General features: G+C 39.5%; 2 protein-coding genes across 4 annotated transcripts; both read right to left on the bottom strand.

The window, feature by feature from the left end:
- Nucleotides 1-10164: 10164 nt before the first annotated feature.
- KCNE5 (potassium voltage-gated channel subfamily E regulatory subunit 5) lies at nt 10165-10602 on the bottom strand. The gene has a single exon (XM_065914924.1). It carries the CDS (start codon nt 10600-10602, stop codon nt 10165-10167), a length of 438 nt encoding a protein of 145 aa, XP_065770996.1.
- A 16864-nt stretch (nt 10603-27466) lies between these two features.
- On the bottom strand, nt 27467-96432 carry ACSL4 (acyl-CoA synthetase long chain family member 4). 3 transcript variants are annotated; one of them, XM_065916296.1, is made up of 16 exons: nt 96268-96432; nt 69337-69389; nt 56321-56850; nt 55910-56087; nt 55412-55521; nt 55156-55294; nt 52032-52182; nt 51768-51891; nt 50947-51018; nt 46438-46577; nt 45279-45451; nt 43535-43609; nt 40935-41126; nt 39385-39499; nt 36490-36647; nt 27467-30395 (listed from the first exon to the last, which is right to left on the bottom strand). In XM_065916296.1, the coding sequence occupies exons 3-16, from the start codon at nt 56669-56671 to the stop codon at nt 30238-30240; spliced, it is 2136 nt and encodes a 711-aa protein (XP_065772368.1). In that variant the 5' UTR covers nt 56672-56850; nt 69337-69389; nt 96268-96432; the 3' UTR covers nt 27467-30237. The 3 variants fall into 3 exon arrangements, with proteins under 3 accessions (XP_065772368.1, XP_065772370.1, XP_065772369.1); XM_065916298.1 differs by having other exon boundaries at nt 56321-56557; nt 96268-96431; XM_065916297.1 differs by having other exon boundaries at nt 56321-56560; nt 96268-96430.
- Between the last annotated feature and the right edge of the window lie 47747 nt (nt 96433-144179).

Genomic DNA, 144179 nt, shown 5'->3' with positions numbered 1-144179 from the left:
GAGCTGGGATGGAGAATAACCCAGCTGATTGCAGAGCAGCCTCCTCTTAGCAGGGCTTGTTATTTGGTCACAGCCTTGGTTTGGCACAGATGTATAAGGCAGTGGCAGAAAAACAATAGGAATTCCATCCTTACAGTTCTGAAAGCATCTATCATAATATTTCTTTTGTCACTCACCTTAGTCATTCCTCTCTGGTGTCTGTTTGCTAAATTAGCCTCCCAATGTACAGAGACCGTAGGCCAAGGGTTTCTCATCTTTCTGCTTGTTCCAGTTACTCCTATCCCCACCCCCACCCCATCCTTCCCCCAAACCCCAGGAGACTCACCTGGAAATGCAGGTGCCCTCCTAGATGGATAAAGTTAAGTCTTCTGAACACACCCTAGAAAGAATGAGGATAAAGAAAGAGCCAAACTTCTGTTCTCGAGCTTACAAAAACAATGTGAGTATCAGAGCAGTCTTACTCAAATCAGATTTGGTTGTCTTAGGACAAGTCCCTCTTGACACCTTTCTCCTTGATCCAGTGTCTAAAAGCCACCATTAAAGATACATTCCTTGACCTATGACTGATTGATGTTGATGTATGGCTGAAATCAACACAATATTGTAAAGTAATTATCCTCCAATTAAAAATAAATTTTTTGAAAAAAGATACACTCCTTGGATCATCACTGGGATGAGCAGCAGATTAGATGTAAATGAATAAGGTCATTAGACCCTGGCAATAGGGAAGAAAGAGTTTTGGAGGACTGGGAATGGCTAAGGGAAGGTTGGAACAGGACAGGGGAAGTGAGATAAATACCAGTCCCATAGTTTTACTAAGAACTGGTCCTGACCACCAGTATCCCCAGAGGAGTGGCCCCACAAGAAGAGGAGCAAAATTAATGCGCCCCCTTCTCTCCAGTTATTCTCTTCCAGGACCACTCGAGATGCAACCCCCGCTAGAGCATATCTAGATAATTAAAAGAGCCAAGAGAAGGCCCCTTGTCCTTCTAGGGACCTGAAGTGTTTTCATGAGTGAATGTCCCTGAGTCAGGTATGCAGAAATTCAGCACATCCATGCTAAATCCAGTCATTCATGGCCACCATGGTCCTCCACAGGGTCCTAAGAGCATCTGGCAGGCGGAGAAGGATGTGACTTGAGAAGCTGTGCGAGAAATTGTTCAGTACAGTTCAGTTCAGTCGCTCAGTTGTGTCTGACTCTTTGTGACCCCATGGACTGCAGCACACCAGGCCTCCCTGTCCATTGCCAACTCCCGGAGTTTACTCAAACTCATGTCCATCGAGTCAGTGATGCCATCCATCCATCTTATCCTCTGGCATCCCCTTCTCCTCCAGTCTTTAATCTTTCCCAGCATCAGGGTCTTTTCAAATGAGTCAGTCCTTCGCATCAGGTAGCCAAAGTATTGGAATTTCAGCTTCAGCACCAGTCCTTCCAATGAATATTCAGGACTGATTTCCTTTAGGATGGACTGGTTTGATCTCCTTGCAGTCCAATAGACTCTCAAGAGTCTTCTCCAACACCACAGTTCAAAAGCATCAACTCTTTGGCACTCAGCTTTCTTTATAGTCCACCTCTCACATCCATACATGACTACTGGAAAAACCATAGCTTTGACTAGATGGACCTTTGTTGGCAAAGTGATGTCTCTGCTTTTTAATATGCTGTCTATATTTGTCCTAACTTTTCTTCCAAGGACCAAGTAACTTTTAATTTCATGGCTGCAGTTACCATCTACAGTGATTTTGGACACCCTCAAAATAAAGTCTGTCACTGTTTCCACCATTTCCCTGTCTGCTGTGAAGTGATGGGACCAGATGTCATGATCTTAGTTTTCTGAATGTTGAGTTTTAAGCCAACTTTTTCACTCTCCTCTTTCACTTTCATCAAGAAACTCTTTCATTTTTCTTTGCTTTCTGCCATAAAGGTGGTGTCATCTGCATATCTGAGGTTTTTTATTATTTCCCCCAGCAATCTTGATTCCAGCTTGTGCTTCATCCAGCCCAGCATTTCTCATGATATACTCTGCATATAAGTTAAATAAGCAGGGTGACAATATACAGCCTTGACATACTCCTTTCCCTATTTGGAACCAGTCTGTTGTTCCACGTCCAGTTCTAACTGTTGTTTCCTGACCTGCATACAGATTCCTTAAGAGGCAGGCCAGGTGGTCTGATATTGTCATGACTTGAAGGATTTTCCAGAGGTTGTTGTGATCCACACAGTCAAAGGCTATGGCATAGTCAATAAAGCAGTAGATATTTTTCTGGATCTCTCTTGCTTTTTCAATGATCCAGCATATGTTGGCAATTTGATCTCTGGTTCCTCTCTGCCTTTTCTAAATCCAGCTTGAATGTCTGGAAGTTCACGGTTTACATACTGTTGAAGCCTGGCTTGGAGAATTTTGAGCATTACTTTACTAGCGTGTGAGATGAGTGCAATTGTGCGGTAGTTTGAGCATTCTTTGGCATTGCCTTTCTTTGGGATTGGAATGAAAACTGACCTTTTCCAGTCCTGTGGCCACTGTTGAGTTTTCCAAATTTGCTGGCATATTGAGTGCAGCACTTTCACAGCATCATCTTTGAGGATTTGAAATAGCTCAACTGTAATTCCGTCACCTCCAGTAGCTTTGTTCATAGCGATGCTTTCTAAGGCCCTCTTGACTTCGCATTCCAGGATGTCTAGGTCTATGTTGGTGATCACACCATTGTGATTATCAGGGTTGTGAAGATCTTTTTTGCATAGTTTTTCTGTGTATTCTTGCCACCTCTTCTTAATATCTTCTGCTTCTGTTAGGTCCATACCATTTCTGTCCTTTATCGAACCCATCTTTGCGTGAAATATTCCCTTGGTATCTCTAATTTTCTTAAAGAGATCTCTAGTCTTTCCCATTCTGTTGTTTCCTCTATTTCTTTGCACTGATCACTGAGGAAGGCTTTTTTATCTCTCCTTGCTATTCTTTGGAACTCTGCATTCAAATGGGTATGTCTTTCCTTTCTTCCTTTGCGTTTCACTTCTCTTCTAGTCACAGCTATTTGTAAGGCCTCCTCAGACAACCATTTTGGCTTTTTGCATTTCTTTTTCTTGGGGATGGTCTTCATCCCTGCCTCCTGTACAATGTCACGAACCTCCATCCATAGTTCTTCAGGCATTCTGTCTGTCAGATCTAACCCCTTGAATCTATTTGTCACTTCCACTGTATAATCATAAGGGATTTGATTTAGGTTATACCTGAATGGTCTAGTGGTTTTCCCTACTTTCTTCAATTTAAGTCTGAATTTGGCAATAAGGAGTTCATGATCTGAGCCACAGTCAGTTCCCTGTCTTGTTTTTGCTGACTGTATAGAGCTTCTCCATCTTTGGCTGCAAAGAATATAGTCAATCTGATTTTGGTATTGACCACCTGGTGATGTCCATGTGTAGAGTCTTCTCTTGTGTTGTTGGAAGAGGGTGTTTGCTAAGACCAGTGTGTTCTCTTGGCAAAACTCTATTAGCCTTTGCCCTGCTTCATTCTGTACTCCAAGGCCAAATTTGCCTGTTACTCCAGATGTTTCTTGACTCCCTACTTTTGCATTCCAGTCCCCTATAATGAAAAGGACATCTTTTTGGGGTGTTAGTTCTAGAAAGTCTCATAGGTCTTCACTGAGCCATTCAACTTCAGCTTCTTCAGCATTACTGGTCAGAGCATAGACTTGGATTACTGTGACATTGAATGATTTGCCTTGGAAATGAACAGAGATCATTCTGTCATTTTTGCAATTGCATCCAAGTACTGCATTTTGGACTCTTTTTTTTGACTATGAAGGCTACTCCATTTCTTCTAAGGGATTCTTGCCCACAGTAGTAGATATAATGTTCATCTGAGTTGAATTCATGTATTCCAGTCCATTGTAGTTTGCTGATTCCTAAAATGTCTATGTCCACTCTTGCCATATCCTGCTTGACTACTTCCAATTTGCCTTGATTCTTGGGCCTAACATTCCAGGTTCCTATGCAATATTGCTCTTTACTTTACTTTACTTCGGATTTGATTTCCATCACCAGTCACAGCCACAACTGAGTGCTGTTTTTGCTTTGGCTCCATCTCTTCATTCTTTCTGGAGTTATTTCTCCACTATCTCCAGTAGCATATTGGACACCTACTGACCTGGGGAGTTCATCTTTCAGTGTCCTATCTTTTTGCCTTTTCATACTGTTCATGGGGTTCTCTGGAATACTGAAGTGGTTTGCCATTCCCTTCTGCAGTGGACCACATTTTGTCAGAACTCTCCACCATGACCCGTCTGTCTTGGGTGGCCCTACACGGCATGGTTCATAGTTATATTGAGTTAGACAAGGCTGTGGCCCATGTGATCAGATTGGTTAGTTTCCTGTGATTGTAGTTTTCAGTCTGTCTGACCTCTGATGGAGAAGGGTAAGAGACTTATGGAAGTTTCCCGATGGGAGAGACTGACTGGAACTGGAAACTGGGTCTTGTTCTGATGGGTGGGGCCATGTTCAGTAAATCTTTAATCCAATTTTCTGTTGATGGGTGGGGCTGTGTTCCCTCCCTCTTATTTGCCTAGGGCCAAACTGTAGTGGAGGTAATGAAGATAATGGCGGCCTCCTTCAAAAGGTCCCATGCACTCACTGCTACACTCAGTGCCCCCAACCCTGCAGCAGACCACCACCAACCCACGCCTCTGCCAGAGACTCCTGGACACTTATGGGCAAGTCTGGGTGACCTCCTCCAAGAGGGCTTATGCCATACCCAGGTCTGCTGCACCCAAGACCCCTGCCCCTATGGCAGTTCACTGCTGACCCATATCTCCCCAGGAGACACTCAAACACAGTTCTGTCTCAGTCTCTGTGGGATCTCTGGGTCCTGGTGCACACAAGGTTTGTTTGAGCCCTCTGAGCATTTTTGGCAGATATGGGGTTTGATTCTAAATGTGGTTTCGCCCCTCCTACCATCTTACTGGGGCTTCTCCTTTGTTCACCTCTCCCCCAAACACCTTCCCCATCCTGTGTAGACATTTCTGGATAGCTCTCCTTTCAGAGTCCACTGAAATTCACAACTCGAGATTCTTTGTTCAGGTTTCACCTTTACATCGCCCTGAACGATCTATTATAAAGTGTGAATACCCTAAATGGTGAGTCATATGAAGCAATGATTAAGCCCTGCTTCCTTCTACATAATTTAGCTGCTTGCCTTTTTCTCTGACTTCAAGGGCACTGTGATGGAAACGATGTGAATGTACTTAACACTACAGAACTATATACTTTTAGAAGTGGCTAAGATGCTGAATTTTATGCTATAGATAACTTACCACAATTTTTAAAAAAAAAATGCATCTGAACTATTCCCCCGTTGCTCTGACTACACTCTCTTCAGAGGAAGAGACCCAGGCCACAGCTGTACCAAAACCCTGCCTGCCTCAAAACACAGCTGATGAGACACAGATATAGAGAAAAAACTAGTGGTTATCAGTGGGGAGAGGGAAGGGGGAGGGGCAAGATAGGGGGAAATGGGGGTATTTGTGGGATTATATGAAATTATGTTTGCAACTTTTGAAAACTGTGAAGCACTATAGAATTTAAAGAATCTTTTATTCAATTAAAAACAAAACAGCTGATGAGGGACTGGTCACCTGGTCCCATGCTGAGATCTAGCAAAGAAGACTTGACTTAATCACACTATTTGTCTTTCTGGATAGGCTGCAGGGTACATTAAGTGACAAAAGGGGCTGAAAAGTGACTTTCCATCCAACTTCTTCTCCCAAAGCCATTCTGATGGTTCTCCAACAAGGCTTGGCTATTAACCAATCTTATCTATGCACCCTTGGTGGTCTTTGTTCATCCTCCCTTACCTTCACAGAACATTCCAGATTGCTCTTCTTCCTAAGTCCCTCATGAAGCCCACAGCCTGTCATTATTTCCCTTCATTCTCTTCTCTTATGTTCTCTCTTAATCCCTGACCTGTGTCTTCAAAGTCTAGAATCCCTGAAAATACAGTATTTATTATTTTTTAAGGGCACTTGTAGGCCTACCGATAAATGGGAGTAGAATAGAAATGTGAGACCGTTTTGCACAGATTCCTAGTTATCCAAGATTCCAAGATTCGGGGAAAAGGCTGACAAATCTGGGAGCTAGTGGCCAAGTCACTGCAATTCTCTTCTTTGAACAATAAAAGTGAACCACACAGTAAAGGGAGCTTCCCTGGTGGCTCAGTGGTAAAGAATCCACCTGCCAAATCAGGAGACACAGGTTCAATCTCTGGTTCAATCTCTGGGTCAGGAAGATCCCCTGGAGAAGGAAATGGCAACCCATTCCAGTGTTCTTTCCTGGGAAACCCCATGGACAGAGGAGCCTGGCAGGCTCAGTCAGTGGGGTCACAAAAGAGTCGGACACGACTGAGTGACTAAACAACAACACAGCAGAGAATTTTCTCTTCCTCCCTTTCCCCTCACACCTTCCCAAGAGCACTCCCCCAAAGAAGGAAAAGGAAAATATAAATGTAACACCTTATTCTATAGTTGCTGTACTTCTTTCCCATATGGTATCTCACTTGATCCTCAGCTCCCCACAGCTGTGGAGACGGGCCCAGAGAGGTTAAGTAGATCACCTTGAGAAACAAAGCCTGTTAAGCGGCAAACTTGGGGCTGGACCCCAGTTCTCCCAGATTCTTGTCCTTGCTTTAGCCGTCAGGCAAAATTGTTTGGAAAGCAGCCCCGTCCCTTTCCTCTTATTGATACAAATTGTGCACAGATCTTTGGTTTCTAAAGGAGATGGCAAATTGTAAAGAAGATGGTGACTGACTACAGACAAATGAAAGACCCCATTTATATCCCTCTAGAAAAATGAACTGACAACACAGAATTATGTCTGTAACGGGAGGAAAGCTTCTGTTTATTTTTGCACTGTCAATAAGCACTTCCAGACATTGGAACTCAAAACATCTCGGAGCCCCACTTGGTTGAAAGCCTCAAGTTACAAGTAAGGAAGCATTCTTCATTATTATTATGGAGCAAAGATCTGAAACTGAACTGAAATGGGACCTACTTACACAGAAGAAATAGCCTGTTGTTGGGGGTAGATTGAAAAAAAAATCACTCTAATTGATTAGAATCACATTAAGGAGAAGGTGAAAAAAATTTCCCAGTTTGTACAGTCAGCTAGTGCTATTCAGGAATACATTATTAAAACTACAGGCTGACCGGGACCCTTAAGGTCTTCTTTCTTCTAGCTCATGCTGACCACAGTGTGAGCACTTCAATGCTGTTGACACCCCCACATGTGGTAGAGAGTCAAGTGTCCAGACATGTGGGAAACTTCATTATCTGGGACACAGTTGCACTCTTGAAAGTGCTTGGGAAAAGTGGATGGGCAGTCAAGCAAATCACTCTCCCCCGTCCAGCTCATTTTTCTCACTGGGAAAGCTCTTTGGCTACTCTCACATGAACTTAGTCAGGACCCTCATCATCCTAAAAAGGTTAAAATATTAATTGCAGGGCAGCAATGGAGGCACAGACATAGAGAACAGATGACTTATGGACACGATGGCGGGGGGGTGAGGAGAGGGTGGAAGGTATGGAGAGAGTAACACACATACATTACCATGTGTAAAACAGACAGCCAATGGGAATTTGTTGTATGACTCAGGGAGCTCAAACAGGGGCTCTGTAACAATCTAGGAGGGTGGGATGGGGAGGGAGATGGGAGAGAGGTTCAAGAGGGAGGGAACATAGGTATACTTATGGCTGATTCATATTGCTATTGGCAGAAACCAACACAATACTGTAAAGCAATTATCCTTCAATTAAAAATAACTACAATATTGTAAAGTAATTAGCCTCCAACTAATAAAAATAAATGGAAAAAAATTAAAAAGAAAATGAAATTGAAAAACAAAAGGTTAAAATGTGTTTAAAAGCAGGAATAATTTGGCAATGGGATTTGTTTCCCACAGCTGGCACATTCATGCTTTTTTATGGACATTATCCCAACTGCTCCCAGCTGTCCTTTTGGGGGCAATATATATTTTTAATGTCTTTGAAAAAAAAGTACAGATGTTTACAAACTTTCAACACCTAGAGCGGTGATGATGCTTCATTATCAAATAACCTCATGTCCCCAGTTATGCCAGATCAGTGAGGGACATTTTTGTACCCAAAATACTGGGTTGGCCAAAAAGTTTGTTCTGATTTTTCCATAAGATGTTACAGAAAAATCTGAAGGAACTTTCTGGCCAACTAATACAAGGCTGAGGGCTGCCACTGCTCCCCCTCCCCTGCCATGCCCCTGGCATGGATGGATATTTGTGTCCTCCCTCCATATCCCATTCAGGCCCCCCTACCTGGCCCTGAGATGACTCTCACAGCATCATCTCTTCTCCTCGCATTGTCTTGGACCACTGCCCAATCCCTGGCCACCTGCAAGTTCCTGGGGCTGGAACTAGGACTGGAGAGGAGCCAGTGGGGCAAGGCCAGTATATCTTCAAGGAGTGAATCCTGGGAATGAAAGTAAGTTCGTCTAACTTATTAATAGCTCCAGTAAAATACCATATGGGCTACAAGGTCAAAGCCAATGCCTTGAATGAGGCTTGTGTATTTTCAGTGCATTTAAGTAACCCATAATATCTTTGTCCTGCTACTACTGAGAAACCAGCTGTCTTGAAGCAAGTTGACTTAATGCTGAGGTGACTTCATGTGTGTTTGATGAGGCTCACACAGACATCATCAGGTATAAGCATTTAAGCCCTAGGCAAGCAAGTTTCTGATGACCTTCAGAGGAAAATAAATCAATAAACATACACCTCTAACTTTACCCATCATTGGTTAAGATAGTTTAAGCATCTCCTCTCTGACTTAAGATTTACACTCTTTGTTGGCTTTTTTTTTTTTTTAAATAAGCCACTTCTTTGAGAGAGTTACAAAGGTGGCTTCTAAAAATTAACTTTGATAATAGCTAATAGTGATGGGTATGAGATGTTGCTTTCATTTAAAGTCTATGCCAAAAAACTGCAAAAAGCAAGTGAAAAATCCTTATTTAGCACTGTGATATTTGAAAGTGCTTCAGAATTAAGGGAAAAGGAGAATAAAGCCATTATAACTTGGAAACACTTGAAGAAAAAACCAACCCATTTAGCCATATATAATAAGCCTTTTCTTCACCCACAGTGACATCTATGGCATTGGAACTGGATATCACAACAACCCAACTCCTAAATCTAAACATTATTTCCAAAAAACAAAAAGAATTCATTCTGTATATAGTGCTGGGTCTCAACGCTGGGGTCTTTGAGAAAAGAGTCTTAAGCCATTTTTAAATGACCTTTATTACCTGCCTCTGACATTCCCCAGGTTACAGAGCAGGAGACAACTGAGCCTCGTGTTCCATGGAGGAAGCAGATAGCTGCCCTAACAACTGAATCAAGATAAGAGAGGCACAGGGAAGTAGTGGGGTAATACACCCAGCAATGTTTGTCCATGGCAGAAGATGGCAAAGCTGCTCAAAAGTAGGCAAGTTACCTTTGGATGACAACTGGAAACCAGAAAACCATACAGTTGGGACTCAGACATCTTCCCCACCCCTAAGCCCCCTCCCCCACCAGTCCCCATCAAGTCCGTTCTACACCACAGACTGGACCTAGTGTCTTGCTTAGCTCCCTGCTGAAGGAGGAGGGAGGGAAAAGACGTTTGAGGTCTCCTCATTTTCTTTGTCTCTGTCCCTAAGGCAGCAGGAAGCTGGAGCCGCTGCGGCCGGCCTGGCAGTGGTGGCAAGCGCGTTGGCTCTGCAGAGTCTGAGCCCCTGGAGCAGCTGCCAGTTAGACGGCCCAGAGTTCAGGTAGACTTCACCGCTTCAGTTCAATGCCAAGTGTTGGACGTGCTGGATTCAGTTCCCAGGGGCCTGGAGCTTGGTGATGGGGCTGCCTGAAGACAAGCGAGCAGAGGCAGTTTAGGGTGGTGGGATGTGTGGGGTGGGGGTGGGGGGCTGGGGGGCGGGGAGAGGAGCGAGAGGCTGGCCCGGAGGGTAATGCTTCTTCCACGGCCTTCCAGGCGAGGTCTCCTGGCCTCTCAACGTCTTCTGAGCCTCAAGGGAGGCAAGCCCTGGAAGGGGAGGAGAGGACACGGCGAGACGAGCGAGCTGAGGAGGGAGCGGGCGAGCCAGAGAGCTGGGTGGCGGTTCTAGACCCCCTCGGTGCCCCGGGCCAGGGCCGGAGCGGGCAGCCCGCCGGGGGCGAGCTGGCGGCGGCCCTCGGCGGGCGAGCCGGCCACTGTCTCGGCGTCGGCGGTGACCGGGGCCCCTCCCGGCAGCCACTCGTGCTGGGCGCAGGCCTGGGACGGCTCGTCCTTGGCCTCGACGAGCTTGCGGGAGCGGGTGTAGGCTAAGATGAGGCCGCCGGCCAGGCAGGCGTAGAAGACCATGATGAGCAGGATGTAGAGATAGGCGTCGTCGCCCTTGGCGCTGGTTACCTCGCGGCCCACGAAGGGGTCGGGCACGACCCCCATGCCCATGCTCGGGCCGGGGACAGCGCCCAAGCCACTGGCGTTGCCCCGGTGATGCAGCTCCAGCAGCAGGCGGCTCAGCAGGGTCCGCAGCCGCTGACTCTCGCTGCAGTTCATGGCTGTCGGGGAGTGACACGGCAGCTCCAGATCGCTGTTGACCTTGCCCCCGGGCCAGGCCGAGGGGATGCTGGCGGGCGAGCGGCGGCGGTACCCGGCTCCTCTGTGGCGGGCGGCGGAGTGGCTGGGGGGCCCCGCCGCCCGGGCCTCCTTATTCCCTCACCCCCGCACCTCCTCCCCTTCCCCACCACGCCCCTTCGGCCCGAGGCCGCCTCTTCCCAGGCTGTCTCGCCGCCCGGGGGTAGGGGACAGCTGGTGGGGGGAGGAGGAGGGGACGAGGGAGGGGGCGAGGCCAGGAGAGGGGCGGAGGGGGCGGGGGCGCGGAATGCGCGGGGCCCCCCGGCGGCCAAGACTGGCTGGGCGACTCACTGGGGCCAAGCCTGGACCCCGGGCTGCGGCGGAAGAGAATTCCTTCTAAGTTCTGGCCACCTGCCCTGCAGGCCCAATTTTGGCCCAGTTACAGCATCTGCCCACCGCCCCCCCCCCCCACCCCAAGGCCGGCATTGTGCGGGGGTTCCATCAGCTCTCACAGAACGTGGCAGCAGAGACCGCTGGTCTGCCTCTCAGAGCTGGTGATTACTGATGTAGACAAGGACCCTGGCCTAACTTCCCAGCCATCATTGCTTCCCCTGGACGGAGGAGGTGAGCATCTTATTCAGAAGATGCTCAGAACAAATATGGCGACTGAAGTGGAGTAGAATGCCCCAGGCTTCCAAAAAGGCTTCTGATAATATACTAGCCTCCTGGGAAGTACCCCTGCTCTGATCTCCTATCACATTTTTAGAGGGGCCTCCACATCTTAGCATGTGAGTGTAACATCTATTATGTGACCCTGTTTTCCCTTGGGTGGCAAGTCATCTTCCCAGAAATGCAGCCAAGTTCTTCCATTAAAAGGAGCAGGGACATTTAAAAGACCATTTGGCTATACTCTAGACATCTCAGGATCTGAAAAGTGCCAGTTCTAGAGAATTTGCTCACCTCCACACCCAATTAGCCTGATATCCAGCTCTGTGCCTCTGTGGGGCTTGATAATAGGTATTGGCCCTGCTGGCTCATGCAGCAGTCATTTTTTTTTCCTCAGAGGGTATTCCCTGGTGGCTCAGTGGTAAAGAATCTGCCTGCTGATGTGGGTTCAATCCCTGGGTCTGGAAGTTCCCCTAGAGAAGGAAATGGCAACTCACTCCAGTATTCTTGCCTGGAAAATGCCATGGACAGAGGAGCCTGGCAGGCTACGGTCCATGGGGTCACAAAGGGTTAGACGTGACTTAGCAACTAAACAACAACAACAGTCTTCTTTTAGGGGGAATCAAGGCACTAAGACAGAGATAAGTTCATAGTATGTCCAACTGGAAACAGACTGGGATTCACAAAGAGAAACTGCTCAAAGGATTGATTTCTAAACAGTGAGTAGGAAAAAAAATGAAGTAGTGCTGGTCAGGTCTCATATATGATTGCCAAGTAAGAATAAAAGGGATTTTTTAAAAAAGCTATATGCCTGTATGCACCCCCATGCAAATCAAGCTGCTTGTTTAAGATCATTCAGTCCAGGGGCCATTTGATCTGCAAGGACCATGGGTTTAAAAGGATATGTTTTTCTGATGTCTCTGCTTCAGCCACCCTTCAACTAGCGGGCCAGCCAGTGCGGGGCTGTAGCCTTCTGTATGTTGGAGTGAAGGTGGCACCAAACCATACCCAGGGTCTCAAACAGAACCTTGCTTAGCAGCCTCTACATACCTCTTAGAGATATTCCACGTGACCCTGACCACTGCATCCCTCCTAATCACCTTGCCTCAATGTCCTCACCTCAGAGGGACTCAGGGAAGAACTGTTCAAGTGAATTGGTATGACTAATGCCAGAGGACACAGCTAAGAAATTCTCAAAGCACTACCAACGTAACACAGAACTGTTAAGCTAAGAAACCTCTCTGATCTGTTAAAACATGCCCATAATACCTAGGGTTTTTTGTTGGGGGGAGTGGGAGGAAGAAGCCTCTTTACTGTAGCATGAATACAATCATTGAAACTTTTACTTTCAACAGGCTTATAAGCCAGTAAATTCAAATGGTTAAGCAGAAGGACTAGAATAATAAAGTTTGACCTTGTTCTATGTCATAACACATGACTCTTGTCACATGGGCGGTATCCATGAACTGCCTCCATTTTCTCACCCCTCCCTTTCCTTTCCATTCCTGGAAACTTCTAGAGTCCAGCACTTTTGGACAAAATTACTCTCTGTCAGTAAGTTCACCAACACCCTCAGGGCCAAATTTAAGGGTCTCTTCTCAGTTTGCATCTTTGACCTCAAGGGTGAATTTGATACCATCAACCGCCCACTTCTTCCTGTCCTACCCTTGGCTCTGGTGGTATGGCGTTCTCAAGTTTCTCTTCTTATCTCTCTGATGCATCATTCTCTGTCTCCTTTGCTGGCTCCTGTTCTTTCCTCCTCCCATTAGCTGCTGGAATTCCCGAAGACTCAGTCCTCCGCTATTCTCTCTTAACATTCATTTCCTTGGAAAGTGTCTCCTTACATGGTCTCACCGATCACATGGCATTTATGTAGCCAAATCTGAATCTCTAGCTCTGATTCTTTCTTGTTAGCATCTTTTAGATCAATCCATTCCTTCCTTTCTGGTTTTATCACCACAAGCTTAATCCAAGCTCTCATTACCTCAGGTCAAATACGCAAACTGAGAGTCCCCTGTCAGATCGCCCTGACTACAACCCAGTCCACCTTGCTATGACTGAAATAATTCTCTGCCAACACCACTTCCATCCATTCACCCCTGTGTTCAGAAACCCAAAATTGTTCCCCACTGCTTTTTTAATCTTCTTTGATGGGTCTGAAGTCCTCATCACCAATAGACACCACCTTCTTCCTTTGCACTTGCAAAATAGCATATTCCTGGAGTTCCTCTCCAATACTCTGGGTCTTTCATCTTCCTCAAAATACACTGACAAAAGGAAGTCTTGCTTGATGCCCCATTTGTGCTCTCAGAGTCCTTATAACACACCCTGCCTGATAGTGCCCTAACTGAGACTGCAGTATTCAATGCACAAAATTTGGAAAACACAGAAAAACACCAAGAAAAAGAATCCCCAAGAGCACACAAATGTTTCACATGAACACACACACATACAGGCACACACCATACATACATCATTGTTTTGTAGCCTTTTTCACTTAACAAGACACTGGGAATTTTTCCTCATGTCAGTAACTATTTTTTATAACATCATTTTATTATCTACACAGTATTCTGTACTATGGACCTGCTATGGTGTATTTAAATGAGCTCTTATTGTAAGATTTCTGGTTAATTTCAAGGTTCTTGCTATTAAAGATAATGTTTTCATGAATACATACAAGGCTAATTCTAATTCCTTTAAAGGAAATAATTACCAGAGAGAAAGCAAGTTACACATTTGCAGAAGACTGGCATAGGGAGCGAGAGATGTATAGAAGGGGGTGGAAACAGGAATGGAGAGTAGTCATAAAATTTAAAAAGGCCCAACCCTCTGAAAAAAACAACAGGTGTGTGTGGGGGAGACTCTAGCTTTCTTTTCACTCAAGGGGCTGGCTGCTGGACAACCCTACAACCCCAGCCCTGAATGGCTGAGATGCCAACCCCCTCCAACCCCCTACATTCAATGAAATTGTGAATCCGTCAGACAAGGATTGAATCTCATTCCTCCCCAGCTTTCCATCCCCTCTACACCTGTCCCATACCTGTCACATAGTCATCTGTTTATCCATTGTCCAGAACTCACTTATTTCCTGACTGGTAATCAAGTTTGTTGACAAAGTGAAGGAATTTATAATCATGTGTTTAGACTTTCAAAAAAGTCTTGGGTTTTGTTCCATGCCAGGGTTGTTTTAAAAGTACAATTGAGGCGCCATGGGCTAGGAAATGCTTTCACCATTCCTTGAAACTGTGAATGTTTCCTGCCAATAGCACAGCTCCATGGAAGTTGGTTGAATTGAACTGAGTTGAGTTTGGCTAGTTGCCAAAGGACAGGCACAGATGGTAAGCACTGTTGGAGTCCAGGAGGCTGGCAAAGCTACAATGGGCTCCAAGGGAGGGGAGGAAAGAAGGCTTCATGAAGCACCAACTACAGGCTGAGAAAGAATCATTCATTCATTCATTTCTTCAGTGAATACTTGTTGCATGTTACACTGTGCAAGGCACTGTGCTGGATCCTATAGACACCTCAGCAAACAAGTCACACTGGTGAGCTGGCTGTGGCTTTGATGGATCACAGACACTTCTTTGTGAACTGGGCCAAAGCAGGGAGTGCCAGGATCTGGAATGGGATGAGAGGTGGGCATGAAGGATAGCCAGAATTCTGATTGGGAGAGAATTTTGAGTCTGGACCTAAGCATTAGAGTCCAAAGACTTGTTTTAAAAAGGAAGAGTCCCCTTAATTCAAAAGAGGGAGGAGAATAAATGGGACAGTTCCTGGATCGCACTGGGACTTCTCAGTTGCTTCATGGGATTATGTGCAGTATTGGGGGTAGAGGGACTGTGGTTTGATAAAATCAATATTTATGGGTTCAAATGAACCCCAGGAGCTTCATGTGCCTACTTTGGAGATTTCTTGGAGATGGGCTTGTGCTGAAGTCACCCTCTAACCAGGCCACATATGGGAGCATAAAATATGGCCCCTGATCTCATTTATCAAATGCCTGTTGATGTTATTCAGTCACTCAGTTGTGTTTGACTCTTTGCGATCCCATGGACTACAGCATGCCATGCTTCCCTGTCCTTCACCATCTCCCAGAGTTTGCTCAAATTCATGTCCATTGAGTCAGTGATGCCATCCAACTATCTCATCCTCTGTTGCCCCCTTCTCCTGCCCTCAATCTTTCCCAGCATCAGGGTCTTTTCCAATAAGTTGGCTCTTTGCATCAGGTGGCCAAATTATTGGAACTTCAACTTCAGCATGAATCCTGCCAATGAATATTCAGAATTGACTGGTTTGATCTCCTTGCAATCCAAGGGACTCTCAAGTCTCAAATGCCTAGCATGTGCTATTAATTAACTTCACAACAACCCTATGAGGAGGGTAGGGTTGTTATTAAAAATATTTAACAGCACTATGTCTTGGGCACTGATGGATGAGCAAACAATCAGAATGGTTTAGTCGCTAAGTCGTGTCTTGACTCGTGACCCCATGGACTATAGCCTGCCAGGCTCCTCTGTCCTTGGGATTCTCCAGGCAAGAATACTGGAGTAGGTTTTAGATGCTGACTATAAACAACCGATATAGCCTCACAGAGCCACATCATGGGGCAAAGAAGTAGGAGAGAGGCACAGACTAAAGAGTTTCCTAGTTCCCAGAAGATGAAACCAAGATCTCATCTCCTCGGGGTTCACAGCTGTCCTGAGTCATTTTGAATCTTTTTCCTCCCTGCCGGTGCCTCCACAGCTCCCTGTGTCCACAGCAAGTACGTGAAATACCCCTTGCCTGCTGACTCCTCTAAAGCAATGATATCTACTGCAGCTGCCCCTCTCTCCCAGCAGTTTTCTAAGGATGCCACTTGTTGGCTCAAAATTCTTGAATGGGCCTCATTGGCTTGACAAATTATCACCTTAGTGTGGCCATCAAAACTCTCTGTGCTCTGGCTTGAAGATGCCTTCCAGTCATATTTGTAGCAATAACTACCCAACATGTCTCCAATACCAGAAATCTTTTCTCTTTTTTTAGAACTTATTTTTCTTGAGATGTAATTAGTATATAACACTGTGTGAGTCTGAGGTGTCAAATATGTTGATCTGGTACATTTGTGTTGCAAAATGATTACTGCCGTAACATGAGCTAAATCTTCCTCTATCACCTGACAGAATGATCATTTCTTTTTGGTGGGGAGAGCTTTTAAGACATATTTTCAACTAGGTAACATCTCTCCATCCTTAGCAACTCCATAGCATAGGATACCAGTAATATGTGTGCTTGTCAGATGGTCCCAACAATCCTTTTGAGAGCAAGGGCTGTGTTCTTTCTCTTCGTATTCCTTGTCTAGCCTGGAACAGTGCCTGGCATACAGTAGGTGATCAGGAAATATTTACTAGGGTCTGAGCTGTGCCTTCTTCCAAAGAAGCCTTATAAGTTTGAAAGAAATTGGCTCCATTCAGGATATGGAACTTTGTGTATGCATTTTTTTCCCAAAAAAAGAGAATATTATGAAAATTTCAAACATACAGCAAAGTTGAAAGAATTTGCCAGCAGCACCTTGTAACTTATTAGCCAGATCCTACCGTAAAGTTTTCTGATACTGGCTTTATCCATCCCTCACCTATCCATCTGTCTGTCTATCCAGTGTCCTTTCTTTCTTAAGTTGCAGGTATCAGTACATTTTGCTCCTAAACGCTTTCCACATGTGTGTGTGTATGTGTGTGTGCATGTGCTCAGTCATGTCTGACTCTTCAAGACACCCTGGACTATAGCCCGCCAGGCTCCTTTGTCCATCAGATTTCCCATGCAAAGGAGTGGGTAGCCATTTCCTACTCCAGGGGATAGGGTTCAATATTTGCTTGTTATTCTTTGTTTTACTTTTGAGGTAAAATAGATCTATGATGAAATACACGAACATTAATTGTACATTTGCTGAGTTTTGACAAATGTAACTCTGTAACTTAGCTCCATACTAAGATGTAGAAGATTATCTCCACTCAAGATTAAGCTTCCTCTTGCCCCTTCCCTGGCAGTCCTCTCCCTTCACTCCTAGAGGTAACCACTGCTTTGATTTTTTTTCTGTCATTGATTAGTTTTACCTAATATATAACGTCATATGAATGGAATCATATAGCATGAACTCTTTTGTATAAGACTTCTTTGAAAAGACACATGCTAAGAAAAGACTTCTTTGACTCAGCCTGAGGTTTCTGAGAATCATCCAATCATGTACCTGTCATTTGTCCCTTTTTATTGGTGAATAGCACTCCATTGTGTGACAGTACCACAGTTTGTGTATCAGTTATCCATTTATCCTTTCTCCTACTGATGGACACTTGTATTGTTTTCAGTTTCTGTCTATTAAGAGTAAGGTGGCTATGAATATTCTCATACAAGTCTTTTTGTAAACATATATTTTCCTTTTTCTTGGGAAAATACAGAGGGAGAAAATGCTGGGTCATAGGGAAGATGTGATTTAGTTTTATAAGAAACGGCCAGACCTTTTCCCAAGGTGGTTGTATTTTTTTACACTTCCACCGATAATGTATGAGGATTTCAATTGTTTGTGGTTACTTTTCCAGCTCTTTGCTTCAATCCCATACTTAGCTTTGTCTTGTACCCATGACATGCATTTACTCTTAGAATAGGGCCAGGACTATTTGTGGTTTATTACATAAAGCCTCCCCCATCACCCATTTTGCTGACTACTAAATGTATATCCAGTCTCTAGATGGAGTTGCTAAAATGTGAGTCAACTCTGTGCAATAATAGCTTTTACTGAAAGCTTACATGTGCCCAGCACTGTGTTAAACACTTTATATGCATTATCTGACTTAATCCTTACAGGAACCCATTGAGGTAGGTACAGTGCCATTCCCATTGTACAGATGAGGAAACTGAGGCCCAGAGAGGTTAACTTGCTCAAAGTCACAAGCTTGTAGGTGGCCAAGACTTGAACCTGAGTCTGTAATGCACTGCATGATGCCATGTCACTTCAGTTGTGTCCAACTCTTTTCCACCTTATGGACTGTAGCACTTCAGACTCCTCTGCCCATAGGATTTTCCAGGCAAGAATACTGGAGTGGGTTGCCATTTCCTCCTCCAGGGGATCTCCCCAACCCAGGGATTGAAACTATATCTCCTGAGGCTCCTGTATTGCAGGCGAACTCTTTACCACTGAGCCACAGGGGAAGCGGCCCACAATGTACTACCACTGTGCTACAGTGCTGCTGTCTAATGTCCTTTGTCTGGAGGCTAACAGGAAAAAAAAGAACTTCTCTGTTCGCTCCTAACCCCTTTGTTTTTCAGCTGAGAATATGGAAGTCCAGAGAGGAGAAAGACTTGACTGAAGTCCCCAGGTGCCTCAGTGGTTAAGAATCCACCTGCTACTGCAGGAGACATAAGAGACCAGGGTTCGATCCCTGGGTTGGGAAGATCCCCTGGAGAAGGAAATGGCAACCCGCTCCAGTTTTCTTGCCTGGAGAATTCCATCGATAGAGGAGCCTAGTGTGCTACAGTCTGTGGGTCACAAAGAATCAGACATGATGGAGCACACGTACACACACACACAGCCATCAGAATCCTACCTCCTAGTCAGGAAACCTTTTCACTCCAGTACACAGCCTCCTTCAATGTTTTGGGCAATTCGGATTTTATTTCTGCTTTTATAATAATGACAAGAGTCTGAAAACCATTTTGAAATCTCTGAAAGAAGTGTGTGAATCTAAGAGAATGGAGTAGGGTCAACCTTCCCTTTAGGGCCAAACCATAAGGTCACAAATTAAATTGTAAAATTTGTGTCAATTCATGCCTAAACATTATCTTGAAAAATGTTTCTCCCGCCCACTCAGTCTTCTCTGGAAAAGAAAAGAAAACAAATGTGAAGACTTGAGGTATTCTGTGGGAAAGAAGTTGCAAAGGAAGAAGCCCGGGGCACTTTTCTCTTGGACTTGCCACAGCGCCATCTGGTGGAAGCCTTGGGTTTTTGTTTTTCTTCTTTTCTGTTCACAGGTTTATTGCCGGTTTCTGTGCCAGGCCCTGGGTTAGGAGTGGAGAATCCAGATGAGACTCGCTTCCTCCCGTAATGAGGCTAACGTTCTAGGGTGTGGGGGTTACCCAAACCCTTACAACACTGTGTGGTAAAAGTCCTATTAGAGACAAGGCAAACTTGCATTTTCGTTCTGGGTTGGCCACCTACCAGATCTGTTACCTTGAGCAAAGTCACTTAACTTCTCTGAGTTACAGTTTCGTCTTTTGTAAAATGGAGATTATAATAAAAGTGCTCACTGTAGGGTTTTGTGGCAAGGATTGAATAAGATAATGCTGAGAAATCACCTAGAATAGTGCTTTGAGCATATTAAATGTTTAATAATGTCAGCCGTGGTTATAGGCCTGCTCAGTTGTGTCTGACTCTTTGCAGCCCCATGGACTGTAGCCCACCAGGCTCCTCTGTCCATGGGATTCTCCAGGCAAGAATACTGGAGTCGGTTGCCATGTCCTCCTCCAGGGGTGATCTTCCCAGATCAGGGATCAAACCCATGTCTCCTGCACTGGCAGGCAGATTCTTTACCACTGATCCACCTGGGAAGCCCTCAGCCATGGTTACTTCATCATTAATGATAAGCATATGGTGCTATAGGGCCCAGAAGAGGGGCATTCAACTCATCCTCAGCTCACAGCAGCCGTCCCTGCAGATGTGACATTTGGGATGTTTTGAATAGGAAATAGTCACTCGCACCCTTCCTCCATGTGGAAAGCAATGTCTGCAACATGTGGGTAAGGAAAACAACAGCGTTCACCTCCTCTCACCCCTGCATCATGAAGGGCTGGCACAGCATCCTTGCCTTGGGAGTGCCAGGCGCTTTGATGAGGGCCTCTGAGCTGGAAGATGCTGTGGGAACATTTAGGAATATTGGGATTGGGACCCAGACCAAGTGAGAAATTGGTTCCCACAGTGGATAAGCAAAGCTTGACTTGAAACTAGATGCTAAAAGAAAAATCAAGACCAGTTGTGTCAACTACCACGTGTTTTAATTCTGACTTTGGGGGCATTAGTGCTTCACTGGTTCTTTATTCACCCAACATAGGCATGCTGGAGCCTGGTAATTTCCCACTGCCTCAAAACATGAACATTTCTGGGCCCCTCTGTTGCTCTCCAAATTGTGCCTGGCCCACATCATGACCACATCTGATTCTATTCATATTGTTTTTCCCTGCAAATTCTTAAGCATTCTATGTTGTCCTAATTTTACTCATCCTTCACGGTCTAGACTTTCTCATTTGTTCATGAAATATTTTCTTTTTTATGTTGAGGTATAATTGACATATAACATTTATTAGTTATAAGTGTACAACATAATGCTTCGATATTTGAATATACTGTGACATGATCACCACAATAAGGTGAGTGAACATCAGTCACCACACACAGTTACAAAATTTTTCTTGTGATGGGAACTTTTAATATCTACTTCCTTAGCAACTTATGAATATGCAGTACAGTATTATTAACTATAGTCACCAGGCTGTACATTACATCCCCAAGACATATTTATTTTATACCTGGAAATTTGTAACTTTGACCCTCTTCACCCCTTTCTCCCACATACCTCCCAACAACCACCAATGTTTTTTTTCTATGAGCTTGTTTTTCGGTTTTTTTAGATTTCACACATAAATGAGATCATGCAGTATTTCTCTTTCTCTGACTTATTTCATTTATTCCATTGTATATATACACCACATTTTCTTTCTGGACACTTAGGTTGTTTCCATATCTTGGTTATTGTAAATAATACTGCAGTGAACATGGGGATGCATATATCTTTTCAAGTTAGTATTTTCATTTTCTCCAGATAAACACCCAGAAGTGGAATTGTTCAATCATATGATAGGAACCTCAATACTATTTTTAATTGTTTGAGGAGCTTCCATACTATTTTCCATAGTGGCTGCACCAATCTACATTCCTACCAACAGTGCACGAGGATTCCCTTTTCTCCACATTCTCATCAAACTTGTTATTTCTTGTCTTCCTGGCAATAGCCATCCTAACAGGGGTGAGGTTGTAGCTCACTGTGATTTTGACTCGCCTGAAATATTTTCTGAGAATGTACTATGTGCCAGGCACAGTGGCAGACACTAGAGATATAGCAGTGAACAAGACAGACACGGTCTGTCTACCTTCTCAGAGCTGACAGTCTGCCTGGAACTATGACATGAAAACAAAGCATTGTGACCATGAGTCACCAGAGTTTTCTCAGAGGAGGGATCTATCTAAAATAGTGCTTTCCAATTGTTTCCATCACATAGCACGCATAGATAACATATATGACCCCTAGGATAAATGGGTAAGAAAGTAGCCTGCCAGGGAGCTCTGGCCACTCCAAGGGCAGAGGGCATCAATATCTCAGGCACACCTAGCATCTCTGGTTGAGAATCTCAAGTTATAACCCATGGCATTGTTGTTGCTCTCATCCCACTTTGTCCTTGTAGGCTGATGGGCACAGAAGGGATGCTGCTGCAGATGAATATGCACTCTTCGTTATTAACCAGAAGTTGGTAAGAGTCACTTTTGCCTCTTCAGCATTAGGCTTAGACTGGAGGCTCCAAGGAAGGCTTCCTGGACAACTGAAGCCTAAATGGATCTCTGTCTCTTCCAAATTCCTACATACTGAGAGTCTTCAGTTCACAGTTCAACTTCTAATTCACCCCCATAGTCTGATATTTCGTGCTGACAGCACAAGAACATCGTCTACCCTATAGCATCAAGCTCCGAAGTACTTCTTCAGTGTCATGTTTCAAGACCAAAGAAGTCTTATTGGAACTTAAAAGGGTCTTAAAACAGAAATGGCTTTGTTATCTAAGAAACATTCAGCGCTGAAGCCATCTTTTAAAACTTCAAAGAGAAAGTCCCAGAGCTGTAAGAGAATGAAGTAATTGGCCTTCTTCCTGGAGACAGGATGCTGAAGCCCCACAACTCCAGGCCAGTTTGGAGTTTTTCTTCTCAGAACACAACCAAAGGTCAACCAAGATATCCCACAACCCCAGGGGATAGGGTTAAGGGAGCTATTGTTTATATCATAAGCAAAAGGGAAGAATTCACAAACAAAGAGAGCCCAAGGGGTGTCCTGCAGAGAAAATAAAGACTCCTACTGAAATGAAACGGAAGAGTCCACATCCTTTCCTTCCCTTGGACTCCCTGAGAAAAGTTAATTCTCTCACCATCATGAATCCTAATGGCCAATGAAATGAAGATTTGGGTGAGAAATTATGTGATCTTGAGGAAGGCTGGGGTTCAAATGTGACAAATTTTAACTCATCTCTTTGCATTGCCTGCTAAAGTAGCTCATGATTCAGTCACTAGACAAGGAGGCTTCCTGATTTCCCTTTCTGGCCTCGTCTCTCCCCCATTCTTTTAAACAATTTTTTTTAGAATATTTATTTTATTTATTTGACCGTGCCAGGTCTTAGTTGCCAAACACGGGATCTTTAGTTGCAGCACAGGAATTGTTAGTTGTGGTATGTGGGATCTAGTTCTCTGACCAGGGATCAAACCTGGGTCCCCTACACTGGTAGCACAGAGACAGCCACTAGAGCACTAGGGAAGTTCCTCCCCCCATTCTTGGGGAGCTACACTGCTACTTTCCTCTGTTGATGAGTACAATTCACCATCCCAAATTGAAAATGGGCATTGGAGTGCCCCATCCTAAGGAACGTCAAAGATACAGCTAAGGTAGAGCTGTTGGCCATAAAGAAAATATGTGCGGACATGTCTGTAATACATATGTATGTACACATATACATATATCTGATTCTGAGCTTCTTATAACTCCACGAGCTAGCAAAAAGCTGGCCACAAGAAGAAATACCTGACTTCAAAAGAATCATTTTCATAATTCTGCTTCAAAGTCTCCCTGGAGAGACACATGGATAGGTCAACATATTCTCTCTTCTTTTCTCTTTTTCCTTGTCCCTAGGAGTCTCTTGACTCTTATTAGTATTATTGTTGTTGATTTCTCACAGCCCCAAGGCAAAAAATATGAATTAGATAAAGTCGATGGTTAGCACTTCCAAGTGGTCCCACCACTAAAGCCCATTTCTGATTCTTGATACCCTTAGGAGTGTCTTCCAAGAAACAAACTGATTCAAGATTTCATTCTCTCAGAATCTCTCACGTTTTCAGGTGTCAAAGGAAATAGATCATCTGTCCCACAAAAGAAAAATCAATCCCATATCAACAGTAGAGGATTAGGGGAGCCAACAGTTAACTGGGAGCCTCCTATGTTGGTAAGCTGTGAAGACTGCCCTCTCTTCTGTGAATTATTTTGTATAATAGTTTAATCTAAGGACAGGTGTCAAAGGAACTTACAGATCTAGGGAAAAGGTCACTGTTGACCAATGAGAGAGGATGAGGCACGGATACTGTTTTTTGTTTGTTTGGGTTTTGGTTGTTGTTGTTGCTGTTAAACTTCCCATGTGATTCCTAAGTGAAGGCAGGATGAAGAACAACTTGGAGTGATGAGCTTGGCAGATTGGAAAACACAGAAATGAAAGAGAATGGAAGGTTTCTATTGTGGAGATATGGTAAGACAAGTAAAGAGAGAGCTTCTGATTCAGGGACTTGAATACCAAGACGTGATTTAAATAAAAACAGCATCAACAAGGTGGTATTTTAAGAAGGTTAGTCTGGCAGAGCTCTGTACAAGATGGGAGTATACTGAGTATACTGGCTATGATGGAAAGAAAAGACTTGCCAAGAAACTACTTGGGAGGTCAGTATAGCTGTTTTGATGACTCAGATGGTAAAGAATCCGCCTGCAATGCAGGATACCCAGACTCAATCCCTGGGTTGGGAAGATCCCCTGGAGAAGGGAATGGCTACCCACTCCGGTATTCTTGCTCAGAGAACCCCCTGGACAGAGGAGCCTGGCAGGCTACAGTCCATAGGGTAGCAAACAGTCAGAGAAGACTGAGCGACTAAGCACTCAGGCATGCATAGCTGATATAGGTGAAAAGTAGTGAAGGTCTGATCTGTGGTAGTAATTGCGGGAAGAGAGTAGGAAATGAACTTTAGGTACATGAGGTCAAGTCTCCCAAAAACTAAGCCCAACTGAGACCGAAAGCAGATGCAAACAGTGAAATATACTGACATACTTCAGGTATTTTAAGTTCACCCAAGTTGTCTGTGCCCCTTATTTCACAGCTGCCTAGGTCTACTTCCTCCTATTCAAGCCCACAAAGATATTGCTCATCAGATGAGCCTTTCAGGTTCTCCCACACCCTTAATTAAATACATTTGTTTCCAAAATTGATCAGTTTGAGATCAGTTTGACATTCTGTCCAGTATATGCTGGACAGAATATGAGTGGAATTGGTTCATCCTCTTCTCCTCCAACACACCCAAATACACCCGACCTTCAACTTCTCCCATCAATCTTGCCTCCTCAGGCCAGACATGTCTGATCCTACTTAGGATGCTCGTGTTAGCAAGATTTAGGGCATTTTCAGGATGCCAGAAGATTCCCTCATGCCCCTTTCTAGGCAACACCACCACTTTCTTCAGAGAAAACCATTATTCTGGGTTCTATCACTGTTGTGGCTATTCTTCATATAAACTTCATATAAATAGAATCATAATGTACTGTGAATAGCTTCTTTCATACAACATAATTATCTGTGAATATAATTTATCCATATCTTTGCATGTAGTTTATTCTTTTTATTTGCTATGTAGCATTTCCTTGTATGAATATACCACAATTTCTATCTATTCTCCTGTTGATAGCCATTATAGTTGTTTCCAATTTGTGGGTCATTACGAATAGTGCTGACATGGGGTTTCCCAAATGGCCCAGCCAACATCACCTTACAGCAAACCTTTTTTTAACAAACTCCACCCACATTGTTCTGGGTAATTTTCTTGAATACTTGAAATCCCCCCCCCCCCTTTATTTGGTTCTCTCTCTCGAAGTTCTGTTGTTCAAATGATGAATCACCTGGACTGATTCTTACCTTTTTGTTCCTATTTTTCATCTTTAAAAAATACTTTATTTGGAATTAGGTAATAGTGATAGTGGCACAACATTTTTGTGAATATAAATAATACCATCTAATTGCACACTCAACAATGATTAAAGCAATATTTCGTTATATATATTTTTTACCACAATATTTTGGCCCCTCCAAAAAATCTACTTTCTGAGAAATTTCCTCTACCAGTTCTTCCAATTTTTCATTTTAGCCATCATATTTATAATAGAGCTGGGCTTTGTTTTCTATATATTACTTTTTCCTGCAGCTCTCTGTTCTTATTTAATGGTAGTTTTCAAGTTTTTTATGAAAATTTATCTTACAGAACCAATTTGCTCTTTTCTCTAGTCTTCAAAGGTAATCCTTGCCTTCTCATCTAACAAGAAAATACTAGTACTGACTGGGAGGTCTAACAGTGTGGTTGTCTCTGAGGTAGAGGAGGTGGATGAGAGCAAGGGATAGCTTTCTTTCATGGACTTCATAGGATAGCTGACTTTCAATCTGTTCTTTCCAAAGAGTGCCTTGCACACTTTCTAGAGCTGTGCTATCCAACATGGAAATGAAATGAAAAACTCAGTTCCTCAGTCACACTAACCACATCTCCAATGCTTGATGGCCTAGTGGTACTGTAATGGATAGCACAGATACAAAACATTTCCAACCTCACAGAGTTCCATCGGACAGCACCATCTTGTGGCGTCATGAAATCAGTGTAGGGAGGGTGACAGCCAGCATTTAAATAAATGAGAGTCACTGGTCATCTCATTGTTTTTTTTCACATAAACACTGTCATAAAATATTGTTTCATATACACAGAAGCAGGGGCTTCCCAGATGGCTCAGTATAAAGAACCAGCCTGCCAAGGCAGGAGATGCAAGTTTGATTGCTAGGTCGGGAAGATCCCCAGGAGAGGGAAATGGTGACCCACTCCAGTATCCTTGCCTGAAAAGTCCTATGGATAGGGAAGCCTGGTGGGCTACAGTCCATGGGATCACAGAGCCAGACACGACTGAGGGACTGAGCACGAGCAGGATACACAGAAGTGTACGGTCACAGCATACCTGGAAGCACTGCTGAATTGTGTATGCACAGCCCTGCTTTTTAAAGAGAGAACATGGGAGTGACAGAAACTCTTGATACCTAGTAGCATGGCATCATCTACAGCCTCATATCCCTATAGGAAACTTGGGACCGAGGGCATCTTAAAAAAACAAAAACTCACCTTGGGATAGCAAAATCACAATAAGAAAGCTAGATGTGATGGGACTTAGGGTCAATTACACTCCTTATTTCTTCTGTCATTCATCTTTCTCTATTTACAAAGGGCTTTTTTTTTAAAGTCCAGTCTTCCCCCTTTCTTTCTTTGATATAGGAAAAAGAAACTAAAGCTAAGGGAGTGTTATGAGATTTGTCCATGGCTACAAAACTAGTGACAGAGTGAGCCCAGGTCTCCTCACCTCTAAATCCAGAACTCTTTCTACCAAGTCTTCAGGGGCTAGCAGTCCTTTGAGTCCCTGAGTGTGCCAGCCAGTATGTTAAAACACTTGACTGATGAATGTTACCTGGATACAACAATGATGATGATAACAGCTAACATATGTTTTTGTTGGTGCTGGTAACATATGCTTACTATGTTTTAAACAGTTTAACTCATTTTACCCTCACAACCATCCTATTATCAATCCACCTTATTTTTCAGGAAGCAGAAATGCAGTGGAGAGATGTTAACGAACTTGCCCAGTCACACACCTAGTGAGTGGCAAAGCCAGGAAATAGACTCAGGCAATGGTTCCCGGTCTCTAATACCATTTTATATACCCTCGTATAACTCAGGTAACTTAATTTTTCCCTAAATTTTAATTAGCCTGAAGGTAACAATTATTTATTAGCACACGCTAACAATCCACACAACATGACTATATTTTGTCCCACAGTATCAGTGCTACAAACGAATTTTACTCTACCAACTGTACAAAAGTAACAGCTTTGGGTTCAATCCTCCAAACTAATGGATGTGATTTCCACAAACCAGGTTATCTGCTTAATGCAATTCTATAAACCTAGAGATCAGTACTTTTGAAATATGTGTTTAAAAGTTTGGTTAATATTCTTCAAATTTGCAGATTTTATCCTGGCACATAATTAAGCACGAACTGGCTTGATAACATGGGTGGATTTATTTCTTAAGATTCGAGTGCAAACTTAAAAACCAGAGCAAAGCTTTTCATCAAGGAAAACATGAAAATCTAAGTAACAATCCGGCAATCGTGCATTTGAACAGAAAATACAAATATGAATACATTCTAATTTGTAACTACATTTGAAAATTAAAATATTTCTCTCCAAATCTCAAATATCCCACAATCTTTGTTTTCATCTTGCTATTCCAGAAACATCTGTAATGTGCCATCAGGAAAATATAGGCAAAGATTATTAATCAATCTTTATGACCATAGAAACATTCTTAACTTCTAACTTTTTGAATCATTCATCTGTATCTCAGTTCCAAAAAGTGATACAATTATATCTCCACTCCAGAAAAAAAAGAATCAATACAAATACCAAGGAGGCAAAATACTTTCACATAAAGCAAAAGTCACAGGTGTTTGACTTAGAAATGTACATACTTGTAGGAAATTTTGGAGGCAAGATACTTTCATGTAATTAAAGCAAAAGTCACAGGTGTTCGTCTTAGAAATGTACATACTTGTAGGAAATTTTTAAAGTACAACTTTATTTGATGGCTGACATGTAATAATAACAGTGAACAATTTAAACCGGTATAAAAATGTAGGATCAAAATCTGTAGGCTCAAATACTTGAAAAGTCACCATGAATATGGAAAGATCTGTTTACATAAACAAGTGTATTTTTTGATGAAAAATCACGGGGTAGTGGCATCTCCCTGGTCCCTTAACAATATTTGGATTTTCACAAAGAATTAGCAGCACCCATCCTTAAGTGTTAACTACGTGTTTCTAAAGGACCCATACAACAGATTAGTTGGCAGTGTTCTAGCGTTTGGGAGATGGGAGTGGGTGGGGGTGCAAATATCTGAGTATGTATGCATGCACTCACACATTTTAAATCACCATTCCAAAAGGGGAGGTCACATACTAAAAAAGTCTAAGTACATCTTCCTTAGAGGGTCAACAGTGGGCCAGGAACAGCAGAAGCTGAACAGTAGTCTACTTGTAAGAATGGTTTTTCACTCTTCAAAGGCAATTTGGGAAGAATGAGAATACTCACATACACATAACTTCAGGGGGCCTTGCTTCAAATTTTACATTGCAGACACTGAACATTCTTTACAAAAACCTTCATTCTTGCTTATAATAACACCAGATGATTTTTCCTTTTAACCACCATATACATAATATTTAAATATTTTCTTTATAAATATTCTAGAGCAAAAAGAATGTGTTTTGTTGCAGTGGTGGCCCACAACTGTACAAAGCAATATAAGCAACATATATATATAGGCATATATATATATGTATATATATATAAAATGACTAAGAAAAAAGTGCAAAGAATAACAGTATTAAGAAGTTTTGTGGGGTTGTTTTTTTTTACAGTAACTATGGTTCAAGTGTGACTATATTTCAGGGATATATAATCCCAGATTTCAATTAAAGATTCAAAAAGAAGCCCACACACAAAGTTACTGCACAAATATCAGTCCCTTATTGAGTAACTTCCCTTCTCCCAAATCCAGCATTTCCAGTTTCTAAACTCTTCTTACAAACAGGAAAAAAAGTAGTAACAGTGTTCTTCCCTTTAACTTCCCCAAATTCGTCCAAGTTAATTAATCATTCATAGATTTAAACAAGATAGCAGGGAATTCATTTATCATAATCCGCTTTGCTAAAATTAAAGCAAAATGAAATGCTTTTAGAAATATAAATTGATCAAGAATCAAATCAGCAATAGCAAACAGACCTTAAATTATGAGTGTGATATAATACACTTTAAAATCAATCCCTGTTATCAAAGATAAATTCAGAGTCTAAATCCTTTCCCAGGTTCAATGCTATGCAAGGGTCAGGATTCTAAATACTCAGGATATCATCACCTTTTCTAACAGAGAAAATGCTCCCACTAAAATTTGATTAAATTTCTATCGTTTTAACTCTTGATTTCAGTCTTATTTTGAACAAACAGAGAAAGGCAATTTTCAGCATTTTGAAGATGTACTTTTATACTTAAGCCATTCAAATAATTAGTTACTGATTTTTCATCTCCAAGTTTCAAATAACAGTTCAATTTCCCTTTAAATGTATTACTAGATATTTTTTGGTGCATTTATATGTTTTTATTCTAACTTCAGGCACTGTAATTATTCACAATATTATAATGATTCTACGCCTAACCTACACAACAATTATGAATCCTAAAATGATTTCCAATGTTTTTATTTGATTGCGCATATTATATTACAAATCAAGACAAATGGTTGGAAGAGAATTTTAAAGCCCTGCAGCACTTCTGCTTTGAGTAGTTAATACATTTTTTTGGTCATGCTTAATATTTAAGCATCTTCTGAACTAGGAAGACAGTAGATGTTGGAAGTTGCAAATTTCCTCAAACTACATTCTACTCCAGCTCTAATTTATTTTGTTCAACATTAAATTTTTTTCTTTAATGAAACAAGTATAATCTTAGGCCAATTTTTAAAAACAGAAAGTTTTGTTCTAAAATTAATAACACAGCTACAGGGATATAACTTTTCAATTTCAGCTTCACTAGAACTATGGAAACTAGTTAAAGTAGACTTAATCACTTTTGGTTTTGATTTTTTGTTACTATGTCTTTAGAACGATACACTTTACATTCTAACAGACAATTCAACGACACGAGGCTTAAAACTCTAGAACCAAAAAAACACCAAGCCACCTTCTGCACAACTGTAAATATGAGCTCAGCATTTTATTTGCCCCCATACATTCGCTCAATGTCTTTGAGGTAATGGTTCTTCAGTTCCTTCCTTTTCAGTTTGAAAGCATCAGTGACCAAACCAGTTTCAGGGGTCCAGGGCTCTGGGCTTAAGCGAACCTTGATTGGAATTTCAAATCGCTCCAGTTTCACTGAAATGAGAAGTGTGGGGGCAGGGAGAGGAAAGGGGGAGAGAGGTAGGAAAGGAGGGGGAAGAGTGAGAGAGAGAAACAATAAAACATGAATTTTGCAGGATTTAGATGATGTAGGTGATGAGACAAACTTACTTAATGGTATGTTATAGTTAATTAAATACCACCACCTTGTAATTTCATTTTATTCTTCTCAAAGTACACATCAATTGTTTCAGTTGGATGGTTTTGGTCTATGCAGTTTTTTTCCCTAATATATATGTCCCCAGGCGGTGCAGTGGTAAAGAATCTGCCTGCCAGTGCAGGAGATGCAGGTTCCATCCCTGGCTCGGGAAGATTCCCCAGAGAAGGGCATGGCAACCCACTCCAGTGTTCTTGCCTGGAGAATCCCATGGACAGAGGAGCCTGGCAGGCTACAGTCCATGGGGATGCAAACAGTCGGACACAACAGAGTACACACACACACACTATATATATGTGTGTGTGTAGACACCCTCTGATTTAGAGTCTATCTGCTGCTCCCTCTGCCTCGAATGGCCTTCCCTATTGTAGCTGCACAGCTCACTTCCTTACTTCATCCAAGTGTCTGTTCAACTGCCACCTCCTCAAAGAGGATTTCCCTGACCACTCCTAACAAAACAGAAGTCCCTTTGTCTCTCTGTATCCCCTTATGCTATCTTTTCTTCAAAATACTTATCACCACCCCATACATTGTATATGTGTCTCACTTATTAAAATGTAAGCTTCATGAAAGCAGGGGTTTTGTTCTATTCACTGCCATTCACAGGCTACACTGAGCCCTCAAGAAGCACATACATGTTTATTCACTCATTCCACAGAAAATTAGCCTCTAGATAACTGTTCTTCAGAAACTTTATTATAATTCAAATAAGAATCAAAAGGGGGTTGTGAATTTCATACTTTTAAACGATACAAGAACTGATGTAGCACATAATGGGTTTGAGTTAGACAATACATGTTGAAAGAAATATAAGAAAAATGGTGAAAATAAAGAGAAGCAATCAATATAGTACTCAATAATTTTAAATTTCAATAAGTTATATTCAGTCAAGTTACTTATTATTAATACAATGTCTTCTTTAAGATTCTGAAGACCCACTACTAACAGTAATGTTAATCTACAGATGAGCTTTATTTTATATGCTATCATTTAAAACAGCAGTTTTGAAGACACAAACAAACATTGGCATGCTTTAAAACTACTACTAAACAGCCTTAGGTAACTTTAGGGATAACTTGGTTTTAGTAATAGGCACAAAGAACTCAAATTCAATGAAGCTTTTGTTCTAAGGCTAGTCTAAGTTTTATGAAAGCTTGGTTGAATTATTGAGTTTCTCATTAAAATAAGAGAAAAATATAAAGCTGAGTATGAAAAGTAATCTTTTGAACTACTTAGAACCAACTTCCTAAAAGTGATGCCTAAAAAGGTAAATAAAAGGATATGAAACTTGTTTCCCTGGTGGCTTCCCTGGTTGCTAAGATGGTAAAGAATCCACCTGCAATGCAGGAGATCCAGGTTTGATCCCTGGGTCAGGAACATCCCCTGGAGGAGGGCATGGCAACACTCTCCAGTATTCCTGCCTTGAGAATTCCATGGACAGAGAAGCCTGGCAGGCTACAATCTATGGGGTCGCAAAGTGTCGGACATGACTGAGCGATTAACACTATTAAAATTTGTTCAAATTAACTGTATCTACTCCAATGATATATTACAGCTCAGTTACACAGAGGTCCCTGAAATAAGGCCAAATCTGAATTTCAAGGGAATAACTCAAGTATTGATCGGGCTCCAAAATCTTTTATTTTGTATTACTTTCCCTGCTTACCTAGGACCTATTTCAGAAACACTGACAATGACACAAAGCAGGCATATTATTTCAATTGCACACAAGCAAATAAAGCATACATATTTTTTAAATGCTGCATCAGAGGTTTCCCAGTTTTGGAAACACCTAAGCATTATCTAGTACCACAAGTTATAGGGAACAAGAGGCAATCACACAGTTTCCTATAAAAAGGAAAAACTGCCAACAAGTGAAAAAGATTAGAGGAGACAATTTTTATCATGGCATTTTATCAGAATTACCTAGGACATTATGAAATGTGACCTGAAGGTGGCAGCAAATGTCAGTTTTTTTAGCCAGTGATAATTGTCAAATCACCCCAAAACAATTATTTTGCATTCTTATCAATACCTTGCACTTACATTTAAAACATGAAGAGGCCTGCTGTGAACAGTGCATGATCTCAGGCAGATTTAGCTGAGAACAATGAAAACTATTTTATACTTTTTTGCCTTAGTCTCTGAAATTAGGGCTTCTTTGGTGGCTCAAAAGTTAAAGAATGGGAGACCCAGGTTCTATCCCTGGGTTGGGAAGATCCCCTGGAGAAGGGAATGGTTACACACTCCAGTATTCTTGCCTAGAGAATTCCATGGACAGAGGAGCCTGGTGGGCTACAGTCCATGGGGCCACAAAGAATCAGACACAACTGAGTGACTAACACTTTCAGTTTCTGAAATTATAATCTGAAGCAAAAGATTAGTAAAATAAATCTTTTGTGGCACAGACAAGCTCTTGAGTTATACAGACTTAACTCATGATTACTGTTCATTAACCAAATCATGAATTAATTGTTCAGTTTCATGCCCATTCCAAACATAGGAAAGTTATGTAGATGTATTAGATCCTAGAATATTATTCCATTTTCCAGCCTGAAAAACTTTCCTTATTATTGCTTTCACATAGTTAAATATTCAATGATGAATTATTCAAGTCACATTCTAGTCCATTAGTACTTTGAGAGTGACTAACAGCCTATTGGGGCTTCCCTGGTGGCTCAGCCTATTGACTGAAGTTGTTTTTAAAATATTACATTTAGACACAAGTGCTCAGGGTTGGTGCACTGGGAAGACCCAGAGGGATGGGATGGAGAGGGAGGTGGGAGGGGAGTTCAGGATGGGGAACACATGTAAATCCATGGCTGATTCATGTCAATGTATGGCAAAAACCACTACAATACTGTAAAGTAATTAGCCTCCAACTAATACAAATAAATGAAAATAAATAAATTAATTAATTAAAAAAAAAGAAATTTAATGGCTAAGGATTCATACTAATAAAATAATTACATAAGAAAATAAATTGACTGGGAGGCAAGAACAGGTGAGGGTCTATTTGTTTAACAGTAGAGGGAAAAAGTCTAACAAGTAGATACTCCTATACTGGAATACTATTTAGGTAAAAAACATGGTAATGCAATTCTATATCTACTGACTTAGAAGAAAGTAGATGACTTTGATACGTTAAGTATATATACCATATGTAATGTCACCACCCAAAGGTAAGTATATCAAGTGATTTTTGCTTCCTCCTTTAAATTTTCTGTATTGTCCAGTAGTTTAGAATGCATATAGGTAACCTATCCTCAGAAAAATGATATTTTCATTTTTTGGAGGGACGGCAACAGGTTAAACTAGGTTAACAGCTTCCAATTAAGCATGAAGAGTACACAGTTTATACAGGTTCCTCTGGAAAATAAAGAGTTTGAAAATAATTTTTTATATTAAAAAGGTATTAACCTCACAGGAAAAAAAAAAATAGAAACTCGAGAAAGAGGACAGTAGGTGAGAGGACTCAACAAAATCTTAGAAGACCAAAAGCAAATGGGCTAAAAAGCTAATTGTTGACATTGAAGGACACTGACAGAGGCAAACCGACTTCCGGAGCCCACAGACAGAAGCTACAGGGGCCAAAGAGAGAGAGAGAGGCACACTGAAAACAGGAGGCTGACCCCCGCCTCTTTTTTTTTTTTTTAATTAATTTTATTTTATTTTTTTTTTATTAGTTGGAGGCTAATCACTTCACAACATTTCAGTGGGTTTTGTCATGCATTGACATGAATCAGCCATATAGTTACACGTATTCCCCATCCCGATCCCCCCTCCCACCTCCCTCTCCACCCGACTCCTCCGGGTCCTCCCAGTGCACCAGGCCTGAGCACTTGACTCATGCATCCCACCTGGGCTGGTGATCTGTTTTACCCTAGATAATATACATGCTGTTCTTTTGAAACATCCCACCCTCACCTTCTCCCACAGAGTTCAAAAGTCTGTTCTGTACTTCTGTGTCTCTTTTTCTGTTTTGCATATAGGGCTGTCGTTACCATCTTTCTAAATTCCATATATATGTGTTAGTATGCTGTAATGTTCTTTATCTTTCTGGCTTACTTCACTCTGTATAATGGGCTCCAGTTTCGTCCATCTCATTAGAACTGATTCAAATGAATTCTTTTTAATGGCTGAGTAATATTCCATGGTGTATATGTACCACAGCTTCCTTATCCATTCATCTGCTGATGGACATCTAGGTTGCTTCCATGTCCTGGCTATTATAAACAGTGCTGCGATGAACACTGGGGTGCACGTGTCTCTTTTAGATCTGGTTTCCTTGGTGTGTATGCCCAGGAGTGGGATTGCTGAGACCCCCGCCTCTTTAGAGGACAGTTCTCACCCTTCTCTTCCCCAACCAGGCTGGAGACAGGTGTGCACGTGTGCTAAGTCGCTCAGTCATGTCCAATTCTTTGTGACCCTATGGACTGTAGCCTGCCAGGCTCCTCTGTCCATGGGATTCTCCAGGTAAGAATATAGGAGTGGGTTGCCATGCCTTCCTCCATGGGATCTTCCCAACCCATGGATCAAACCTGCATTTCTTAAGTCTCCTGCATTGGCAAATGGGTTCTTTACCACTAGTGCCACCTGGGAAGCCCCAGCTGAACTAGAGACCCTGGACTCAAGGACACCAGGTACAGTAGAGGGAGGGTATAAAGCTGAAAACCTAAGAATTCAGTGAGGGGAAGATCTATGTACCCCAACCCCAGCCCCGAGTCCCTTTTGTGGCTGCCAGAAAACTGACACTTAGGTTAATATCACTCCAGGGAAGAGAGTGGAGAAGTCTTCTTTGCAGAAGCAGTACTACCCAAGACATTAACATTTGAGTAACTTTTCATGAAACCCAGTAAGTTTTCCAAATAGCTTTTTAGTACCTCATTCTCAAATATGAATGGACAAAGGTCAGCAGATGTATGTGAGGCTAACCAAAGCAAGCAGAAAGTGGAACTTGGAGGAAACAGAAACAGTAACAGGAGAAGAAAACTTCATAGAAGTTATCCTCAGAGGATGACTGCACCCATGAAAGAGCAACTGGAGCTACTAAAAGGACACCGAGAAAGCAGGAAAGAGCTCTTGAAAATTTAAATTCTGTTATTAGAAGCTGGAACTTCAATAGACTGAAGCAATGATAAAATTGAGGGATCTGCCAGAATATAAAACAAAATGGAAGAGACAGAATACAAAAGAAAAAATAGATATGAAAATAAGAGGATGAATGTAGAAGGTCAACAGTCATATAAAAGTAGTCCCAGATAAAAACATGAATCCAAAACTTAAAGGAGGGAAAGACTATGAAAGAAAAGCAAACACACAACAAAAGGTAAATGGGTATTTCCCAGGAACAAAGAGTAGAGATTTCTAGATTAAAAGGGCCCACACCAAGTAAGTATACACAATAGTAAATGATAAAAGATTCACACCAGGGCACATGTGAAAGTCGCTCAGCCGTATCCGACTCTTTGCAACCCCATGGACTATATAGTAAATGGAATTCTCCAGGCCAGAATACTGGAGTGGGTAGCCTTTCCCTTCTTCAAGGGACCTTCCCAACCCAGGAATCAAACTGAGGTCTCCTGCATTGCAGGCGGATTCTTTACCAACCGAGCTATCAGGGAAGCCCAATGAGAACAAAGACAGACCATTCCAAACACACGCTAGATGACCACTTAGCAGGGATGCTGTGACATTCAATAAAGAACTAGATAGGTTACTTCACCATATAACATTTAAAGATCCTTTCAACAAAAAAATTCATTATATATAATTTAAGAGTCAGGTTTTTCAAAAAAGAAACTTGTATTTTATTATCAAAACAAAACAAATAGACATCTTGAAAAGCCTAATGCATAGGACCTCATCAAATAACTTTTGAGGACTTCAGAAGACAAAAAATTTCTTACTTACTGGTATTTGCAGCTTCTCTAATCTCTTTCAGTATTTCAGCTTCCATGGCAGGGTTATTGCAGATATCAACCCAAGTTCCTTCTACCCCTTTCTGTTGTGCCAAAAGTGTCAGCCTTTGCTGATTAGGAACCACAAAACTTATCACATAGGACTGGTCACTAAAAATTTAGATAATAAAACAGAACAGAAATTAAAACATAAATTCAACAAAAATAGTACACGTAAGTCCAAATACATATTTCTCTTGTTACAAGTTCATTAAGAAGTAATAAAGCCCATAGTACTGCCATAAACACAGACATATAGATAGACCAATGGAATAGAATACAGTTCAGAATAAATCCTTGCATATATGGTTAAATGATCTTCAACAAAAGCACCATGACCACTCAATGGGGAAAGGACAGTCTCTAAAACAAATGGTGCTAAAAGAATTGGATATCCACATACAAAGGAATGAAGCTGCATCTGTATCTTATAGCACATAGGGAAATTAACTCAAAATAGATCAAAGGACCTAAACATGTAGGAGTTAAAATAATAAAACACCTTGAAGAAAACAAGGGGAAAGATTTATGACATTAGATTTGGCAATGCTTTCTTAGATATGATACCAAAAGCACAGGCAACAAAAGAAAAATAGATGAAGAGTACAACAAAAATAAAAAATTTTCTGTGTATCAAAGGTTACGACAGAGTATAAAAAGGCAATCTATGGAACTGGACAAACTATTTGCAAATGATATGTCTGATAAGGGGTTAATATCTAGCATGTATAAAGAATTCATACAACTCAATAACAACAACAAAATAATTCTATTAAAAAATGGGCAAAGACCTGAAACCATAAAACTCCTAGAGGAAAACAAAGGTGGAAGCTTTTTGACATAGGTGTGGTAATGATTTTTTTAATTAGACACCAAAAGCAAAGACAACAAAATCAAACAAGTAGGAGCATATAAAATTAAAAAGCTTCTGCATGGCAAAGGAAGCCATCAACGAAATGAAAAGGCCACATACAAAATGGGAGAAAAGCATTTGAAAATCATATCTGATACAGGGCTAATATCCAAAATACATAAAGAATTCATGCAACTCAAGAGAAAAAAATATTCAGTTAAAATAGGTATGGGGATCTGAATAGACATTTCTCCAAAGAAGACATACAGATCAGATGGTCAACAGGTACATGAAAAGGTGCTCAATACCAGGGAAATGCAAATCAAAACCACAATAAGATATCACCTCATACCTGTTAAAATGGCTATTATCAAAAAGCCAAGAAATAACAAGTTTGAGGGAGGATGTGAAGAAAAAGGAACACTTATGCACTGCTGATGGAAATGCAAATTGTTGCAGGCACTACAGAAGACAGTATGGAGGCTCCTCAAAAAATTAAAAATGGAACTATCATATGATCCAGTAATCTAACTTCATGGTATAAATCCAAAGGAAATGAAAACAGGATATCGAAGAGATAGCTGGTCCATGTTCACAGCTGCATAGTCCATGTAGTGGACTGCATGCATTAGTCCATAATAGCCAAGATACAGAAACAAATGTCTATCAGTGGATGAACGGATAAAGATGTGGTGTATATGTACAATGGAATATTACTAAGCCATGAGAAAGAAAGAGATTCTGCCATTTGACTGCACTAGATACCTTGAATAAACAGAATCATATGGTGCTTATCTTTTTGTAACTGGTTTATTTCACTGAGAATTTCCCTCAAGGTTCATCTATACTGTAGTATGTATCAGAATTTCCTTCCTTATTAAGGCTGAATAATATTCTAGCCAGTCACAAAAAGATAAGCATTGTATGATTCTATTTATTTAATGTATCTAGAGTAGTCAAATTCACAGAAACAGAAAGGAGAATGTTGGTGGACAGGGGGTGGGGAGGATGGGGGGAAGGAGGAAATGTGGAGTTGTTTAATGGACATTGAGTTTCATTTTTGCACAATGAAAAGTTCTGGAGATTGGTTGTACAACAATGTAAGTATACTTAACCCTAGTGAACTGTATTAAGAATGCCCATTATACAGAGTGAAGGAAGCCAGAAAGAAAAACACCAATACAGTATACTAAGGCATATATATGGAATTTAAAAAGATGGTAACGATAATCCTGTATGAGAGAGAGCAAGAGAGACACATGTATTGAACAGTCTTTTGGACTCTGTGGGAGAGGGCAAGGGCGGGATGATATGGGAGAATGGCATTGAAACATGTGAATTATCATATGTGAAACGAATCGCCAGTCCAGGTTCGATGCATGATACAGGGTGCTCGAGGCTGGTGCACTGGGATGACCCAGAGGGATGGGATGGGGAGGGGGGTGGGGGGGGTTCAAGATGGGGAACACATGTACACCCATGGTGGATTCAGGTCAATATGGCAAAACCAATACAATGTTGTAAAGTAAAATAAATAAATAATTTAAATAATAAAAAAAAGAATGGTTAAGATGGTGAATTTAGGTTTTGTGTTTTTTATAATTAATTTTTTAAAGGGAGTAATAAAGTTCAGAAAAATAAACCATGTTAACATATAAAGAAAGAAAATGGTTCAGTCTCTCAGGTTTTTTATTTAGAAAACTTATACTAGCTGTGTTACCTTCCTAGGAAAATAACTTATGCTAAGTTTCAGTTGTTATGGATGTTAAATCAAATAACTGTTGTGGCATAGCAAGACATTGTAGGTGGTCCATAAATGGTTAAAATGTCTGGATTATCTCAAATGACCTTTAAGCTGTTGAATTCAAGAACTTTCATAAAATGTATAACATTCCCCAACTCTAAAAGTTTAATGTTTTCCTTATGATTGTATCAATATTTTCCCCATTATCCTGTTATTGTAAGTATATGAAACAAATGCAACTTTAGAATTACCTTTTGGCAAAAGCACAGATGTTATCAATAAGTGGACAGTTCTTTAGTGCAGCTTCTACTTTCCCAAGAGACACATATTCTCCTGCTTGTAACTTCACCAGATCTTTCTTACGGTCTGTAAGTCATGAAGCACGTTAGCTTACCCACAGTACAGGTATGTACAATTTTGATTTCCTTTCCATCCCATCGCCTTAACCTTTAGTTATAAAGATACTTCTAAAATCCTGTTATATAGAATGCCTGCTCACACACATCAGTTAAAAAGAAAACGCCTACTTAAAGAAGTACTGGCTAAAATGTTACATCTCACACCAAAAGTTTTTCTTTTTCAATTTTTTATTGTTAAAATGACTGTGCTCTAATAACATGCTGGCACACGATGGCACAGCATGGCTAATCATCAGGTTGTCTTACATCCCTACTCATAGGCTGGGAACCCACTCTACATGCCAACAGAGCCAGTCTTTGATTCTAGCACAATTAAGGATCAAGGGGAAAAAGGCAATGAGGAGGTTACAGGTTCTAAATCAAGCCATGCTTCCTGGAAATTTCCCTGGCAGATCAAACTTCTAGGCAAAGAACCAGATTTTTTCAGGAAATCTCCGATTCTATTCAGGTCACATATGGGTCCAGAGACAGATTTAAATGGACCACTGTAGATATGACTGAGGAAATTTTATGACTTGAAAAGAGCCTGAATGAGACCCAATACTGTGATCGGTATTAGATAGTCAAGTATTTAACTTTTGCCTGATTAAAGTGAGTAGTGTAAGGGCTATTTTGGAGTAGCTTTGAACTTCAAAGTCTATTCTAGTAGGCTCAATAAAGGCAGTGCCAAGCCAATTGACATTCTCAGAATAGATTAACGTTGAGAACTGAGATGTGTTGGCCAAAAAGTTCATTCTAAGAGTCTAGGCTAGTTAGAGTCATATAAGTGGCCACTAGGGAAAATAATGTGTCCACAATGCCTCTTGGGTGGGGAGGTAAATGGTGAGGAAGCCCTAGAATAGGGTATGTTGCAGTACATGGTTATATGGAACCAAATGTAGTTGACAAAAAAAAAAGGAAAAAACCCACAAAGAAACAACCAAAAATCCCTCTTCTGAAGCAATTTTTGTTTTCTCATTACCAACTGCTATCTTCCTGCTTTTCAACATGGTATTTAAAAAGAAATGGTTGTTTGCTCATAGAGCACCAACAATAATGCACATAATTAAAAAGTCACATAGGAGGAACACTTTTAGAAATTTCAAATTTATGTCTGCCCACTCTAATGTTGGTTCTGCTACCACTTACTAAGGTGAAGGCACTGCCCTGCTCTAAGCATTTTATACATATAAATTCATTTCATCCTAACAAAACCCCTACCAGGTCAATGTTGCTGTCCCTATTTCACAGATGGAGAAGCACAGACATTAATTAAATAACATGTCTAAAGTTTAAACCAATAAAACCATCATCAATGTTATTTACGACCTGACCAATATTACCTTTCATAGTTGTTGAAGTTGCAAAAACTACAGAAAAGCACAAAAAGAGAACACACTGACCGATAATCTGTAAACACCCATCGGGATGGAATTCTCCAATATCACCAGTGCAAAACCACCTTTGGCCATTTTCATCCACAGAATAATCCTCAGCTGTTTTCTCCTCATTTTTAAAATATCCCATGGAGATATTCTTTCCACCAATTACGATTTCACCTCTGGGGTTTGGCTTGTCATGAATTGTATAACCGCCTGGAGGTCATAAAAGCTATTTAGTTACTGTTTCAAAACAAAATTTACTTGCATTAATTATTAAAGATCCTTTGCTAATATTTTTCTGCTGGTCAAATTTTACTTCACTCTACAGGAGCATATCAGTTAATATTTACTGAGCTTTGTGTGAGGATAGAGGGTGACTGTGACTGCAGAAGTACCAACCCATTTGAAAATTTCACACTTAGAACATCATTAGAGCTTAGGGTTCACAGATGTCTACTAAAATAAAATCACCCCCAAGTAGGATAATACTTGAAGCTGTTATAAATAAATTATTAATATGTTGATATAAAATGTCTTTCAGATATATTGTTTTAATCAAAGAGAGCAGTTTGAGAGTAAGTGCTCTCAAAGGCAACATCATGAAGTAAGAAAGCGTTAGTCGCTCAGTCATGCCCAACTCTTTGCAACCCCATGGACTGTAGCCTGCCAGACTCCTCTGTCCATGGAGTTCTCCAGGCAAGAATACTGGAGTGGGTAACCATTCCCTTCTCTAGGGGATCTTCCTGACCCAGGGATCGAACCTGGGTCTCCTGCAGTGCAGGCAGCCTCTTTATCATCTGAGCCACCAGAGAAGCTATGAAGTGAGAGGGAAACTGTTATTTTCTTCACTTTGACTCTGGCCAGTCATGGCTTTAAAAGTGAAAGCACCGAAATCATTGACAATGAGTACTGAAACATTTTATCACACTCATTACTTGTTTTATTGCTGAACAAAGCTTACTCAAAGGAAAACAGAATTGATAAACTGAGATTCTGGTTAGATTTTAGGTCATAAAAGAATTAAAAGCAGAGTTCTTCCCAGCTGTTAGCTACTCTTACAAATTTAAAACAATTCAATATTTCAATATGACAAAACTCACTGTGTGTAAAGCATGGATATCATTCGTATTATATAAGGCAAAGATTCTTTCATAGCAAGGAAAACTCCAAACATGGACCCACTCCCCACAAAACTGACATCAAAGCCCAGTACCAGAAAAATCAGAAAATAAAAATTAAAGGCAAAATTATCCTTACTAAGTTTTATAATATACCATGTTTCTCTGATTTGACTGCTTAATAAATAACCCACTGAATACAGCAATTTTGATGCTCATGCCCAATATAACATAGACACACAGCCCCTATATTTTTTCAAATTTTCATTCTAAAGCTGGAAAGGCACTACCATGGGAGAATGGAGGAAGACTTATTGTCAACATGTAAAATACCTGGGAATGAAACTGGCTTTTCAACATAGTATTTAAAAAGAAATGGTTGTTTGCTCATAGAGCACCAACAATAATGCACATATAATTAAAAGTCACATAGGAGGAACACTTTTAGAAACTTCAAATTTATGTCAGACAAAGCCCATTCATTTTCTTGGGTTTGAACAACCTAGGAGATATGTACAACAAGATAACTGGTCCTTTAAAATTTCAGTCTATGGCTCCATCCTAAGGTGAATACTCCCTTTTCAAAAGTTAAGCTTTGATTTTTTTTTAAACAGACAATAATATTGTACTATATCCATCAAACTTGCTTAGAGACTAAAAATTAATGATCCCATCCACTAAAAAGAAAAGGCAATTATGTAATGTAACAGAAATGCTGAATGTCATTACAGCAACAATCATATTACAATATATAAAGGTATCAAAATAACATGCTGTATGTCTTAAGTTTACATATTATATACCAAATACAGTAAATTAAAAATAGAAGGAAATCTTAAGCTTTTTAATTACTCTTCATCTGGCATGCCTAGGTTGTTAATTATTTTGCAATTAATGAATATACTTAATGTTTTTTCACAATTTCATCACAGGAAGACTGTGTTACTTTTGCCTTCAGCTGATTTACAGAAAAGGATTATCACTAATGTCTGTAAAGCACAGGTCTCCTAGAAGTGGTTCACCTTCTACAGTTACTTATAAAAATTAAACTATACAAAGCTAGACAGTGGATTCTCAACTATAAAAATGTTTGCTGGGGTGAAGAGCTAAGAAGTTGGGAGCGTGTGTGTGTGTGATTAGTCACTGTATCCCCTGAAAATCTGGGGTTTTTCAGCCCAAATCTACTCACTAGCAAACTCAAGATTCAAAGGATAGGACATTTATCCTTCTCTGAACCCAGGAAATGCCCCATTAAGAACGTTTTCCTCTTTACCATCCATCAAGTAGTCCCAAGTTCAGAATCTTCATGCCTAGATTCTGGAGATTTTCTTCTTCTATTGGGAACCTAATGATGTTACTGAACAAAAAGCACAAAAAACAAGCAACAGCAAAGACTCACTTGCTACCACTGACAACCTAACACTTTTAAAAAATGGAAGTCTAGAGGCTCATGGTGATTTTCAGCATATCTATAAACACTAGAGTTTGTCATAAAATGCTTACCTTCCTGCCAGTCTTTCAGCTTAATTTCACAACAAATAAGAGGGGCCCCAACTCTGCCAGTGGTATAGTCAGTAACTATAAGGGAAGTGTAACAAGGATATTAATTAGTGCATGACATTTCACTGATATATTGTCCTTTTGTAGTATGTGATTATTGCATGCATTAATCAAGTATTTATGGACAACTTATTATGTACCTTAGCATTACATTAAACACTGTGAGGAAAACACAGTAAAGGTAAGGACACCCTGCCCTCACCAAGCTTACAAACTACCTGGAGAGAAAAGCACATTAAATAGTAAACTGCATGGTTCTGAAGGTGAGCACACTAGCACCTTGGAGGCTACAGAAAGGTCAACATAAAATGAAATGGCTGGGAAAGACTTAATTGAAGATGAGAAGATGGCTGAGACCAGACAGCAAAAGGGGCATTCCAAGAGAAGGGAACAGAAAATACAAGAGAGTAAAAAGATTGGCTTGTCTGGAGAAAAGAACCCAGGTGTATACACAGGTGGGAAATAATGATGAATAGGTACAATGGTGCCAGGTTAGAGATGTTTGAAATCTAGGTTCACCAGGTATGAAGCAGTGTTTGAGGTGGACATGTCTAACAAAAGAATACAGGATGAATCAGAAGTGATATAATAGAAGCAGACACAGCAGTTGAAAGGCTGTTACTTCAGGACATGGTAAAGCAATAAAAGGTGAGATGCCAAAGGTGGCAGCCAGGGGAGGGAGCAATCCCCAATGGAAAAAATGGGGAGATCGGGTGAAATTAAAAGATATTAAAAATAAACAATCCAATGACTTCGAAGCTAATGCCCTGAATGGTTTTATCACCGACTCAATGGACATGAGTTTGGGCAAGCTCCGGGAGTTGGTGATGGGACAGGGAAGCCTGGCGTGCTGCAGTCCGTGGGGTCGCAAAGAATCAGACATGACTGAGCAACTGAACTGAATAACACTGTCATACAAAATCTTGCAATGGACAGATGGTTTTGGACGGTGGCATTGACTTTGGACAGGAGTTTAAAGTGAAAGCGAGATAACAAAAAAGAATTGCTCTACTCCATTGTTTCACAACCCAGGAATACTTGGCAACAACTAAAGATATAATTCATTGTCACATCATCTGGCAGCTATGTAGCAGGCTAAATATCCTACAACATGCAGGAGCAGTCCCAACAATAAAGAATTATCTGGTTCAAAATCTCAACAGTGCTTAAGTTGAGAGACCCTGCTGTAGGCTGCTGAAAACAACAGAAGACTGCAAACAAGAAGTCAGGATAGGAACATAGATTCAAGAGGGAGCACAAAAGTGTAAAAGCAGAAACTAACAATGTCATAAAGCAACTCTACTCCAATAATAATTAATTTAAAAAAAAGAAAGCTGGGAGAGAAAAAAAGTGATACCTAATCCAAGAATGCAGTGCTCTGAGGAAGTGATCATTTTAGAGAGAGATTATAAGACCAGGGTGACAGAACTTTGAGGACAGACAATGTGTCATAAATATTTATGAGGCTTACAAATAAAGGGTACACATGGCTCAATTAGAAGTTTCTAAAACTAAAATATGTCGACTTGCAAGGAATCTAATATTACTTAAGAGGTATAAAGTCACCACGGTTCCCAACAACAATTATAATTATATAATTATTTGCCATGTTAAAAATGCTGATGTTCAAACACAACATTATAAAGCAACTATACTTCAATAAATTTTAATTAAAAAAAAAACTTACCTTCAGTAACTGTCCCAGCACCACACGTTTCTGTTAATCCATAACCCTGACCAACTGGGCAGCAGAAGCAGACATTCATAAATCGCTGTGTCTGCGGAGACAGGGGTGCTCCACCAGACAGCATCATACGGACATTCCCTCCCAGCAGAGCCTTCACTTTTTTAAACAGTATCCTTGATAAAAAGGGATGACAAATTATTTTTAAAAATCTTTTATTGGAAGATAATTGCTTTCAATATTGTGCTGGTTTCGGCCACACATCAACATGAATCAGCCACAGGTATACATGTGTCCCCTCCCCTTGAGCCTCACTCCCATCTCCCATCCCATCCCACCCCTCTAGGTTATCACAGAGCACTGGGTTGAGCTGTGTGTGTCACACAGCAAGTTCCCGCTGGCTATCTATATTTTAATGCATGCATAGATTATTCTTGGTGACGCACTAATTCAGAGCCTCTGGAAAAGATGGCTCAACTTTGGTTGAACATCTAAATTTTGGGACCATTGTGATAATGAGAGGTGATCAAAGCAACAACTAGTAACACCTTAAAAAATGCTAGAAAAACCCTGAAAAATTCAAAAAGAAAACTGTATGGTGTTGGGAAACTGCTTTGACACATAGTAAATGAAAGAAAAGGATTATGTCAAATGAAAAAACGTAAAGTTATCTTTGGAACATTTTGTCATCTATCTTATTTCCCTTCCAATGAAAAATGCTTCCTCATCTTGACTCCCCAGCACTACACTTAAAGTAACCGTTATAATCATATGCTTAATATGCTATTTTATGAATACAATAAATCAGAAACCTTCACACAAAATAAATATTGAAAATCACTTTTTTAGTTAGATCACTTTTTTCTCAACTATCTTGAGAAAAGGTCTACTCTAGTTTTTCTTCATGAGACCAAACTTTATAATTAAATCTTACATATGTACGCCAATTATTAAAACTTGTTAAACTGCCAAGATTAGAGTTCAAGGTCCTCTGCTTGCTATATAAGCAACAAAGCTTAGAAGTAAGAGAGAAATTCAATGTTATGATCATGGTGGCGATGCTCAAACTAAATTAACTTGTCATTTACTTATTCATCGTCCAGATATTAAAACACAAAAAGATTTAAAGGCTCAAACTACAGAGTCTGTGAAATATACTCACAGATTGCAAAGTGGTGCATCATATCCCTTTTTGATCTGTTCCAATTTGTAATCATACCCTATCTTGAACAGAGTTTTCTGAATATAATTCATCTCTTGGACTTTGCTCATAACATTCTTATAAATTCTATCCATGATTTCCTGAAAGGTAAGCAACATATTAAATAATATGAAAAGAACTACACGAACACTGAGATAGCCTTTAGTTGAAAATACTTTATTTACAAAATCTTAATAGTCTTTAGCATAATGGAAACATTTACTTTATAGGGGTTTCTTCAGTTCTATACACTAACTTTAGCTAAAATTTCTTACAAGAATTCCCTGGAGGTCCAGGGGTTAGGATTCAGTGCTTTCACTGCCATGGCCGAGTTCAATCCCTGGTTGGGGAACTAAGATCCTGCAAGCCAATTAATTGGTGTGGCCAATTAATAAATATATTGAATGGAAGTGTTTTAAACATTGACTAAATTGATGCTTTTGAACTGTGGTGTTGGAAAAGACTCTTGAGAGTCCCCTGGACTGCAAGGAGATCAAACCAGTCCATCCTAAAGGAAATCAGTCCTGAATATTCATTGGAGGGATTGATGCTGAAGCTGAAGTTCCAATACTTTGGCCACCTGATGCAAAGAACTGACTCACTGGAAAAAACCTGATGCTGGGAAAGACTCAAAGCAGGAGGAGAAGGGGACGACAGAGGATGAGAAGGTTGGATGGCATCACCAACTCAATGGACATGAGTTTGAGCAAGCTTCAGTAGTTGGTGATAGACAGGGAGGCCTGGCGTGCTGCAGTCCATGGGGTCACAAAGAGACAGGACTGAGCGACTGAACTGACTTGAACTGAAAGTATAAATAATTCATCCACATGTCACATAAAAATAACTTTAAAAAATTTCTTTTCTTTTAAATATATTCACTTGTTCTCAAATAGCACTAAAACATCCAACAATGTTGAATATAATCCTAATGTTGTTCTTACTACTACCTTGTGACTCTTACAGCCTGGCAGAGAGTTTTACAATTTCATAAAATTATTTCCTTATACACGAGGCATTCCTATTCCATCTTAATAGAAGCTAAGTTAACAACAACAAAAGGATTCTTGCTCACAGCTCTTTGGAAAATTAGAAGTAGTTCAAGGTTTGGGATATACTAACTACCAAGCTAATACACAGAAAACAGAAAACAAACAAAACCAACCAACCAGTAAAGGCCCCAACTATCACTGTATCACTAGATGATGTTTCTTTGGCATTGCTTAGCACAAATCAACAAGAATTATTACATAAAGCATACATATTTATACCTAGCTTTAAATATTTAAAATAGCAAGTAATGTAAATTCAGTTGTGCTACATGAATAACTCTATGGATGGCTCTTTCAATGCTAGAACAGAGTCATTCTCAAATGAGGACAGCAGAATCAGCCCTTACATTATGTTCAGTGAAATAAGTCAGACAGAAAAAGCCAACTACTGCATGATCTCATTTATATGTGAAACATAAGAAAGCCGAACTCATAGCAACAGAGAATAAATTGGTGGTTGCCTGTGTCTAGGTGGTGAGGGAAATGGGAAAATGTTGGTCAAAGGGTATAGACTTCCAGTTGAATAAGTCTAGAAATCTAATGTACACCATGACTGTGATCAATAAGACTGTACTGTATACTTGAAAGTTGGTAAAATAAAATCTTAAATGTTCTCTTCATAACACACAAACGGTAACTATGTGAGGTGATAAATGTTTTAATTAACATTGTGGTAATCGTTTTGCAATACATCTGTATATCCAACCATCACATTGTAGACCTTAAACTGACACAATGCTGTATGTCAATTGTATCTGAATAAAGCTGAGGAGCGAGGGTAGCATGGCAACTCAAGTATGGTACAATGTTGTTTCTCTCCATTTCCTCGAAAAGAATCACTATCGGATAAACTGAAATCCTTGTTTATATCTGTGATTGAGAAATCCCAAAGACTCTCTAAAAGGGTTTTAGCATCCTATAACTATTCCTCTTAAGAAAGTGTATGGTATGCAAATGACAATCCATGTAGTACAAGTACACCTAAAATTAATATAATACCATACCTTAACTATATTTCAATCTGAACCCCCACCGAGGGAAATAAATTGTATCATGTGTATTCTACCAATAAATCATGTACAAGTCATTTTTTTGAAAAATATGTTGGGTGGAAAAGAGCATATGGGAATGAGACGGATGTGTGAGAACTACTTCCAACACTAGATACCAATCACAGATACAGAAAGGCCTTAATGAGTAAAGAACACAACCCTGTTGCAACACGCTGGCAGGGTTTATTGTTAGCACATTCAGTCACCCTCTAACTCGACCTAATAATATTACATGACATTCAATACAGTCATTACTTATAAGTAGTGATTTACTGTGAATTCTCATCATGTATGTGAATATTACAATACTAAATGTATCTTTTATTCTGACTCAGGAAATAAACTGAGAAAATAGAGTCTATCAGAAACAATTCTCAATAAAAAAATTTTTTAAAGGTTTATTTATAGAAGAGTGGAAGGAGCTAAGGGAACCAATAAGGTATGGTAAAGCATCAGTGAACTAGCAACATAGGAGATGGTTTACTATCTCTAGGTCTGAAGAACTGAGAGGAGAGAAGTATTACTGGAATCTGATGGAGGACCGTTGCCATGGGAAAGACCTGGTTAGAGCCAATAGGAAAGAGACTGTCCAATGAGCACCTGGCAACAACTGCCAAAAAGGGCAGCTTAGCAGAGAAGAGGCAAAGTCAGTAAATAGGCAGACCTCTCTTTCCGTCCTCTGATCTCTCATGAGCACCAACAAGTGGCCAAGCACCAACAAGTGGCCAAGCCCCACCAGAAATCAGAACACATGCAAATCCTCCTGGAGTTAGCCTCCCAAGACACAAAGTAAAGAATGAGAAACAGGTAATTAAAAGATACACAGCATATGAGCTAACTCTTGCTTATCTTTCAGGCCTAAATTCAGACATTATTTCCTAGACTACTCGGTCCTTCCCCCTCCCTAATTATGTCCTCTGATACTGTTTCCTAAGAACTCCTGGGTGATAAACCCAACATACTGTTTCCCAAAGACAATCCTAAATAGACATTCACAGTGGTTAAGAAGTCTCTGCCATCACAGTTCAAGTTTTAATTACCACCTATGGGTTCTGTGACCTTTGGCAAGTTTCTTTTTTTTTTTCTTTATAAAAGGACCCACATAGCAGAGTTTTAGGGAGGACAAAGTGAGATGATCCATCTAAACCAGCTTAGCACAGTGTCTGGAACATAGTTAAGTACTGTGAAACCTATTATCAGCATTTTATTATGCTTTTAATCAGAAGCCTCTCCTTTCAGTTTGTAAACTTGCTGAATTCTACAGCACCTCTAAATAAAAAAGCAAATGCTACTCTGATCTAATACTTTGGTTATTTTGGTAATTTAAAGGTAAAAAAAAATTATCTTCCATCTGCAATTCTTAGAAAAACTTGGACTGAACACTTCATTATCTAATAACATATGCATCTAATCCATATGCAAAAATAATTCTTTGAAAGATAATAGGATAAGATGTAAAGCCTGATCATAATACAAGCAGTAGTGATACTCCCACTGGAGTTTCTGAAGCCTAAAGTGCTAGAATATATTTGACTATACAGTTAGAAACATTGTCAGATTTCATAATTTATCATTACAAGGCTATAAAATGTAACATCTTATTTTTATGAAAGGCAATATTTCACAGAAAGATTTTGAATATCTAGAATTCAATCTGATGTGAAGAGCTGACTCATTAGAAAAGACCCTGATGCTGGGAAAGATTGAAGGCAGGAAGAGAAGGGGACAGAGGACAAGATGGTTGGATGGCATCACCTACTCTATGGACATGAATTTGAGCAAGCTCTGGGAGTTGGTGATGGGCTGGGGAAGCCTGGCGTGCTGCAGTCCATGGGGTCACAAAGTCTCAGACACGACTGAGTGACTGAACTGAACTGAGAATTCAACTTTTTTTCTCTAGGAGTTCTCTCATATGACAGTTTCCTTAATCTTTCTTAGCCACCATAAGGGTCAGCAGGCTTGGATTCTAGATTCAACTCTGCCATGAACCAGCTCTGTAACCTTGTATACACTGCCCCAGTTCTCTAGGATGGCCTTGGTTGCCTCATTTTTAAATGAAGTGACTAAACTAAATGATCTTTGGAGTGTTGTCTATCTTTAAAATATTATGACCAATTATCAGACTATGTAATTTGAGCTAGGTCAGTTTCATCACTTCATTTTCAAGAATCAGCAAACCCTTACAGGCATCCACTTCAGAAGTTTGCCATTTCATCTTTTCCCTATGCTTATCTAAGATTTTAACGGACACATTTTACCGTAATTTCCACAAAGTAAAATTGTTTTAAAATGTTGACAAATATTTAAGAGGATTACTTTTTTAAAAGTCCAAGTGCAGGCCACGGATGACACTGACATGCTATACTCACCGGGACAGCAGCCATGAGTGTAGGCTTCAGTACAGTACAGTCTCCTTTGCTTCCCTTTTTAATTTTGCTGGACTAGAGTAAAGAAAAAGTAAATAGGATCAAGGAAAGAAACCTTAGCAGAAAAAAGGTTATAATTTAAGTATTATCAAGAGCAAAGACAGATATTTACACATGGAATTTGCTCTCTACTGCTGTGAGTTATCTGTTCCAACTATCATAACCTACAAGTCTGAGGTATGAGGACATTAGTGTTTTATCCTGTAGATGATTTCTTCTAGCACATTTCAGTCTTCCTTATAGGAGAAACTCTGATCCAGGATAAAAGAAAATGCGGTATTTTGGTAAACTGAGCATTTTCACTAATAACATATCACATATAGCACAGACCATCCATTTTCAAACAAAAACAAAAAAAAAGGTGAAAAAACCTAAACTAAGGTAGATCAAACACTAAAACAAAACTGAAAAAAATTTTAACTTTCTTTGATCAGCCAAAAGGCAAAGCCACATCTCAAAGTCATCTCTATGAACATCAACTAGCATCATATACAAAGACTAATTTGGTAACATTTTGGTTGATAGAATACTGAAGACAATGAAAGTAATTATCAGTCTCAAAATAATTTTAAAACATATAGATAAAGCAATGCTAACAAATCCTCAAGGTTATTTTCTATAGCAACATACTGCTCATGGGAGCTATTTTTGAAGCCAAGGAGGAAGTTTTAGCTAAATTAAAATTTCTCATGTTTTAGTAAACTTTTCTCACCCGAACACTGTAACTTAATATGATCATGTCAATAGACTGAAAAGCTTGTCACCTGGTCAGAGAGTGTAAGTGGAGAAGAATATCCAATCCTACAGCCATAGGTAAAGCAAGAGATCTCTGCTGTCAACTCAAGCACATGAGCCAAAGGCAGGTAGCCAATATACGTATCCTTTGGTCTAAAACAAAGTAAGAGAAAGATTCTAGTCATTCTTAAAAAGATACTGTAAATTAGAAACATCAATTATTGTTTTACTATAGCCTGAATTTAGAGAATATCAAACATGAGTTCTAAGAACACTCAATAATTTTCTCTTACCCCAGCCCAGGAATTCTCTCACACTGGCCAGTCATTCCAGCTATCAAATTGCTATGATGCATCATCACTCCCTTAGGTCGGCCAGTAGATCCACTGGTATACATGACAATAGCCAAGTCTGAAGGAGTTGGTCTATTTGGAGAAACGCTCACTAAATAATGAAAAAGCACATTTCCTTTAGTTTAAAAGTTAAATTGTTAAACAAAGGTAAGATTTTTAGATTCTGGTGTAATGATAAACTATTTAAAACAAATACTCTCTATTGATCATCAACAAGAAAATGGTTATCCAATTCTGGTTACCTGCAATGAGAACTTCAAACTTAATTTGGTCCATTTTCTGAATGTTTAGCCTAATCCCTCTCCACAGTGCTGTTTACAAGGTTTGTTGTGGAAAGTTATCTAAGATCTGGAGAATTAGGAAGATAGAGTACTATATGTGAGCGCCTCAAGCCTCCATTTTCTCATGTCTAAAATGAAATGGTTGGACTAGATTTTGGTTCTTAACCACTGGTGGGCATAAGAATCACCTGTGGAACTTAAATAAAATACTATCTCTGGACCCTAGCTCTGAAAATCCTGGTTCTGTATGCCTGGAATGGATCACAAGTTCCTCAAGTGACACTCATACACACTCCTGATTGAAAACCACTGGACTTGATTTTTTTCAAGTTTTTAGAAAAATAATTTTATTTTAAAAATAATTGAACCATGGATACTGAGTAAAATAGCAATAAGATAACCATTATACATTTAAACATATTTTTAATTAGATTCCAAGTAGCAAGTAAAATCCAAAGGGCATCAAACCAAAATGATGTTTGTGTTTTGATGGTTGCTTCTTGAAATCTATATAGGAAATCATTTCTTGAAACTATTCAAAGCGCAGTGACATCAAAACTGTAACAGGAAATTGTTTCTCTCTCTGCTACACACACACACTCACTCATGCCTATAGTTAGAATATTTAGTATGTGTCTGGATTGGGGATTCTTTTGAGTCTTCCAGAATTAATGCTTCTTCCCCTATCAGGGTCAGACCATACTTTGATTCTTTTTAATCAAAATCAGACAGGAATTTCAGGAAATTAAGAAAAAGAGAGAGACAATTTAGGAGGGGCTTACATGCCCTTCATTTCCCACCAAAGGTAATATCTAAACAGTTTCTAAACTTTGTTTCTTCTTGCTGTCTGCCTGCAGGTAGGAACGTTTAATCATCTTGTGTTCTGAGCCCCAGTGATGTCTCTGCTCATTGAATGACTGGGGGAAAGAAACAGAGAGGTCTTCCCAACAGATTACAGTTAGCTGTCTTGAGCAGGGATCGGCCAATTTTCATTGTGAAGGACCATAGAGTAAATATTTTAAACTTGGAGGGTTGTATGGTCTCTGCCAAAGCTACCCAGGTTTGTTACTGGAGAGTGAAGGAAACCATAGGCAGCTGTTAAACAAATGGATGTGACCGTGTTCCAATTCAACTTCATTTAGAGAAACAGATGCAGGTTGGAGCGTGCTAAACTGTATGTTAGAGTTGTGCTTCTCAAACTATCTGCTGTGAGGACCTTTTTTTCCCCTAATAATTTATGGATGGATGCATTTGTAAAGTACAATAAAAGAAGGTAGAGATGAGTGGACTAGGTGGGATATGTGGTCTATCATGTTATGGCTTACACAAAATTATGAGGACCCCTACCTCCCATAGTTTCATGCCAACAAATCCCAACCAATCAGGACTTCTCAGTCAACTTTATCCCAATCTTACAGGGTCAACCTGGTGTTGAGACATAATTCCCCATGGGTCTGTTGAGTTTCTGCACATCTTGTGAGCAGAGGCACTGACTTTATTCTGGACTATCTTTTCAAAGATGATTCCACAGTGAATAGCCTTGGAAGATAGAAAAAGTGTCTCCCTCTGGAGCAAAGAACAGGCATGCTCACTGTCCAGTGCAATAATGATAATACTTTTCCTCAGAGCAAAGGGCAGGCATGCTGACTGCCTGTTATAAAAGACTTGGCTTCCTCATCTAGCAGAGTATTGTGATCTTCTCATTCAACATGTGAAAGAAAATAATTTAAATGGAGTATTTCAATTGTTCAACCCTCTCTGACCTGATGACCAACTGACATTTTGATATGACACACTTAACTTACTTCAAATGGAATACCAACTACCATATCAGTGGTAGAATAAATCCAAGTATGGTTTTAGCAAACAGGTTTGTATCCTCAGAGACATGATTAAAATCAGTAGCATTAGCATTAAAAAAAACTAAGGAAAATTTTACTGAAGGGAAGGCCTGAGATCTGTCCCTTACATGAGGTTCAGATTGGAAGGTTATAGTAGGTTTTTAACAAAAAAAAAAACAAAGAAAGTCTGGCATCAGCTACCATAAATCTGAATCATTGAATGCATGTATGCTTAGTTGCTACGTCTTGTCCGGCTCTCTTCAACCCCATGGACTATAGTTTGCCAGGCTCCTCTGTCCATGGAACTCTCCAGGCAAGAATGCTGGAATGCGTAGCCACTCCCTTCTCCAGGGGACCTTCCGAACCCAAGGATCAAACCCGGGTCTCCTGCATTGCAGGCAGATTCTTTACCATCTGAGCCACCAGGGAAGCCCTGAACTATTGAATACTTCTCGATAATTTAGTCGGAGAAGGCAATGGCAACCCACTCCAGTACTCTTGCCTGGAAAATCCCAAGGACAGTGGAGCCTGGTAGGCTGCAGCCCATGGAGTCACCAAGAGTCAGACACGACTGAGTGACTTCACTTTCACTTTTCACTTCCATGCATTGGAGAAGGAAATGGCAACCCACTCCAGTGTTCTCGTCTGGAGAATCCCAGGGACGGGGGAGCCTGGTGGGCTGCCATCTATGGGGTCGCACAGAGTCGGACACAACTGAAGCGATTTAGCAGCAGCAGCAATAATTTAGTAAATTTTCAAGCAGTGGTTACCTTTTTGAGGAGAGAGAGAAAATCTTAATACTATATGGTCTTGATAGTTTTTATTGAGTTATACAAACCTTTTTTTAAATCAGAGAACTTAACAGTTTTCACTTGTATTATTTCTTTAATCTAATCTTTAATAATAAGCCTTGAAAAGATTAAATTTGTTTGCTTTACTTACAGTTTTCTGGCTTGGATCCCAACTCTTCTACTGATTGCATGCTGTGAATCTCAAATCCTTCAGGGTATTCTGCTTTATTGATAGTCTTATTGTCCACATAAATGATATGTTTAACACAGTTGATATCTATCAATGCGGTCTGTTGAACAGAAAGAAAATCCAGCTATTAAAAATGGGCCTGCAATTAACTTCATTATTGAATATTTTCCTATGCTGTCAAATGCTACCATAAATTAAAAGAAAATGTCATATTTACCTTAAGTTTACTCTCCAGAAGTTCAACGCTAGTAATCAGATAGGTAGCCTCAGATTCATTTAACCCATGAACTACAGCTTCTCTGCCAAGGGTGGCATATAAAGTCACAACTACATAATAAAAAATAAACACAAACATTAAAAGATAAATATTTCTTAGATATAGTATTTCAGCCAACTTTTAATGGTAGACTCACAGACATGAATATATTTTATAATCTAATTTGAATTCATAGTCTCTGCTCTTACCCTTCCGCCTTGCCTCAAACCTCCTGGCAGTCACAAATGTGTCTTACAAATTCTCAGGATTCTAACTCTCTAAACCTAAAGAAACCGGAAAATACTGAAAGTGCCACAAACTGGGCAAAAATCCATCAGTTAAGATTCTCAAGGTCAACAGGTTCTGGCTTAACACTTGCTTGGAAGACAAGAGGATCTCAGGATAGTTTGATGTGTAAGCATAGCCCACTCTCTCCCTCCAAAACCACCAGACACTTACGAGGAAAGTTGTACTTAAAGCAGGTCTGTGCCGCAATCATCCATTCAGCCCTGGTCTCACAGAAAATGGCAATGGTGCTCTTTGGCTTCAGTCCCAGTGCAGTGAGTCCACTACCAAAGTTATTCACTCTGCGGTTCACTTCGAGATAGTTCAACCATTTATAATTCCCGAGAATTAACTGTTAGAGTGAGAGATGCTGTAATATTAGCATATGTACTCAAACAAGCAATTAAAATACTATTCAATGAGGAGAACTCAAAATTGCCCTTAAGTGAATATACAGATGCTAGGAACACCTTTGCGGAATTAGTTACAGGCACTGTAATGAAATGTCAGTGTGTTTTAAATGCACTTGATTTATAGTCAAGTGTATCCTTTAAAAAAAAAATAGAAAGCCCCCAAATGCTTTACCTTCTTAAAAACCTTTCCATTTGGCTGCATTTCATTTTCTTCACTTAGGACTTCCCTGGTTCCCAGGCTCTCCTTCTTCCCAAACTTGGAGACAGCATGATCGAATAATTTATCCAGGGTGTCTGCTCCGGAGATGTCTATGACAGCTAGCGAGTCGAAGTGCGTGACAGAGCGATATGGACTTCCAGGTTTGTCTGAGGTGGGCTTAGCTTTTATTCTCTTTGCCATAGCGTTTTTCTTCTTGGCATTGGTAAGAAAATACCATGGAATAAATATAAGGGCACTGTATATTGTTATTAACAGGTGGATAGGCAGCAAAATAATGGTGAGCACATTTTGCTTAAGTTTCATGGTGGCAAGGCTTCTAAAATGGTGTTTATTTCTTGTTATTCTTTGGCTTCGGAAAGCCTGATTTTGCTGAAGAAGGCAATAATGGGAGCAGCAGTAAGAGTAGCAGAATAGTCAAGGCAGTTCAATTTTAATGATACAGAAAGAGTTAGTAATCTTTGGAAGCCGACAACAAAGTACACCTGCAGGTGAAGACAATGAACCAGGCAGAGAGCAGGGAAAACAAAACAAAAACAAAAGAGTATTAACAAGTTGATAGCACCATTGATTTAAATACTCAGGTTTTTATTAGTTTCTATCATTGATTTGATACGAGAAAGCAGAAATAACTGGTCTGAAAGACTGGTATTTTCCAGTTTTAATCATTATGGCCATAAATTTTAGATGTAATTTTTGCAGGTTTTCTGGTATACTGCACGTGACTCTACAAGTCAGTTGTATAACACTATAACACCTATATGAGCACATGCATGTGATATTTAAGTTTGGCTAAATTTCAGGAGAGTAGAGAATGCCAATACTGAGGTTTCTCTTCAATATGCATATGTAAACTGGACAGCTTTAAATAGTATTTGACTTTTTCAAAAGAGGGGAAATAAATCCACCAATTTTGGTTTATTTCTCAATGATCAACCCAGAAATATTCTGAGTTCTTCATTAAGATAATTTTTTAGTAATGCTATTCACTATCGCCTATCCCCCAAATTGGACTAATATAATCATAAAATCATTTCCTACATGTCTGTTTTGTGCTCAAATTGCACCAGTTGCCTGGGAGTGGCAGTATTAAGTCCAATGCAGTGTAAGTCTCCTGGCCCCTGCTCATTATGAGTTAACAGTTATGAGGTCATCAGCACACAAGATAGATCCAGTGTTTTTCAAACTTTGTTTGCAGGAGAAAGGGGCAGCTAACCCATTTCATCAAATAAACACTAGTGAAGACTTCCCATCTGTAAACACTGGCTGAAGCAGGGAATGGGGTTGCCCTGAGTCCCACCCTAGACTTCCTGGAACCCCATTCCCAAAGTGACCATTGGAGCCTTTCCAATGAAAAGTCTGTGGAAATACCCAAGTCCTGTGGTGCGCAGTGCAAGCAATTAATGTGATAGCAGTTCAGAGCAAGTGCAAAATGGTCCACAGTCACAAAGGGAAGCTTTGTGGAGATTAGACTTAAGCTGGACCTTATGTTGGGGATCTGGAAACAAAGGGAAAAGGACAGAGGTCATTCTGGGCTGGGGAACCACATGAAGAGAGGAATGAAAGGACTCTAGGAGAGGAATGAGTGCAAATAATAAGGACACTCGCCTGACTGGGGCACAGAGCACTCGCCACAGCAGTACAGGCCACAGTAGTACATGATCTGACAGATCAGGCAAAGTAGCTTTCATTTGATTTGGCAGGAAACTGGAGGCCGCTGCAGGTCAGAAAGACAGTGCCAATTGGAAAGGAACTGCAGAAACAGCCTCCGAGAGAATAATCCTTCTCCAGGAGCTTGCCTTCAGTTGAGAAAGCTATTTTGGTGAGTGGCAGTGTATTTCAACTAGAAAAAAGTAAAGTATTAGCTAACTTTGAGGAGCCAAAGTAAAGTGCATCCTTCTTCAACTCCTGTGAAAATCGACTACTGACCCCAAGACAGTTGTGCCTTTTTACACCAATTACTATAAAATGGTAACATAATCCTTAAACCTGCTGTGCTGTTATTCATGTTGTTCAACTGAGCGTGGTGAAATGGGCTTGAAACTACAGATGAAACGACCCACGATTCAGGCCCCATCTCTGTCACTGACTAGCTGTGTAACCTTGGGCAAAGCCTCTGGCTAGATCAGTAGGCCTTAACTTGCTAGGGGTGATGGACCACTTTCAGAATCCAATGAGAACTATAAACCCAGTTCTCAGAAAAATATGCAAAATGGTATACTCTAATTCAGGAAATTCCTGAGTTCCCTGGAATCCATCCATTAACACCAAAGGTTGACACCACCCTTACAATTTCCTGGGGCCCTTGCAACCTTAACTTTATGCTTTACTATACCTAGAAAAGGGCTTCCCTGGTGGCTCAGTGGAAAGGATCTGCCTGCCAATGCAGCAGATGTGGATTTGATCCCTGTGTTGGGAAGATCCCCTGGATAAGGGAACTACTACCTGCTCCAGTATTCTTGCCTGGGAAATCCCATGGACAGAAGAGCCTAGAGGGCTACAATCCATGGGGTCACAAAGAGCCAGATACAATTAAGCTACTAAACAACAATATACATAGAAATTGCTTTCTCCGTCTCTCTGACAAGTCTTGTCATCCTTTTTTTTTTTTTCAAGATAAAACACACTATCATAGTGCCTGATCCTCACTATGCAAGATCCCCTCTAACAATCCTCTCCTCCATCAAACATTCCATGACTACCCAAATCCATGATCTCTCCTTTTCCTAATTTCCCACATCACTTGAAATGTCTACCACTCATTCTGATCCTTGATTATACCATTATTTTTAAACATCTAAGCATCTAAGTATGCAGCACAGACCAGTAGTTCTCAACCCTATCAAATCCAGCACCTCTTTATTATAACAAGTATTTTTTATAATACTCCTTTTTAAACCTTAAAGGGTACTCACAGATGATAGTCTACTTACACACACAGTTTTAAAAATAATTCCTTACTTCTAATATAAAGAAGTACTGAAAGGAAATTAATTCAAAATAAATACTTATTTCAATACATAAATTCTCAGGGACAATACCAGAAGACAAACAAAAGTCTTTAGACTGATAGAATCCCCCTAAGTGGGGAGTATCACCTCATTCTCATTTGAAAAATGGGGCTGAAGCAGCAGAAGACAGTTTTTGACAATATTACAAACTAGCTGGATTTAAACTGTGCTGTATGCTTTTCAGTCAATTGTATTGTTATATACACTTAATTTTTTTACACAGATTTCCCTTAAGTCTTAGAGGTAGGGAAACATCTACTTAATCCTCATAGTACACACACACACACACACACACACACACACACACACACACAAGGCTCAAAGAACACTGAGGTAAAGAGAGATCATTTAGTCCAGAAGTTTTCTAATTTTTTCTGATGGTGCTGAGGCTGGGGGCATGGGGTGGGTATGGGTCATTCATTTGAATAAAATCTTATATGGACACGGAAACACAAGAATAGATAAAAGAAAAAAGCAGAGTTATAAGCACCTGAAGGGACTCCATGGACTCTCCATTTCAGCTGAGTATTTGAGCCATTGATGCTGTCTGATCTTTCATCTCCAAGGGAAGCAAATGAGTGACAGTGCAAATTGTATCCAAGGCCTGTCCCCAAGTCTGGTGCTCTTTCAAGCACCCCCCCCGCTCCCAGCCAGCCTCTGCCCACTTTGGCCTATCATTTAAAAATCCTTCTTTATCAAAAGTTTTCCAGCATTACACACAGTCTGCTGATAAATTCATTTTTACTTTTTATTTTATTTTTTATAAATTCAGTTTTTTAAAAAAGATGTGAACACCTACTATGTCTGTTTTGAGCACATAATACAAAGATGAGTAAAACACACTCTCAATCCTTTGCATGCACATGTGCATGTCCATATGTATGGTAGGGGGCAGGGAGATGAGTTCACAAACATATACAGTAGATTATGATGGATCCCATCAGAGAAGCAAGAACAAAAGGCATTCAAAAAAGGGATGAGATTACACCCAGTTTGGGGAGCAGGGGCAGGGGAGAGATGAAGGAGGAAGGAGAACCATTTAGGAAGGTTTCACAAAAAAAGCACAGTATTCTGGGTTGGTGTCAAGGATGGGAATTTTTCAAAAGGAGAGGACAAAGACTGGGAAATGAGGATGGTCCTCATGGACTGGGGAATGGCTGGCAGCAGAACTGCAGGATGTATCAGAAAACAGCAAGCAGCATAGCAGATGCTTTCGAGCTTTCTGCTTTTAAAGTCCCCTTTTGTGATCTAAGTCATATTATTTCAGAGTCAATGCTACTAGAATGTCATAAGAGACACAGGTGTATAATGATTTGGTAACTCGAGATTAAACACCCTGCTATTATATTAGGAGAAAGCCTGATGATAGGGTGGGTGGTAAACACCCTAAACAAAAGGAGATCTGGCTTCTCAACTCAATGTCTGCTCTTAAGTGTGACTCTGGACAAAATATATGACCTCTCACGTACCAGCCGCTCTGTACCAGCGGCATCATGTGTAATCGGGAATACTGATTGTGTTATCTACTTCATGGCACTGTTGGGAAAGTCCTCTGTCTGATCCAGCTTCATTTCCATGGGTGTGTGGTATTGGTCCCTGGAATACACTTTCAACCCTCTTGCCCCGTTCCACTTCAGTGTACTCACTCGGCTAAACCACGACCTGGTTAAATTCAGTTTACCACCTCATCTGCACCCATCCCCATGCAGCTGAATTTGGCTGGAGAAACACTCAACAGTGCCAAACATCCCCCTTTAGATCCATGGCTGCTCCCTCAAATGGACCCTTGGAGCTGCAGAGAAGCCACACTGCCCTGCCCTAGGCCATCCACAGGCTTGCTCTCCTGGGGTTCACACTTTGTTTTCTCTCTTCAGACCACCGAGGCTCCTTCACTGTCCTCAACCTCAGCTGCTGACCTGGCTTATCATTTGGCTGAGAAAACTGAAACCGTCTGAAGAGAACGTCCACAGACTCCCACCAGTGTCTCTGCAACTACTCACATCTGTGGCCACACTTCTCCTCTCTCCTGTGACTAGAGATGGGCTGGTGATGCTCCCAGCCAAGGCTGACTCCTTCACTCGTGCTTGAAGCCCCTGTCTAGACCAGAAAGACCTTGCAGTGCTGCTCTATTGACTTCCTTCTCCTGCCTCATTAATTTCTCCTGCTCTGCTGAACTGGTCCCCCCACATCCTAACAGGCTATGATTTCTTTCATCTTAAAAACCATTCCCTCTCTTGTACCTTATTCTCTGCCTGCGGCTCCATTTCTTCTCCTTCTCTGTGTGTGTGCAAAGTCACTTCAGTCACATCTGACTGTTTGGACTATAGTCCGCCAGGCTCCTCTGTCCATGGGATTCTCCAGGCAAGAACACTGGAGTGGGTTGCTGGGCCCTTCCCCAGGGGATCTTCCCAACCCAGGGATCGAACCTGTGTCTCTTTAAGTCTCCTGCATTGGCAGGAAGGTTCTTTACCACTAGCGCCACCTAGGAAACCCTCTCCTTCTCTGTAAGACTCCTTTAAAGAGTTGTCCCTATGCTCTGTCACCCGGTTATCTCCCATTTTTTTTTTTTTGACCCCATTAAGCTCAGGTTTCCGCCTACTGCTCCACAAAATTGCTTTGTTCAAGGTCACCAATGACTTCCATGTTGTCAGATCCCAAGATCAATTAAAGCTCAGCCCTCACCCTGCCCTTGACAACTACCAGCCTTCAGCCCAGTTGACCCCTCTTTTCCTGCTGGAAACATCTTCACTTGGCTTCCAGGAGAACCCATTCTTCAGGTTTTCTTCTGACTTCCCTGACCATTCCTTCTCCATCTTCATTACTGCTTCTTCCTCATCTCCTGGACCTCTCAATGCTATAGTGTTCAGTCCTTGAACCTCTTCTTTATCTAAGCTCACTCCCAAGGTGATCTCATTTAGGCTCATAGCTTTAAACAGCATATATATGGTGATGATCCCAAAGTTTCTCTGCTAAGCCTGAAGGTCTCCCTTAAGCACTAGGTTTGTATATCCAACTACTTCCTCAACAGATCCATTTAGATATCAGTTACATACTCATTTAATACATATGTATTGATAGGAAATTGAGCCGCTGATCATCCTTCCACAGATAGCCCACTCAGTCTTGCTCGTTTCTGTAGCTCCAGTTGCTTTAACGAAAAGCCTTCAATCAGGTTCACTTTCATTCCCCCCTCTTTCTCACAATTTCACACCCAATTCATCAGCAAATCCTACCAGCTCTACTTGTAAAACAGATATCAAATTCGACTACTTCTCACCACCTCCACACATACCAACCTGGCTCAAGCCACTATCTCCTCTCACCTGGAGAATTGCAATAGCCAATGTGAGCTCCCTGCTTCCACCTTTATAACAAATTCTAAACTCAGCAGCCAGAGTGCTCTAGTTCAACTGTAAGCTAGATCATGCCATTCCTCTGCTCAAAACCTTTCAAAGAATCCCCATGTGACTCATCCAGAAGAAAACATAGTCCTTACTCCGATCTATGAGAAGGGACCTGTCCCCCACCTCAAGTTTCTGCCTTCATCTGCGATACTGTCCCTGTTTCCTTCTGCTACCATGCCACTTGTTCCTTGATGGCTCTGGGACACAACAAGTATGACCCTACCTCAGGGCTCTTGTACATGCTATTCTCTCTGCCTGAACATTCTTTCAAGATATCTGCCCAGCTTATTTTCTCATCTCCTTTTTGCCTTTATTCAAATATCACCCCTTCAGTAAGGCCTTCTTCATGCTCAGTTGCTAAGTCGTGTCTGACTCTTGTGACCCGACTAAAGCCTGCCAGGCTCCAGTCATGGGATTTCCCAGGCAAGAATACTGGAATGGGTTGCCATACCCTCTACCAGGGGATCTTCCTGACTCAGGGATTGAACTCAGGTCTCTTGCGTCTCCTACATTGCAGGTGGATTTTTTACCACAGAGCCACCTGGGAAACCCAAGGTCTTCTCCAGTCACTCCAAAATAACAGCCCATTTTGATTTCTCTCCTTAGTACTTATCACTACTACGGCATATGCTTTATCTTTCATGTTTATTTTCAAGGCCTCCATTAGAACATAAAGGTTCCGTGAGGCAGAGTTTATTGTGTGCTGCTGAATCCTCCTACACTTGTACCTCTGTGTATGAAGTGTTCAATAAACTTGTTGACTGAAATAAGAATGGACATGGGATTGCTCTGAAACTATAAAGTAAAAATGGACGTTAAGGGCAATAGCCAGAAGACAACCAATCTTAGTCATCTTTTAAAAAAAATCACTTGTCCATGCCAACACTCCAGGAAATGGTATACTCTTAAAATCCCTGGCAATTAACTTGAACATGTGTTTAGTTGTTTGATGGAAAACATGAAACTGGACAAACTGCCTTTTCCACAAAGGAAAAAGACAAGCTGTTACAAAAGCAAGAGGATTATAGAATTTGTACCATGTGCCTTTCCATGGATGCCTTTCATAAAGGAATGCTGTCCTGCCATGTATGAGAGGGATACTGCTGTTCCACCAGGAGGACATGATGCAGCTGCAAAGGGCAGGGCATCAGCTTCAGTCAGGGGATAGCGAGTCAATCCTGGTGATGTTCAGCATTCCATTTGGGAATTGGATTGCATGCTCACTCAGTTGTGTCCAACTCTTCTGTGACCCCATGGACTGTAGCCTGCTAGGCTCCTCTGTCCATGGGATTCTCCAGGCAAGAATACTGGAGTGGGTTGCCATGCCCTTCTCCAGGGGATCTTCCTGACACAGGGATTGAACTTGCGTCTCTTGCATCTCCTGCATTGGCAGGGGGATTCTTTACCAATGAGCCACCTGGGAAGCCTGAGAATCAGACTAATAACCACTTACTGAGCCTGTACTATGGGCTAGGACTGTGCTCAGTTCTTTAGATACACTATTTCCTTTAATCCTTCAGAAATACTCTGAACTAATTACCCTAGGGATATAACTTATAACTGATGATATAACAGTCTCAGACAGATCGTTTGACCAAGATAACACAGCTAAGTAGGGATTCTGATCCAGGTCTACTGGATTTTAAAGTCCATGCTTTTAGCTGTACTGTCTGTGACCTGGGTCATACAGGTATAATTTAAATAGGTGAGAGTGACAAACTTTGTGTATGAAAAAATCCTGATGACAACTCTGAGCACTGATCTGTCCTACAGTCTAAAGCATTTTTACAGTGGAGTGGGGCGGGGGTGGGGGGAGCCCTTTAGCTGCCCAGTAAGTCCTAGAAGTTTAAATGAAAATCAGATGTAATTTTACGTTGCTTCTTGTTTAGAGGCCAAGTTTAACGTTAAGTATTTCATTCCAGTTACTTCAAACGCTCTGAGATAGGTTAAACACAAAAAGCATTAGTAATACATGAAGCTCCAGCACACAAAGTAAACAAACACGGCATACTGATTAAAGGCTGAATTTAAAAGAAATTATCATCTTTCCTAGTAGCATGTGACACAACACCCATTTAGGAAAGAGAAAAAATAATAAACTAAAGTCAATGCCAAGATATTTTTTTTTCAAAAGTTTTAGAAAATGGTCTAAACCAAGCAAGGATCCATGCATCTACCAAGTTTGAGACACATGGTAGAGACAAATATACTTCATCTGTCCTTGATATATTTCCTTATGAAAATGTAAGAGATATCAAAGTGGTAATCAATGATTAATTGTCAGTGCTACTTTAAGAAATCACATTCTCAAATCACACATCAGTTAAGAGTAATTTAAATACCAAAGAAAGAGATAATTTGCCTTCTGAAAAGGATAAGCCTATATCCACTAAACATTAAATCAGAAAATAATTATAAAAATTCCAAGAGATTAAAACAGATATGCATACCTGTTGCACTTTAAAAGATCATACTTCGACATAGTTATTGCATCAACAAGACTTTTGTAAAGGGGTGAAGTGCTTTTTTAAAAATTCCTATTTTCTTTCACACACTATTAAAAAGTTTCAAGTGATTTTAAAACATATAGGAGAAAGGTTATATACACATTAAAGAAAACAGTTGCTTTGGTTAATGAAATCAAACTTCACAGGCACTGCATTACAACATAATTAACCTTATATTTCAACATTAAAACTTTTTAAATGTTAATATTTTAAGAAAATAAAAGGCAGTAAGAGTAGCTAGCATGATCTTTTGCTATCAGACAGTCTGTAGGACTGAATAATCATGTGAAATATATATCTGTCTGCTCTATGTAATTCTCATGTGACTCAGAGTTGGTAAGTCAATCTAATCAATATGAAATAGCTTATACAGTCAAACTTTTGAAGTATACAGTAATTATAATAAATACATTTGAAAGCTGAAAAAAAAGCAAAAGAAAAGCAAACACCTAGGATGACTAGACAGACGCTGTATACCACACGCCGTACTCCTGCCTAGCTAGTTTGACCAGAAGAGTCTCACAGCTACGACTGATCTTTGGTAACATCTCTAACAAAATTAACCAAGCCTGTTTGCTTCATCACCTGGACGTATATTAACTCCTGAAGTCGCCATCCTGCTAGTCTCTTCCCAGCTTTCCCCAGCAAAGAAAGCACCTCAGCTGCCATGTTGAAGATGCCATTTCTTACTCGAGCACGTGTTCCCTCCCATGATGCATTAAGAACATGCCCAGCACGCATCAGATAATGTTTTTTCTAGGTCACAGGATAGTATAATTGGGATCCTATCTACATATGTTGAAATAAGGAGATGTAGTGTGTTGAAATGTTGGAGCCTCATACAATGTTGTGCCTACACACTTCACACACACTGTGTACAAGTACATTTATCTTCCTCATTTTAAGTGATTGAAACACACTTGATTTTTATTTTTAAAAACACACTTGATTTTTAAAGCTTTCCAAAGTTGAGAGTGGGTTGGATATAATTTAATCCAAAGCTTACATATAAGGAATTTTGAGGCTATATCATGCTAAAAGTGGCACCTGCCAACAAAGCATGATGTTATAATCCAACTTTATCAGACATCATGAAAAATGGGAGAGAAACTAAGGTCTAGGAGTTATGTGTTCAGAGAGAAATATAAAGGGTTCAGTGCTATAGAAGGGAAGCAGACAACGACAATGACAACCCCAATCCCTACAGCTGCTGCTAAAGAGGATCTGCTACAGGTCCCTCTAGACAAAACCCTGCTGCTACATTAAATGGCCCATCATGCATGGTGTAGACTTTTTGTCTGTAAAGTCTTCCACGTACTGGGTATTTTTTCTTTATGATCTTAACATAAGTTAATTAAAACAATCAGATTACATATCTGAACTTTCAAATTAGCTCACAGTTATAAATGTGTTATCTGAATGAGAGATATATAGACTATTATCTGCTATTTGTTACACATCTGTCTCCTATCATCTTATCTACTAATTATAATAAATTAATACAGCTGTGAGCTGCCAACACTGCGCACAGGTTAAAAAAAAAAATCTGTTAACCTGCAGTGCTATTTCCCACAGCCTTTGTGTTACAGGGAGAATTTTGCAACTTACATCTTTTGTGGCCAAATGCCCTATCCTCTGGCCTTTGCTAGAGGAGGGACCAGTTTAATAGACTGGTTTTCTATGAATGTTGTTTTCCAGTGCTCACACTGTTAAAAAGTTATGCAGCAAGGTAGTCTTAAACCATTTCTTACAAAATGACTAAATAAGTCACTATGATTCAGCTACCAGGCCACCATAATGTGAAACTGTACTGTGGTAGATAGCAAACAAAATAAAACAACAAAACCTCGCTCTGCTCTTCAGTAGCAAATATATCTTATAACTGAGATTAATAAAAGAATTCAGTGACTGATAAATCTGTTGAAGACTGAAATCTTATGGCCATTCAGTCAACTCAAATATTAGTGTTAGTAAAGAAAAGGGCATGGATATTCCAAAGACAATGAAAAAATTCAATATGTATTTTTATTATTAACATTATTAATGCAATACATAGTTAAATTATTCACACTGAATTATGGGTGTACCTGACATTTGAGAAATTAAAGAATTCTTAACTAAAGAAGGATGCCACATGAAGTCAAATACAAGAAGCCATGGAAAAGTACTCTTAGAGGTAATGTCTCCATGTTAGGGATGAGGAATATTTTCCATTCTGTTCTCTCTTCACGTTCATTTGTTCACCTGACCCATGCAAGCTTCACGAACATGAGTGAGGTAAGGGAATTAGGTATTTCTATTTTGAAGTGTACTTTGGGAGAGCCAAGGCACTACGCCAATTGAAGAACTCTCTCCAAAGTGTCTGTTGACTCCTGAACTGGCCAGATACTCTTGCTAAAGTTTCTGGAAACTCCTGCTCTTCACCTTGGTAGTTCTTTCTCTTACACATCTAAATGGGCTATAGGCCAATTACAATAAATTTTTATGTGTGTGTGATGTGTGGGGTGGGGGTGGAGAGGGAAAAAGAAACAGGAAATAGATTCTCTGTATATAAATAACTATAGGAGCCTGAATCCTACAGCCCATACAATTGCACTATGGTCTATTTCCCAAAAGAAACACTAAACTTATTACCTTATCTCCTTTGTCAATCATGGGATAGTATGCTACCTGTGTAGCTGAATTCAGATCGGAGACAACTAATTTTGGTCTGTTGATGAAAATCTTTGTTCATGTTCAAGATTTTTCCAATGTAGCCTAATCAGTCAACTGTAGCAATCTTCGCTATACAAGCACATTAAGTCTTTTGGAGTTCTTTATACTTGGAATTCAAAAATAGTTACATAAAAACTACTTCTACACATAAAAACTACTATTTCTTCTGTTTCAGTTTCATAATCTATTATAATGAGAGCAGTTCTCAGAAGACCTGAAATACAAGAGAGACAGGCTTTGGTCCTGGCTCAGCAGCTTGACGAACTGCACTACTTGGAACAAATTAAATTATCTCTTGTCTATTTCCTCATCTACATGAGAAAGTTGGATTCAGATTTTAAGATATCACAGACAAGTAAAAGTTTTATAAACAAAGAATGATGGTGAGGGCAATGACACAACAGCCAATTTTTTTTTTTTTTTGGACCAACCATGGACATAAAAAACAAAAACCTATCATTTACTATCATCATCATTTCATATAATATAGAACGGGTCTAACTCCTCAAAATTAGAAGGTTATAACTTATAATAAGCAGCAATTTTTCAAATGGAAAAAGTTCAGCTTTAAAAATCTCATGGCCTATGGGGTTTATTTCTCTCACTTCACCACGGACCAGTAAAAAGTCTTCACTGGTCAGGGTACTGTCTAAAAGTAAATGTTTGGGAACTCCTGAACTAGGTAATTTTCAAGGTCCAAGGCTCAAACACTAAAATTATAATTTTAGGTGCTCTGTTATATTTTTTCATTCTATATTATACTCTAGGGTAGGTGTTCCATGAAGGACAGCACTGATGCTTAGATTTTTGAAGATCAGAAATATATTTAAATCATTTTGAGAAATAATAACTAAAATTAAGCTTCAATTTATTGGAGAAAGTATACACTACTACAGATTCAACTTCATCAATATTAATGAACCATTCACTGGACACTTACTATTAAGCTCATTTTACAGATGGAAGAAACTGAGGCAAAGGGAAACTAAATAACTTTTCAGCGACACACTGCCTCAGTAGTCAGAACTGGAACTCCAATCGTAACTCCACTTTTTGGTAATACTCAAAGAAAAAAAAAGATCATATTTATATTTTAATTAATTTAATTATCACTTCCCCATCATAAATGAGTGACAGATGGTTTAAATCTTAGAAGCTGTCCAGAATAAAAAGTTTTCCTATTTTACTTTTCCAAATAATGCCTTTTTAACATAAATATTGGCAGGGCTTTTCCAATATAAAGAGAGGAAAAATGTCTATTAGTTTGGTAACTTAACTTTCTCCAAAAGCTGACAAGATTGCAAATTTAGAATTTTTAAAGGACAAATACTTACAGATTTTCTCTTTTTCTCTTAAGAAGAACCCGTATATCTTTCTGGATTTGAATCTGCAATAAGAGACAATATTTATTTGTATGGTGACATAAGAAAAGATCCTTTTTAAAAAGAAACCCATCTGCTTTTTCGCATTACCTGTGCACCTTAGTCCATGATAAGCCAGGTACCAAAGGAAAAACAAGAAATGACTAGAAATAGTGCTACTGGGGTCTTACAAAAGTAACTGAATCTGGCTTTAAGAAACAGTAGTCAAAACCCTATGGGAAAAGGGCAGATTAAGAAACAGGCAGAGGACTGAACAGACATTTTCCCAAAGAAAATGGTCAATAAGGTACATAAAAAGGTACTCAATATCACTAATCATCAGGGAAATGCAAATCAAAACTATATTGAGTTATCACCTCACATCTGTTAGAATGGCTGTCACCAAAAAGACAAGAGATAATCAGTGCTGGTGAGGATGTGGAGAAAAAGGGACCTCTTGCGCACTGTTGGTGGGAATGCAAACTGATGCGGGCACTATGGAAAACAGTATGGAGGTTTCTCAAAAATTTAAACTACAACTATCACATGATCCAGCATTCCCACTTCTGCTTATATATGCAAAGGAAATGAAAACAGGATACTGAAGATCTCTTCAATGCCTTTTCATGTTTAGTGAAGCATTATTCACAATAGCCAAGATATGGAAAAAACCTAAGTGTCTGCTAAGGGATGAATGGATAAAGAAGATGTGATATGCATGCACACACACACACAGACACACAGACACACACACACACACACACACACAATGGAGGTATTATTCAGTCATGAAAAAGAAGGAAATCCTGCCTGAGACATTATAGTTAGATTAAGTCAAAGAAAGACAAATATTGTATTATATCACTTATATGGAATCTGAAAAGGTCAAACTCACACAAAGAAACAGACTAGAAGGCTGGTTATCAGGGGCTGAGTGGGGTGGTGGAGAAATTGGGGAGATGTTGTTAAAAGATACAAACTTGAAACTAGAACATTGATTAAGTTCTGGAGATCTATAATGCATAGCATAGTAATTATGATCAACAATACTGTATTACATACTTCAAAATTTCTAAGAGATTAGATTTCAAATGTTCTTGTCACAAAAAAGAAATGATAGTTAACATGATGTGATGTTAGCCAATACTAAGTTAGTAATCAGTATAATATATAAATATATCAAATCAATCCATTGTACATCTTAAACTTATACAATGTTATATGTTAATTATATCTCAATAGAATATATATACACAATTAAAATTTTTTAAATGACAGGGAGCAGAAGTCATGATGTAAATGGTTTTATTTGTACCTCTATTGTCCCATAGTCAGGACAGGAGCCAAGTTCAGACACAAAGTCTGACTATAGCAAACTAGTAGGTCAATCTGACTGGTTATCCCCAACCTCAATGCCACATGCACCCAGCTATTTTCTCATTAAAAATGAATTATTTCCTTTAAACAATACATGGCTCTTTCCAAATTCAAATACAGCACTAGTCTAAGTAGAAATGAGAGATAATTTTCATCTTCCTTCAATGAATAAAGAGATAGTCTTGTGACATCCTTCAAGATATATACACTGTGAAGGTTTAGGATCCATTTATAGTTGAGGGTTAGTCTATTTTGGAAAATGCAGGAGAAAACTTCTTACCATCTGAATACTCAGAACAGTAAAATAAAGCTCTCCAGTAACTGATACTGTTTACTTACATTTCAGCACGACTGGGCATCATATTATGCTTCAGTTTTCTTTCCATCCAGTAGTACTCGGTACTACTTCCATATGATTATGAGAATAACAGTCAAACAAAATTTTTACTCTAGCACCCCAATGGAAGTTGCAAATCAAACATCCACATAACTAATCAACATACTAACTAGCTGGTATTAACTCAAACAGTTGGTTTTCTCTTTTGCTACCATCAGGAGGGTGAAGGAAACAAAGGTTTATACCTAGATCAATCACTAACTGAGTATGCCTCTCGTTTGGCTTAATAGAACTACTTTTCAACTTCAAGTTAATACCCACAATCTACTTTAGGAAAGGGGGCTCTGGCAATAGTATCAGTACCTGTGTGAATGCAAGTGGTTAAGATTACTTATAAACAAAAGACACACTATTTAATATTTTCTTCCTTTTCTCCCTGAGGGCTAACACTTGATATTAACACCAAGAGGGGAAATCTCTGCATGTTCCTGTTAAAACAAAGTCCCAAGAGCTCAAAAAGAGAATGCTGAGGAAGAAAAACTCCATATTTCTTATACAAATGCATGTATTTCCTCCCCCACACAGAGCTTAATTCAGATAACTAACAAACAACAAAAAACCAACCTTCCATAAAATCACTTGAACACCTATAGGTGGTGCAGAGTGGGGACAGGATATAAAACTATCCAGCAGTTTGTGAAATTTGAAAAATAATTTCCATAGTGAAATTTTCCAAAGGAGACTTGACACTTGGTCATTGGTCCTACAGAGAGAGAGGCTGGAGAGGATACTCATAAGTATAAGAGAACTCTTTCAGCTGGATGAGAGGCCCATACCAACCTTTGGCTAATTTCCAGTCTGAGAGCCCTCAATCAATTGGGCAGGACAAAGTAACTCTCAGATGTTCTGTAATACAAAAGACAGACATAATTTTTCTCAGTGCCTATAATCATAAAGGGCATTTCTTTCATCACACACATAAAAAAAGCAAGCAAGCAACAGCTGCCCAGTATGATAAAAGGGAATCAAATCATTATTTCCTAACCAAGCCTAATTTTCTCTACACAACAGAAAAACTGGCACTCGCCTCTCTCTCTCTCGCCTCCTCCCTACAAAATGGCATCCTCCTCTTAAAGTCATCCTATTCAATTGAAGAAATTATTTGATATAAAAGAAATAAACAGATTATCAACACACACAGGTTCTCTTTACAGATGATCAGAAATAGGGATTATCTGGCTAAGATTATAATGCAAATTTGAGTCATACTTTTCATTTTCACGGATATGCAAGCTTTTGCAACATAAGGAAGCTGGAAATCCTTAGCATAGCAAATTTTTTAACAGACTGAAGCATACAACATGGTTTGTTTCCACTTTATAGTCACTTGGTGGCATGGAAAAAAAGGAGTTATAAAACAGCATCTAGAGCTGATCATCTTTCAATCAGGGAATGAGGCAGCTCTGAGAAAGCCTTACCCCACTAAGTATCAAGGAGCATAACAGTGTCCTTGCAGCTAACAAGAGGGTGACTAAGGGAAAAAGTAATACAAATAGAAGGCAGTGTTGTTCAACCTCATGTTTTGAGACAGACTTCATAACAAACCATTAATGTGTTTAGTTTTTGCCCTTTCTGTAAATAAGTTAGTCTGCTAATGAATATCTTGGAAACATTTTTCTAAAGTAAAGTCAATATACTAAAAATGTGATAGCATCAGATGGAAATGTTTCAGGCATGATCAATCATTCCTTCCTTAATGACTCAAGGACCAATCTTAGTAAGTTTAAAAGAGAATGTTTCGGGAAAGAGTGGGAAACATTAACAAAGTCCTACGCACATTGTGTCCAAATCTAAAAGTAAATCCTGGAAAGTCCCTTACAAAACAATTCCCTAAGCAACAGTCTTTTATAAATCTATGTATACAAAATTTTTTATACCGGCAAGTACTAATGGATGAAAACTGCCATGCTAGCATATATTTTAAAGATCAGAGATGTTGAAATAAAGAATAACACAGGTGCAAAACAGTATGTATGAGTCTATCATTATATATATTCATACATATTTGAGAAGGCACATATTCGTAGAAGAATTAGCAAGACATTCACCAAATATTACTGCTATTATTGCATGGTACAATTAAAGGGGAATTTTACATATTTTACTAATTTTATGCTGTGTATTCTTTGACTTAGTATCTTCCAAAGTTTCCAGAAATAAAAGTTGCTTACTTAAAAATTAGTTTTTCAAAATCCTAAAGGAACAAGAAAATAACTCATTTAAAAGGCCTACACGACAGTCATAAGCTAGTCAAATTACTAGAGGTACTGCTCAGAGTCTAAGCTACAGTAGACTCTTTTCTTTTCTCTTTAAAAATATACTTGAGTATGAGTGGTCCAGGAGCTTTAAATGCTCCTAAGATTGTAGATCACTTGATTTGTAAACATTAAAACTATTTAAAAAATGGTATAACCTAAGTAAAACTACCCAGAATCTATCATGAAAAGAGTACGGATATAATTCCAGACTCTAGACTAGTCACAGACTAGTCATAGACTATAATGTTGCTTCATGGAAAAGTCAGTTAAAATAAAAAAGTGTTTATAAAATACTCATGATCTCAAAAAGCTGCTTGAAAAACAAACATTGCAAAATATCAAATACAAGTGAAACTATCTTTTTCATTCAATCCTCTAGACACAAGAGCTTTAACAGTTTGGTGAATACTCTTGGGGACTTTTTTCTAAGCATATTCCAATATACACACACAATTTTAAAAAACTGAATCATACTATCTATACAAGCTTGCAACTTTCTTTTTAAAAAATGCCTCTTACATGCCTTTCCACGTCAGAATACATAGATCTAACATAATACTACTTTGTTATTACTTTTTAAATTTTTAACAGTTATATGGTATTCCATTGTATGGCCATGTCAAAATTAAGTCTTACCAATCTTCCCTTTTGATGCGTATTTGGGATTTTCTAATTTCTCATCATTAGAAACATAGCAATAAACACCCTTAACAATATATTTATGCCAGCCCTTCTATAGGATACATTTCTAGCAGAATTGTTAAGTCAAACTGCTAGGTTAACTGCACCTTATTACACCATTTATGAATTTATCTTAATCACTTAAGTAAACATAAATATAAGGTCATATAGGGCAAGGATTGTGTCTTATTATCTCTGCATCTATTTTGGCTTGAAAGAGTATTAAAAATCTGTTGGAATGGATAAAGGAAACTAACAGCTGTCCGAGAATATAGCTGGTTTAACTCATTTTACATTTAATATCAGCTTTCACTTCATTAGTAACTATTTTTAAGATAGGTTTTTTTTTACATTATCAACTTCAGCAGATATTTTGGAAAAGTACTTATAACAAAAAACTACCATTATATTTTAGAACAATGATACAATGATAATCAATTTTAGCCAAAGAGAAAATCCTTTGTTTTACTCATTAGTCAGAAATTATTCTTTTCAGTGCTAGAACAATATATAAATTGCATATCCATGACAACAATGAATATTTCTTTACATAGTTAAATCTGCAGTATTTGGGGGTAAATTCTTTGTTTCATTTTCTCAGTTTTGAAGCAATGTTTATTTATACTCTACCCATTGTCTACCAATTGTCTACCCATTGTCAAGCTCAAAGACAGAGTCTGGTTTGAACATTAAGAGAAATACTTCAACTCTAGTTAAGAATTCTATTATCACCCATTCTCTTACATAACTTTTCCCCTTAGAGTTGTTAGTATGGTAAATTATATGAATTATATGCACACACAGTTTCATCATTAGCATGGCTTTATATATATACATGCACATGTACAATTTGCATATCACACACATGTGTAAATTGTGTGTATGTATAAAAATGACAAGTATCTACCTACAATATAAGTACCAGATCTCACCTGGAACAGGAAGATAAACTATATGCATATAAATTCCATTCCTTACCTACAAAGTTATAGACTTCCAGAGCTGAAATACGCTTTAAAATGAGAGTAATTAGTCTCTAGGAAGAAACTCTCTTCCTTCCCCTTCCAAATGATCACAGGAGCTAAGAGAGGACCTATTTTCTAGAACATAAGGAAAGCGTCTTATATGCTTCCCTATATGGCTAACCTAAGAATTTCTTTCTAATCACTGTTGATTAGTTTTACTCTTAAAATGAAATGTGAGAACATTAGAAAGCAAAAAAGTACACTATTTCTAACCTTTTGGTTACCTAGGATGAAATTAACATTATCAAGACAGAAAGGTACATTCTCTTTAAATGCTCTCAATAGAACAACTGCATTTAAATAAGAAAATTTTTAAAGCCACAAATATCAAGAATCCTATTTGTAAGATCCACCTAAGATACAGCTTGACTATTAGGAGGCAGTCACTGGGAAGAACTGTTTTAATAGATGAAAATTGCTGACACATTGGTAACTGTTGACTCAGGAGTAATGATCTTCCGATACTGATTTAAAAGAGTGTTTTGAACAAATTGATTGCATAATATCAAACATTGGACTTACCACATTTCTTCCTTTCAAGTTTACTCAAGCAGTGTGTTGATACATGGGTAATTCTGAGTTTACAAGGCCTTTATTAAAATACTGAAGAATTGAACAATGCTTGAAAGAAGTATTTGTTACCTTAAGGGATCTTGACCAGAAAGTACTGCTGTGTAACAATCAAAACTTTCCACAAGCTTGGGAAATTTTTGCCAGAAGTTACATTTTGTTTTTAAAGACATGACTCAATAAATAAACACAGAGAGAGCACTAAGATAATGAACAATAAGTACTCATGAAGCAATCATTTTAGGGGGAAAACATTAGCATTTTCTTCTACAATAAAGATGAGATTGATAAACTACTTGAGAAAAGAAAATATATTTTTAGAAATACAGACTCTTAGAGCTAAAATATGGCCTGTTTTGATGACTCTCAAAGTATCTGGGGCCACCAGTTTCTGGCAGTACTACTGTTCATAATATTGCAAGTGCCACTTTCATTTCTGCCAGGAATAAGTTTTATTTGCTGAAAAAAAATGCACTTGAGTTCTGTCGAAAGTAGTGCCAATTAAGAATAAAGAAATTGTTCAGTGTTGCCAAATGTATACAGAAAGGCACTTTATATCCCATTAACAGAAGTGTAAATTGGTACAAGTTTTATAGAAAGTAATTCAGAAGCTTTAAGTCATACTTACCTCATGACTAATTTCACTCTACTTCTAGGACTAGCTAAGGAAATAGAAATGCACATGCACACAAAAACATAGACAACAGTCACTGCTGTGATATAAATAACAGAAAACTAGAAACAGCAGCAAATATCCAAAAGGAGACTGGTAAAATAATGATGTAGCCTCATGATTTAACACTACAGTCATCAAACGCAGTATAGTCAAAGATTTTTAAGGATATGAAAAAATGGTCAAGACATTAATAAGTGAAATTGGATTAACACAAAACTTAACCAAATATATGCAGGCTACCAGCTGAAATATTCATCTCTGGACTGTAGAATTATAGGTGATTTTTAGTTTTGTCCTATTTTTCCCTACATTTTCTAAAACTGCTACAGTGAACATATATTACTTTTATCATTCAATACATAAGTAAAAAATACAGCACCAGTGTCAATTAATTCTAGTGTGTGTCTATGTTTATATGTGGGTATTGATAAGTGACAATGAACATGGCCCATAAGGCATTTGGCCCTACTGACATGGTGAAGTGATGCTACAAAAGGAGCCAAGAGCTTACATAACTGCATTGTAGAGAGAAGATCAGTTCTTAAACTAGACTCAAAAGTAAAAGAAACTTCTTTTGCTGGTGTAATATGATCTATGAAGTGAAATAAAATGAGTGAGTTTTTTTCTTGCTGTAACTACATTGTAACCCGCCAGGCTCCTCTGTCCACAGGATTTCCCAGGCAAGAATACTGGAGTTGGGGTAGCCATTCCCTTCTCCAGGGGATCTTCCCGACCCAGGTATTGAACCCAGGTCTCCCCCACTACAGACAGATTCTTTACCATCTGAGCCACCAGGGAAGCCCACTGGCAAGTGAATAGGAAATATCCAAAAGCCAGATAATCGAAAGGGGTTCTGCACAGATGGACATATCAATAATTTCCTTAATGTCCACAGTTCCACCCACTTATCCAATGAAAAGAAACAGGAATTCAAATGTCAGGTGACACTGGCAAAAGATTTAAGAGGTATGAGAAGAGTCATACTGGCATTCCTCTGCCCCACAAAGAAAATATTTTTCAGCTAGCCCAAGTATATTAACACTAATAGTTTATTAAGTAATACTAATGTAATATTAATATCAATCAGCCCCCTAATGGGAATTGAGGCCTGCCTGCCCCCAGGTGAAAGCATCACAGGCAGAAGGCAGCAAATGAGTATCCTTTGCTTGCTTCCCACACGGTGATAGGAAGGACGATACAGGGAGGGGATTTTAGAAGTACCTTCTCCATCAGTACCCACTTGTTTACAACCTGAACTCTGGGACCAGTGGCTCAGAATATTAGAGGAGCTCATCTTACCTAAGACTGTCTTGCTTCAGACATTCCAGTCAACTGTGGTATCAGGTTACTAATATGTACTAGCTGACTTCAGAAAGCTGTAGGAGGCAGAAAGGGTTGAATCATTTCTTTCCCTCAAAGTTTTCATTTCAAAATGTTTCGGGCAACAGTAAAGTATCATTAAGTAATCTCATTTCCTGTAAAGGCCCACACAGCTCAACTATGTCCTGCAATAACCTCGACAGGGCCTAGCGGCGCTGAGTTCACAATGCTCAGAGTAATAACAGGCACACAGCAGCTCCGAGGAACATCCCTCTGCAGTACACAATAACGCAGTTACTTGAAAATTAGTGTTTTTACTCCAAAGTAGAGAGAAAGCTATCTGTGGCTGCTGGGTAACTCAACTAACTGAGTTGAGCCAGTGCTTCCAAAGCTAAGCTCACAAATTTGAGCCCTGTGTGAATTGGTGAAGAATCTGCCTGCAATGCAAGAGATGAGGGTTCGAGCCCTGGGTCAGGAGATCCCCTGGAGAAGGAAATGGCAACTCACTCCAGGATTCTTGCCTGGAAAATTCCATGGACACTGGAACCTGGTGGGCTCCATGGGATCACAAAGAGTCGGATACAACTGAGTGACCAAACTCACATACATGTGAGTTGGTGAAAAAAAAAGGCAATCACATTTCTCAGCTTGCTAATGTATATTCCCTGGTTGTCGTGTGTTGTCCCAGATTCTTACCAGAATTCTTATCAGAGTTGTTCCCCCTCAACCTTTTTCCTTTTTTTGGAGAGACAACCCTAGTGATGACCCAGTAATAACCCTAACTCTGGTCCCACAGAGAACAAGGTAAGAATGTATGGCTACATCAGCAGAAGCCAACCTTCACAACTGGAAAGACACTTCCATGTACTAAGTCCTGACTGAATCCACAGTCATATACAAATGGGCAAGTAAATGAAATAATCAGCTCTGTGCCATTAAACACACACACGAGTTTTTATTCCAAGTGTTTCAGCAATATCAAATTATGATAACTTTAAATATTTTATCTACAACCAAACATTTATAATCCCACTTCTAAAATCTACTTAGATTTTAATTGGTAATTTCTAACTGAAGTCAAGTCCTCATCTTACAAAGCATACACTTGTATATTAAGTACATAAAGGATAAATCAGATCCATTTTAAGAAAATACCGCCACAAATAGGTTTTTAACTTATGACTTTTAAAGACTATAATCCTATTTAAGAAGTTGTGCTTACCCTTTCACTAAATTAACCTATTGCCAAACCAACTTTGTACTTATGCACTCAGTCATGTCCAACTCTTTGCAACCCCATGGACTGAGCAGACAAAAATTCTAACTTTGTAGGGAATACAAATCTGATACTCATTTCTGAAAAATACAACCAATTATAACTTGCCATCTAAGAATTTCTGGAAAATACAGGTTAGGAACCATAGAGTTGCATATCAAATGAGGTATTTGATTCCCAGTGATAAAAGACTGAAGCAAATAGGAGAAATTCCAGGCTAACCCAGATGCTGTAAGCTTAAGGAATTTTTCACCTATTTATAAGCTTCAGTTCTTGGAAGAGGCTGTATCCCAGCTTACTAAGAAAGATTTTATTTAATTTGGCCCATCAGAAAAAAATAAAGACCACAGATGAACAGGATAAGGTGCTATGCTCCAGCAAAGGCTAAAGGGAGGGGGACAGTGAAGCTCCAGTACACACAACACACCGCCCTGATGGGGGGTAATTGTGAACCAACGTGCTGGAGCCAGTCGGCCTGGGTCCAGTTCCTGGCGGTGCCACTTACTAGAGTTGAATGACCTCGGGCAAGTTATGTACCCTCTGCGCCTCATTTGCCACAACCCTGAAATGGAGGGAATAATACTACTACCTCCCGGGACTGCTGTGAAACTGAAATGAGCTGATCTCACAGCTCCAGCCATCACGAACTTCTTTTAGGTTCTCAAAAGCACCAAGCTTAATCTCTCACCTCTGCATCTAGCACACGCTTTTCTCTTTGCCAAGAACATTCTCTTCTCCCTTTTCTTGGCTTCCTTTAGGTCTTAGTTTAAATGACACTTCTAAAAAACCTTCCTTGACCTCCCCACTTTATGTCAGGTGCCTCTGCTGTTTGTCCTCCCAGTGCTCATAGAGCACAACACCTAAATGTGTTCAAGTTTCTGTTCCCCAGCTGGGCTATAAGCTCTTTAAAGACAGAAGTCATATCTGTCCCCATCACTGCTATAATCCCGAGAACCCAGCACAGTACAGGTACACAGTAGGTGCTTATAAAACAGTTCTGGACTGAAATAACAAGTCATGCTAAAGAGGAAGGGGACCAAGGAATGAATTCCCACTTAAATCTTTCACTCTGGGCAGAAATGTATGCCTCTTCATATCTGAGATGTATAGGAATACTTCCTCTCATCTATTGAGAAGTTTGAAATTAAACACGAGACATGCCACATTCTGGCAGAATACAAGTTTTATGGCCATTCTGGGTAGGAATAATGATTTCACAAGCAGAGCAAGTAACAGTCTGTTCAGTATGTTTACATCTATGATTTCATGTCTCATATTCCAAAGCCTTTACTGACATAAGGATATCGCAGCAAAATTATATGGCTAGGGTACCGCTCCAATTCTCATCAGCTGGGCTAAATGAAATCCATTAGTGCAACTGGCACAGATGGAGAGAAGCAAAGGAAGGTGAGACCATGAACGTGGAAAAACAGGAAAGAAAAAAAAAGTGAAAGTAGTATTAAGAGCGGAGAAGGCAATGGCAACCCACTCCAGTACTCCTGCCTGGAGAATCCCAGGGACGGGGAGAGCCTGGTGGGCTGCGGGGTCTACGGGGTCGCACAGAGTCGGACAGGTCTGAAGCGACTTAGTAGCAGTAGCAGCAGCAGCAGCACCAGCAGCATTAAGAGCAACATCAGCTGCGAGTCTACAAGGAACCACTGGGTGGCGCCAGTGCCCCTGGCTATCCAATACAGATATGGAACCAGGAGGCAGAGCCATCAATTAGCCTGCATCTTCCAGAGCTTAGTTTAAATGCTCAGAAGCTTATTTTCAGCATACTGATGGACAGATGCAATTCACCAGATTTCAAGTTCTCTGCATGTATCATTAACACAGGCATAGGTCTGAAGGATGTTGTGTTTATCAGAGACACCTGGAAGGTGATTTGTCAACACTTTTACCTGGTGAAATTTTTTAGAGTCAGCTTATCATTCTAAATGCAGAGAATCTCAGAGTGAGATGCCAGGGATTCTGAGTGGAGTGAGAAGGAAGGAAGGGAAACAGAATGACTTAGAAAGCTTTTCAAAAAACTATTAGGTGGTATTATCCCACATTTTAAAATATACACTCATGAATTGATTTTGGCAGTTTTTCTTTAGTCCCTCTTAAACCACTTTTAGTGGAAATAAAGAATATACTTTGTCTTAGTAAACAAATATGATCTTTATCGGAAATTTTTCAAAATACAAATAAAGATTTTTTCTTAAATAAAAAAAAAATTTAAGTTGAGCCATATAAAATTGCTGATAGTCAAAAAACTGTTACATACCTCCCAAAACAGCAATTTCAAACAGTTCAACCAAATACACATCTATTTAGAATCACTAGTTTAGTGAGCCACTGTTACTGATAAGAGTGTCCTATCTGTCAGGTTTGTTGGGGGAAAAAAGGTTGAGAATACATGCATAGTTTCTCTTTAATCATGAAGAGTTAATTGAACAAATAAATGGAAACAAAATAACTAAAGATAGGGAATTTTCTGGCAGCCCAGTGGTTAGGACTCCGTGCTTTCACTGCTGAGGATATGTGTTCAATCCCTGGTTGAGGAACTAAGATTCTGCAAGCCACATAACATGACAAAAAAAAAAAAAAAAAACCCTCAGGACAGGGAATAAATTATATTAAAAAATAGCAGACATGGGAACATGTTCACCAAAAAAGTAAACGCTATATTAAGTGTAAAAGCAATTACAAAACAGTATATAAAACACATTTTGTGTTTTGTTGTTGTTCACTCAGTCGTGTCTGACTTTGCGACCCCATGAACTGCAGCATGCCAGGCTTCCATGTTCTTCACTATCTCCTAGAGTTTGCTCAAACTCATGGCCATTGAGTCGGGAAAGCCATCCAACCATTTTGTCCTCTGTCATCCTCTTCTCCTCCTGCCCTCAATCTTTTCCAGCATCAGGGTCTTTTCTAAGACCCAGTGTTTTAGGGGCATTCAAAATGTTTGGGGGCATATGGAAGGATATATACTAAAAATCTCCATAGATGTCTCTGGGTAGGGGGTTACCCTTACTTTGTTTTGTCTTTTTATCCGTACATGTTTCTAACAATTTTGGATCCTGGAACAGGAAGAAAAACAAAGACTTTGGTAGGAAAACTAGGGAAATCCACACAAATTCTATACTGTAGAGTACTGTGCCACTGTCTGTTATGTAAAATGTTAACCTTAGGGGAAGTTGGGGGAAAAGATATCCAGAACATCAGAACTATCTTCATAAATTCATTGTAAATCTAACATTATTTCAACATGAAATACTTATTTTAAAAAATAAGCCATGTATTAAGATCACGCCTTTTAAACCTAGAAGAAAAAATCCATTTGGTTAAAAAGATTCCTACATTTAAAGAATAATATTGTGGAATCAAACTTCTTTTATAGATAGAAGCTTTGAAGAAGCTATGCCTTCTAGCATGATAACCAAAAGCTGTAAAGACTTAATGACATATGCATTGCCTTTCATAATATGAAAGTGAAGTTACCCTATTGGGCAAAGACTCACTGAAGCCGGAAATAAATTGCTGAGTCTCTATTTTCTTTGATTTTGTAATCATCATTGCTGAAGACCAACCACCATAAGAACATTTGAGGGAAGGAATTAAAAGTAAGTACAGCCAGTAACAATCATTTTCTTTTTTTTTTTTAATTTAAAAAATGTATTTACTTTTTGTCTGCACTCGATCATCACTGCTGCACTAGGGCTTTCTCTAGTTACAGCGGAGTGGGGGCTACTCTCTAGTTGTGGTGCATGGACTTATTGCCGTGGCGTCTCTTGTTGCAGAGCATGGACTATAGCCTCTAGGCCCATAGGCTTCAGTAGTTGTGGCTCAAAGGCTCAGTAGTTGCTGGGCACCAGCTTAGTTAGTTACCCCATGGCATGTGGGATCTTCTCAGACCAGAGATCGAACCCATGTCTCCTGCATTGGCAGGCAGATTCTCAATCACTGGACCACCAGGGAAGTCCCAACCCTTTTCTTTTGTAATATTTTTAGTTGTAATATTTCTAGTTGTCAAATTCCAGGCAGCTACAGGTACATGAACATACATTCATTCATGAAAAATCCAGTGAACATTTACTATGCCCTCTCCTTCTGGAGCTTAGTGTTCAACAGATAACAGTTTAAGAGGACATTAGACTAGGCACTTTCCTGGTGGTCCAGTGGTTAAGAATCTGCCTTTCAATGCAGGGGGTGCAGGTTCAACCTCTGATCCAGGAGCTAAGATCTGCATGCTTTGTGGCCAAAAAACCACAACATAAAACAGAAGCAGTATTGTAATAAATCCAATAAAGACTTTTAAAATGATCAACATCAGAAAAACCTTTAAAAAAATTTTATAAAAAGAGGCCATGAGACTAACACAGAGAGCAGACATGCACCTGTAACAGGAAAGGAGGGTCACCCATGAGTCAACCCTCAACCCGATATGCCCAATCAGATAATCATCTTACCTTTTATTAATAAAAAGCTAATAATAATAGCTACCCTCTAGAATTGTCCAGTTATACCTGTTACTGCTTAGGGATCAGCTGGCTTGCTCAAAATGTATTTTTTTAATCCTTAAATATTGGAACAAGAAGAATTATGCAAAGCCAAAGGATGAAAGTGAGGTTCTGAAAAGAAAGAAAGGAAAGGAAAATGCAGCAGAAGTACACAAACAGAAAACTAAAAGGTTTTGATCAATTTCATCTGCAGACTGCTACCCAGCTGTTACAAAAGCTGTAAGCTTTCTGGTTATAATACTACTCTGGCAAGTGTAAAATTTGGAATAGGGCAGTTCCATTGCAAAACACACCCAACCGAGGTTTTGTTACCTGGAAGTTTCATTAGTTGAGTATTGAAAATGCATCAATAAGGTATTTCTGCAGATGAGACCCAAAACAAGAATTTCAAAAAACAGATTTAAAAAGAAGCACCAGTGTGCTAAGAACTCCCAAGAAGAGCAGAAGTCTTTCCCATCTCAATGGGACACTGCTTAAGAAAGGGCTATTATGTATCCCCATAAAAAGGTCAGCAGAAACTTGCTGCAATTTCAACAGTGTTGATATTCCCTACTAGTAGATATCACCCATTTATCTCTAAAGCAATTAATTTTTGCTGTATCTGCAATGTAATCTGCCTTAAGACATCCCTTTGCAGTTATTTCTGTAAATTTTTAAGCGAAAATGTATCATCTTTAAGTTAAGTTATAATTCAATCCTCCTAGAAACATTTGCAAACAATAGGAGGAGCAGTAAAAGCGCTTTGCTTTCTCATGTACTGCATGGGGCAATACACTGCTTACTCTTCTTCAAAAGCAAAACTAAGGTCAACACAGAGGCGGTTCTGAAAACAAACGTTCTCCGTTAAGCACACATCTTGAGGTCTGATGGTTGTGTGACAGTAACAGGCCAGATTTTTAAAGAATAAGAAAAGATATTATCAAAATACTTTCAGCACCTCAATTTCATTGTTTCCAGGGCTGCTATGTCTGAAAATAGAAGAGAAAGGTACTAAGGTTTGGCATCTGGTGCCAAGTCCACCTAGACAACATCCTGATATTTCATCAGCAGTGGGGCAGTGCCAGTAAAAAAAGAAAAAAAAATTTAAGGTCAAGCAATAGCAAGACATGGCCCCAGACCCAGCCAAGTACCAAACTCAAAACAAACTCTAAAAGTTTAGATCATTCCACAGAATAATTTTATGTAACTCAAATATGTAACTGTGAGGCTTTGAGACACTATTGATTTTCTTTCATGCAGCAGGTAGAGGTAAGCAGTAGAGGCAACAAATCTAAGAATAGATTTTCCATCCTAAACAGATTCCTAATCACTCCTCTCAAAGCAGAAGAAACACTTCTCATAATCTCATGACAAAATGTTATGACATCTTGAAGAGACCAGACAAATAAAATGACCTTAGTGTCACAACAGCTAGAAACGATGCAAGAGTGAAGAAATCTAATCTAGGTTGAAAAGTAATTCAACCAGAATTAGCTGCATCAAAATAAGTTGTGTGCATCTCGTAAAAGTCATTAAAGTAGCATATATGTGTTTCATAACAACCCCATATTTGAAGAAGACAAATAGAATTTTGACTCAATTTTGCAGATTTCCACTGAGGACTGTGATATCATCAGATTAAACACTGCAAGGCTTCTCAATATTCTCTTAGTTTAGGGATTCGATAGGCTACAGCTCGGAGAAGGCAATGGCACCCCACTCCAGTACTCTTGCCTGGAAAATCCCATGGATGGAGGAGCCTGGTAGGCTGCGGTCCATGGGGTTGCTAAGAGTCGGACACGACTGAGCGACTTTACTTTCACTTTTCACTTTCATGCATTGGAGAAGGAAATGGCAACCCACTCCAGTGTTCTGGCAGCCCACCAGGCTCCCCCGTCCCTGGGATCGCATAGAGTCGGATATGACTGAAGTGACTTAGTAGTAGCAGGCTACAGCTGGTTTCTAAAATATGTCTTTAAACTACAAACTGGAGCTGAGATTCCTAGTTTTCAAAACTCAAGGTACATTCTGGCTAGAGACTGTATGCTCACAGCCACCTCCCACTCCTTTGGTCATGCCTTAGTATAGAATCCACCTCCTCTTTCCTGTGGGCAATGCCCTAAGCAACATGACCCTTCAATCAAAGGCAGGGAGGGAGGTGGACAACAGTCTTCATCAGTTGAGAACAACTAGAAGCAAGATTAACAGGAAGCACTTCCTCCTTGTGTTTTTTAGCCGCTAAGTCATGTCCAACTTTTGCGACCCCATGGACTGTAGCCTGCCAGGCTCCTCTGTCCATGGGATTTCCCAGGCAGGAATACTGGAGTGGGTTGCCATGCCCTCCTCGAGGGGATCTTCCCAACCCAGCGATGGAACCAAGAGACTTCTTGCATTGGCAGGCAGATTCTTCACCACTGGGCCACCAGGGAAACACACTTTCTCCCTAAGAAGTTTAAAGAAAAAACACCCTACAATCTTTAAGGGCTAGGGGCTTTATGAGAAAAAGATCAGTGGTCTGAAAGTTGAGTTAGGAACAACTCCGCCATTTCACCACATGTATATCACTGCAATCATAGGCCAATCACTCCTCACAAACATTTCATATAACCAAAGAACAATGGCTCAAATGCAGGGTACCGCTGACATAAGACAGAGATTAGGGAGCTATCTGAGCACTGGAATATTCTTTTCCCAAGAGCCAGGTAGAACAGTCTTCCTTTGCAGACTCCATATACTTACAGTGACAGCAAAAGGACCCTACTGAGCTAGGATTCAAGTCAGCCAGCAGGACTAGTGCACGTGTCTTTACAACTGCAGTGAACACTTTGTACTTCTGGGGTTGAGAATCATCATCGCTGATTCAATTCTACTCAGTCCTAAAAGAAAGACTGGAATAGTGAGGTTGGGGAACTCCATTTCAAAACAAGAATAAAAAACAGAAAAGCGAGATTCACCAGGGAGGTTTCCATTTTGCAGTTGTCTTTTCTAAAATTACTTGTAAAGAAGTAAATTATTTGGGGGGATACTTCCTAAAGAAAGCTACTCCCTTATTAACAGTTTAATTCTCAAAGATCTCCTGGTGATTAAGAGAACATTAAAATTAATGTACATAAGGGCATAAATTAAAAACCTGCTTCTACATAAAAATCCTGGCCTTTACACTTGACACTAAAAACAAAATCGAAGGAAAGGGATCCCAAAATTTCTGGTGGAAAGTCTGAGTTGTATAATATCCTTCCAAGTTCATTTTGCCTAAAAATGTATAACATGTAACTATATTTGAATGAATATGCTAATACTGACATTTCTTTCTACTGAGGGAAATAAACACTACACATTTTCCCATCTGCAGGTCGCTATAATTCACCAAATAGTGAGCCTGAACCCTGCCTTTTCTAGTTTCCAGAGTATGGAAACCACTTTCTTCACAGATATTCTAACCTACTTCTGTAAGGAAATGCCTGGGCACAGAGGGAATCCCAAATATTTTACCAAAGGCTTTAAACCATTCTAGACTAACCTGCAATTGACCAAATCCGGAAGGTTTCTGCGGTTCCAAGTATAAGAATACCATTATCCCGGCCTGCTTTTCTCTTTTCTACTCTATTTGTCTGAAACACATTCATCTGACAGTTATTTATGGCTAGTTCTGTTCAGTTCCACCCCTGAGTCAAGTTACGGTTTTTCAACTATTCTTTTAAGCTACTTCTCAACTTACCATCTTCAGCAGTCATGGAGAACAGAGCACCTTTTACTTGGATGCATCCCATGAGATACTAGTGCTAGCTGTGTCTTCTCTTCTGTTTCCAAAGCCATAACTGAACTTTAAGCTCATTCAACCAAGTTCCTGTTTCCTGTCTGCAAGAAGTTTTCAGCTTTCAGTTCATTTCAAAAGCAGAAATGACTAATATATTCTGAGAAAAACGAATGATCACCATTTCATAGGGAGCAGCTCTGCCCATTTTTGCTGACCTTTTCTTTACGACATCACCTAGGTACTCCCAGGGGAGTGGTCCTCCAAAAACCCTGTCATTTCTATTTTTAACAGTATTAGAATGCTTCAGGCACATGTTGAAGGTAATAAGCAGAATACCTAAGAGAAAACAGGTATTTCACCATGCCTTCCACTGCCTTAACTTCTAACAATCACTAGAAGCCACCATAAATGTTTCAAATACTTCTGTTAATAGTCTCATCTCACACGCACCTATCATTAATCAAGTGAGAAATGGGAAAAGTCTATTCTGCGTGCATGCTTAGTGGCTCAGTCGTGTCTGACTCTGCAACCTCATGGACTGTTGCCTGCCAGGCTCCTCTGTCCATGGGATTTTTACTCCCCTATAAAATCTTCTAACTTCACAGTGCCTATGAAAAAAAATCATCTTGCTGCAAAATCAATTCCAGAAAGGCCTTGGAGAATGGGGATGCTATTTCAATCGCCATAACAAAAATATGAGCAGCTACACTGGGCCATCACATTAACACCACTGTCTACAATGTAGAATAGTCTTTTGTTAAATATTCTATTGAATTCATCATAAAGTAAGGTTTTTTCATCTTTAAATCCCACAGTATAAATCCATAAGTGGTTATAATGAGCCTATAGCAGATGTGCTTTATGAATGCTTCTCGATGAAATATGAGCAGAATACATACTATATAAATCAAACTTGGTCCTGCAACACACTTCTCTTAATGTTCAATTTTGCTGTAGACTGAGATACCATTGACAAAGATTCATGTTGCCACAGACACCCAGATTTTCTTTACTTTTATAAACTGTGAAAGAACACAACTACGCCCACACATTTACCAAAAATTAGTCAGAGCAGTTGGTTTTTCTTTGAACCAAAATAACTGTTCAAGCTCAGTTTTAAAACCTTCATTAAAACCAAACCACACCCAAAAGATCCCTAATGACCTTTTAATATACTGTACTTATACATCATTACTAGTAACTTAAATAACATGTGCATAAATTCAAAACAGAACTGAACTGGTTTAACATTGAGAATTTTTTCATTCATTGGTTATTTACTTTTGGTGGCCATGACTTTGTTTGAAGATTATAGTTTGTCCCAGAAATCAGTTATTTTAAGTGGAACACTACATTTACCTGGCACATGGTTGTTCTTTTTCCCACTAGGATGTCTTTTTCACTTATTCACGGTTATCGATCATGAAAGATGCTCACTGTATAGATAGAGTCCAGTTAAAGGAAGCAAGTTACAAATCGGTATGTACACTAAGAACCCTTCTTTTGTAGAAAGAAGATACATATGTTTGCATACATGCATGTGTGTGTGCATGCAAGTGTCCATACATGTATGTACACAAACGTGTGCCTAAAAGTTGACAATAGATCTCCCTGGGTATGGGATTATGGTGCTTTTATTCTTTTTTATACTTAAATTTTCAGTGCAGAAAATTCAGAAAATACAAATAGTTTTAAAAATAATGTTCTTCCTTTGTTAAAGTACTAAGTACTCTCTAAATACAAGGTACTCACCCCATTTCTAGCACAATGTTATCGTATATAGCACAATGAAGAAAATGCATTGTAAATATCCTTCAATGTGTAATGTTGCATATGAGGAATCTGTAAAATTACTATCAAAAGGATAATCATATATTAAAATGCATTATAGAATTGTATAGTGTAAAAAGTATAAGTATCTCTATAATGCCTTCCTTTTGCCCTAGAGATAACTATTCATGGTGCCTATCAGTCAAACCTCTTTGTATTATCCATATGCATGGCAAGGTTTTGTCTTTTTTAGATAAGTGGAATCATGGTATATGGAGTGTTATATAATTCCCTCCACCCTTTAACAACATATTTTGGAACTCCCATGTCCATTTATATAGATCTAAGGGATTTCTTTCCTTTAATAGTTTCATATTATTCCACAGAACAGCACGTTATTATTTAAGTCATTCCCCTCTGATGGACATTTAGGTTGCTGCCAAGTCTTCACCGTTACCAAGCTTCATTGCTTTGAAATCTTGTATATATTTTTATACAAATGTGCAAATACTTACCCAGAATAGCTTCCTACAGAATTACTGGGTCAAAAATATATGCACATTTAAAAATGAGAGGATTTTGGCACTCTATCAAAAAGCTACACAATTCACACTCTCATTAAAGTGTATAACAGTGCTCATTCTTTTCTAAAAGTGGATATTACAGTTTTTGCCAATGTATTTGGTAAAAAAAATTGGTTTTCATTTCCCTAATTACTAGAGTGAATTTGAGCATCTTTTCTTTTTGAATCATTATTTCCATTTCTTTTCTTTTTTTTGTAAAAGGCCAATTCACAACCCTCACTTTTTCTAATAGGTACCTTTTACTTATTGATCTGTAGAAGCTCTTTACATATCATAGATATTATATAGTAGAAACCTTTTAACCTAATTTTATTTGGAACACAATTAGCTAATTTAAAAAGTCAACTAAGGTGAACAATCATAAAAAAAATATGCTCATGACAAACATTTCATTTTATCTTCATTTTATCAGTGGTAAATGTACACTCATTCATCAAGTTCTTGATAAAGGGCCAGGAAGCCAAAACCTTTCTTTAACTCCAGGCCCACTGACTGTAAAGAAATTTAAACTGAATTCTTAGATAATGCAGAACTTCAAAGAACTTAAAAGATACTTGCAAGGAACTATTAGTGGAGAACCCTTCAGATTTACATATATATTTTATACAAATCTTTTATCATTGTCTTACACACACCTAATTATACACTTACAACTTGCTTTCATCAACTCATTTCAAAATATACCATTTGTTTTGTTACAATAAACCTATCCCCCAACTTCAACTATCAGCTGTATTTGCTGAATTTTATTTCTTTCATATCTTTATGCACTCTGCACTTCAACTCCTATATAATATGAAGCAAATCCCAGACATCATATCATTTCATATGTAAATTTTCAGTAAGAACTTCAATTCCTCACTACTCAGATTGTATCATTATATGAAAATAAATTTCATATTTACAAAAACAAGAACAAGCATAGTAATTCATAATAAAATAATAATTCATATTTTTAATTATTTAATTCATAATAATTCAGTAATAAAAGGATCTGTTGTACTGGTGGGTTCACAAGTCTGGCATATCAGATACCAATCTACTAATAGCAAGTGTTCAGTTCATAGTGTGTTTTACAAAACAAACGAATATCATTTAATATGGTGGGTCAGTCAAGTGGAAGTCAATAAAAGATTCCATGGCATATATAAAAATTATTTTCCTCCAGCCTGTCATATGACTTTTCAACTTTGTTACAGTGTGTTGTGCTTTCCAGAAGTTTTTAAAATATATACATAGATTTTTTTAAAAGACAGCTTTAACTTATTTTGGAGTATGATGTGAGGCAGGGACCCATTTCTTTCCAAATATATAGTGAAACAGTCCAAACACAATTTCCATTTTCAGCCTTAAGTATGAACTTCTAACTTACAAAAGGAATTTGTGCACACAAAATAATAAACAAACAGTCTTAAGTTCAGCTTGACAGGCTCAAACTACTATGTATCTAAAGATCACAGTAACTTTGGGAGGAGGAGCAACAGAACTGCCATACCTGGCTCTGTCATTACCACTCCGGCACACAACAGAATCTCCAAAGGATATGGCGACTAGATAGGCCTGCTTCTGAATCTCACCAGTTGCCAAACTTACAAACTGACATTTACACTGAAATAGCCCACACTTGACAAAAACAACAAAATTAACTTTTCCAACTCTCCATCTGTTCCTTAACACTGCCTCTAGATCAGTGCCTTTGGACACAATAAAGAAAATGAATACACTCTTCCAAACCACAATTTCCACATGGAAATATACCTAAAAGATACTAAATGTCAAGGTAACATTTGTTAAATTACCTTTAAAGCATAGAGACTCAATAACTTGTTATAAGGTTGCTTTATCTCTGGGCAAACTTTTTGTATAAAGGACCAGAGAGTAAATTGACTTTTAGGGCCCTTAAGTTCTCTGTTTCAACTCTGACACTGTATTTTGAATGCAGCCAAACAACACATAAATGAATGGATGTGCCTGTATTCCAACAGAACTTTATTTACAAAAACAGGTGGTGGGCAGGATTTGGTCACAGGCAGTATTTTACCCACCATTGTCTTACACCAATGACTGATCTCTTCCAACTAGAAATCCACTATCCTGGCTATAAATTTATTGAGCAAATATTGTGACACTGAAGGGGCAATTAACAATTTCAGTGCCCCCTTACAGAAATGAATACTCTTAAAAATCAATCACTAAGCTTTTCCTGTAAGTTCTTCTCAAACAAGAGCACATATATTTTTCAAAATAATACTTGTAAGCTACCTTAAACCTAATGCTTATTTTAAAAGATAATTAAAATGAATATTAAGTAGCTACTATAAAAGAAAAATATACAGTCTAGACAGGCAAATTCAACATTCTATTCATTATTCTGAGCAGAACAAGCCTACTAAATCTATCATCATATTCGCAACTTCACTACTCAAAATGCAGAAGCAGACTTTCAAAGTACATTTAAATGAGAACTCAATTTTTTCTCTTTGGATTACTTACCAGAAATGTTGATTAGAAACTACACACTTTTGCCAAAATATTTTAAAATTAGAAAGTGAAACTTAAAATCTCCTTGGCATATGACGCATCTACTTAATTTTAAAATATTAATTTTAATGTTATGGTGACTGCCTGGTAAGGTAGAAATTATACTTTTAAGGCACAAAAGGATGGCAGCCATTTTAATCCAGTGAGAACATGTATAAGTATGGATTCACACTCTAAGCCATCAAGGTCACTTGTTTGAAGAATACATCTGAGCTCTAGGAATGCTCAAAGAAAAAAACATGCTCACAATGCTTACAGAAATACTGGATGTTATACAGAACAGCAAGGAATAAAATTAAATAACAAAGGTACATAAGATTCCTTCACACTATCCATAAGAGGGAAAACTGACAAACTGGACCTCATCAAAATTAAAGACTTTTATTCTGTGAAACTCGCCTATGAAGAGGACAAAAACGTAAGCTGCAGTCTGGGAGAAGATATTTGCAAACCACATGGCCAACAAAGCACTAGTATTGAGAATTATATAAAGAACTCTCAGAACAGTAAAAAAAAAAAAAAAATCCAACTAGAGAATGGAGAAAAGACATGAACATACATTTCACTGATGAAAATACAGAGATATGAAAAGATATCCAACATCATAGCCATTAGGGAAATGCAAATTAAAACCATGACAAGATATCACCGAATATATATCTATCAGAATGGCTAAAAATAAAAAATAGTAGCAACTCCAAGTGCTGGCAAAGATGGGAACCATTCATGCATTGCTGAGGGAATATAAAATGGCACAATCACTCTGGAAAGCAGTTCGGCAGTTCCTTACTAAACATCCACACAAGCATCAATTGCACTCTTGGGCAATTATCCTAGAGAAATGAAAATTTACGTTCATACAAAACCCAGTACATAACTGTTCATAGGAGCTTTATTCATAACGGGTTACAAAGTACAAGAAAGAACCAGATGTCCTTCAATGGGTGAATGATTAAACTATAATACATCCACAGCGTGGAATACGACTCAAGAATGAGAAGAACTATTGATACAAAATATATTCCCTGCAAGAATCTCCACACAATTACACTGAGTGAAAAAACATCAACCAGGCAAAGAAAACACATTAGGGGTTGCCAGGAGGTCAGGGAGGGAGTGAGATGGCTATAAAAGGACATCAGAGACCTTTGGGGTGATGGAACTGTTCTGTATCTTGACTGTGGTGGTGGTTACAGGAACTTACACTTGTGCTAACACTGCATAGAGCCAAACTGTTGTTGTTTAGTCACCAAGTTGTACCCAACTCTTTTGCAACCCCATGGACTGTAGCTGGCCAGGCTCCTCTGTCCATGGGATTTTCCAGGCAAGAAACATGGAGTGGGTTGCTATCTCCTTCTCCAGAGAATCTTCCTGACCCAGGGATCAAACCCACGTCTCCTGCATTGGCAGGCGGATTCTTTATCACTATATATTGCCTCTGTATATTGCCTATAGAGAAGCCCACAGAACTAAGTACACACACCCAAGTGAGTGCATGTAAAACGGGAGATCTCTGAATCAGGTGGCTGGATTGTACCTGTTTCAATCTCCTTGTGATATTATGCTACAGTTATGCCAGATGTTACCGCTAAGAAAATTAAAGGGTATTGTTTTTTACAATTGTATGAGAATGTACAACTATCTTAAACAGCTAAAAGAGAAACAAATAAAAGGAATATATAAAACCAGTCAACAGCAGGAGTGAGAAAAACAAACCTTTCATTTTTGCTAAAGTCTCAGTAATTGAAAGTCAAGGAATGGAAAGGAAAAAAAGGAACACCAAGAAGAGAGTCTACAGGCTACAATTAGCACAATTATCTCCTCCTCCCCTGTGGAGCCTTAACTTCCCCAGGATTTTATGTCCCTGATTTGACTGTTGTTAATAAAAATAAACTGACACACAAAACTACCTCTCCACAACCCTCACCACCATCGCCTCCATCCTGGACGATAAAATTAAACCTTGGAGGGAAAGGATTGTCTTCTCAACCATCATACCCTAGAGGCTTGGCACAAAATAAATGACAGATGGAGGAGTGAGATAAGTTGAATGAAGGAACAAACGAATGAATGAATGAGATGCTTGCATATTCTTTTCAAATTACCTAGCCAATTACAGGTACAAGGCAGTCTGTATACATTCCCATACAAATTTCTTAAAAGCCTTGAACCTTTAAAGAAAAATAAAGTGTGGTATGCATACCCTTTACTTGCAAGCTGAAGTGAACAATACCTGACTTTTGTAGAATGCTTCCCAATATACAGACTTTCACAGAGAGTAATTCATTTGATATGGATGAATTAAGAATTATGCATATATAGATTGGAACTAATATAAGCAGATCTTTGAGAAAAACGTTCTAAATAACTAAGGACTTAATTAATGATTTACGGCACAGCCTTAACGCAAACTGTGACAGATATGTATTGTCAAATTAGGGGACTTATGCAGATTATTCTGACGACATCAAGACTCTTTTACAGAAGTGAAGTAAAGTAACTTGTTCAAGGTTATACATTTAGATAGCACTGGAACTGCACGTCAGCTTCTCCAGAGTCCCAATTCATTTCTCTTCCCACGGAATTAGGCAAGCCTCTCCTTTCTCCACCCATCCTGCCCCTATCCAAAACACTCAAAAATGTTCTTCTGAATCACTTACTTTTAAAATCGGGGCTTTAGGGGGGAAAATTGAATTTATTCAAGATGTTTATTGTTGCATTACACCTTCTGTGGATTTTTAGGTGTCAAATTACTTCTATCAGAACAGTAAGGTACTTTATTCTACGTTGGGAGAAGAGTAACAGTTCAGTGTTTCATCCTCTGCCAAAATGGCAGAGAGGGCGTTAATTCTTACAGGAGTTTTAGGTGTTTCACACTTCTTTTCAATCTAAAAGATGAGCTATTTTACAATTCAAGGAAGAGGCCTCACACTATGCAAATCTTAATTGATACGCTCATTGACAGTAGTCATTGGAACTCTGCTTACAAACTTACGCATCAAGAGCAATTAAAAGGATTTGTTAGAAGTAATATAAAAGAAAACCTAATGCGACAAGCAACTACCGGGAAACGTGGATTTCATCAGGTTAAATCTCCCTTACGCTGCAACACGTTACAATACTAACCGTGAATTCACAGGTCTTAAAATCAAAATACTAGAAGGAACCTTCGTTCAACATCCTCAATTTTGTAAATGAGCTAACTGAGGCGTTGATTAAACCATTAAGCAATAGAGCAGACTGCTTACTTTTTCAGAGGGACTCATTTAAATGCCATTTCGCCGTTGTTTCTTAGAGCGATGATTGATTCTTTTAACGTGAAAAGAGCGATTAGAGCAAAGTCATTTCAAGAGGGTGGAAAAAATGCCTTTGAAAGAGGAGATGCTGGAGTGAAGAGGAGAAATGACGTCTTATTTCAAATATGTAACCCCTTAATGGGGGTTAGGCAGTGAATCATATTCTCCTCTATTTTTCTCAGTGCTATAGACATCGACCACAGTTCTTTCTGTAGGGCACTCGAATGAGAGGAAGAGGAAGTGAATAAAGCTGATGCTAAATATACAGCACCCACGGAGGGCAGGGATGTAGATAGGTAGGAGAGGAAAAAACACGAGCATGCTCCTGCTAGAAACCAGTCGTTTTCTAACCTACCTAAAGATAGGAAGCTAAGAGGATATCGGAAGCTAGGGCATCCTTCAAATTCGAAGGGCGGATGCTTCTAGAGCCAGAAAGAGTCCCAAGCTCTCAGATATAGAGCGACTCGAAACGGACAAAATGGAGTTGAGGTCCGGGGGCGTCCTAAAGGTCGTTTGGAGGTCTGGCGAGTCCCTGGTGTGCTCATTGGGGAAAGGTCATGGCAAAGCCTAGCACCACGATCTGGAAGAGCTTTTGGCCCTGGGGGGGGGGGGGGTTAAGCGGCATGAAGAGGCAGACCAGGGTCTCGAAGACCCTCAGCAAAGGAGACGATACCGGCATCTCGGGAAATCTTCCCGGCCCCGGAGGAGGCGGGCGGGTAAATCTCCCAGGCTCTAGAAGAAACCGAACGGATTTCGGGAACAGGAACGTCCCCCCACCCCACGTCCTCCGGGCTCAGGTGTGGGACGGTGGCGCGGCCAGAGCGGGGGGCCCGGGCCATAGCAACGGGATAGGGGTGCCGGGGCCGGAGCCTCGCAGGTTACGGCTACTTACCCGAGGCGCTGCCTGCGGCGAGATCGCAGCCGGCGGGCGCTCGGCACTCTAGAAGCAGGCGGAAAGGAGCCGCGTGCCCGCTAGCGCCGGGACGAGGAGGGGCGCGCCGCGGAGGCCGGAGAAAAAGCCGCAGCAGCGCGCGCGCGCCCGGAGGGCCAGCGGAGGCGGGGCGAGGCGCAGCGGCGCGCGGGCCCGGAAAAGACGCGCCCGGAGGGGCGGGCGGAGCGGGGGCGCGCGGTGGTGTGGCACAGCCGGCCGAATCGCGGGCGACGGCCCGCTCAGCCCACCCACGCTCCCGCCTCCGCTCACCCCGACGTCAGCCGAAAAGGAGGGGCGGCGAGGGCCGTTAGAACGCGGGGGGCGGAGGGGAGGTGCGGGGGAACCGAGTTGGCTAACGGCTCCCCGCGGGTTTGCCTTAGGGTCCAGCTCCCGCACCCGCCGCAGGTGATGGAGCGTGCTTTCGGGAGGTTCCGGCGCTTATCTGATTTTAGCGAGCTACCCCACAGGCCCACGCCCGCACCTGCGCTCGCTTTCCCAGGACTCCACCCCAGAATGAAAGTTCCCCTCGGGGCATATTCCAGCTGCCCTTTCAAGATACGCATCTTCGGACTTCACTACTCTTTAGAGAGAGATCTTAACGTTCTTTGCCGAAGACATCCTGCCCCTCCAAGCCCCACCTAACGCCTCTCTTGCACCTTTATCGCGCCTCACTGCGTTAAGACCCCATACAGCCACCCCCACTTATGAAATATCACAAGAATGCAGGGTTTTCGCTTTATGCCTTGTGTTTCTACGATGGTGTCGTGGCAAAAAGAGCTCACAACCGATAAGGAAATGTCACCGCAGCACTGTGACATCTTACTGGCCCTAATCGTTGCTTCTGAGCCAGTCCTACAAATAATCTTCCCAAGAGATTCAAGAAACTGCTGTTAAAAATAAAATGCTGGCGAACTGTCTTGGAGCTTCAAAAGAGACCGTAATTGTAAATAAGCCACGACAAACTGCCAAGAATATATCACCAAAAGAAAGAAAATGCCAGTATTCTTTCAGTTCCCTGATATTTAATGGAGGACTAGCTTCCTTTTCTTGCTAGGCATGGACATGTCATTTCACTGTTTTTCATTTTCCCATATAATTATGGGAGGTAACAATGCTTGTATGTTTGTGTGTGTGTGTGTGTGTGTGTGTGTGTGTGTGTGTCCAACTCAGATTACAGGCCAGAGTTGTTCTTAGACTTTAGTATGCATCTGAATCATCTGGGGTGCTTGTTAAAATATGGATACCTGCATCTGAGTGGGGCTGAGAAATTTGAATCTTTAATAAGCATCTCAGGTGACACTATAGGTGGTTGGAAGCCCGCAATTGGAGAGCTGAGAGCTGCAGACTTTATATGTTACTTCTTTGAAGTGGGATTACTCATCCAATTTTCAACAGGCCCACCCACTTATATATAATATGCCTATGAATATTGCTATGGCAGTCATATAACTTCTTTTTTTCAAGACTGACCTAGAAAGTTCAAGACTTCAAACAACAAGTTTAATTGTCATGTTTATTTATGAGATCTTGTTGTAATACCAGAAATAAGTAATCATTTGTCAGCTATAAAATTCACTGGGCACCAACAGTGTACAGAGCACTGTCAAGTATAGCAAACACAAATGAAATCAAACAAATGATCATCCCTGCCCTCAACAAACTTAGTGTCTAGTGATGGAATGAAAACACAGAGAACAGACCCAATAGACCACATAAATCAGACCAAAATGAAAAAAAAAAAAAAAAAACTCGTAATGAAAGTACATACTTCTGTCAATTTCCTTTACTAGCAGGCATTTAGCCCAGAATTTTTCAATTGGGTAATTTTTTCTGAACACTGAGTCAGTCGTAGGTTGCTAAAGTTCCTCCAGCTTTAGAAGGTGTAAAGGAAAGAGCCTGAAGCTATCAGTTTTTGTTTGTATGTATGAATCTGTGCATGTACATACCTATATATAAGCATGTCTGTAAATACAGATATATTTATCAGACCAAGAAACTAGTTGAATTTTCAAGATCTTTATCACATGCTAGTCATTCAAGCTAACAGTTCTGGCTACCTTTATCATCTGCCTTTTCCTCTCTAGTTATCCACACTCAGGACGAAGAGGATAGAATGATCTCCAAAAAGGAAACCAAGTGTATCCACGCTGTTTCTAGCTGCTCTTTTTTCACTTTTTCAAGGTCAAAATAAACTTTGCTTAATTTCTTGTCATCAGAAACCCTCTGGAAGTGTACTACCCAGAAGCAAAACATCCCCCAAGCCACCTGTCAGACATTTTAGAGAGAATATTTGCATCATTGTTTACTAGTTTGGAAGACATGGAATTATTATCCCTATTTTACAGATAGAGAAACAGATGCAGGTTAAACGACTTGTCTAGACATACAACTAACCAGTAGCAGAGCCTGGATTTCCCATCACAATTATGATTCCCAGACCAGGGTGCTTGCAACTACATCAGGCTCCCTAGGTAATAAGTTTTACCCAGGACAACCAGTCCAATTAGAAACAGAAGAGAGAAACATATGAACATGGAGAAAAGTTAGGAAAATGTACAGGGCAATTGACAGATTCAACATACAGCATAAAAAGCACTGAAAGCACGGAAATTAAACTGAAGGCAAACAGAATTTACAGGACAGCTCTGTTAGCAGGTACTGATATTTAGACCTTGCCCATTTTACTCTCCTGTAACAAGAAGCTGAAACAGATAGCCAGGCTGCTCTTGGCATTAGTTATTTATGGAAGGGCAGAAAACAACTGTTCTTCATTGACTGTGTAACAAGCCTTTGCATGTTAAACATACTTCACATGTTTGTAAAATAATAATTTCCTTTTTGGTCTCACTACAAGCAGCAGGACTTTATAATAATATTTGTATAGCCAAGTGATGTTATGCTTTGTCATTCATGAGACCTTATTTTTTTTAGACCCAATAACCAAGCCAAATATTGTCTTCAGTGGCGTGTCTGAAACTGGTGAAATCAGAAACCTAGACAGAAGCTGATCTAACTGTGAACATAAATAATAACCTAAGCTAATCCTTTCAAAAATGACCATAGCCATCGCAGCTACATTTAATGTCATTTTTTGAGAAACAACTCTTTTATCTTTTCAGACCACAATTTCTTGTCACTTTAGTACATTCCATTGGCTTTTAAACTAATTGAAAAGACAAAACAAATGGAAAGATACTGAACTTATCTGGATGGGAAATCTCGGTAAAAACCCAATTCTTCCTAAATTCATCTGTAAAGATCATGCAGTCCAAACCAAATCCCAGCAGGGTTTTAATGAAATTTGACTTCCGTGTCTCTCATTAACTCTGTCTTCTTAAAAACGAATTCTATCCCCTCTAGATAAAATCCTCTGCAGTATCCTCGCAAATTGCTTTTGCAACCTTCCCAAAAACAAAGAAAAAAAGAACAAAATATTCATGTTTTTCCATAAGGCCAGAGGCAAATTGAATGTGCAGTGGTAGTCCTCAAGTTTGCAAAAAGTTACCTTTTGTATAGTTTGCCCATTTTCTGTAGTGATTCTAGCCTAGTAATGTTAGAGGGAAAGGTCATCAATATCTTTTTCATTTTTTAGAATTTTCCTTTTTATTTTATTTATTCTTCAAAGTTTAAACTTTTCATTTTCTATTGGAGTATAGCCAATTAACAATATTGTGGTCATTTCAGGTAAACAGTGTAGGGACTCAGCCATACATATACATGTATCCATTCTCCCCTAAACCCTCCTCCCATTTAGGCTGCCACATAACATTGAGTAGAGTTCTATGTGCTATACAGTAGGTCCTTGTTGGTTATCCATTTTGAATATAGCAATGTGTACAAAAGGTCATCAATATCTTAACTTGCTTTAAATCTTTATTTTCCTTTCCTTTTCACATGCAAGAAGATTTGATTTCTTTACCCATTCTTAAATGACGAGTCAAAGTTTTTCCTACAGCACACACCCAGTCTTAAAAGACAAGTCCAGATTTCCCCTTACTCGGGATTTCCCTGGTGGCTCAATGGTAAATAATCTGCTTGCCAATGCAGGAGACACAGTTTTGATCTCTCCATGCAGGCTCTCACATGCCACACAGCGACTAAAGCCCATGTGCCACAAATATAGTCAGTGCTCTAGAGCCCAGGAGCCGCAACTACTGAAGCCTATGTGCCCTAGAGCCCATGCTCTGCAACAAGAGAAGCCGCTGCAATGAGAAACCTGTGCATCACAAAGAAGAATAGTCACACACACACACACCGCCCCCCCCCCCCCGGCCCACCTCGCTGCAACTAGAGAAAAGCCCATGCAGCAGTGAAGACCAGCACAGGCAAAATAACTAAACAAAAGTTTGTTTTTTTTTTAATGTCCTTTACTGGGAATCATTGACTACTGGAGTCAGGAGGTCACATAGAGTCAGATGAACAGGAGAGAAACTCTATGGGCTTTGGACTTGGACCCCTCTAGACAAGTTGCATAACCTCTTCTGAGCATCAGCCTGCTCATCTGTAAATCAAGGATAATAATGATACCACGTTCATTATGGTACCACAGGCTTTTCTGAGGGAGGGCTAAATGAAATCATGCTCATAAAATGTCTGGTTTATGACAAGCATAAACCAAGAAGCAAGAAATTATGGCAAGCAAGAAAATTAGAGATACCACGGGAAAATTCCATGCAAAGATGGGCACAATAAAGGACAGAAATGGTAGGGACCTAACAGAAGCAGAAGATATTAAGAAGAGGTGGCAAGAATACACAGAAGAACTATACAAAAAAGATCTTCATGACCTAGATAATCATGATGGTGTGATCACTCACCTAGAGCCAGGCATTCTGGAATGTGAAGTAAAGTGGGCCTTAGGAAGCATCACTATGAACAAAGCTAGTTGAGGAGATGGAATTCCAGTTGAGCTATTTCAAATTCTGAAAGATGATGCTATGAAAGTGCTGCACTCAATATGTCAGCAAATTTGGAAAACTCAGCAGTGCCCACAGGACTGGAAAAGGTCAGTTTTCATCCCAATCCCAAAGAAAGGCAATGCCAAAGAATATTCAAAAACCACTGCACAGCTGTACCCATCTCACACACTAGTAAAGTAATGCTCAAAATTCTCCAACCCAAACTTCAGCAGTACGTGAACCATGAACTTCCAGATGTTCAAGCTCAATTTAGAAAAAGCAGAGGAATCAGAGATCAAATCAGAGATCAGATGTTTCTTCTGGATCATCGAAAAAGCAAGAGAGTTCCAGAAAAACATCTATTTCTGCTTTATTGACTATGCCAAAGACTTCGACTGTGTGGATCACAACAAACTGTGGAAAATTCTGAAAGAGATGGAAATACCAGACCACCTGACCTGCCTTCTGAGAAATCTGTATGCAGGTCAAGAAGCAACAGTTAGAAGTGGACATGGAACAACAGACTGGTTCCAAATCGGGAAAGGAGTATGTCAAGGCTGTATACTGTCACCCTGCTTATTTAACTTATATATGCAGAGTACATCATGAGAAATGCTGGATTGGATGAAGCACAAGCAGGAATCAAGATTGCCAGGAGAAATATCAATAACTTCAGATATGCAGATGACACCACCTTTATGGCAGAAAGTGAAGAAATACTTATGAGCCCCTTGATGAAAGTGAAAGAGGAGCATGAAAATGTTGGCTTAAAACTCAACTTTCAGAAGACTAGGATCATGGCATCTGGTCTTGTCACTTCATGGCAAATAGATGGGAAACAATGGAAACAATGACAGACTTTATTTTTTTGGGCTCCAAAATCACTGCAGATGGTGACTGCAGCCATGAAATTAAAAAAACGCTTACTCCTTGGAAGAAAATCTTTGACCAACCTAGACAGCATATTAAAAAGCAGAGACATTACTTTGCCAACAAAGGTCCATCTAGTCAAAGCTATGGTTTTTCCAGTAGTCATGTATGGTTGTGAGAGTTGGAATATAAAGAAAGCTGAGCACCAAAGAACTGATGCTTTTGAACTGTGGTGTTAGAGAAGACTCTGGAGAGTCCTTTGGACTGCAAGGAGATCCAACCAGTCTATCCTAAAAGAGATCAGTCCTGAATATTCATTAGCAGGACAGATCCTAAGGCTGAAACTCCAATAATTTGGCCATGTGATATGAAGAACTGACTCACTTGAAAAGACCCTGATGCTGGGAAGGATTGAAGGTGGGAGGAAAAGGGTACGACAGAGGATGAGATGGTTGGATGGCATCACCAACTCAATGGAGATGAGTTTGAGTAAACTCTGGGAGTTGGTGATGGACAGGGAGGCCTGGCGTGCTGCAGTCCATGGGGTCACAAAGAGTTGGACATGACTGAGTGACTGAACTGAACTGAAGTGATGGCAAGCATATAGAAAATGGGACTATTCATTACCAACTTTGACCTCCTCATTTTACAGATTTGAAAAAAAAAAGCTAGAACCAAAACTCATATCCTTCCGTTACACTCCACCAGTCTTTCTCCAGATTCTCCTATTTATTGAGTGACTTTCTTTAAAGCCAAGGGCTAAATCCCTTTTGAAGTGGTCTACAACCACCACCTTCACTTTCATTCACTAAATCACTCTCTGACCTACAAGCCAGCCTCCATTCTTTTCAATCCTCTAAATGTGCCTTTGCTTTCTATGAAATGGACAAGCCCCATCTTTATACCTAGATATTCACTCTGCTTAAACTGGCAAACTTCCATTCAAAGCAATTCTTCATCAAACTAAAATACTATAAGAAAACTGTCTCCTTCACTCAGACCATATATAGCACCTGGTTCAGGCCAAGTTATTACTATTCAAATGGAAAAGCTTTAGTAATTGGTTGGATAATGATGGCCACCAGCTATTGAGTACCTAGTATGTACCAGGCACTGCCACAAACACTGCATGTGTTACATCATTTTACCTTCCCAATGAGCCTATGAGGTGGATACTATTATTATTCCAGAGGAAATGTACATATGGTTGAATAAGTAAAATTTCCAGTGTCCATCTCATTATCACATAAACCTATCTAGAAGAGAAGCCAAGTCTGGTTTGGACACATCCTATTTCTATATTAGACCCAGGGAAAATCCCACCTATGAAAGGACATTTAAAGCAAATACCTTGAAGGTGAACACACAGAATTTTTAAAAAAATATTTAACTTATAGGTTAGAATAGACATTTTTAGCTATGATATGAATCTAATTCACCTATGCAGGCAGATTTCAACATCACTGGCTAACCTCAACTCCCTGCAAGCTCACTTCAATGATAGTTATGAAAGAGTTCAACAAATCTGATTTTGTTGCCACTGGGAAGAATTCAGGTATGGCAGTCTAGATCAGTTTATGAATCAATTCCTTCCCTGAGACTATTCTGTTTCTTTATTGAGCCATTGTACAGATTAGGCCCTAGGTTAAGGTGGCCAAAGTCTTAGTAGCTGTATACCACTGTAATATATTCCTGAAAGGCTATTAATAAATCAGATTTTCACACAGCAAGCCTCATTTTCCACTGATTGTCCCTTTATTATTATTACTCTTTTACAAACAAAGTGCATGTTCACTTCTTTGGTTCAAGTGTATGAAGTAACAGAATTTCTGAGATAACTATGAATAATCTGGTATATATCATTCCAAATGTTTGTTGTGCACAGATACATTCATATACTTATTTTTTCAAAATGAGATTATGCATATTGCCCTACAGGTTGCCTTTATGCATATAATCATACATCACAAACATTATCCCATGTCTTTATATTTGTATGTAGATAGATATCTAAAGAATTACACCTCATCTTTTTTTCACTGTTACACGGTATTCCATAGTATGGATTTACCATAATGTGTTAGCCAAAGCCCTACTGATGTACAGTCAGGATTTTTCTCTAATTTTTCACAATATGCCAATTAATATTCCAATACATATAGCTTTGTGTATTTGTCCAAGCATCTCTACAGTGGAGCACTATAATTGGAAATGATGCTGGGTCAAAGAGTATGTGCATTCTAAATTTTAAAAGATACTGTCAAATTGTCTTTCAAAAGGGCCAGATGAATTAATACTCCTACTTAGAGTGTATAAGAGTAACATTTTCCTTATATTCTTGAAAACATTGAATATTATCAATATTTAAAAATCTTGCCAATCTGATAGGTAACGCCATCTCATTGTTGTTTAATTGGCTTTCATTAAAATGCTTGGTAGCTGTTTGTATTTTTCTATGAAAGTAATGACTATTCATCATAGAAAGTATAGAAAACACCAAAAATGTATGAAGAGTGCTGTTTAATTCCACAATTCTACTGCCCTGGGAGAACCACTGTTAATATTTTGATATATTTTTATCAGTTTTGTCTTATGCATATTTCTTCCAAAATTGGATACTGTGTGCTTTTTTCACTTGACATATAACATGAGCTCTCCCCCATTTGCTAAAAATTATTTAAAAATAATGTTTAGGATTGCAGACTATTCTAGCATATGAGAGTCATAATTTATTTAATTAGTTACCTATTCTTTGCCAGACATTTATGTTGTTTTTTAAATTTTCCCAGTACTGTAAATGATTTTGTTGTGTCTTCCTAATTATTTTGTTAGAATAATTCCTAGATATAGACTTATTGAATCAAATGATGCACTTCAAGGTAATTGACTCACATCAACTTAACAATTTTCCTCTGATTTTAAAAAGAAATTGAAAACAATGATTTGTAATGATAGTCCCATTTATCAATAGACCCCAATAGGAAAACAAATATATGTACTTTTCTGTTGTAAAATCACAAAGGTAATTTTAAATTAAATTAAATATAATGATTCTTGAAATAAGACACAAATACGGCTTAGTTCAGGATAGAGAGGGCGTTTCTTTTGTGTAGGACTTGAGTTTAAGAAATTTTTTTGGCAGGAATACAATATTTTAACATTCTACTGGAGAAAAACAGTTGAGGGAGAGATAGCTTAGTTGAATAGAACACACTAACCATAAAAGTTCCTTTCAGCCTCCATCACATTTCCCTCCTTCACACCCCATACTCCACCCTGTTTCCCAGCATTTTGCAGAAGCTGCTGCTTTTTGGGAAATACACAAGCTGACCTAGGGCTAAAAGACCAAATACAGAAAACCAAGAAAAGCACTGATGCAATGTACACCTGTAAATGAACAAAAAAGAAATAGCCAAGAGGTAATAAATACATGAAAAATGAGTCTTAAGATAGTTCAGAACAGATCAGTTTTCTGGTAAAGTTCTCTGATCATAAATTTTGATAGAGCCTTTATCTTATCTAGGACAGTTTTTCATGTGAGAACATCTTCCGAATTGGAAATAAATGCTAATGCAAAGACTACCGTCAGCTTCCCTCATCTGAGATGACTAGCTTCACCCTTTCCTTTCCACTGGCTCTATGTTAATCCCAAGATTACAAACAACCTCATGCTATACTGTACCTAAATGTAACACAACCCTTCCCAGAGAGATCATAAACTCTGGATTCTTCATCAGGGACTGAAGTTGCTAGTTATACTCTCCTGGCAATGAAATGACCCAGAGTTTCCCAGGTCTTGTGCCTGGAAAGAGACTCTATGGGTGGCAGAGCAGAATCACCTTACCATTTCATGTAATGTTTTCCTACAAATGAAGTGGGTGGGGGGGAAAGATTTTGAAACCCAATATCTTCCTGCAACAATAAAATGCATCATCAGGTTAAGTGAAAGTCAAAATATCCTCATTTCAGATCGGAATTTAAGACTGGAAAAGTTCAGGAGATGAGAAATATTTGAGCCACTGATTAGGAAAGAGTGCTATGTCCTGTGTGAGTCAGTTATGTTTGATAAACAAACATCTATGACACACATTGCAAAACGTAGATTAAGAAACCTCAGGGTAGAGGACAGATCATCACACGTAGAAAGCACCCAGGCATTTAGCCAGTACACAAAGAAGAGTGTGACTCTGGAACTTGAAAGCCTGTATCCCTAGGCCTTATTTATTTTCCTTTTTAACCTCTTTTGTTGATACAGGTTTGAACTGAGGCAACAGTTTTAATTTGTACATATGCAAACATAAAAAGGGTATGTGTTGCTTCTGAAATTTAGCATAACACATGAACTTCTCAAATATAATTTTAGAGCTGTAATGGACTTGAAAGCTAATCTAGAGTACAGTCACTCATTTATTTACAAATGAGGAAACTGGGGCTTCAAGAGTTTAATTTATCCAAGGTTACAAAACTAATTGTTTCAGAGCTAGAGACCAGAACATGGATCTCCTGACTGGGCTCAAAGCTCTTCCTATTTTGCTACATTGCCTACCTCATATCAATTTGCCAGAGGTTTGATGATCTAACCATAAGCTATATATATGTGTGTGTGTGTGTGTGTGTGTGTGTGTGTGTGTATACATATATATATTTGACCATTCTGTGGTCATTTGACTTTTGAAGCAAATTTAAAAGGTTATGTTTCCATAACCACATTTATTAAAGTGCCCTGAATTGCTCAGTTTTCTTTTTTTATCAGGAATACCTTTTTGAAAATAGCAGTAAAATGTGGTCTGTTCAATTTATGTGGAACATGTCTGAGAAAGCAAGTGGAAATTTTGAGGGGAAAGATCATTTCTGCTCCCTAATCTAATTCATTAAGGGAAAGAAACAAACTCTTCCAATGTATTTGATGATTATCTGCATGTGGTCAATCTAATTTACAACGGTCCACTTTGGGTCGCAACCTCTTCCTTACCCAATGGAGGCATGGAGTTGATGGTCAGGTTGCCCCATTTATAGATGCCTTCCATATTTCCTGTCTGTCACTTTTATGACATTCCTGCAATGTCATTTAACTGTATCAGCAAATATTCAAGTCCGGTAATACCTGATATCAGAAGGGAACTTTCCAGTGTTACGGAAAATGATATTCTCAGAAGTTGAGGCCAGAAAGACATTTGGGGTATTTGCCAACTATAATTTTATGACACTAGTTCTCTTGCTCCTATTTGCTTCTGATCTTTCCATCTTCTACACGATATAAAAGAAACTGTAAAAGTTCAGAAATACTCTACAGTCAGAAATAATCTGCATGGAAAATGTACAATAAACACAGAACAAGATGCTCAGCCTCATTAATCATTAGGGAATGTAAATTGAAACTATGTTGAGGTACCACTTCACATTCACTAGGAAGGCTATTTTTTAAAAAAGGAAGACAAAAAAAAGGAGAAATTGAAACCCTCCCATACTGTTAGTGGGAATGCAAAATGGTATAGCTGTAGAAAACAATTCAGCAGTTCCTCAAAAAGATAAGTATAGAATTATCATATAATCCAGCAATTCCACCACTAGACATTTACCCCAAATAATTGGAAACAGGTAATCAAATAAAGACAGGAACAATTTATGTTCAAGTAACACTATTCATTATAGCCCAAAAAGTGGAAACACCCCAGAGGTCCATCATCTTATGAACGGATAAACAAATATGGTGTAATCATACAATGGAATATCATTTAGCCATAAAAATGAGTGAAACACTGATATGTGATACATAATGGATGAACCTTAAAAACATCATGCCAAGTGAAAGAGGCCAGACACAAAAGGTCACATAATGTATAATTCCATTTTTTTTCAGCCACATTGTTCAGGTTTTGGGATCTTAGTTCCTTGACCTGGAATCAAATCCTGGCCCATGGCAGTGAAAGTGTTGAGTCCTAAGGACTTCCCTGGTGGCCCAGTGGTTTAAGACTTTGCCCCCCAATGCAGAGGGTGTGGGTTCAATCTATGGTCAGGGAGCTAACTAAGATCCTACACGCCTCATGGCCAAAATACCAAAACACAATACAGAAGCAATATTGTAACACATTCAATACAAACTTTAAAAATGGTCCATTTAAAAAAAAGAAAGAAAGAAAAAGAAAACTTTACTGAGAAGGTGATGTTTGAGTTGAGATGGGAATGATGAAAGAAAGCCAGCCATGCTCAAGTCTCAGACAATAGTGGTCCAGGCAAAAGGATTATGAAGTACAAAGGTTTTAAAGTCAGTTGGGGCTTGCATCTTCTACAATTGGATGAATCAAGAGAAGCAAGGGCATAAGAGCATGGAAAGAAGACAGAAAGGTGGGGAGGGCCTGGTTTTTTCAGTTTTATAGGCTAGCGTAAGAAGTTTGATTTTATTCAGATGCACCTATGCTCTGAAATGTCTTTCAGCACCAGCAGTCATCTGGACAAAGAGGATGGTGAAACACACACACACAATTTTAAAAGAGAAATCCAAGATAATTACACCACTCTCTGTTTATGAGAAATCAATTTGATCAAGTTGAAAGACTGTTGTTTGCCCTTTTAGTCCAGAGTTTCTCAACCATGGCACTATTGGCATTTAAGGCTGGATAATTCTTTATTTGGGCTTCTCTGGTGGCTCAGATGGTGAAGAATCCACCTGCAGTGTGGGAGACCTGGGTTTGATCCCTAGGTTAGGAAGATTCCCAGAGAAGGGATAGGCTACCCACTCCAGTATTCTGGTCTAGAGAATTCCATGGACAGAGGAGCCTGTCCTGTGCATTATGCCATGTTTAACCTTCCCATCTCCAGGCTCATTCCAAAGCATCTCTTGATTCCCGGAACTCATACATTAGTGCTAAGTAAATATTCAATAAGTCCATTCAATGCACACTACCTATGTGGACTATGGAGTCACTATATCTCTGGATTTAAATAGTCTGGGTAGCTGCCTTAACTTTCCAGCTCATTTTGAGCACAGCCTAGAGAGACTAAGTCTTTTATTTATGTTTGTATAACACCAAAACACAGATAAGGCAATGGCACCCTACTCCAGTATTCTTGCCTGGAAAATCCCATGAATGGAGGAGCCTGGTAGGCTACAGTCCATGGGGTGGCTAAGGGTCGGACACGACTGAAGCGACTTAGCAGCAACACCAAAAGAATCATTTATTTTATGTATTCCAATGAAGTTCTCTGAAAACACAACTTTTATTCACTGACTTCAATTATGAATTTAGACTTGTATTTCCATATGCACTCTCTAGCAGGATAGAACATCCAGGACTCGAAAGTGGGATTTCTTAACCTTGGTGCTATTGATTTTGGGATCAGACAACTCTTTATCGTGGAGTTCTGTCTAATGTAATACAGGACCAGCATCCCTGGTCTCTGCCCACTAGATGCCATAAGCAGTCTACCCAGATAATTATAAAAATCTAAATGTTTGTAGTAAATATACAGGAGTCCATACAAATGTAAATGAACAATGAATAAATCAATATGGGAGAAGAGACAAATCTCCTGTGCAAAATTCTAAATCATTTACATAGATACTCCCCCTTTGATACAATGCTGCATAACTACTCACCTTGCAAGTGAGGGCTACACAAGGGAGTGACTTGCTTCCAAAGGATAGAGTATGAGATGGGTGGGATGAGGGGGGTTAATGTTACAGTGGAGAAACCTCACAAATACTATCTTGAACAGGTGGTCAAGATTAACATGTGATAAGTCATGTTGATCAATTCAGTTCAGTTCAGTCGCTCAGTCATGTCTGACTCTTTGTGACCCCATGGACTGTAGCACACCAGGCCTCCCTGTCCATCACCAACTCCCAGAGCTTGCTCAGACTCATGTCCATTGAGTCAGTGATGCCATCCAACCATCTCATCCTCTGTCGTACCCTTCTCCTCCCACCTTCAATCTTTCCCAGCATCAGGGTCTTTTCCAATGAGTCAGCTTTTCACATCATGTGGCCAAAGTATTGGAGTTTCAGCCTTAGGATCAGTCCTGCTAATGAATATTCAGGACTGATTTCCTTTAGGATGGACTGGTTGGATCTCCTTGCAGTCCAAGGGACTCTCCAGAGTCTTCTCTAACACCACAGTTCAAAAGCATCAATTCTTCGGTGCTCAGCTTTCTTTATAGTCCGACACTCACAACCATACATGACTACTGGAAAAACCATAGCTTTGACTAGATGGACCTTTGTTGGCAAAGTAATGTCTCTGCTTTTTAATATGCTGTCTAGGTTGGACATAGCTTTTCTTCCAAGGAGCAAGCAGCTTTTAATTTCATGGCTGCAGTCACCATCTGCAGTGATTTTGGAGCCCAGAAAAATAAAGTCTGTCATTGTTTCCATTGTTTCCCATCTATTTGCCATGAAGCGACAAGACCAGATGCCATGATCCTAGTTTTCTGAAAGTTGAGTTTTAAGCCAACAGTTTCATGCTCCTCTTTCACTTTCATCAAGGGGCTCATAAGTATTTCTTCACTTTCTGCCATAAAGGTGGTGTCATCTGCATATCTGAAGTTATTGATATTTCTCCTGGCAATCTTGATTCCAGCTTGTGCTTCATCCAATCCAGCATTTCTCATGATGTACTCTGCATATATAAGTTAAATAAGCAGGGTGACAGTATACAGCCTTGACATACTCCTTTCTCGATTTGGAACCAGTCTGTTGTTCCATGTCCACTTCTAACTGTTGCTTCTTGACCTGCATACAGATTTCTCAGAAGGCAGGTCAGGTGGTCTGGTATTTCCACCTCTTTCAGAATTTTCCACAGTTTGTTGTGATCCACACAGTCAAAGTCTTTGGCATAGTCAATAAAGCAGAAATAGATGTTTTTCTGGAACTCTCTTGCTTTTTCGATGATCCAGCAGATGTTGGCAATTTGATCTCTGGTTTCTCTACCTTTTCTAAATCCAACTTAAACATCTGGAAGTTCATGGTTCACGTATTGTTGAAGCCTGGCTTGGAGAATTTTGAGCATTACTTTACTAGCGTGTGAGATGAGTGCAATTGTGCAGTAGTTTGAGCATTCTTTGGCATTGCCTTTCTTTGGGATTGGGATGAAAACTGACCTTTTCCAGTCCTGTGGCCACTGCTGAGTTTTCCAAATTTGCTGACATATTGAGTGCAGCACTTTCACAGCATCATCTTTTAGGATTTGAAATAGCTCAACTGGAATTCCATCACTTCCACTAGCTTTGTTCGTGGTGATGCCCTAAGGCCCTCTTGACTTCACATTCCAGGATGCCTGGCTCTAGCTGAGTGATCACACCATCGTGGTTATCTGAGTCATGAAGATCTTTTTTGTATAGTTTTTCTGTGTATTCTTGCCACCTCTTCTTAATATATTTTGCTTCTGTTAGGTCCATAATGTTTCTGGTAAGTCATGTTGATAACCTTAGATATGATGTGATGAGAATGGCACTTCACCTCTATTGTTCTTCCTCTTAAAAAGCCAGAACCCCAGTCTAATCTTGAGAATAATTTCAGACAAATCACAATTGAGGAACATTCTGCAAAATACCTGACCTGTACCCCTCAAAACTGTCAAGATCATCAAAAGGGAGGAAAATCTGAGAAACCTTCACTTAGAGAAAGCTAAGGAGACATGACAATTAATACAATGTAGCTTCTTGAAACAGAAAAGAAGTGTTAGATAATAACTAAGGACTTCCGAACAAGGAATGCACTTTAGTTAATGATAACATATCAATATTGTTTCTTTGGTTGTAACAATATATCATGCTAGCAACAATATATCAGATTAGTATGTGATAGCCCCTTAGTCCTGTCTGACTCTTTGCTACCCCATAGACTGTAGCCTGCTGGCCTCCTCTGCCCATGGAATTCTCCAGGCAAGAATACTAGAGTTGGCTAGCCATTCCCTTCTCAAGGGGATCTTCCCAATCCAGGGATGGAATCCAAGTCTCCCGCATTGTGAGTGAATTCTTTACCATCCAAGCCACCAGGTTAACAATAGGAGAAAGCAGAGGTATTCAGGAAGTCTCTCTCTTCTGTAACTTTTTTGTAACTCTAAAGATATACTGGGTGTTAATTGGAAGGACTGATGCTGAAGCTGAAACTCCAGTACTTTGGCCACCTCATGTGAAGAGTTGACTCATTGGAAAAGACCCTGATGCTGGGAGGGATTGGGGGCAGGAGGAGAAAGGGACTACAGAGGATGAAATGGCTGGATGGCATCACCGACTCGATGGATATGAATTTGAGTAAACTCCGGGAGTTGGTGATGGACAGGGAGGCCTGGCATGCTGCGATTCACGGGGTCGCAAAGAGTCGGACACGACTGAGTGACTGAACTGAACTGAACTGAACTGAACTGAACTGAAAGATATACTAATGTTTGAATGTCTGCAGACATGGCCAAACGTTCTCTATCGGGCAAAACCTTCCCCAGTTGAGAACCACAGCTCTAACTCAATCTAATCATTTGCCTTTTCATTATAGCACTTCCACCCTCTGTACTGGGCTTCCCTGCTGGCTCAGTGGTAAAGAATCTGCCTGCCTATGCAGGAAACATGGATTCAATCCCTGGGTCAGGAAGATCCCCTGGAGAAGGAAATGGCAACTCAGTCCAGTATTCTTGCCTGGGAAATCCCAAGGACAGCCTTGTAGCCTGGTGGGCTACAGCCCATGGGGCCGCAAAAGAGTCAGACACAACTTAGTGTCTAAACAGCACAACTCCTTATAGTATTTTACTAAGTTTGAGATTCTTCTCTATGTTGCCAGCAACTCTTGATGTTCAAGAATTTTTCTTAAAACTTTAAAATCTTCTGAGTTCTCATCTATAGCTTCCAGAACTTTCTTCCTCTCCACTTTTGTCTGGCAATCCACAACATACCTATTGAAGTGAGGTTCATCGTCATCTCCCTCATGGGTAATAATATCTAACAAATCAAGTCTATAAATTCTCCCATTTCAAGATATGAGATAATTGTTAAACTATTTGTTCTTTTTTATGGTGTAAAAATCTTCAGTGATATGACTAATTTAACAAGGCTACTTTTGGTGTTTGTGTCATTTGAATATGAGCCATTGGTTCTCCTTGAATGACTGTGCAATAAGCCTTCCTCTGCTCCAAAACCAGGATGGGGATAGTACTTGCATATCCTTACTGTTTCAGTAACTATAGTTCAAGTGTAATCTTGTCATCATAAAAAGGCTGCTTTGTCTGAAAAGATATTCCACTGAATTATGGAATAGAAGCTTTCTGCTTTGGCTATAAGGTAGAATTAACTTAAGGCAAAGAGGTTTATCAAACTTAATGTCATCAATTATTTTCCATAGCTTTTCATAATGAAAACTCATCTTAAGTCATGGTTGTTCAGTTATAAATACTAATTAATCTCTGTCCTCTCCTGGATCTAAAGATGAAGGAGATGAAGGAACAAAAGAGCTTGACTCAATATTGAAATTAAACCTGAAAAAATGAAAGAGAGCAGTAAGAAAGAATGACAAAGACGTCAATCACTCTTTAAAGGTTTAATTCTCTTTCTGAAGTGGTGGTTCCTTTATACCACTGTTTCCTTGATATGCTCTTCCTATTCCCACCCAGGATGTAACAGAAACATAGCCTGTGCTTTTACTGTATGTGTTACAGATTATCTTGACTAGGCTGGTGCTAGTGATAGAACTTTTTCTGAAACAAATCAGATGACACCTACCCCTATTACTTCCTTTACCTATTAGCACAATTCTGTGCACACTGAGGCTTTCTGGTTTTGCCTGAAGTAGTGATAAGTTGGGTTTTTGTTTGTTGGGTTTTTTCTGTGGCACACAGAAGAGGAGAGAGAGTTTCAAAGAACAGAGGGAAAGTTGAAGTGTTGGTGCTCCTACTAGCCCTTTGGATTCAAGGCTCAATGTGGAAGATGGAGTCAAAAGCTGAAAAAAATATTTTCATGAAGGGTCTTCTGTGATTCTGAGCTCAAATGTTGCTGTTTAGGGCCAAATTGATAAAATTAATATAAAGTTGGGTGAGGGTCCCAATCTCAATACCTCAAGGACTGGAAGCTCAATGCTATTTGCCCAAAGGGTATCAGCAACAGAGATAGTGATGAGGTGCCTTGTCTGGTAGGCTGGACTATAAGAATATGAATGATATTGTTACAAGCACATGTGGTAAAGCTTTCTGCAGAGGATAGCTAGAAATAACTGGAGAGTCTTTGGAAGGGGATTAAATTCCTCTGAGAGCAGGTGGGGCTTTGCAGCTGATGAAATTTGGATAGTAGCAATCATGTGATCTCATTTCACCAAATGGAAAAATCTGGCATATTTGTGTTACATAATTCTTGTTATCTAGGCCTCACTTCTCAGAGAAGGCAATGGCAACCCACTCCAGTACTCTTGCCTGGAAAAATCCCATGGACGGAGGATCCTGGTAGGCTGCAGTCTATGGGGTTGCTAAGAGTCGGACACGACTAAGTGACTTCACTTTCACTTTTCACTTTCATGCATTGGAGAAGGAAATGACAGCCCACTCCAGTGTTCTTGCCTGGAGAATCCCAGGGACGGCGGAGCCTGGTGGGCTGCCGTCTGTGGGGTCGCACAGAGTCGGACACGACTGAAGCGACTTAGCAGCAGCAGCAGCAGGCCTCACTTCTAATAAAAACTCACACTTCTTAAGCCTACCTCCATCATAGAAGACTGCTACTTCTCCAGGCCTAAGCCATCATTCCCATCCCACAGTTAAAGGAATTCCACTACAGTTTCCATTGAGAGTCCTTTGAGCTATCTTATCTAATGTCATATTAATGGGCTATAGTTCTTATCCTCTGTAAATTCCCAAGAGTTACTCTTCCTCAGATAGTCTCTTAAGTCAACAAGGATTCTTCTTTTTATCTCCTGTGGTAAGCTCTAAATATATCCTTTTATAAACACTTCACACAGGGAGCCACTTGCTTCCCTCAATGACCAATATTTCTTTTCACAAAAGCAGACGTCTTAAAACCATTACTTTGCTGAAAACCCAGACTTTTGCAACTCTTGGATAAATATAACATTATTTTGTTCCTTTTCTCATTTTTTTGGAACTGTTTACTTACTGTGGAATAACAAGCATTCACTTTCTTTGCATTATGACAGATACAGAAAAAAATGCAGAAAAAATTTCAATGAACACTAAGATTTCTAGACCATATTATGCACTGGCAAAAGATTTAGCACAAATTTCTTGAAATCTAATCCCTTGCCTTACAGCTAAGATTCAGATGAGATCCATTTAATATCCCATAATAATATGGTCAATTATATTATAGATATTGGTATCTTGAACATATCTTTTTTAGCTTTCCTGGTATCTCAGTTGGTAAAGAATTCACCAGCAATGCAGGAGACCCAGGTTTTATCCCTGGGTGGGTAAGATCCCCGGAGAAGGAAATGACTACCCAACCTGCTCCAGTATTCTTACCTGAAAAATCCCTTGGGCAGAGGAGCCTGGCAGGCTATAGTCATGGGGTCACAGAGAGTCGGATATGACTTAGCAACTAAACCACCACCACCACAGTTCATGAGGTTCTCATGGTAAGTATACTGAGATGGTTTGCCATTCCCTCTTCCAGTGGATCACATTTTGTCAGAACTCTCTGCTGTGACCCGTCCCACTTGGGTGGCCCTGCATGGCATAGCTCATAGCTTCATTGAGTTATGCAGGCTCCTTTGCCATGACAAGGCAGTGATCCATGAAGGGAGTGAGTTATAAACCAGAATCAGGATAAGAGGGAGAAACATCAACAACCTCAGATATGCAGATGATACCACCCTAATCGCAGAAAGCAAAGAGGAACTAAAGAGCCTCTTGATGAGGGCAAAGGAGGAGAGTGAAAGTCCTGACTTAAGACTAAATATTAAAAAACTAACATCATCACATCCAGCCCCATTACTTCATGGCAAATAGAAGGGGAAAATGTGGAAGTAGTGACAGATTTTCTCTTCTTGGGCTCCAAAATCACTGTGGACAGTGGCTGCAGCCATTAAATCAGAAGACAATTGCTTCTTGGCAGGAAAGCAATGACAAACCTAGACAGTGTGTTAAAAAGCAGAGACATTACTCTGCCGACAAAGGTCCGTATAGTCAAGGCTATGGTATTCCCAGTGGTCACATACAATTGTGAGAGCTGGACCATAAAGAAGGAAGAACGCCAAAGAATTGATGCCTTCAAACTGTGGTGCTGGACTCCTGAAAGTCCCTTGGATAGCAAGAAGATCAAACCAGTAAATCTTAAGGGAGATCAACCCTGAATATTCACTGGAAGGACTGATGCTGAAGCTGAAGTGCCAGTATTTTGGTCATCTGATGCAAACAGACAACTCATTGGAAAAATCCCTGATTCTGGAAATATTGAGGGCAGAAGGAGAAGAGAGTGTCAGAAGATGAGATAGCTGGATAACATCACTGACGCAATGAACATGAACTTGGGCAAACTCTGGGAGATGCTGAGGGACAGGAAGGTCTGGCGTGCTGCAGTCCATGCGGTGAAAAGAGCCAGACAAAAGTAGGTGACTAAGCAATGAACAACAATCCTGAACATTCCTTTCAGTCACTAAGGCTGTAAAAGAAAGATTGTGTCATAGATCCATTTTTTTTTTTTTAAATATTATTTTATTAGTTGGAGGCTAATTACTTTACAATATTGTAGTGGGTTTTGTCATACATTGATATGAATCAGCCATATAGTTACACGTATTCCCCATCCCGATCCCCCCTCCCACCTCCCTCCCCACCCGACTCCTCAGGGTCCTCCCAGTGCACCAGGCCCGAGCACCTGACTCATGTATCCCACCTGGGCTGGTGGTCCGTTTCACCATAGATAGTATACATGCTGTTCTTTCAAAACATCCCACCCTCACGTTCTCCCCCAGAGTTCAAAAGTCTGTTCTGTACTTCTGTGTCTCTTTTTCTGTTTTGCATATAGGGTTATCGTTACCTTCTATCTAAATTCCATATATATGTGTTAGTATGCTGTAATGTTCTTTATCTTTCTGGCTTAGCAACCCAGATGCCCATCAACAGATGAATGGATAAGGAAGCTGTGGTACATATACACCATGGAATATTACTCAGCCTTTAAAAAGAATTCATTTGAATCAGTTCTAATGAGATGGATGAAACTGGAGCCCATTATACAGAGTGAAGTAAGCCATAGATCCATTTTTATCTTTCACAGTGAAAGTATTGCTTGCCCAATCATGTCCAACTCTTTACAACCCCATGGACTGTAGCCTGGTAGGCTCCTCTGACCATGGGATTCTCCAGGCAAGAATTCTGGAGTGGATAGCCATTCCCTTCTCCAAGAGATGTTCCTGACCCAGGGATCGGACCTGGGTCTCCTGCATTGCAGAGAGATTCTTTACCATCTGAACCACCAGGGAAGCTAAGCCAAGACATAAACCATCAAGGGGTTTAGAAACTTGTCTTTGGAATAAACTTCCAATCTTCTTCTCAATAAGCATATAATTCATACAAGATACAAGTACTCCTGTAGTCTGAATATGTGCCATGAAAATATTCACAAGATGATATGCCAATGATCAAGGAAATAAATACAAACACTACTGAGGTCATATATTAGATATATAAATGGAAACATTACATAACATCCTGAGATTATCATGGGAATAGACAACTAAAAATTGTTATTTCTGTGGACTTTTACAGCTCCAAAGGCCTATTCCCATTTGCAGTCCATCTCCTTACACACACGAGTGTAGAGAAAACTGCCTCAATTTTGAGCCTCTTCAATTACTCTTCCACACATGGAGGACTCTGCCAACAGTGGCATCTTTAAATAATACAAGAGAAGGTAATAATGATGCAGAGATGGAGTCAAGTAATCATAAGTAAGAGTGGCTTAGGGTGTACTCTCTGTCATCTGAGAGTTAACCATTGGTGAATTTTATATCCCAGTGGTACAGGTTCATAAAAGACTGAGACCTAATCATAGGACTATAGTTGAAGTCCTCTTCTTTTTTCTTAAGAACAGTTTTATTGAGATATAGTTTATATACTACATATTCACTCTTTTTTTTTTATAAATATATATATATATATATATTTATTTTTATTAGTTGGAGGCTAATTACTTTACAATATTGTAGTGGTTTTTGCCATACATTGACATGAATTAGTTGTGGATTTACATGTGTTCTCCATCCTGAACCCCCTTCCCACCTCCCTCCCCATTCCATCCCTCTGGGTCATCCCAGTGTACCAGCCCTGAGCACCTGTCTCATGCATCCAACCTGTACTGATGATCTGTTTCACACTTGATAATATATATGTTTCAATGCTATTCTCTCAGATCATCCCACCCTCGCCTTCTCCCATAGAGTCCAAAAGTCTGTTCTATACATCTGTGTCTCTTTTTCTGTATTGCATATAGGGTTATCATTACCATCTCTCTAAATTCCATATATATGTGTTAGTATACTGTATTGGTCTTTATCTTTCTGGCTTACTTCACTCTGTATAATGGGCTCCAGTTTCATCCATCTCATTAGAACTGATTCAAATGTATTCTTTTTAATGGTTGAGTAATATTCCACTGTGTATATGTACCATAGCTTCCTTATCCATTCGTCTGCTGATGGGCATCTAGGTTGCTTCCATGTCTTGGCTATTATAAACAGTGATGTGATGAACATTGGGGTACACGTGTCTCTTTCAGATCTGGTTTCCTCGGTGTGTATGCCCAGAAGTGGGATTGCTGGGTCATATGGCAGTTCTATTTCCAGTTTTTTAAGGAATCTCCACACCTTTCTCCATAGTGGCTGTACTAGTTTGCATTCCCACCAACAGTGTAAGAGGGTTCCCTTTTCTCCACACCCTCTCCAGCATTTATTGCTTGTAGATGTCTGGATAGCAGTCATTCTGACTGGTGTGTAGTGGTACTTCATTGTGGTTTTTATTTGCATTTCTCTGATAATGAGTGATGTTGAGCATCTTTTCATGTTTGTTAACCATCTGTATGTCTTCTTTGGAGAAATGTCTGTTTGGATCTTTGACCCATTTTTTAATTGGGTCATTTATTTTTCTGGAATTGACCTGCAGGTGTTGCTTGTATATTTTTGAGATTAATCCTTTGTCTGTTGCTTCGTTTGCTATTATTTTCTCCCATTCTGAAGGCTGTCTTTTCACCTTGCTTATAGTTTCCTTTGTTATGCAAAAACTTTTAAGTTTAATTAGGTCCCATTTGTTTGTTTTTGTTTTTATTTCCATATTCTGGGAGGTGGGTCACAGAGGATCTAGCTGTGATTTATTTCAGAGAGTGTTTTCCCTATGTTCTCCTCTAGGAGTTTTATAGTTTCTGGTCTTACATTTAGATCTTTAATCCATTTTGAGTTTATTTTTGTGTATGGTGTTAGAAGGTGTTCTAGTTTCATTCTTTTACAAGTGGTTGATCAGTTTTCTCAGCACCACTTGTTAAACAGGTTGTCTTTTTTCCATTGTATAGTCTTGCCTCCTTTGTCAAAGATAAGGTGTCCATAGGTGCATGGATTCATCTCTGGACTTTCTATTTTGTTCCATTGATCTATACTTCTGGCTTTGTGCCAGTACCATACTGTCTTGATGACTGTGGCTTTGTAGTAGAGCCTGAAGTCAGGCAGGTTGATTCCTCCATTTCCATTCTTCTTTCTCAAGATTGCTTTGGCTATTCAGGGTTTTTTGTATTTCCATACAAACTGAAATTATTTATTCTAGTTCTGTGAAGAATACCGTTGATAGCTTGATAGGGATTGCATTGAATCTATAGATTGCTTTGGGTAGTATACTCGAAGTACTTTTCTCACAAAAAACTTAACTCTTGCCTGGGGGCAATGATAGTTGTTTGATCAGTTGTACAGTTAATGTACAACAAAGTGCATATTATTCTAGCCTACCAAGATTTCAGTAAGTAATTCACTCTTTATCACAGATCAAATTACTTTTCTGTTTTTAAAGTTTTTATCTAAGGATTGCAGAGATAACATCTACACTAAAAGTTGGCATTAAAAACAACAGGAACTTCTGGTTTCCTGTCTAACATGTAAAGAGCTTGGGAGTCGGCACTCCATCCTGACAAAAAGTAAAAAGCTGAACAAACTGAACAATCAACAGCTTTTCTTAGATCCATAAAAGAAGTGAGGTCACAGGGTAAAATGTTGCTCTGAAAATTGGAGAAACAGACAGGCGGATATAGAGAATCACAGTTTATCAAAGCAGAAACTTCCAGTGGAACCTGTACTGGGTACTGGGGTAGGAAAATCTGAGATGTAAATGATGAACTGCTGGAGGCCTGGTGTGGACAAGTCCGTGAGTTAAAAACTCCAGGGGAGACCCAACACTTTTGTGAGTTTTATCTCCTGGAGCCCTACCAGGTCCTTACACGGAGGAGAAAAGGAAAATCCCCTCAGGCTTCTGGCAGGAACAAGAGGAAAGTGGCCACTTTCAAGTAGACCAGAGCATTCTGTTCTTCTTAACAAGACTTACCCTCAAGAGAATCTATTTTACCAGAGCCTAAACTTTTGGGTTTGTACTGGAGCCTGACTTGGAGGAAATGAAATACTCAGTTTCAGCTTATTCTAGCCTTCCACCTATGAAAGAGAAATACCCAATTTGGGGAGAAGGGAAATACCCAACTCCAATTCCCTCTGGCCATCGTGTCTGAACTAAGGTGAAGGGGGAGGACTGAAAAATACTGGTGAATTTTATATCCCAGGGGTACAGGTTCATAGAAGACTGAGACCTAATCATAGGACTACAGAAAACTTTCCCTTCTTCCTACACATTACCAGCATATCACTAAATGTCTATCTATTGAAGATCTTTTCATTCATGATGTACATGTTCAACCCTTTCAATAAAAAAATAAATTATACTAAATAGTAAAAATAATACGGTTTGAAGAGAAAAAGCAAGGATCAGAACCAGACTCAGTATGTCAGGGATATTGGAATTCTGACCATGAATTTAAAACAACTGTTACTGATATGCTAAGGGTTCTAAAGAAAAATCAAGCAACATGTAAGAATAAATGGATAATATAAGCAGAGAGACAGAAATTATAGAAAAGATTACAAAAGCAACACTAGACATCAAACATACTAACATCATTCATACTAAATGAATTCCTTTGGTAGGCTCATTAGTAGGACACAACTGAGGATAGAGGAACCTCTGAGCTTGATGCTATGTCAGTAGAAACCTCCAAAGCTAAAAAGCAAAATAAACCCAAAGCAAGCACAGGGAAGAAAACAATAAAAATTAGAGAGGAACTCCATAAAATTGAAAACAGGAAATCAATGCAGAAAATCAATGAAACCAAGAGTTGGTTTTTTTTTAAAAGATAAATAAAATCAGTAAACCTCTTGCTAAGGTAATTAGGAAAAAAAGAGAGGTGACACAAGTTATTAATATTAGAAATGAAATAGGTAACATCACTGAAGATCCTATGGACATTAAAAGGATAATAAAGAAATACCATGAATAATGCCACACCCACATATTTCTTAACCTGAATGAAATGGACCTCCTGAATGAAATGAAATTCCTCAAAAGACACACTCTGCCAAAACTCAAAAAGAAATAGACAATCTGAATAGGCCAATATCTATTAAAGAAATTGAGTCAATGATTAATAACCTTCTAAAAGAGAAAGCACGAGTGCCAGATAGATTCACTGGTGAATTCGATCAAACATTTATGAAAGAAATTATGCCAATTCTCTGCAATGTCTTTCAGAAATAGAAAGAGAAGGAATGCTTTCTAGCTCATTCTATGAGGCCAGCATTACCTTAATACCAAAACTGGACAAAGACATGACAAGAAAAGGAAACTGCAGACAAAATATCTCTTAGAAATATATAAGCAAAATTCATCAGCAAAATATTAGCAAATCAAATCCAGCAATGTATAAAAAGAATTCTATACCATAACCAAATGGAGTTAGTGAAAGAATGGACAGATCAATGGAACAGAATAGAGAGCCTCGAAATAGACCCACAAAAATATAGTCAACTGTTCTTTGACAAAGGAGCAAAGGCAATACAATGGAGCAAAGATAATTCTATCAACAAACGGTGCTTGATCTATATGTAAAAAAAGAAAAAAATCTGGGTATACTCCCCACAAAAATTAACTGAAAATGGATCACAGGCCTAAATATAAAATGCAAAACTATAAAACTCCTACAAAATAACATATGAGAATATTATTGCCTTGAGTATGGCAATGAATTTTTCAGTTACAATGTGTGTGCATGCTAAGTGTCTTCAGTTGTGTCCAACTCTGTGTGACCTTGTGGACTGCAGCCCGTCAGGCTCCTCTGTCCATGGGATTCTCCAGGCAAGAATACACGAGTGGGTTGCCATTTCCTATTCCAGTATATCTTCCCAACCCAGGGATTGAACCTGTGTCTCTTATGTCTCCTACATTGGCAAGTGGGTTCTTTACCACTAGTGACACACGGGAAGCCCCTTAGGTACAACACCAAAGCAAAAATCAGAAAAGAAATAATTGATAACGTAGACTTCATTAAAAATAAATGCTTCGTTTCTGTGAAATCCAACATTAAGAAAATGTAAACACAAGCCACAGATTCGGAAAAAATATTTGCAAAAAATATATCTGATAAAGGACTGTCATTCAAAATGTACAAAGTCTAAAATTCAACAATATTAAAATGAACAATGTAATTTAAAAAATGGACCAAAGACCTGAACATTAGTTCAGTTCAGTACAGTCGCTCCATAGTGTCTGACTCTTTGCGACCCTTATGAACTGCAGCATGCTAGGCCTCCCTGTTCATCACCAACTCCCGGAGTCCACCCAAACTCATGTTCATTGAGTCGGTGATGCCATCTAACCATCTCATCCTTGTTGTCCCCTTCTCCTTCCACCTCCAATTTTTCCCAACATCAGGGTCTTTTCCAATGAGTTGGCTCTTCTCATCAGGTGACCAAAGTATTGGAGTTTCAGCTTCAACATCAGTCCTTCCGATGAACACCCAGGACTGATCTCCATTAGGATGGACTGGGTGGATCTCCTTGCAGTCCAAGGGACTCTTAAGAGTCTTCTCCAACACCACAGTTCAAAAGCATCAATTCTTCGGCACTCAGCTTTCTTTATAGTCTAACTCTCACATCCATACATGACTACTTGAAAAACCGTAGCCTTAACTAGACAGACCTTTGTTGGCAAAGTAATGTCTCTGCTTTTTAATATGCTGTCTAGGTTGGTCATAACTTTCTTTCCAAGGAGTAAGCGTCTTTTAATTTCATGGCTGCAGTCACCATCTGCAGTGATTTTTGAACCCCCAAAAATAAAGTCAGCCACTGTTTCCGCTGTTTCCCCATCTATTTGCCATGAAGTGATGGGACCAGATGCCATGATCTTAGTTTTCTGAATGTTGAGCTTTAAGCCAACTTTTACACTCTCCTCTTTCACTTTCATCAAGAGGTTCTTTAGTTCCTCTTCACTTTTTGCCATAAGGGTGGTGTCATCTGCATATCTGAGGTTATTGATATTTCTCCCAGCAATCTTGATTCTAGCTTTTGCTTCATCCAGCCCAGCTTTTCTCATGATGTACTCTGCATATAAGTTAAATAAGCAGGGTGACAATATACAGCCTTGACATACTCCTTCTCCTATTTGGAACCAGTCTGTTGTTCCATGTCCAGTTCTAACTGTTGCTTCCTGACCTGCATACAGGTTTCTCAAGAGGCAGGTCAGGTGGTCTGGTATTCCCATCTCTTTCAGAATTTTCCACGGTTTATTTTGATCCACACAGTCAAAGGCTTTGACATAGTCAATAAAGCAGAAATAGATGTTTTTCTGGAAGTCTCTTGCTTTTTCAAAGATCCAGTGGATGTTGGCAATTTGATCTCTGGTTCCTCTACCTTTTCTAACACTAGACCTGAGCATTCACCTCACCAAAAGAAAGAAGATATACAGATATCAAATAAGCATATGAAAAAAAATTCCAAAGTGGATATTATTTGCTGTTGTTTCATCGCTCAGTCACGTCTGACTCTTTGTGACCCCATGGACTGTGGCCCACTAGGCTCCTCTGTCCATGGAATTTCCCAGGCAAGAATATTGGAGTGGGTTGCCATTTCCTCCTCCAGGAGATCTTCCGGAGCCAGGGATCAAACCTACATCTCTTGCCTTGCAGGTGGATTCCTTACCACTAAGCCACTGTGGAAGTCCCTATCATATATTATTAGGTGACTGTAAATTAAAACAACAATAAGATACCAGTACACATCTATTAGAATAGCCAAAAATCAGAACGCTGACAACAAAAAATGCTGGTGAGGATGCAGAGCAGTAGGAACTTTCATTTATTGCTGGTGGGAATGCAAAATGATAGCCATTTTGGAAGCTAGTTTGGCAGTTTCTCACAAAATGAAGTATGCTCTTAATATATGATAGAGCATTCACACTTGTATTTATCCAAATGAGCTGAAAGCTTACATCTACTAAAAAACCTGCACATGAATGTTTATAGAAGCTTTATTCTATAATTCCCCAAATCTGGATGCAACCAAGATGTCCTTCAATAGCTGAATGGATAAATAAACTGTAATACATCCAGACAGTCAAACATTACTCAAAGCTAAAAAGAAGTCAAGTCATGAAGAGATATGGAGGAACTTTAAGTGCATATTACTAAGTGAAAGAAGTTAATTTTTAAAGGCTACATACTATTTGATTCTAACTATATGACATTCTAGAAAACACAAAACTATGGTCAGTGGTGGTCTTCTCTGGTTGCTCAGTGGTAAAGAATCTGCCTGCCAATATAGGAGATACAAGTTCAAAGTTTGATTAAGGAAGATCCCATATGCTGCAGAGCAACTAAGCCCATGCGCCACAACGATTGAGCCTGTGCTCTAGAGCACAGGACTCTCAATTACTGAGCCCACATGTGGCAGCTACCGAAGCCTGAGTGCTCTAGAGCCTGTGCTCAGCAACAAGAGAAGCCATCGCAATGAGAAGTCCACACACTGCGACAAAGAGTAGTACCCACTCATTGAAACTAGAGAAAAGGCCCATGCAGCAACAAAGACCCAACACAGGCAAAAATAAATAAATAAATAAATAAAATTGTTTTTTTTTAATGGCCAATGGTTACCAGAGAATAAGCAGGTAAGAGAGGGATGAGTAAGCAGAACACAGGATTTTCAAGACAGTGAAAATATTCTGTGTGATACTACAATATCATTATACACTTGTCCAAACCCAGAGGATTTTTCATTGGTGGAGTATAAGAAGGATTCCGTCAGAAAGGGAGGATGCTGGTTCTTTTTAAGGGCCAGTCACCCTCTCTTTTCCCTCTAATAAATTTCCCTTTTCTTGCCTGACTGCCCGGCTCGCTCTCTTTTTCTCTGCACTTGCCTTACAATGTGGAGTATGTTTCCAAGTGCTTTTGGACTTGGACCATGCTTTGAATTCTTTTTTAATGATTTTCCCATGGACACTACTTGAAAGGAAGGAATCATTTACAGCCTCTCAGCCCTTTTGAATAAAATTAGGCATCCCTGGTGGCTCAGTCAGGAAAGAATCTGCCTGCTATACAGGAGACCAGGGTTCAATCCCTGGGTCGGGAAGTTCCTCTGGAGAAGAAAATGGCAATTCACTCCAGTATTCTTGCCTGAAGAATCCCATGGACAGAGGAACCTGGCAGGCTACAGTTCATGTGATCACAAAGAGTCAGACACGACTGAGTGACTAAACCAAACCCATAGAACATATAACACCACGAGTGAACCCTAAGGTAACTCTGGACTTTGGATGATTATAACGTGTCACTGTAGGTTCATTGATTGTAACAAATGTACCAGTCTGGTTCAGAATGTTAATGGTAGAGGAGGCAGTATGTGTTTGAAGGCAGAGAGTATATGGGAACTCTCTGTACTTTCAGCTCAGTTGTGTTATGAACCTAAAAGAATGTGCTCTGAAAAATAAAGTCTATTTAAAGGGGGAGAAACCACAATGGACAAAATATTAAAAATTAAATTATTCTAACAGCATTAATAAGGTGGCATTCTTTTCAGTGGTTTACATCAGAAATTCCAGTTGCAAACTCTTTTATTTCCCTGGTATTTTAATTTGTGGGAGCCCTAACTAGGTCTATTTTTTCTCATCCTTGAATCTACTGTTAAAAACATAGGTAACCATTGGGCATGGCTATGGAATCCAGTCAGTAGCTCTAAGGAATGTAAAAAATTAAAAAGGTCCAGTGTTTGTTCTACAGGGAAAAGTACTGACCTAATGTACTTAAACATACTTATTCATTCAACAAGTATTTATTAGGTATCTACTATGTGCCAGGATCTTCCCTGTAGCTCAGATGATAAAGAATCTGCCTGCAATGCAGGAGACCCAGGTTCAATCCCTAGGTCGGGAAGATCCTCTGGAGAAGAGAATGGCAATCTACTCCAGTATTCTTGCCTGGAGAATCCCATGGACAGAGGAGCCTGGTGGGCCACAGTCCGTGGGGTCGCAAAGAGTCAGACACGACTGAGCAACTAACACTACTACTACTATGTGCCAGGCATATAGTTTGTGCTAGGCCCTAGGAATACTGTATTAAGTTCTTGCTCTCCAGGAGCTAACAATCTACTGGGGAGACAGATAATAATCAAGTAATCATACTAACAAATGTCAAAAAGGGACTATAGTAAGTGCTACAGATTCTAGTACACAGTACCAAGACACTAATTGACCTATGAGGAGGAGGGTGGTTGGTGTGGGGAGTTGGTGGTCAAAGAAGATAACCCTAAGGGAGTCACTCAAAATGACATCTAAAGGATGAATAAGAGATGAGAAAAGAAGGAACAACAAACAAAACAAACAAATCCAAATATGCAAAGGCCCCATAGCAGGAGGGAGCCTGGTGACTTGAAGAACTTAAGACAAATGTGATAGTAAGTGAGGAGAGCGAAGGGGTCTATGATGAGGCTGGAAAAATAAGTACACATGCCAGGTCATGCAGGGCCTTGTAGCCTACATTAAGGAGTCTTGTTTGCATTTGTTTTTAAAGTGATGGGAAGCTGTAAGGCTTTTAAGCATGAGGATGACATGGCATTCCTTACGCTAAGACCATTCTGGTAGCAATTAGCAGAACAGATCAGAGTGAATGTTTGTAGATGAGAAGATACTGCAGTGGTCTAGGAAAGAGATTGATGGTAGCATGGTGAGAATGAAGATGGAAAAAAGTGGATGGATTCCCAAGATTTCAGGAAGTAAGCAATAAACAAAAAAATAAGCAAAATTTGACTCTCCTCCCAAAAGCAAGTTTCAAAGTGAGGGAGGAGCCAAGTGGTATCAAAATATCCCTAAGTACCACTGGGTAGAATGGTAGGCCAATCAACTGAGATAGGGAAGGCTGCAAGAGGACCAGGTTTGGGGAGCAAGTTGAGTCTGAGTAGCCTTTCAGACATCCTAGAGGACCAGTCCAGTAGGCATTTGGGTATACCAGTCTGAAGGTCAGACAAGAGGACTGAGCTGGAAATATAAATTGGGGACGTCATGTGTGTGCACGTGGTAATTAAGCTGTGGATGCGGGTGAGTTTGCCAGGGGAGAGAGCATAGGCATGCGAGACAACTGAGGACTGGGCCTCAGGAAAAGTCAAGATGTGTAACAAAACAGTTCAGCTCAGTTCAGTTCAGTCACTCAATCGTGTCCAACTCTTTGCGACCCCATGGACTGCAGCACACCAGATCTCCCTGTCCATCACCAACTACCCGAGCTTGATCAAACTCATGTCCATAGCTTCAGTGATGCCATCAAACTATCTCATCCTGTCGTCCCCTTCTCCTCTTGCCTTCAGTCTTTCCCAGCATCATGGTCTTTTATAATGAGTCAGTTCTTCGCATCAGGTGGCCAAAGTATTGGAGTATCAGCTTCAGCATCAGTCCTGCCAAAGAATATTTAGGACTGATTTCCTTTAGAATTGACTGGTTTGATCTCCTCTTAGTCCAAGGGACTCTCAAGAGTCTTCTCCAACACCACAGTTCAAAAGCATCAGTTCTTCAGCACTCTGCTTTCTCTATAGTCCAACTCTCACATCCATACATAGCTACTGGAAAAACCATAGCTTTGACTAGACAGACTTTTGTTGGCAAAGTAGTCTCTGTTTTTTAAAATGCTGTCTAGGTTGGACATAGCTTTTCTTCCAAGGAGCAAGCTTCTTTTAATTTCATGACTGCAGTCACCATCTGCAGTGATTTCGGAACCCCCAAAAATAAAGTCTGTCACTGTTTCCATTGTTTCCCCATCTATTTGCTGTGAAGTGATGGGACCAGATGCCATGATCTTAGTTGAGTTTTAAGCCAACTTTTTCACTCTCCTTTTTCACTTTCATCAAGAGGCTCTTTAGTTCTTCTTCACTTTCTGCCATCAGGGTGGTGTCATCTGCATATCTGAAGTTATTGATATTTCTCCCGGCAATCTTAATTCCAGCATGTGCTTCATCCAGCTCAGCATTTCACACGATGTACTCTGCATATAAGTTAAATAAGCAGGGTGACAATATATAGCCTTGACATACTACTTTCCCGATTTGGAACAGATCTGTTGTTCCATGTCCGGTTCTAACTGTTGCTTCTTGACTTGCACACAGGTTTCTCAGGAGGCAGGTAAGGTGATCTGGTATTCCCATCTCTTCCAGAATTTTCCACAGTTTGTTGTGATCCACACAGTCAAAGGCTTTGGTATAGTCAATAAAGCAGAAGTAGACGTTTTTCTGGAACTCTCTTGCTTTTTCGGTGATCCAGTGGATGTTGATAATTTGATCTCTGGTTCCTCTGCCTTTTCTAAATCCAGCTTGAACATCCGGAAGTTCTCAGTTCACACACTACTGAAGCATGGCTTGGAGAGTTTTGAGCACTACTTTGCTAGCATGTGAGATGAGTGCAATTGTGCGGTAGTTTGAACATTCTTTGGCAATGCCTTTCTTTGGGTTTGGAATGAAAACTGACCTTTTCCAGTCCTGTGGCCACTGCTGAGTTTTCAAACTTTGCTGTCATATTGAGTGCAGCACTTTAACAGCATCATCTTTTAGGATTTGAAATAGCTCAACTGGAATTCCATCACTTCCACTAGTTTTGTTCGTAGTGATACTTCCTAAGGCCCACTTGACTTCACATTCCAGGATGTCTGGCTCTAGGTGAGTGATCATACTATCATGGTTTCGTGGTTACTGGGTCATGAAGATCTTTTCTGTAGTTCTTCTGTGTATTCTTGCCACCTCTTTTTAATATCTTTTGCTTCTGTTAGGTCTATACAGTTTCTGTCCTTTATTGTGCCCACTTTTGCATGAAATGTTCCCTTTCTATCTCTAATTTTCTTGAATAGATCTCTAGTCTTTCCCATTCTATTGTTTTCCTCTATTTCTTTACACTGATCACTGAGGAAGGCTTTCTTATCTCTCCTTGCTATTCTTTGGAACTCTGCATTCAAATGGGTATATCTTTCCTTTTCTCCTTTGCCTTTAGCTTCTCTTCTTTTCACAGCTATTTATAAGGCCTCCTCAGACAATTATTTTGCCTATTTGCATTTGTTTTCCTTAGGGATGGTCTTGATCAGTGCCTCCTCTACAATGGCATGAGCCTCCATCCATAGTTCTTCAGGCACTCTGTCTATCAGATATAATACCTTGAATCTATTTGTCACTTCCACTGTATAATCATAAAGGATTTGATTTAGGTCATACCTGAATGGTCTAGTGGTTTCATCTATTTTCTTCAATTTAAGTCTGAGTTTGGCAATAAGGAGTTTATAATCTGAGCCACAGTCAGCTCCCTGTCTTGTTTTTGCTGACTGTATAGAGCTTTCCATCTTTGGCTGCAAAAAATATAGTCAGTCTAATTTCGGTATTGACCATATGGTGATGTCCATGTGTAGAATTATCTCTTGTGTTGTTGGAAAAGGGTGTTTGCTATGATGCGTGTGTTCTCTTGGCAAAATTCTGTTAGCCTTTGCCTTGTTTCATTTTGTACTCCAAAATGAAAAAGTAGCTACAACAATATATGGATTCTCCCTCCACTTCTCGAAATCAGAAATCCTGAATTCTTTCTTTCACTTTGCCACTCAATCACCCTGACTACATCCAAAAAAAATAACTCTTCTCCTCTTTAAATCAACATTCCTTTTCTTGAAGGAGATTGTGCTATTTTTGTGAGGGAGTACTTTTACTTTTTACCACATATCAGTAGGAGGATGTTAGTAAATACACTGCTAATACTTCTCAAAAAACTAGAAAAAAATTTATATACCTGTTAAGTTGAGAATATGGTAGCAGAAGTTTAACTTGAAGTATTGAACCTTATTTAAAGATGCATGGGACTCACAGACAGCTACTCTACTCTTCCAGGGTTGATTCTGGGAGGGTGGGAAAAGGATAGCCCCTGTACTACGGTGATCTGGAAGATGGTTGTGTCCCACATATCCAATCTTTCTCTAAGTGTAGAGCTATGTTTTCAAAGTGGTCAGTGACTTTGCTTGGGGAGCAAAAGAGAGAGAGAGAGAGAGATCCCTTGCCTTCTTTCTCAACTCTATAGTGCATATTTTTTATGCCCTTGGGAGATAAAAGGGAGGAACAAGCTAACAGTTTGGTTGATTCAACATTCTGACCCCTGAGTCAAAAAGTTACTCAATAATCCTTTTAGCAGGCAGTGAGGAGGTGGCTATTCAGAGTCAGGAGTCTCCCACTCTGATACTGACTCATACTCTGGGTTATCTTGGGGTAAACCATATCAACTCCCTCTAGTTCCATATCTGCAATACCACCTGTCCCCCCATCTCTTTGGGTTGTTATGAGAGTCTGATGAGATCACAAATATAAAAGCATTTTGAAAATGCAAGACATTATCATGCCACAAGTAAGCCATCTACTGGGGAACTGGTCTGTTTTGAATAAGGCACAGCTTTGTTACACCACACATGTATCAGTTCCTGTTCTAATTGTCTTATTTCCAAAGCATGTTTCCTTTGAAAATAGAGGTTTCCTAGCTATTGATATCACCCCACTCCAGTATTCTTGCCTGGAAAATCCCATGGACAGAGGAGCCTGGTAGGCTGCAGTCCATCAGGTCAATACGAGTCAGACATGACTGAGCGACTTTACTTTCACTTTTCACTTTCACACATTGGAGAAGGAAATGGCAACCCACTTCACTGTTCTTGCCTTGAGAATCCCAGGGACGGGGGAGCCTGGTGGGCTGCCATCTGTGGGGTCGCACAGGGTCGGACACGACTGAAGTGACTTAGCAGCAGCAGCTATTGATATACAAGCTAGCTGCTTTTACCACTGCAACTAAATATCAAAATATGTAAATAAAACATTGCTATATTAATCTATGACCCAGTTTACAAATGAAACTCTAAAACAAAAAATGTAAAATAAAGATTAGTTTTTATCATAGCATGACCTGAGCCCACTAGACTTTACACTGTCTTGTTCCTAACTATCTCTCTGACCTCCCTATGCACTACTCCCTTCTTTCCTCACTACTTTCCACTACTCCTTGCTTTTGCCCTTTAGCAAAGGCCTCCTCGCTGTTCCCTGAACAACCCAAGCACTGTCTTGCCCCACAGACTTCACTTTGCTACTACTCATGCATTTCTCTCTGACATCCCTCATTTCTTTCAGGTCTCAGTGGATCCCTAACAACCCTCCCTGTGTGTGCGTGCTCAGTTGATTCAGTTGTGTCCAACTCTTTGCAACCCCATGGACTGTAGACCATTAGGCTCCTCTGACCATGGAATTCTCCAGGCAAGAATACTGGAATCAGTTGCTATTCCTTTCTCCAGGGGATCTTCCCAACTGGGTTGAACTTGGGTCTGTCACACTGGAGGCAGATTCTTTATCATCTGAGCCACTAGGAAAACCCCACTACCCTCTCTAAATTAGTACATATCCCTTGCACTGGTCATCCATGTCTCTCTCTCTCACTCCTTCCTCTTAAATTGCTTTATTAGTCTTTGTAGGACTTATAATCACCTGACATCCTGTATTTGTTTTTCTGTTTTTCTCCCAACAAGAATGTAAGTTCCATGAGAGCAAGGGCTTCTTGTCTAGTTTGCTCCACTGTTGCATCCTTAGTACTTAGAGCATATAGGCACACAATAAATAGCTGTTGAATAAAAGAGTGAAGGAACATAATCATACCACTCCTCCAGTTGGTAAAATCCTTCCTAACACAGTGCCTTGAAACCAAGAACTTAGGAAATCAGAATGAAATGCAAGGTAGTAGGATGCTTCTGCTGGACATGATATTATGGCTGGTTTGGCAAAAATGTGGGGGAGAGCATCAAGATCACACATGATATATTGACCTAACTGAAGCCCTTAATGCCATTTACAGAAATGGGTAATGGAAACTTTTGAATAAATCTGGCTGTCTTGAGAAGTCTAACAGGTTCACAAGTTCCCTCTCACTAAAACAGTATGGGCTTGTTAGTGGGAATTAGACATCTCATCTAGGTGTCCCTTAAACTTGTTATCTTAACAAATTAAGTGTGTTGGAGTCAGCTACAAGCTATAATTAGCATTGTGAGGTTAGATTCCCCAATAACCAAGTCCTGGAGTACAACTAGACTACAGGCATTGAAACAATTCAAATTCATGGCAACACACATCAGAGGATAGAGGACATGCAATTTACTGATGCCAGTGCTGACCCCAAATGCTGCAGTTATCAACACAGAAGGCAGAAACAAAGCTTTGTGTCCAAACTGAAGCACAGATATGTCCTATCATTTGGTGGGGGTAAAAATCTCAATTTTGTTGCAATTTGGGCATCTACTCTTGTGTCTAAGATCATATGACCACTTTATGAGAAGAGGGGATAGTCAGAGTACATCACTGAACTAACCAGAGCCCATAAGAACAATTAACAAGACATAGGAAAAAAAGAGCTAATCATTGATTGTGGAGACAAAACTGTTTTGATGAAGTCTGTTCAATCATTCAGAAAACTGGAATAAAATTTTAGTTATATTTCATTTAGTGAAATGTGATCTCATTGTTTTTAACATTTATAAGGTATGGCTTATTGATTCTATACCATAATTAATTACTGTTTGCTTCCATCTTCCATTTTGTTTATAAGGAAGAACTAATCAAAACATTGAGATATTTCTTTTTTTAAACTAATTAATTTATTTTAATTGAAAGCTAATTACTTTACAATATTGTGATGGTTTTTGCCATACATTGACATGAATCAGCCATGGGTGTACATATGTCCCCCATCCTGAATCCCCCTCCCACCTCCCTCCCCATCCCATCCCACAGGGTTGTCCCAGTGCACCGGCTTTGAGTGTCCTGTTTCATGCATTGAACTTGGACTGGTGACCTATTTCACATTTGGTAATATACATGTTTCAATGCTATTCTCTTAAATTATCCCACCGTCACCTTCTCCCACAGAGTTCAAGAGTCTGTTCTTTATAGCTGTGTCTCTTTTGCTGTCTTGCATATAGAGTCATCGTTACCATCTTTCTAAATTCCGTATATATGTGTTAATATACTATATTGCTGTTTTTCTTTCTGACTTACTTCACTGTGTATAATAGGTTCCAGTTTCATCCACCTCGTTAGAATTGATTCAAATGTGTTCTTTTTAAAAACTGAGTAATATTCCATTGTGTATATGTACCACAACTTTCTTATCTATTAATCTGCCGATGGACATCTAGGTTGCTTCCATGTCCTAGCTATTGTAAACAGTGCTGTGATGAACATTGGGGTGCATGTGTCTCTTTCAATCCTGGTTTCCTTGGTGTGTGTGCCCAGCAGTGGGACTGCTGGGTCATATGGCAGTTCTATTTCCAGTTTTTTGAGGGATCTCCACACTATTCTCCATAGTGGCTGTATTAGTTTGCATTCCCACCAACAGTGTAAGAGGGTTCCCTTTTCTCCACACCCTCTCCAGCATACATTGTTTGTAGACTTTTTGATAGCAGCCATTCTGACTAGCGTGAGATGGTACCTCACTGTGGTTTTGATTTGCATTTCTCTGATAATGAGTGATGTTGAGCATCTTTTCATGTGTTTGTTAGCCATCTGTATGTCTTTGGAGAAATGTCTGTTTAGTTCTTTGGCCCATTTTTTGATTGGGTCATTTATCTTTCTGGAATTGAGCTGCAGGAGTTGCTTGTATATTTTTGAGATTAATTCTTTGTCAGTTGTTTTGTTTGCTATTATTTTCTCCCATTCTGAAGGCTGTATTTTCACCTTGCTTTTCATTTCCTTTATTATGCAAAAGTTTTTAAGTTTAATTAGGTCCCATTTGTTTATTTTTGCTTTTATTTCCATTACTCTGGGAGGTGGGTCATAGAGGATCCTGCTGTAATTTATGTCAGAGAGTGTTTTGCCTATGTTTGCCTCTAGGAGTTTTATAGTTTCTGGTCTTACATTTAGATCTTTACTACATTTTGAGTTTATTTTTGTGTATGGTGTAAGAAAGTGTTCTAGTTTCATTCTTTTACAGGTGACTGACCAGTTTTTCCAGCACTACTTGTTAAATAGATTGTCTTTTCTCCATTGTATACTCTTGTTTCCTTTGTCAAAGATTAGGTGTCCATAGGTGCATGGATTTATTTCTGGGCTTTCTATTTTGTTCCATTGATCTATATTTCTGGCTTTGTGCCAGTACCATACTGTCTTGATGACTGTAGCTTTGTAGTATAGTCTGAAGTCAGGCAGGTTGATTCCTCCATTTCCATTCTTCTTTCTCAAGATTGCTTTGGCTATTCGAGGTTTTTTGTATTTCCATACAAATTGTGAAATTATTTGTTCTAGTTCTCTGAAAAATACCGTTGGTAGCTTGACAGGGATAACATTGAATCTATAGATTGCTTTGCATAGTATACTCAGTTTCACTGTATTGATTCTTCTGATCCATGAACATGATATTTCTCCATTTGTGTCCTCTTTGATTTCTTTCATCAGTGTTTTGTAGTTTTCTATATATAGGTCTTTTGTTTCTTTAGGTAGATTTATTTCTAAGTATTTTATTCTTTTCATTGCAATGGTGAATGGAATTGTTTCCTTAATTTCTCTTTCTGTTTCCTCATTGTTAGTGTATAGGAATGCAAGGGATTTCTGTGTGTTAATTTTATATCCTGCAACTTTACTATATTCATTGATTAGCTCTAGTAATTTTCTGGTAGTATTTTTAGAGTTTTCTATGAAGAGGACCATGTCATCTACAAACAGTGAGAGTTCTACTTTTTCTTTTCCAATCTGGATTCCTTTTATTTCTTTTTTTCTCTGATTTCTGTGGCTAAAACTTCCAAAACTATGTTGAATAGTTTGGTGGTGAGAGTGGGCACCCTTGTCTTGTTACTGACTGTAGGGGAAATGCTTTCAATTTTTCACTATTGAGGATAATGTTTGCTGTGGGTTTATCATATATAGCTTTTATTATGTTGAGGTATGTTCCTTCTATGCCTGCTTTATGGAGAATTTTTTTTTTTACATCATAAATGGATATTGACTTGTCAAAGGTTTTCTCTGCATTTATTGAGATAATCATATGGTTTTTCTTTTTCAATTTGTTAATGTGGTGTATCACATCAATTGATTTGTGAATATTGAAGAATCCTTGCAACCTGGGATAAAGCCCACTTGGTCATGATGTATGATCTTTTTAATACATTGTTGGATTCTGCTTGCTAGAATTTTGTTGAGAATTTTTGCACCTATGTGCATCAGTGATATTGGCCTTTAGCTTTCTTTTTGTGTGGCATCTTTGTCTGGTTTTGGTATTAGGGTGATAGTGGCCTCATAGAATGTGTTTGGCAGTTTACCTTCCTCTGCAATTTTCTGAAAGAGTTTGAGTAGGATAGGTGTTAGCTCGTCTCTAAATTTTTGGTAGAATTCAGTTGTGAAGCCATCTGGTCCTGGACTTTTGTTCATTGGAAGATTTTTTATTACAGTTTCGATTTCTGTGCTTGTGATGGGTCTGTTAAGATTTTCTATTTCTTCCTGGTTCAGTTTTGGAAGGTTATACTTTTCTAAGAATTCGTCCATTTCTTCCAAGTTGTCCATTTTATTGACATCGAGCTGCTGGTAGTAGTCTCATATGATCCTTTGTATTTCTGTGCTGTCTGTTGTGATTTCTCCATTTGCATTTACAATTTTATTGATTTGGTTCTTCTCCCTTTTTTTCTTGATGAGTCTGGCTAATGGTTTGTCTATTTTATTTATCTTCTCAAAGAACCAACTTTTAGTTTTTTTTATTTTTGCTATAGTATCCTTTGTTTCTTTTTCACTTACTTATGCCCTAATTTTTATTATTTCTTTCCTTCTACTAACCCTGGGCTTCTTCATTTCTTCTTTTTTTAGTTGCTTTAGGTGTAAAGTTAGGTTATTTATTAGATTTTTCTCTTGTTTCTTGAAGTAAGCTTGTATTGCTATGTACCTTCCCCTTTGCACTGCTTTTACTGAATCCCATAGGTTTTGGGTTGTCGTGTTTTCATTTGTTTCTATGCATATTTTGATTTTTTAAAATTTCTTCTGTGATTTGTTGGTTATTCAAAAGAGTGTTATTTAGCCTCCATATGTTTGTATTTTTAATAGTTTTTTCCCCCCCTGTGACATCTAAGCTTACCACATTGTGATCAGAAAAGATGCTTGCAATAATTTCAATTTTTTTTTAATTTACCAAGGCTAGATTTATGGCCCAGGGTGTGATCTAACCTGGGGAATGTTCCATGCGCACTTGAGAAAAAGGTGAAATTCATTGTTTTGGAGTGAAATGTCCTATAGATATCAATTAGGTCTAACTGGTCCATTGTATCATTTAAAGTTTGTGTTTCCTTGCTAATTTTATGTTTGTTTGATCTATCCATAGGTGTGAGTGGGTATTAAAGTCTCTCACTATTATTGTGTTACTGTTAATTTCCCCTTTCATACTTGATAGTATTTGCCTTACATGTTGTGGTGTTCCTGTGTTGGCTGCATATATATTTATAATTGCTTTATCTTTTTCTTGGATTGATCCTTTGATCATTATGTGGTGTCCTTTGTCTTTTGGTTAGGGCATTCAACCCATTTACATTTAAGGTAATTATTGATAAGTATAGTCCCATTGCCATTTACTTCGTTGTCTTGGGTTCGAGTTTATAAATCTTTTCAATGTTTCCTGTCTAGAGAAGATCCTTTAGTATTTGTTGAAAAGCTGGTTTGGTGGTGTTGAATTATCTCAGCTTTTGCTTGTCTGTAAAACTTTTGATTTCTCTTTCATATTTGAATGAGATCCTACCTGGGTATAGTAATCTGGGTTGTAGGTTTTTATCTTTCATCACTTTAAGTATGTCTTGCCATTCCTTTCTGGCCTGAAGAGTTCCTATTGAAAGGTCAGCTATTTCCACTCACATGCTCAGAGTTAGCCAGATCCCTAAGCAGTGAATCCAATATCTGGAACTACTTTCTCATCCACTGGCAATGACCTAGGATGAGGTGAAACATATTCTTTGTCTTCATCCTTTTCCTCTTCAATGCCGTCTCACTCCCAACCACAATAAAGACATTTATTGATTGACTTTTGTGTGTCTGGCACTCTGCCAACCCCTGGGATTTTTAAAACCTTTCCACATCTTACCTCCAAAGCTCAAAACTCTAAGTAGTCCCACTTGAAAACAATAGCACATCAACTGTCTCCATATTTAAAAATCAGAAACAGGGTGGCTTTTTTTTTTTTTGGAGTGAAGGAACCAAATGGCAGGATGGTAGAACGATTAAAAACACAGGTCCTGTCCTATCTGGAATCAGAATCTTCCAAATAAAATTCTTGTTCAAGTACTTCCACAAGCTGTGTGATTTTGGCATGCAGTATAACGTCTCTGTGCCTTACTTTCCTCATTAGCAGAGCAGGAATAATAATAACCTATGCACCAAAGAATTGTTGTGAGAAATAAATGAGATAATTTCACATAAGGTGTTATGAACTGAGCCCGGTTCATTAAAAGTGCTTAATAAATATTAGCTATCATTATGCAAGGAACTCAAAATTTGGAGGCTACTTAGGGCCAACTTTGGCTACAAATCAAACATATTTTTTGTGAAGATTGCACGGAAAGACTATTAGTTGCTTAATATCTTTTTTGTGTTAAGCCCTCACACACAGTCATCATTTTAAGTGTATAACTAGGAAGTCCAGCAATACATGGGAAGTTAAACTCAGACACTGGGCTTTCAAAACACCACATTTCTGTAAAAAGGAGTTAGCAAACTTTCTCTGTAAAGGGCCAGATGGGAGCTATTTTAGGCTTCACAGGACTGACAGCTTCTGTTGCAAGTACTCAACTCTGTTGCTATGGGGAAGAACCAGTCATATACACTATGTAAATGAATGGGCATAGCTGTGTTCCAATAAAACTTTATTTCAAAAAGCTGTGGACCAGATTTGGCCCATGGGTTATAGTTGGCCTATCCCTGTTCCAAGTAATTATCCTACACTAACAGGATTCTGAGCTTCCCTGGTGAATCTGTCTGCCAAGCCAGAGACAAGGGTTCAGTCTCTGGGTTGGGAAGATTCCCTGGTGAAGGAAATGGCAACCCGCTCCAGTATTCTTGCCTGAGAAAACCCATGGACTCATGGGGTCTCAAAGAGTTGAACATGACTTAGCGACTGAGCAACAACAACAACAACAACAATGATTCTAATGGCTACTTCAGCTGAGCAGTCACAGAAGGCAAATAAATTGCAGAAGGGAATAAAGGGAGTGAGAAGAATCAAAGAAATCAGAAGACAAGCAGTGTCTCCTCCAATGACCCTCCCCCATCCTAAATGGTATTAGATTCCTTCCATGACAAGGGAACAGCATGCTCCATTCATTGTCTCCTTCATTTCACAAGTAAGGGGGAAGCAATCATCATGCCCAGCCACTATGCTCTGACCTCTAAGGCTTAGTGAAAACCAACCTAGTCCCTACCTTCACGACACTTACAATCTCATCAGGTAGGAATAAGGACCAACATCAGTCAAATAATCACACAAACAAATGGAACCCTGCACCTGTGCTAGGTTCTGCCCAAGTTTCTAAGAGGGGGTCTGCTCTAGCAATGGACCTCAAGGTGGGCTTTCCTAAGGAACATAAACCTAAAACTGGAGCTGATATCTGACAAATGAGTTTTAATTAGGGAATAGAGTGAAAGATCACTCCAAGCAGAGGGAACAGAATGGTTTTTGATAGTGGAATATAGAGTGTAGTCAAGGAATGAAAATAAGGTAACTGTGACTTGAGTCCAGAGAGCCAGGTGGAATGTGATGAAGATGAGGCTGGGAGGGGAGGCAGAGGTCAGATCATGCAGGACCAGGTAGAAACAATCATTTATTTATTTATTCAGCAAATATTTACTGAACACTACGTTAGACTCGATACTGTGGTGAATGAGAAAGGCAGACGTTAAACAAACACTCAAATAAATCTATAATAACTAAGTTCCTTCTCCAGAAGTTCAATGCTCCAAGACTCTGTCCAATGGCCTGATGATATTTTTTTTTAATTTCCTGGCCTGTTCCCAAGTTGCAGTTCCAATTTAACCAAGTGTCCTGGTTAGAGCTTTATGCAGATGTATTACTCACTCTATTTCTTTTTGGAATTATGAATGGATTTTATATACCATTCCCAGGGCTCTGCCTGTGAAACACTATGTTTCACATCACTTCCAGGTTATAATAAAGAAGCACTGAGAGTCTCTTTTTTGGGGTGTGAGCCTCCAGATAGATGTAGTCCCCTTGTGCTGTTCATATTGACAAGTCTACATGACTAGCCATTGATGGTGCTATCATGGGCAAGACTGTGACCATAGATTAGATCTTAGTATTTGACATATAAATTCAACTGTTTAAATATGAGCTCTTCTTTTTGGTTTGCTACCTGCTTCTCCTACACATTTACTCCCGTGGTAAACTCTGTCAGTACATTCTAGCTTACATTTTTAAATCCTTAAGAGAAACAGGGCTTTATTCTAGGGAAGTGCAAGCTTAACAAATACTTTTTGATGCTGATGACTGTGAAAATCTAACAAGGCTTTTAAACAATTTCAAAGTGACTTTATTACAAAGATACTGTTTCACTCTTAACTCCTTGGCCTATTTTTCTATGAAAGAAGGAAATTAAAATGTCAGGAAATGACTTGCTTTATATAAAGCTGGGCTGATTGCAGTACTTGATGCTAATTTAGGGAGTAAATGGATTATTGGACAATCTCCTCTCCTGTAGCAATTCTGATTCTCAAAGTATAGTTCACAGATGCTTGGGGGTTTCCATGATTCTTTGGGGGCATTAGAGAGGTCAAAATTACTTTCATAATAATACTAAAGTAGGGTTTGCTTTTCCTGGAGTGCTGGCATTTGTACTGATGGTGAAAAAGCAGTGTTGGGTAAAACAGCTGGTATGTTAGTGTGAATCAAGGCAGAGATATGAAACTATACTACTAGTCATTGTATTCTTTACCACCATCCACTTTCAGAAAAAGAAATGCCAGTTTGCTTAGGAATATCTTTGATGAAGCAGTAAAAATTATAATTACTTTTCATTAAAATGTTATTTTAAACATGTGATTCATTAATATTTTAACTTTTAAATGTCTTAGTTTTACTTTCTAATTTGATCAACATGGATAACTATAACTCACACAAACAATACCTTTGGGGCCCTCAATAATTTATAAGAATGTGAGAGGCTCTTTACACCAAAATATCTGAAAACTGTTGCTCTCTTAATTTGACAAGCATGACTCTTTTCAAGACAAGTTTCCTCTTTTCAATTATGTGTTGTACACAGACTTTTCATATCTCCAGGTCTCTCTCTTCTTCATGACTTCTCAAAAATAATGACTAAGGGCTCTAAGATGGTCTTCTAAAACTCCTGAAACGTTCTCCTGTATATTCACCCAATCTGCTTCTCCTTACTCTCTCCTAGTATGGTATTTTGGAAAGAGTGACCTGCATTTTCCAGAATACTGGTCTAGTCAGCAGTGGTAGTTGTGGTTTTTATTTACCCCACATACTTCCCCATTGTTCTTTGCCTAATAACATCATCCCCTTCCCTTCAGAGAATCCTCTCCCCATTCCTTGCCTTCCTGGTGAAGCTGTTAGTCAAGTGCTCCACTCTCAACCCCACACTACAAGAATGGGCATGTGATCCAAGCCTGGACCAACCATAGCACTGCATCAATGGTAACTGGTCTAAGGGTTAGGGCAAATGACCAAGGCTAAGCAAATTGGAATTCTGACTCTAAATTATCTGAAGTACACGTACTTGTCACTTTGATAATGAGCTGTTAAAGGCATATGATTGGGGCTGCTACTCACAATCTTTCCCAACATATGAAGATAGCCTGTACATAGAAGGAATCCAAACAGAGACAAGAAAAAATAAAGGTGATTAGAGAGAAATTTCTGGCAATGTTGAGTTTTTATTTCAATGTCTGAGGCCTGGTTCCTGGCAACTTTTTCCCCTTCAATTCTGCCAGGTACCACAGAGTTATGTGAACAAGTAAGTCCACTTTTGTGTTCAAGTTACCTTTCCAGTTGAAGGAGTTTGGAATAGTATATTTGAGGAAGTTACTTAATCTTCTGACTTCAGTTTCCTTATGGGAATACCCACACCTTCACCTCACAGCTTGGGAGGAATTAATGAGACAGTATTAAAACACATTGAAAACTGTAAAGTATTAATCAAGTGTTAAGTATAACAGTCGTTCTTTCTCTCTCTACCCCAGCAGCACAGTGGCTAGCCTTGCTGCTCCGAAACTAATTTTAGACCACTGAGTATACTCATCCCAAATCCTTGGGTTCAAGGATGGCTTAAGACATTCTTAAATTTCCTCTGGAAGTCAAGTAAGGTTTAGAACCCTTTATAACATGGTAATTGTATGTAGAAGTTTCATCCTGCACTTAGGCCAGTTCAAGAACCTTGAGGATACCAGGAAACTGTGATAGTTCAAGAATCTGATTGGAGGTCTGGATTAGATCTCAGAGGACTTCAGGAAGTCCAAAACAAAAAACCATTGACTCTTCCTGAGTAGGCTGTCAGCCTCAAATAAAGACAGGCTAGAAAGTCTTCAGAAGATTGTCACATGGTAGCCAAAGAGGACTCCCACACAACTAACTGCCACTTAATCTGTAGCATAAATGAATGAACCAATAAATAAATAAATAAATCTCTAATTGTGGGAAGAACACAGTCAGGTGAATCATCTATGACAGATGGAATTTGGGGGTATAGGCGGGGGCTAAATGCCATGGAACATCAGTGGCTTCTACAGTGTGCTTGCCAGCTCTGGGTTACCAGGATTATGTTGGCCCAGTGTTCTCTCACTGTGGCCCTGGCTATCCAAGGATTCCATTGGATCAGAACCAAGGTGCTTTCATTCACTAAGTAAGTTAAGTGTTAGTAGCTCAGTCATGTCTGACTTTGCAACTCCATGGACTGTGGTCCACCAGGCTGCTCTGTCCATGGGATTCTCCAGGCAAGAATACTGAAGAAGGTAGCCACTCCCTTCTGTAGGGGATCTTCCCATCCCAGGGATCGAACCCAGGTCTCCTACATTGCAAGCAGATTCTTTACCTTCTGAGCCACAAGGGAAGTCCATTTACTAGTGACTATTTAGCACTATGCCTTTCAGAACATGATATAAGGAAATGAGAGGCCTTCTGGGGGACAGTCTTTGGTTCTGCCTCATTGAAAGAGTGACTTCCTCTTAAATGACTTTTCCATTATTTCTCATTGTCTCTTTAATTGAATCTGAATATCTGGCGACAAAGCTTCAATTTCCCAGGTGAGGCTTCCCACCAGGAAGAGGATCATTTCAACGAGAGAGTAATTTTATTTCAATGTTAAAATAGCAGTCTTCCCCATTTATCTCAAAAAATTCAAGAACAGTAAGACAGGCATTTGCAGTTTATATTCCAGGTAAATATGTACCTTTTTTGCTCATTAGCTGAGAAACAAGAATAGTTTTTAATTTTGAAGGAGGATTTGATCATTAACATTCTTTATATTCAGTTCTGCCAAGGATCTGCCAGATGGTCTTGCCTCTAGGGGGAAATGCCTTACTCATCACTCAGCTTTCTTTTTAGTATAGCAATGTGACAAATCTCCTTCCCTTCTGGTAGTCCTTAGGCCCTCTTCTCTGCCATTGGTGAGAATTCATGGGGCTTCAGAAGCATTAAAGAACATAAAATACCTGTTGAAGGTCTGACTTTAAAATATCACTCTACTACACACACACACTGGAGAAGGCAATGGCAACCCATTCCAGTACTCTTGCCTGGAAAATCCCGTGGGCGGAGGAGCCTGGTGGGCTGCAGTCCATGGGGTCCGAATTGTTGGACACAAGTAAGCGACTTCACTGTCACTTCTCACTTTCATGCATTGGAGAAGGAAATTGCAACCCACTCCAGTGTTCTCGCCTGGAGAATCCCAGGGATGGAGGAGCCTTATGGGCTGCCATCTATGGGGTCAAGAGAGTCGGACATGACTGAAGCGACTTAGCAGCAGCAGTAGCACACGCACACACTGGCCCTCAAATGTCATTGGATTTCTTCCGTCTGTTAAAAAACAAATTTAAGAACTTCCCTGGTGGTCCAGTGGTTAAGACTTTACCTTCCAATGCAGGAGGTGTGGGTTTAGTCCCTCGTCAGGGAGCTAAGATCTCACATGCCTTGTGGCCAAAGTGAAAGTGAAAGTGAAGTCGCTCAGTCCTGTCTGACTCTTTGTGACCCCGTGGACTGTAGCCTACAGCACTCCTCCGTCCATGGGGTTTGCAGGCAAGAGTACTGGAGTGGGTTGCCATTTCCTTCTCCAGAGGATCTTCCCAACCCAGGGACCAAATCTGGGTCTCCCGCATTGTAGGCAGATGCTTTACCATCTGAGCCAACAGGGAAGTCCAAACCCCTCCTCCCCAAAACATAATACAGAAACAATACTGTAACAAATTCAATAAAGACTTTAAAAATGGCCCACATCAAAAAAAAATCTTAAAAAAACTATTTCTGAGATTTTGGTTCACCTGTCTCGGTAGATAGCATTCCCTTTATAACCACACAGGAATCAACT

The sequence above is a fragment of the Muntiacus reevesi genome, chromosome X (assembly GCF_963930625.1).
Source record: "Muntiacus reevesi chromosome X, mMunRee1.1, whole genome shotgun sequence".
NCBI lineage: Eukaryota > Metazoa > Chordata > Mammalia > Artiodactyla > Cervidae > Muntiacus > Muntiacus reevesi.
This window is presented reverse-complemented; position numbering and strand designations above follow the sequence as displayed.

What these genes read in the sequence shown, in the direction of transcription:
- KCNE5 (XM_065914924.1), bottom strand. Translation starts at nt 10,602, where the DNA reads ATGAACTGCAGCGAGAGTCAGCGGCTGCGGACCCTGCTGAGCCGCCTG.
- ACSL4 (XM_065916296.1), bottom strand. Translation starts at nt 56,671, where the DNA reads ATGAAACTTAAGCAAAATGTGCTCACCATTATTTTGCTGCCTATCCAC. An exon ending in CTTTAAGTACAACTTTCCTC is followed by an intron (nt 55,522 to 55,909) that starts GTAAGTGTCTGG and finishes TTTATTATGTAG; the next exon opens with TTGTGACTTTATATGCCACC. An exon ending in GAGAGAATTCCTGGGCTGGG is followed by an intron (nt 51,892 to 52,031) that starts GTAAGAGAAAAT and finishes ACTTTGTTTTAG; the next exon opens with ACCAAAGGATACGTATATTG.